This window comes from Gopherus evgoodei, unplaced genomic scaffold (genome assembly GCF_007399415.2).
Source record: "Gopherus evgoodei ecotype Sinaloan lineage unplaced genomic scaffold, rGopEvg1_v1.p scaffold_34_arrow_ctg1, whole genome shotgun sequence".
Classification (NCBI taxonomy): Eukaryota; Metazoa; Chordata; order Testudines; family Testudinidae; genus Gopherus; species Gopherus evgoodei.
In genome coordinates this window covers 3128482-3236118 of record NW_022060016.1, presented here as the reverse complement: position 1 = coordinate 3236118, position 107637 = coordinate 3128482, and the positions used below count along the sequence as shown (strand labels likewise).

General features: G+C 55.5%; 4 protein-coding genes across 5 annotated transcripts; 1 reads left to right on the top strand and 3 right to left on the bottom strand.

Moving 5' to 3' along the window:
* Positions 1–4714: 4714 nt before the first annotated feature.
* On the bottom strand, positions 4715–11295 carry LOC115641426 (probable G-protein coupled receptor 132). The gene is made up of 2 exons (XM_030544584.1): positions 11197–11295; positions 4715–6508 (listed from the first exon to the last, which is right to left on the bottom strand). The coding sequence occupies exon 2, from the start codon at positions 6489–6491 to the stop codon at positions 5523–5525; it is 969 nt and encodes a 322-aa protein (XP_030400444.1). The 5' UTR covers positions 6492–6508; positions 11197–11295; the 3' UTR covers positions 4715–5522.
* Positions 11296–21215: 9920 nt separating this feature from the next.
* Positions 21216–53742, bottom strand: PRKD2 (protein kinase D2). The gene is made up of 18 exons (XM_030544558.1): positions 53408–53742; positions 41753–41891; positions 40118–40249; positions 39007–39161; positions 38250–38451; positions 37223–37303; positions 36816–36969; positions 35740–35857; positions 30055–30132; positions 28861–29131; positions 28168–28220; positions 26918–26990; positions 26386–26492; positions 25891–26052; positions 25148–25246; positions 24275–24542; positions 23521–23606; positions 21216–22554 (listed from the first exon to the last, which is right to left on the bottom strand). Exons 1-18 carry the CDS (start codon positions 53639–53641, stop codon positions 22333–22335), a joined length of 2634 nt encoding a protein of 877 aa, XP_030400418.1. The 5' UTR covers positions 53642–53742; the 3' UTR covers positions 21216–22332.
* A 7086-nt stretch (positions 53743–60828) lies between these two features.
* Positions 60829–89440, bottom strand: STRN4 (striatin 4). 2 transcript variants are annotated; one of them, XM_030544398.1, is made up of 18 exons: positions 89306–89440; positions 81019–81122; positions 80179–80252; positions 79805–79883; positions 76988–77188; positions 75880–76036; positions 74272–74422; positions 71988–72101; positions 71569–71687; positions 68700–68875; positions 68138–68185; positions 67312–67433; positions 66657–66824; positions 65696–65836; positions 65167–65265; positions 64337–64423; positions 63504–63692; positions 60829–63395 (listed from the first exon to the last, which is right to left on the bottom strand). In XM_030544398.1, exons 2-17 carry the CDS (start codon positions 81045–81047, stop codon positions 63523–63525), a joined length of 1935 nt encoding a protein of 644 aa, XP_030400258.1. In that variant the 5' UTR covers positions 81048–81122; positions 89306–89440; the 3' UTR covers positions 60829–63395; positions 63504–63522. The 2 variants fall into 2 exon arrangements, with proteins under 2 accessions (XP_030400258.1, XP_030400257.1); XM_030544397.1 differs by having other exon boundaries at positions 71569–71684; positions 89306–89409.
* Positions 89441–90550: 1110 nt separating this feature from the next.
* FKRP (fukutin related protein) lies at positions 90551–99403 on the top strand. Its single transcript, XM_030544400.1, has 3 exons — positions 90551–92272; positions 92969–93005; positions 97424–99403. Exon 3 carries the CDS (start codon positions 97562–97564, stop codon positions 99068–99070), a length of 1509 nt encoding a protein of 502 aa, XP_030400260.1. The 5' UTR covers positions 90551–92272; positions 92969–93005; positions 97424–97561; the 3' UTR covers positions 99071–99403.
* The last annotated feature ends 8234 nt before the right edge of the window (positions 99404–107637 follow it).

The following is a 107637-nucleotide window of genomic DNA, read 5'->3' as shown; positions in this document are numbered from 1 at the left end:
TCCCAACACAGCCGTCGCTCATCCGCCCTGCCTCCTCTGCATAGCCACACCCTTGAGCTGATCAATTGGTTCCCCCGCACTGTTTTATCTGCATAGCCACACCCTCAGATCAAGCTATTGGTTCTCCCGCCCTACCATATTTGCATAGCCACGCCTTCATATCAACCCATTGGCTCTCCTGACCTCAGTTATCTGGATAGCCACGCCCTCAGATGAATCCACGGGCTCTCCCTCACTGATTTATCTGCATAGCTACACCTTGAGATCAACCCATTGGTTGTCCGACCCGGATAAATTTGAATCCATTGACTCCTCTGCCCTGTTTATTTGTATAGCCACGCCCCTGAATGTAATCCTTCGCTCCACCCACTCTGTTTAATTTGCATGGTCACCTCCCCTTTCCAGCCTGTGATTCATTTACAGTCTTATCTGCATAGCCACGCCCATGAATGATACCATTTGCTCATACCGAGTCAAATCTGCATGACCACACCTCCTGCACCTAGCCATTGGTTCATCCATTTCGTCCCGGGAGGGGCAGTGACAGCTCCACCCACCCCAAAAGGGGTGTGGCTATCACTCATCCTACCTACCAGTGGACGCTGCAAGCACCTGATTGGCTGGCTCCTAGCTGAGCGCCTGGGTTACCTACTATAAATAGACCCAAGAGAGGGGTCGGGTGATTCAGTGTGGAGCGGCTGGTTCTGGTAAAGCCTCCAGTGGTCCCCCCCGCCCCCGAACATAGTTCATCCTGCTCCCAATAATCCCCCTCAGTGCACATCCCCTAATCTTCTCCAGTGCAACTGCTCCCCAATCATCCTTAACTTTACTCCCCCCGGGACCCCAATGCACCTACACGAGCCCCCTTCCCAATACACCTTCTCCCCTAGTGCACCCCCGAGTGCATCCCCACTAACCTCACCACCAACGCAACCCCATCCATCCCCTCCCCAATGAGCCTTCAACTTCCCCATGTCAATTCAATTGACTCCCCTCTAGCCCCCTCCTCAATGCACCCTCTCCTCCAATAAACCCCCCAGTGCATCCCCACTAACCTCACCTCCAATGCAACCCCATCCCCTCCACCAATAACACCCTCAGTGCACATCCCCTAATCTTCTCCAGTGCAACTGCTCCCCCCTAGGACCCCAATGCACCTACACTAGCCCCCTTCCCAATACACCTTCTTCCCTAGTGCACCCCCCAGTGCATCCCCACTAACCTCACCACCAATGCAACCCCATCCATCCCCTCCACCAATAACACCCTCAGTGCATCCTGTCCCCTGCCAGACTGGGATCAAGCCACCTTCTCTTCGGTGGAGGAGGATGACGGTGAAAATCTCACTCACTCACTCACCGTGAAAATGGCCATGCTAAAAACAGGCCGGGAAGCAGGGATGGTGGGAAAAAAGGGTCTGGCTCCAAGGAGAGCAGAGTGGCTGCGGGGGTGGGGTCAGGAAGGCTGCCCCTTCCCCAGGCTGCAGCTGCCAGAGCCAGTGCAGACGGGAAGGGGCCGGGGAGATTTAACCAGCTCCAATAGGATTAAGGCCTGGGGCAGGGGATTAACAGGATCGGTGTCCGCAGGTCGAGCCAGGATCAAAACGCTGCCCTGCCCCCCAGTTAACTTCTAAGGGGATTTAGTGCTGGGGAAGGATGCCGGCATCACAGCCCCAAGCCCCCCAACCATGGCCTGCCCCACCAGTGACCCTGGCCTGCTCCCCCAGGCCAGCCACCCCAGCACAAGCGAAGGAGAAAGGGTTTGGGCTCATGCATCTGTAGAAGAAGCCGATACCCCCCTCTGGGGGCCAGAATGCGTCATGACAGCACAGACACATGGGGAAAAGGCCTCATTGATCGGGCACTTTTAATAAACCCCTGCCTGTCTTTAAGGCAATGGAACCCAGGAGTCCTGACTCCCAGGCCCTCCCACCCCCTGCTGCTCTATCCGCTAGACCCCACTCCCCTCCCCAAGCTGGGGGAGGACAGAACCCAGGAGTCCTGACTCCCAGCCTCCCTGCTCTATCCATTAGACCCCACTCCCTTCTCAGAGCTGGGGATAGAAGCCAGAAGTCCCGGCTCCCAGCCCCCATGCCTCCCCCACAACCACTAGACCCCACTCCTCTCCCAGAAACTTTCCAGACTAAGAACAGCAGAATCCAACTTGTCCATGTTGGTGCGAGTCACGCACGAGGGGATTGCACAAGTACAGCTAGACCCAGGGCTAGACCCCATGCTGTGGTGAGTCACGCACTAGGGGGTTGCACAAGTACACCTATACCCAGGGCTAGACCCCATGCTGGTGCAAGGCATGCACAAGGGGGTTGCACAAGTACACCTAGACCCAGGGCAAACAGCCCAACTTAAATAAAGCCCTGAGCAGTGTCCGGTAAGACAGCTGCGTCCAGATTCAAAACCCCAGCCCAGCAGGCCCCCGAGGGCTGAAGGGGCCAAGGAGACTGTACACTTAGCAAAGGTGAGGCAGACGGACACGCAGCGGTGTGTGCCGACTCTCTGCAGGAAACGATCCCTGGCTCTGGCTTTCAGCGCATGCTCCAAGGAAACTGCTGTATTAGATCCGTAACTGTAGTCAAGTTACAAACCGCTTGTAGGCACCCTTCCACTAGAGGGGGACGCTCTGTTAGGGTCAGTGCATGTTAGATGTTAGCATGGTGTAGGCATGCCCCAGACCTGTTGATAGGCCAGGGAATTTTCAATGAGACTTTTCCCATCCAAAAAAGTCGATTCATTGAAAACCAAAACTGTTTACAGGGCCAGGTTGATTCTGGGGAATTTCTTGACTTGAAAAATAAAGAAGTTTAGAAATTGTCAAACTGTCCCATCTTGCTGTCGTCTGAACGGCACATTGCAGTTTCCTGGCTTGAAAAGCTTCTTCCGGTAGCACCAGAGGCTAATTGCCATTTCAACCGAAATGAAGAAAGTTCAAAAACGAAACGTTTCCAGCCACCTGAACCCCAGCCAGTGTTGGCGGTTCGGTTCGCTAACGTTTCCGAGATTTGGACTCTTCATCTCCGTTCGAGATGGGAAAATTTCCCCAAATCTTGACTATTTTCCTGGGACAGGAAAACCATGTCCCCAGTTCCTAGGCCATTGGGGGAAGGGGGTGGCGTGGCTGGGAGTACATTCACATTGGGGCTGGGAGAAGCAGACATATGCACCTTAGCTCTGCTTGAGTTACGGCCCGTTGGTGCTCCTGTAGCTCACATCAATAACAACCCAAGGGGCACCGACACCACCTGAAACCTACTTCATCGCCAGGCAAACCCAGTGGCTCCCCACGCTTCCATCCCCTCGCGTCCCCGTGGAGCCAAATCTCTGCTGCGTCTTGGATCTGACTGAGTTTGCTCAGGGATCTGACGTGTGTGTGATGGAGGGCGGAATCTACTAGTGGGTCCCATGGGCGAGTAGAAAGCACAAGGCTCAAGATCCTGGTCCTTATTCATTAGCCGGGCACTCACCCTGCAGTCTCTACGGTCCAGAGAGCCGCTAGCACCATCTTAGCGCCGGTATGCGTGGCCGAGGCTATCCCAGGGCCTGCTGTCAAGATGCCTGGATTTTCAGTTGTCTGAGGGGACAAAACTCGTCAGCCTGGTCCGGGAATCGAGTCTGAAAAGCTGGCAACAAATGGGCAGATCCGGGGTGGATCGTTAAAGTTAAAAGATGTGTGGCTAAGGGGCCCCTGGGAATGTCAGGGGTCGGCATGGCAACGGGCTGAAAGAGCCTAGAAATGGGAGGAAATGTCTGAAGTCACCAGGACGTGTGTCGGCCAGAGAGATTTGCCAGCCTGGCACAGAGTGCGTTTATATCACAGCTGCCGGCCCACCATGTCCTGGGCACCACTGGGCCTTTCTCACCCTGGTCCCGACAGGCCTCCTGAACAGACTTGGCCAGAGAGAGGGCCCCGCCGCGGCTCCAGTTGGGAGCCTGCCCCAGACCCTCCCTCCTCTCCTGAGAAAAGCCAGCCTCCCCTGGTCAGTTTCTTCCCATTTGGTGCCAACATTCTCTTTAGCTTCGCTAGCTCTTCTCCCTTCCTGGCGACCCCCCCACCCCACCCCCGCAATCAGATCCCCCCGCAGCCTGGGTTTTAGACGAAACCAGCCCCGCTCTGTCAGATTCCTCTGATGAGATCAGCACTTTGATCCATGATGATCTAGCAGCCTTTCTCCGCACCTGCTCCAGTGTGAATTCATCTTTCTCCAGCTGCTTCAGCCAAACCCGGCACACCGGGGGGGAGACTTGCTCTCTGCTGTGCCCCCCCCCATGTGTCAGTTTCCTTGCCTCATTCCTCCTCCCTCTTTTTGCCAGCTATGTTATCAGCATCCGACTCCGCCACCCAATGCAACTCCAGCTTTTGCAAGCCTGCGACCAAAGAGGCCGCTGAAAGCAGGGCCCTAAACCGCCCCAACGCTGCTACAAATTTGCCAGGTCTCGGAGCGGCTGATCAGCCTGTGGGCTGAGCCTGTGTTTCTCCAGCAATGAGGCTGCAGGAGAGAGACGGCACCAGCCACGGATGCTGCGTTTCCTATCTTGGTTGTTTTTTTTCCTCCCCGTTCATGTGTGTTTGTCTTAAAGGAGGCAGAATCGGACTTCACCGGGGGCTTCAGACCATCAGAAAGCGCTTGTATTTCCCGTCCCCCAAAAATAAACAGTTCATCCCACTTTTCATGCTATTTAACAGACTGTCAAGCAGGAGCTATTACCTATAACAACCTTTTATTGCTAAAGGCGCTGATGCCTCATTAAAAGAGATGTCTCCTTCAGGACTTGGACTGTTTTCCCTTCTCTTTCAGGGTCCTTGTAAGAAAAGGTTTGAAAGATGTTCATCGGTGGTTACTATAGTGAAAGTCACCTGCAAAACTTGATGTCCAGCCTTGGACTACACTTTAGTGTTGGGACAGTGAACGAGGGCTTGTTAACAGTTTCTCTCTTCCTGAGTGGAGACGCCCCCTTCTCAACACCATGGACCCCTCGATTTAAGTCCCCAGTGAGATGGGCTCTGTCCCAGGCAGAGAGGATCCCCCAGCCTCGCTGTTAGGGAATCATATCTTGCTTTACCCGCTCTGTCTTCATCGCCCTTCGTTGCTCCCCCTAAATAATCCTTCACCCTCTTTGGAGCATCTCCTGTCCTGCACCCCGCTCTCTGCAGAGTTCTCAGATTTAGCTCCCTCCAAGCCCCATGCAGCGCCTGGGATCCCAGCGACCGCTTGGCCGCTGAGTGCAAGCTCCGAGGCACGGCTGTCCCCTTCCCACAATGCCCCCGTCTATCCGGCCTCATTGGCAAGCCATCTAGTCCACCCCCTCAGCCATTGCTGGGCCCAAACCCCTCCCCTCCAGCCTTTGGCATCCGCCTATGGCTCCAGCTGCGTTTCTTGGTGCCATCGGGGCCACTGCCGGCTTTCTCTCATGGGCGAGGCCGATGTTCCTAAGCATGTAGCTGCCCCTTCCAGTGGCATTGGGCATCCCCAATCCAGTCTCCCTCGGTCAGTGCCATGCCAGCCCCGGTCACAAGGCCAGAGAGGTGATTGTGCCGGGTGGCGGGGTGCGGACCACGTAGCCGAACACCTTCCGTAGGTCGCCCTTGATGCTGTCGCTCACCAGGGCGTAGAGGACGGGGTCCAGGGCGCTGTTGAGGCTGGACAGGGCCAGGGCCAGGGAGAAGGGCAGGTGGAGCCGCTGCTCAAAGGAGCAGAGGGAGCAGCCGTCTAGCACCGCAGAGGCCACCGTCCGCACCAGCAGCAGCAAGTGGTAGGGGGCGAAGCAGAGCAGGAAGATGCCGATAACGCCCAGAGAGAGCCGCTTCACCTTGGCCTTCTGCCAGCCCAGCAGGGTGCTGCTGGCCCGCACCCCCTGGAAGATCTTGAGGTAGGAGACCGCCAGGACCAGCAAGGGCAGCGCGAAGCCGGCGGCCACCCGGAAGTAGTTGAACCGGGCCACGCCGGGCTGCAGCGGGTAGCTGTCGTAGCAGGAGGCATTGGCCGGCTCCGGGGAGCGCAGGGCAATGCCCACATGGAAGGTGAAAACCAGCACGGCCACCAGGGCGCTGGCGGTGGCGGCCGAGCGGCGGCTCCGCAGGCCCAGGGAGCGGAGTGGGTGGGCCACGGCCAGGTAGCGCTCCAAGGAGATGAGGCAGAGGAGCAGGACGCTGACGTACATGTTGGAGTAGAAGACGAAGCCGGCGGCGTGGCAGACCAGGCTGCTCAGGGTCCACTGGTGCCCCCGCCACACGTACAGCATCCACAGCGGCAGGGTGAACAGGTAGAGCACGTCGGAGGTGGCCAGGCCCAGCAGGTAGACGGCCAGCACGTTGCCCAGCCGCACCTGCTGCATGATGGGCCACAGGGTCAGCGCGTTGGTGGCCAGGCCTAGCAGGAAGACGACACCGTAGAGAGAGACCACCAGCTCCTGGCCAACCTGGAAATCCACCCCGCAGCGCGAGGCATTGGACGGGCAGGGGGCACTGGCGTTCAGCATGGTGCTGGGGGGCGGCGCTGCAAAGAGAGAGCGGGTCTTAATAGCAGCGTGGGACCTCCCCCCCCGCACCCCGCCATCAACAGTGTCTTCAGAGCACACGTGCTGTCTACACAGGGAGCAGGGCTCGTCCCTGCCAGCAGGGGGCGCGCGCGCGCACACACACACACACACACACACACACACACACACACACACACACAGAGCAGGGCTTGTCCCCTCCAGCAGGGGGCAGCACACACACACACACACACACACACACACACAGAGCAGCGTTTGTCGCTGCCAGCAGGGAGCAGCATGCGCACACACACACACACACACACACACACACACGGAGCAGGGCTTGTCCATGCCAGCAGGGGGCAGTGCGTGCACACACACACTCACTGAACAGGGCTTGTCCATGCCAGCAGGGGGAAGTGAGCGCACGCACACACACACACACATGGAACAGGGCTCTTCCCTGCCACCAGGAGACAGCACACACACACACACACACAAATACACACAGAGCAGGGCTTGTCCTTTCCAGCAGGGGGCGCACCCACTCCCCCCCCCACACACACACACACAGAGCAGGGCTTGTCCCCTCCAGCAGGGAGCAGAACACACACACATGCACACACAGAGAGAGCAGGGCTCTTCCCTGCCAGCAAAGGGCAGCACACACACACACACACACACCGCCAGCAGGGGGCAGCACACACACACGGAACAGGGCTTGTCCACGCCAGCAGGGGGCAGCACACACACACACACACACACACACACACGGAACAGAGCTCGTCCCTGCCAGCAGGGGGCAGCACACACACACACACACACACACACACACACACACACACTCTCTGACTAGCTGTCTTTTCCCAGTTACTTCACCTGCTGGGGGGGGGGGGAGAGCAGCCAATCAGAGCTGCAGAAGACTAGCGGAGGAGGCTCCCCCACCCTCCCCGCACAAAGCCTACAGGATTTTTTGGGTAAGGGAGGGGGGAGAGAAGTCTCTGGGTGGCCCGGCTCCCTGCTCCTCCGCCTGCCATCTCTGCAATAAGGTGGCCCTGCAGGAGCTGCCCCTCCCCTCAGGCCCAGGGCAGGGAAGAGCCTCCACAGTTGTAGAAGGAGCAGAGGTGTGACGGGCTAGGGGGCAGAAATGACATGGGCCTGGGGGCAAGGGGCAAATTGGAGCTGGGGGGGAGAACTGAGATGGACTGGGGCAGAAAAAAGGGCTGGGAACAGAAAATTCACTGCTGTGGGGCAGGCGGGTACAGAAGCGAAATGAGGCTGGGCTGGGGAATAGGCTGACGTGGGGCTGAGAACCAGCAGCTATGTTGGGACTTGGGAGCAAGGGGCACATGTGGGGCTGGGAGGCAGAGCATTAATTGGTGGGCATTGCTGGGTTTGGGAAGGGGCTGTGCGCTCCCTAACTGTGCACTTTGGTCTCTGTTGCGGTGTAGCACGAGGTCATGCCAAGGGTGGCGTGCGTGCGTGCGTGCGTGCATGCGTGTGTGTGTGTGTGCATATGCATGCACACACGCACGTGCACTGAATTCGCGTTCATAGAATCATAGAAGATCAGGGTTGGAAGAGACCTCAGGAGGTAGCTAGTCCAACCCCCTGCTCAGAGCAGGACCAACCCCAACTAAATTATCCCAGCCAGGGCTTTGTCAAGCTGAGCCTTAAAAACCTCTAAGGAAGGAGATTCCACCCCCTCCCTAGGGAACCCATTCCAGTGCTTCACCACCCTCCTAGTGAAATAGTGTTTCCTAATATCCAACCTAGACCTCCCCCACTGCAACTTGAGACCATCGCTCCTTGTTCTGTCATCTGCCACCACTGAGAATAGCCGAGCTCCATCCTCTTTGGAACCCCACCCCCTACCCCCTTCAGGTAGTTGAAAGCAGCTATCAAATCCCCCCTCACTCTTCTCTTCTGCAGACTAAACAATCCCAGTTCCCTCAGCCTCTCCGCATAAGTCATGTGCTCCAGCCCCCTAATCATTTTTGTTGCCCTCCGCTGGACTCTCTCCAATTTTTCCACATCCTTCTTGGGGCCCAAAACTGGACACAGTTCTCCAGATGAGGTCTCACCAAAGTCGAATAGAGGGGAATGATCACGTCCCTCAATCTGCTGGCAATGCCCCGACTTACACAGCCCAAAATGCCATTGACCTACTTGGCAACAAGGGCACACTGCTGACTCATATCCAGCTTCTCATGCACTGTAACCCCTAGGTCCTTTTCTGCAGATCTGCTGCCTAGCCATTTGGTCCCTAATCTGTAGCAGTGCATGGGATTCTTCCGTCCTAAGTGCAGGACTCTGTATTTGTCCTTGTTGAACCTCATCAGGTTTCTTTTGGCCCAATCCTCTGATTTGTCTAGGTCCCTCTGTATCCTACCCCTACCCTCCAGCGTAGCTACCACTCCTTGCAGTACGTATGAGGGATGCACACAGCCACGCAGAGTCCACATTCTTCGCAGTACATGTGAGGAATCCGGCCTCACTGTCTTTTTCACACATAGTGGGGGGAACCAATGAGCGAACAGGTGAGAAAACACAAGCTCATTGTTCTTTGCTTGTACAGCACCAGGCACAATGGGGTCCTTGGCTGGACTGCAGCCCCTGGGTGCTACCGTAATACACCTAATAGCAATACGAATGTACAGCACCTATGGCCATGGTGGGAGTCTAGCTCATGACTGGGGCATCGAAGTGCTACTGTAATACACCAAATAGCAATATGAATGTACAGCTCCTAGTGCCGTGGGGGCCTGGGCCATGACTGGGGCATCTAAGCACTACCATAATATACCTAATAGCAATATGAATGTACAGCTCTTAGCACTGTGGGGGCCTGGGCCAAGACTGGGGCTCATAGCTGCTATCATGATACACATATGTGACAATCTTTTTTTACTAGCTCTCCCAGGGTTTCATCCACCGGCTGCAGTGGGACGAGGCCATCGGCCGACACTGAACACAAGAAAGCCTGGTCAAGGACCACAATAGCCCATGTGCCTCTGGCACTCCCAAGGCCTCCCACTTCAGCATGCCCGTGCATGTCGCCAGCAGGCCAATGATCAGCCTCCCCACGCCCCACACATACCTGGCTTCCAGCATCCTGGCTCTTTAAGGGTGGCTGAGGTGCACTGCGGCGAGACCATTTCCTTTCCCACCCCACGACAGTGACGACACTACCCTGAGGCCCAGCTTCCTGCCTGGGCTCCCCGAACACTGAACACGTGCGCCAGGCAGTGAATGGTGCACGCAGCAGCCGGCCGTGCGGCTGTGGGGGCGGGAGCCCCGTTCTGCCGCACAATGAGTGGGGGAACTCCCACAGCGGTAGCAGAACTGTGGCTGGCACACTAGGGGCGCTGTGCTCAGTGAGGGGGCCAAGATGGCACATGCAGCTGGCAGGTTTTATGGGGGCCAGGGGGTATCTGTATGAAGCAGGGTGGTATAGTAGACAATGCACTGGCCTGGGAGCCAGGACTCCTGGGTTCTAGCCTCAGCTCTGGGAGGGGAGTGGGGTCAAGGGGTTAGAGCAGGGGGCGCTGGGGAATCAGGACTCCTGGGTTCTGTTCCTGGTTCAGGAAGCGACCTAGATTTGCGGGAGGAATTGTGAATCAGGATGTCTGGGGTCTGTCCTCAGTTCTTGGAGGGAAGTGAGGTCAAGAGATCAGAGTGGAGATGGTTGTGGGAGCTGGGTTCTGTTCCTGGGAAAGGAAAATGTTTGCCATGGGGAGATAATGAGTCAGACTGCCTGGGTTCTATTCCTGGCTTTGCCGCTGCCCTTAGCTAAGTCAGGGCCTCACTCCATACCTCTGTTTCCCCATCCATAGCACAGGGGATAATGGTACCAACCTACCATTGTACAGTGGTTGGGGATCTCTGGCAGGGTTGCATGGCTGTAGGCGTTGGAGCTGCACAGGGACCTGGCTGGGTGTGAAAAGTGATGTCTCTGTCACAGGGGATGATGTGTAGCAGTGACATGTGTGGGGGAGCCTGTATACCAGGGGGTGACGCATATGCCATGTGGGTGGTGTGTGTGCAGGGCATGTTGGAGTGTGGAAAGGGCCCTGGGAGGAGGGTGGGGTGGGCTTGGTGCCAGCTCTCGGAGAAGTTGGGGGTAAACAGCTAGCTTGGCCCATTCGGTGCCCCCTATGTCTGTTTGAGATGGGGGACCACCTCTGTGGCCTCAAGACAGCTGGGGTTGGATGTAGCACCCCATCCCCCTGCCTCTGTTTACCCTTTCCCCCACCCCCCGGGATAACTAGAGTGACTAGATGTCCTGATTTTATAGGGACAGAACTGATTTTTGGGTCTTTTTCTTATACAGGCCCCTATTACCCCCCCCCAGTCCCGATTTTTCACACTTGCTGTCTGGTCACCCTAGGTATAACACATGTGCCCTCACCTCCCACTCAGACCCCCGTTCCCCAAAACCACGCCCCCTGCAGTTTATTTACTTGTGGGGCCCTAGGGGAGGGGGCATCTGGCAGGGAGGGGTTTGCTGTTCACCACCCCCCTCACACTCCCTCCCCTGCTCCACCAAGCAGTCCCCCATGTCTGCCCCCCCCAACTCCTGCCCCTTAGGCAGCATGCACGGCTTGGGGTGGGGGGTCCTGTACAGCTGCATGCCCCAGTCTTTCACTTCCCCTCCCCAGGGACTGATCTCAAGAGCAGGGGGATGGGGGGGACAGGCACATACCAAGCTGCCAGGGAGGGTCTCTGGAGAGCTGAGTGGAAGCCCCCAGCCTGGGGGGACGCTGGCACCGGAGCAGCTCAGTGGCACAGATGCATCCTCAGATCTCAGCTCCTTTGCAGCCTCAAAGGCTCCCCTGCGCCCGCCCGCCCTCGCTGCCCCAGCTGGCGTGTGAATGGCTGGCAGCTCTGCCCGCCCTGCTGCCATTCGCCAGCAGACACCCTTGCCCACCCCCACCCCCGCCCCGCAGTCCCGCACTAGCGATTGCTAGGAAGCGCAGTCCGGGATTTCACACACACCGGAAAGGGGGTTTCCAAGGGCTGGCCGGGGGGTGGCCCAGCCCTGGGCCCGTCTGCCCCTGACACGTCCTCCCCTCCCCAGGGCAGGCAGAGGGCTGAGGTCCCTAGGGGGGTGACCAGGGCTGGCAGGCTGGGAAGTGCTGGGCAAGAGGGAAACATTGCTGACGTTGCCAGAAGCAGCACGCGGGGCTGGCTCTGTAATCACCAATGGCGCAAGTGTCCCCGTTTCCATACCATGCCAGCACGGGCAGCGCACACACACACAATGCGCTGGCCCAGCGCCAAGCAAGGTCAGCACACAACTGCCGCTCGTACACAGCTATCATCACACACAGCCGCTGTGCGCGCTCGGCCAGTGCCACTGGGCACACTCGCCCAGTGCCACGCACAGCCACCTCACACCCTGCATGGCCATTGGGCACAGGCGCTCAACACTATACATGGCCACCGCACAGCTGCCTTGCACCACGCACGGCCGCTGCACATGCTCCCCCAGTGCCGCTACCCATGGGTGATACGGCCATTTCACCTGCTCTTCTGGCTGTAAATGAGGGCCCTGTCACAGTGCGGCGAAATGGTGTCCCAGGTGCAGGATGGATGGGTGGGTGGGGGCAGCTAAATGGATAGGGGCATGGCTGAATGAGTGGTAGGGGTGGATCCATCCATGGGGAGATGCAGGGATGGGTGGAAAGATGTTGGGTAGATGGGTGGTGGGTGGATGGATGGACAGTGAATGGAGGGTGGATGGATGGTGGGGGAAAGGCAGTGGTTTGATGGTGGGTGGATGGAGGTTGAGTGGATGGACAGTGGATGGTAGGTGCATGGATGGTGGGTGCATGGACAGTGAATGGAGGGTGAATGGACAGTGGGTGGTGGGTGGATGGATGGTGGGTGGGAGGTGGATGGACAGTGGATCGATGGTGGGTGGTAGGTGGGAAGATGGATGGTAGGGGATGGACAGCGGGGAGGTGTGGATGGACGGTGGGTGGATGGACAGTGGATGGGAGGTGGGTGGGTGGATGGACAGTGGGTGGTGGGTGGGTGGATGGTGGGTGGGAGGTGGATGGATGCTGGGGGATGGACAGTGGGTGGATGGACGGTGGATGGAGAGTGGGTGGTGGGTGGGTGGATGGATGGACAGATGGTGGGTGGGAGGTGGATGGATGCTGGGGGATGAACAGTGGGTGAATGGAGGGACAGTGGGTGGGAGGAGGATGGATGGTGGGGGATGGACCGTGGGTGGATGGACGGTGGGTGGTAGGTGGATGGATGGATGGTGGGTGGGTGGACAGTGGATAGGAGGTGGATGGATGGACGGAGGGTGGATGGACAGTGGGTGGGAAGTGGATGGACAGTGGATCGATGATGGGTGGTAGGTGGGAGGATGGATGGTAGGGGGTGGACAGTGGGGCGGGGGGGTGGATGGACGGTGGGTGGATGGACAGTGGGTAGGAGGTGGATGGATGCTGGGGGATGGACAGTGGGTGGATGGATGGTGGATGGAGAGTGGGTGGTGGGTGGGTGGATGGACAGATGGTGGGTGGGAGGTGGATGGATGCTGGGGGATGAACAGTGGGTGGATGGAGGGACAGTGGGTGGGAGGAGGATGTATGGATGGTGGGGGATGGACCGTGGGTGGATGGATGGTGGGTGGTAGGTGGTTGTGCAGGGGGGTCATAATTCAAATGCCCAAAACATCTTTCCCCTTCCCAGGGACAGGCAGGGGCATTGCCTGGGGCTGGGTCTCCAATTCCTGGATATCAGAAAGGCGGGGGTGGTGGCGGCGCGGGTGGGGGGCAGGGCCATGCCATGGAGCACTGGGGGGAGAACTGGGCGGGGGGCAGGGCCAGGCCATGGAGCACTGGAGGGAGAACTGGGCGGGGGGCAGGGCCAGGCCATGGAGCACTGGAGGGAAAACTGGGCGGGGGGCAGGGCCAGGCCGTGGAGCACTGGGGGGAGAACTGGGTAGGGGGCAGGACCAGGCCATGGAGCACTGGGGGGAGAACTGGGCGGGAGGCAGGGCCAGGCCGTGGAGCACTGGGGGGAGAAGTGGGCCGGGGGCAGGGCCAGGCCCTGGAGCACTGGGAGGAGAACTGGGCCGGGGGCAGGGCCAGGCCCTGGAGCACTGGGAGGAGAACTGGGCCGGGGGCAGGGCCAGGCCATGGAGCACGGGGGGGGGGGCGGGGGAGAACTGGGCAGGGGGCAGGGCCAGGCCGTGGAGCACTGGGGGGAGAACTGGGCGGGGGGCAGGGCCAGGCCATGGAGCACGGGGGGGAGAACTGGATGGGGGGCAGGGCCAGGCTGTGGAGCACTGGGGGGAGAACTGGGCGGGGGGCAGGGCTAGGCCGTGGAGCACTGGGGGGAGAACTGGGCGGGGGGCAGGGCCAGGCCGTGGAGCACTGGGGGGAGAACTGGGCGGGGGGCAGGGCCAGGCCGTGGAGCACTGGGGGGAGAACTGGGCGGGGGGCAGGGCCAGGCCGTGGAGCACTGGGGGGAGAACTGGGCGGGGGGCAGGGCCAGGCCCTGGAGCACGGGGGGGAGAACTGGATGGGGGGCAGGGCCAGGCCGTGGAGCACTGGGGGGAGAACTGGGCGGGGGGCAGGGCCAGGCCGTGGAGCACTGGGGGGAGAACTGGGCGGGGGGCAGGGCCAGGCCATGGAGCACTGGGGGGAGAACTGGGCAGGGGGCAGGGCCAGGCCGTGGAGCACTGGGGGGAGAACTGGATGGGGGGCAGGGCCAGGCCGTGGAGCACTGGGGGGAGAACTGGATGGGGGGCAGGGCCAGGCCGTGGAGCACTGGGGGGAGAACTGGGCAGGGGGCAGGGCCAGGCCATGGAGCACTGGGGGGGGAAATGGATGGGGGGCAGGGCCAGGCCGTGGGGCACTGGGGGGAGAACTGGATGGGGGGCAGGGCCAGGCCATGGAGCACTGGGGGGAGAACTGGATGGGGGGCAGGGCCAGGCTGTGGAGCACTGGGGGGAGAACTGGGCGGGGGGCAGGGCCAGGCCATGGAGCACTGGGGGGAGAACTGGGCGGGGGGCAGGGCCAGGCCGTGGAGCACTGGGGGGAGAACTGGGCGGGGGGCAGGGCCAGGCCGTGGAGCACTGGGGGGAGAACTGGATGGGGGGCAGGGCCAGGCCGTGGAGCACTGGGGGGAGAACTGGATGGGGGGCAGGGCCAGGCTGTGGAGCACTGGGGGGAGAACTGGATGGGGGGCAGGGCCAGGCTATGGAGCACTGCGGGGAGAACTGGATGGGGGGCAGGGCCAGGCCATGGAGAGCCCAGACAAAGCTGCAAAAATGTGAAGGCAAATAAAGCGAAAGCCCTTGAGGCTGTGAGTGGCTCGGGGCCGGGAAGTACCTGGCCTGGATCCCTGCACCTGGGAATGGACGCTGGGCGGTGCCCCCGAGTCAGGCTGGTGGAGGCATGGGGGGGGCAGGCTGGTACTGCGGGAGTTGGGCCGGGTTCGGCCTGACACCCCAGGAAAAGTGTCCGAGCGGGGACCTAGGACAGCACTTCCTGTAGCACAGCGCCCCCCGCCGAGCCCCCCCCACGGCACTGTGCCCCCCGCTGAGCCCCCCCACAGCACTGTGCCCCCCGCTGAGCCCCCCTCTGAGCCCCCCCACAGCACAGCGCCCCCCGCTGAGCCCCCCTCTGAGCCCCCCCCACAGCACAGCGCCCCCCGCTGAGCCCCCCCACAGCACTGCGCCCCCCGCTGAGCCCCCACCCCAGCCCACCCCCCACAGCATGGTGCCCCCCTCTGAGCCTCCCGCCCCACCCCACAGCACAGCGCCCCCCACTGAGCCCCCCACCGCACCCCACAGCACAGCACCCCTCACTGAGCCCCCCGCCCCACCCCACCCCCCACAGCACAGTGCCCCCCACTGAGCCCCTCACCCCACCTCCCACAGCTCAGCCCCCTGCTGAGCCCCCCACCCCGCCCCACCCCCCACAGCGCAGCGCCCCCACTGAGCCCCCTACCCCACCCCCCACAGCACAGCACCCCCCACTGAGCCCCTCACCCCATCCCCCATAGCACAGCGCCCCCCACTGAGCCCCCCGCCCCACCCCCAGCAGCACAGCGCCCACCGCTGAGCCCCCCACCCCACAGCACAGCGCCCCCCTCTGATCCCCCTGCCCCACCCCCCACAGCACAGTGCCCCCCACTGAGCCCCTCACCCCACCCCCCACAGCACAGCCCCCCCGCTGAGCCCCCAGCCCCGCCCCACCCCCCACAGCACAGTGCCCCCCGCTGAGCCCCCCGCCCCACCCCACCCCCCACAGCACAGTGCCCCCCACTGAGCCCCCCGCCCCACCCCACAGCTCAGCGCCCCCTGCTGAGCCCCCACCCCACCCCACAGCACACCCTGTGAGCCCCCTGCCCCACCCCCCACAGCACAGTGCCCCTCAAGGAGCCCCCCACCCCATCCCCCACAGCACAGCGCCCCCCACCGAGCCCCCTGCCCCACCCCCAGCAGCACAGCGCCCCCCACCAAACCCCCCACCGAGCCACCCACAGCAGAGCCCCCCCGCTGAGCCTCCCGCGCCAACCCCAGCAGCACAGCGCCCTCTGCCGAGCCCCCCACCTCACCCCCCACAGCACAGCGTCCCCCACTGAGCCCCCCACCCCACCCCCAGCAGCACAGCGCCCCCCACTGAGCCCCCCACCCCACCCCCAGCAGCACAGCGTCCCCCGCCGAGCCCCCCACCCCACCCTCAGCAGCAGCAGCACGGCACCCCCTGTGCCAACTCCACCCCCCACAGCACAGTGTCCCTCGACGACCCCCCGCCCCACCCCCCACCCCCAGCAGCACAGCGCCCCTGCTGAGCCCCCGCCCCTCCCCACCTCCCCAGCAGCACAGTGCGTCCCGCTGAGCCCCCACCCCATGCCCAGCAGCATGGCATCCCCTGCTGAGCCCCCCCACCCCCAGTATCACGGAGCCCCTCGCCAAGCCCCCAGCCCCACACCCCACCCCCAGCAGCACAGCGCCCCTCGCCAAGCCCCCCACCCCACCCCTGTAGCATTACACCCAGGTATGGGGGCAGCACTGCCTCCGAGAGGATAAGGTCCCCCCAGCACTCAGCCCAGACTGCAGCAAGTGGAGGGAGAGGGGCGCTGGGCAGGGGAGGAGCTATAGGTAAATACGAGGGGCTGTTGGTGAGCTGAGCGTGGGGAGGGGAGGATTTGTGGTGCTTGGGTGGGGTGGGGAGACAGCACCCCAAATGGCTGCATAGCGTTGCCACCCGCACCATATTCCACCCCAGAAGTGGCTGCAATTCAGCGACGGCTGCAGCCCCTCCATGGATCGCCTGTGACGGGCACTGGGCTCCTGCCGGCTGAGAGGCGCTGGATCAATACAAGACCAGGCTTACTACCCCTATACTGTTCATGTACTAAACTAGCCGTCCTTAGGAGCCCCAGACAGACAGGCCAGATAGTGCGTGGAGGGACGGCCAGAGGAGACGCTCTGAAAGCGAGCAGCTAGAAACCCCCCAACTGATGCTTCAGCAGCATGGATTCACCAAGGGCAAGTCATGCCTGACCAACCTAATTGCCTTCTATGAGGAGATAACTGGCTCTGTGGATGAGGGGAAAGCAGTGGACGTGTTATTCCTCGACTTTAGCAAAGCTTTTGACACGGTCTCCCACAGTATTCTTGCCAGCAAGTTAAAGAAGTATGGGCTGGATGAATGGACTATAAGGTGGATAGAAAGCTGGCTAGATCATCGGGCTCAACGGGTAGTGATCAATGGCTCCATGTCTAGCTGGCAGCTGGTATCAAGCGGAGGACCCCAAGGGTCGGTCCTGGGGTTGTATTTTGTTCAATATCTTCATGAATTATCTGGAGGACGGCATGGACTGCACCCTCAGCAAGTTTGCAGACACTAAACTGGGAGGAGTGGTAGATACGCTGGAGGGTAGGGATAGGATACAGAGAGACCTAGACAAATTAGAGAATTGGGCCAAAAGAAACCTGATGAGGTTCAACAAGGACAAGTGCAGAGTCCTGCCCTTAGGACGGAAGAATCCCCATGCATTGCTACAGACTAGGGACCTAGTGGCTAAGCAGCAGATCTGCAGAAAAGGACCTTTGGGATTACAGTGCATGAGAAGCTAGATATGAGTCAACAGTGTGTCCTCGTTGCTAAGAAGGCTAACGGCATTTTGGGCTGCATAAGTAGGGGCATTGCCAGCAGATCGAGAGACGTGATTATTCCCCTCTATTCAACATTGGTGAGGCCTAATCTGGAGAACTGTGTCCAGTTTTGGGCCCCACACGACAAGAAAGATGTGGAAAAATTGGAGAGAGTCCAGCGAAGGGCAACAAAAATGATCAGGGGGTTGGAGCACATGACTTACGAGGAGAGGTTGAGGGAACTGGGCTTATTTAGTCTGCAGCAGAGAAGAGTGAGGGGGAGGGTTGATAGCTGCTTTCAACTATCTGTTCTCAGTGGTGGCAGAAGACAGAACAAGGAGCAATGGTCTCAAGTTGCAGTGTGGGAGGCCTAGGTTGGATATTAGGAAACACTATTGCACTAGGAGGGTGGTGAAGCACTGGAATGGGTTCCCTAGGGAGGTGGTGGAATCTCCTTCCTTAGAGGTTTTTAAGGCCCAGCTTGGCAAAGCCCTGGCTGGAATGATTTAGTTGGGATTGGTCCTGCTTTGAGCAGGGGATTGGACTAGATACCTCCTGAGGTCCCTTCCAACTATGATATTTTCTGATTCTATGATTCACAAGTCAGCCGGAAGTGAGTCACGCCAGGCGTGCAGACAGGAACCAACCAAATCTGTGTCCCCCCAGTGATCATCTGCCACCCACTGGTCACGACTGCAGGCCTGGGAATGCTGTGGTCCCCTACCCTGATCTCTGGCGGGGTCCCTGGGGCTAGGCAGGCCTGGTGTTGGGGCGCACTGGCTCCCAGGTGTCCTAAGGTCCCCACCCAGAGAGTTTCTCTCGGTGGTTTCCTGTTTACGTCCGGCAGCCGCTGGGGATTCACAGCAGCAGAAAACCGAGAAATGGCTCCAGGTGCAGGGGACGGCCCCCGACTCCCAGCCCTGTCTCCCTGCACCGTGCAGACGGGCCCGGGCATTCCACTGTGGCTCCTGGCATGACGCAGAGTCATTTGGTCCCCTGGAGTTCCTCAGAAACCGACTGACAGCTCAGAGCCGAGAGTGACGGTTATTTTGCTTCAGGTCACACAATGGGTCGGCGGAGGAGCTGGGGGATTGAAGCCTTCCTACCTCCCCTTCGCTTAACCACATGAACCTATTTCCCTCCCCGTGCTCAGAGTAAAACCCAGGAGGCCTGGCTTCCCCTTGTTCTAACCCACTCGATTCCCCACTCCCCTCCCAGATGTGGGGGGTGGGGGCAAGTGGGAGTCAAGACGCCTTCTGTCATTGTGGAAGGTCACATATTTCACCCTGTCTCCCTAAACCCGAAGCCTAGTGGTTGGGGGATGGGATGGCCCTTTAAGGGAGATAGGCTTAGCGCTACCTTCAACTAGTTGCCTCCTGGTCTTTAGATACAAGGTCAACCAACACCTCAACTGGGAAAGCCAGAAGTTTGGGAGTGGGTCCAGCACATCTCTGTCCTCAGGGCGACCCCCGCCACCTTGCACATCCCGGCTCCAACCCATGGGGGCATTAGAGCTGCGCAAAGAAGGGTGGGGCAGAAGTTTCCAGCCAGGGCAAGTGACACATCAGTCTCCCGTGCCTTGGTCTCATGGATGCTCAGATGTCTTGGGTGCAATCCCCCCCCCCAAAAAAACCCACTGAGCCTGCAGCAGACGCCCAGCAAGAGATGTTCCAGGCCAAACCACCTAACGCCTGGAAAGGCCAAGGGGCTGCAAACGGGGGGCTTGTAAGGGGAAGAGGTTGGCACCCTTCACGCCAGGCCAGGCTTCCAGCTCCACCTGTAAGGAAGACCCTCCATGGGCACAGCGGGGTCTAACCACGGCTCCTGACTAGCCAGGCCCTGCTACCTAGCCACCCGGCTACTCGGGGAAAACCTGGAACACAGTGAGCGCCTCTAGAGGCTCCCCAACTATTTAAAGGGTTCCCGCTATTTCAGGACACTGCACGGTACCTTGAGTGATGGGAGCTTGCGTTCGGGTTGGGGAAACCAGAGCTCTGGAGCCAGCAAAGTTAGGCTCTGTTTAGAGACAGCAGAGGTGCCTGGGGACAAAGCCACAGATTGATTGTTTTGGAGACAGGCACAACTCTCGGCTGACAGCCTGGGGATTGAACCAGGGCCCTCCTGAGCTAAAAAGCAGGATGCAGTACAGCTTAAGCTAAAGAGCCAACCTGCCTCTGGGAGGCCTGTAACCGACTCAGATCCTCTGCAGATCCTAGCGGGGCTCACGCAGCCTTTGCTTTGCCTTCCTGTCACTGCGCTGCCTTGTTTAGCTTCGGGCCAGGGTCAATGCAGGACCCTTTGGCGAAGCAGCTCTGCGTGGCGCTTTCACGCTGCTTTGTCTCTGACCAGTGTGGCCAAGCAGACAGAGCACTGGGCAGCACTGGGGTCTGTTCCCAGCCTGCCACAGGCAAGACCCGTCCCCTCACTTTGCCTCAGATTCCACAGCCGTAAAATGGGAATAAGACCACCCTCCTTTGAAAAGCGCTAGGGATTGCTATTATTTGAGAGCCCGGGGAGCCTGTCCTCCATGGTCACAAATTCTACCTCTTCTCTGGCTGGAACAGGGAGAGATCCGAACAGGGAAGAAATCGACACCATGCTTACCGGCCCTGGCTTCACAGGCACAACCCTGGGCTCCAAGCACTTCCAAACAGACCTCCATTCACCTCAGCTACCAGGGCTGCCAAGCACTGATGACTCCTGCAGGGGCAAGTTTAATGCCTCGGAGCCCTAGTTGCCCTGAAGGCGGGACTGGATACCCACTGAGTCTGGCTCAACACACAGATTTTCTCCTGGCCCAAGTGCCTGGGTCAGGGGTGTGAACAGGAGACCCTTGGCGGACACAAGGCTGCACCCACTCCTGCACACGGACGCCTTAATAGTGCTTTAAATCTGGTATTGTATCTATCAGCTGAACTGGTGCCGGTCAATTCACAGGTGCAAGCCAACTTAAAAGTGATATAACGAGCATCCACGCTAGAGAGCCGCTCAGGTCTGGTTTTAGGCCACAAGCAAACTCTACCCAAGTCTGCCCGGAGCGGGGCATGGAGCTGCCACCACGCTAGCCCCCCAGGCGGGAGCAGAGCTGACCCAACCCGCGAGAATCCGGTTGTTTCCCCCCTGACCCGCGCAGTCGGGCTCCAATGCCCACCCCAAACAGGCACTGCTTTTAAAAGAAACCCACACGAGATAAACCACCACCCCTAACTCGGATCAAGGCCTTTCCCTCTGGAGCGCTCAGAGCACTTTATCAAGCAGGGTCCGTGTCTTTTATTCCCATTGTACAGCTGGGGAAACAGGCACAGAGCAGGGAAGGGGCTTGCCCGCAGCCAGCGGTAGAGGCAGGATTAGAACCCATGGCTCCTGAGCATAACTTTGGAGTGTGGCTAAATCTGAAACTTTCGGAGGCGACCCCCAGCCCTGCACCTTGTGCCCTACAGAGGGGCAGGGTCACCCCAAGCACTACCTGGGGCTTGTAGCTGGAGTGCAGGGTGATCACACCCACCCCATCCGTTCCAGCTTGGGGGGTGCATGACTCAGCATCCCTCTGCACAGGGGGTCATGTATATTTCAGTTCAAAGGCAGGCTGGTCGGGTTCTGTTCACTATTTATTTATACACACACGTCCCTGTATGAGCATCCACCGGAGGATGGCGTAGATCAGTCTCAGCTCCATGGGCCTCGTCAGTTACTCGCCCGTCCCCTGGCCCCACCGTGAACACGTGTGTGCATGGGCCAGGATGCACATGGCCACGCAGGCCACATGTGGAGCAGGGCGTCAAGATCCAGAAGGCTCGGCCTAGGGCGGCTTCGGTCTGGCCGAGATGGCTTGGAGCCAGCAGGGGTTTGGGGTAGGGGTGGATGGATGCTTCTCCCCTCTACCCCGCTGAAGACAAGAGGGGGAAGGCTCAGCTCCTTCTGTGCTCCCCAAAATGGAGACCCCCCTTTTTGCCCCCAGAGTGATGCACCAGGGAAAGTGGGTGCAGGGAGGGGTCCCTATGTCCTCAAAAGTCTTCACCCATAGTCCAGGCCCCTAACACCAACCCCATGCCCTTGGGACACCCTCCTGTCCTAACCATGGGAGCCTAGTACATCCTGCACCCTCCCCCCACTCCTCAACTACCTCGCTGGGACCCCTCAGCCACCCCCAGGTCCCTGACATGTGCCTGGGACTCCACCCCCCTCATGCCCTCAGCCCCCAATCACAGCGCCAGGCCCCCACCCTCTTCCCCTCCTTGAGGCCCTGGGGCCTCTCACCCCATCCTCTTCTATTCCATTCTCGCACTGGCCGGGGCGCCACGGGAGCCGAGGGCCGTCCAGATGGGCACCAAGCAACCTCAGCAGCTGTGCCAGGCGACACGCCCTGCCTTGGCCCCTCGCCATGTCCTGGGGCCCCCAGCCCATCCCCCGGCCCCCACTTGCCTCTCTTCAGCCCTAGAGGCACCTGCTCGGGGGCTCCTGAGGGTGGCCCCCATGGGCAGGGGGGGGGCGTGCAGGTAGGCGGGCGGGGGTATTCTTCACAATGCACCAGTTGGGAAAAGGGAGCCGTCCTGTCTGCTCTGGTGCCAGCAGGGGGAGCCACGTCCCCGCCACACAAAGCAGGGGCAGGGGTGTCCTTCACCCCATCCCCGGGGGTCCGTCTTGTCCCTCCCCCTCAACTGGAGCGGGGGGGGGTCTTCTCTCTGCCACAGGGTGCGGGGGCCAGGCTCACAGAATGCTGACCCTCTCTGTCAGCCCCTGCAGCTCCCCCTCCCCCTCCTCCTCCTCCTCCTCGGGGGGCGGCCCCCGGGGGGCCCGCAGGTGGGCGGGGTAGGGCAGGGTGTGGTCGGCGGCGAACTGCTCCCAGCGGGCGTCGTCACTCTCGTGGGTGATGTAGCGCTCGGCCATCTTGGTCTCCAGCTCCCGTAGGTCCAGCCACGTCTGGTAATCCTGCAGGGGCAGCAAGGGGTTAACAGGGAGCAGGTGCATCACTGCTGACCCCTGCTGGACAAGACCAGAACCGCCCTGCACTGGGCCGGCTGGGGTGTGTCACTGCTGCCCCCTGCTGGACAATATCAGAACCGCCCTGCACTGGGCCGGCTGGGGTGTGTCACTGCTGACCCCTGCTGGACAAGACCAGAACCGCCCTGCACTGGGCTGGCTGGGGTGTGTCACTGCTGCCCCCTGCTGGACAATATCAGAACCGCCCTGCACTGGGCCGGCTGGGGTGTGTCACTGCTGCCCCCTGCTGGACAATATCAGAACTGCCCTGCACTGGGCCGGCTGGGGTGTGTCACTGCTGACCCCTGCTGGACAAGACCAGAACTGCCCTGCACTGGGCCAGCTGGGGTTTGTCACTGCTGCCCCCCAGTGGACAAGACCAGAACTGCCCTGCACTGGGCCAGCTGGGGTATGTCACTGCTGACCCCTGCTGGACAAGACCAGAACTGCCCTGCACTGGGCCAGCTGGGGTATGTCACTGCTGCCCCCTGCTGGATAAGACCAGAACTGCCCTGCACTGGGCCATTTGGTGTGTGTCACTGCTGCCCCCTGCTGGAGAGCACCAGAACCACCACCTCTAGCTGGCTCCATAATTCCTTTTGCTGCTGCAACCAAGGGCAGTGGCTGCAGGACCATACTGGGCACAGAGGCAACAGCAGCAGGCCTGTGTAAGAGGGCAGTGGCATCTAGTGGTTAGAGCAGAGGGCTGGGAGCTGGGATTCCTGGGTTCCATTCCCAGGTTTGGGGCAAGTCCCAGCCCCTCTCCATGCCTCACTTTCCCCACCTCTCAATAGCAATAGCAACGCTCCTGCTGAGCATTCCCTTAGGTGACAGCTCTGGACCTAGGCAGGGCTGGGGGACGCTGCTGGGTCTGGGGGGAGGCTGTCAGGCCCCGGCTGGGCCACCCCTACATACCTGGAGCCAGGGGTGACTCAGGGACTTGTCCACGCTGTAGCGCTTCCTCATCTTCACCTGGAGCAGGTTGTTGATCAGGTCGATGGCTGGAGGGGAAGAAAGCGCGGGGGAGTCATGGAGCAGCCTGTGGGGGCAGGAAGGGCCCAAGTCTGCTCGGGGGAAAGCCACGGGGTGCGCGGATAGGGGGTATGCTGCCCCAGCAACACAGGCCTTCCTGCTGGGGGTGCTGTGGGTGCAGCGATGGGGGTGTCAGTTGGGGGTGTTGCCCCCTCGCAGGCAGTCTGAGCGCCTCCCCCCTCCCCCCGCCATTTGAGCTTGAGATGCAAACCCCATAGCTGGGAGTCCGCAGGCAGCTGTTGTAGCGGCTGGGTCCTGTCACTAGGAGGCAACAAGACACGCCCCCACCCCAAAACCAGAACACACACTGAGGCAGGTCCCCCCAGCGAGATCCCCCCTCAACCCCCCAGGGCAGGTCCCTCCGGCCAAGATCCCCATCCCCCTCCTCCTCCCCCTCCGGGTGGCAGGTCCCTCTGGCCGAGATCCCCTTCCCCCCAGGGCAGGTCCCTCCGGCCAAGATCCTCATCCCCCTCCGGGTGGCAGGTCCCTCCGGCCGAGATCCCCCTTCCCCCCAGGGCAGGTCCCTCTGGCTGAGACTGCCCCCCACTCCCAGGGCAGGTCCCTCCGGCCGAGATCGCCCTCCACCCCCAGGGCAGGTCCCTTTGACCGAGACCCCCCGCAACCCCAAGGCAGGTACCTCCGGCCGAGATCTGGCGCCAGGGGTGGGGCGGGTACATGAAAGCAGCGTTCTGGATCTGGTCGTTGATGTCCTCGTCCTCGTTGAAGGGGAAGGTGCCGCTCAGGCTGACGTACATGATGACACCCACTGACCACATGTCCAGAGAGCGGTTGTAGCCCTGGTTCAGCAGCACCTCGGGGGCCAGGTAGGCCGGGGTGCCCACCACCGAGCGCCGGAACGACTTCTCGCCGATGATGCGGGCAAACCCGAAATCACACAGCTTCACCTGGGGGAGCCGGGGGAGGGGTCTCAGCAGGGGGCGCTCTCCCCCTGGCCCCGATGCCCCAGTGAGGTGCTAGGGGGCGCTGTGCTGCAGGGAGCGGGGTGGGGCTCTCCCCAATACCCCAGGAGTTGTGGGGGATGAGGGATCTCCACGGTGGGAGATGGGGGTGTCACAAACAGCAGAGGGGAAGACGGAGTGGGAAGGGGTCCCTGCAGAGGGCAGTGGGGGGAGTCTCACATGGGGGAAGGGGGTCCCTGTGGAGGGGACTGGGGGGGTTCATCTGGGGGAAGGGGTCCCTGCGCAGAGTGGTGGGATAGTCGTACCTGGGGAGAGGGATCCCTGTGGGGGGGGGGGTAGGGCAGTCCAACCTGGGGGAGGGGAAGGAGGGTCCCACGTGGGGGAAGGGGATCCCTGTGGAGGGGACTGGGGGGGGGTTCATCTGGGGGAAGGGGTCCCTGTGCACTGTGATGGGACAGTCGTCCCTGGGGAGAGGGGCCCCTGTAGAGGGGGGTAGGGCAATCCAACCTGGGGGAGGGGAAGGAGCCACATGGAGGGGGGAGGGGTCCCTGTAGAGGGGGGTTGGGCAGTCCAACCTGGGGGGGTCTCACCTGGGGGAAGGGCTCGGCAGAGGCCAGTAGCACGTTTTCCGGTTTCAGGTCGCAATGGACGATGTTCTTGAAGTGCAGGTGCCGCAGGGCCACCAGGATCTGCCAGGACGGGGCAGGTCAGATGTTGCACGCGGGGCCAGGGCTGCCCCAAGAGCTTACAGGGCCCTTCCCCCCATCCGCCCAGCAGGGGGGCCCCCCAGGGGCTGGAGGGGGCACAGGGGGAAGAGAGTAGCCTGGTGGGCAGAGGCCTGACCCCGCCAGCTGGAGGGAGGGGAGGGGGCACTGCCTGTTCCTCCTGTACCCGCCCTCGTCCCCCGCAGGGAGGAGCTGAGGGACCAGGCTGGGCTGGGGCACCCCAGAGGGCAGCAGGGACATGCCCTGAGCAGAGCTCAGCCCCTCCAGACAGACAGAAACAGACAGTGCAGGGCCGGTCCCCTCCAGACAGAGGGACACACAGAGCAGGCTGGTCCCCTCCAGACAGACGGACACACAGCGCAGAGCCAGTCCCCTCCAGACAGACAGACAGACAGACAGATACAGAGGGCAGGGCAGGTCTCCTCCAGACAGACGGACACACACACCTCAAGGCCAGTCCCCTCCAGATGGACAGACGGACACACAGACCAGGGCCAGTCCCCTCCAGATGGACAGACAGCCACATGCCCATCCTGGTGAACTCCCCCACCCAGTGGCCCCGGGGACAAGCTGTGGTGCTGGGGCAGCTCGGGGAAGGGGGGGTTCACCTGGGTGATGAGGAATTTGGTGAGCCTCTCGGGCAGCCGGCCCTTCTCCGAGGACAGGATCATCTCCAGCATGTCCCCGTGGAGCTTCTCCATCACCACAAACACCTTCTCGGGCGTCTCGAACATGCACTCCAGGTTCACTATGCCTGCGTGGCGGAGGCTCTGGGGGCCAGGGACAGGAGGGATAAAAGTGGAGGCTGGGGGCAGAGAATCCATCCATCTGCCAGCCCCACCCCTCCTTGGAGCTGGTGACCCCCATGAGCCACCCAGCTCCAGGCAAACCCCAGCCCCATGTGCTGCCTCCTCCAGAGCAGCCGGCTCAACCCGTGTCTCCCTGCCCTGCTGGGACCTGGGCTGGACCTGTGCAACAGTGAGCAGCAACCTCAGGGCCAGCTTTCAGAAATGCGTCTAAGCCAGTCAAGCTCCAGGACCACCGAGGAGGGCGCCGTGGGGGGGGTGTGCGCTCTCTCCAGGGCCGGGGAGTCCCCCTCTCACCTGCAGGATGGCCACCTCGTTACGCAGCTGGCTCTCCTGCTTCGTGGGGAAACGCAGCTTGTCGATCACCTTCACTGCCACGTCCCGGCCTGACTTTCGGTGCTTTCCTGTTGGGGGCCAGAACAGAGGTATTAGAGTCCTCGTCCCAGGGGATCCGGCACCCCCTGCAGGGGAGAGGCCCCGTGTCCCATTGCCCACCTCCTGACCCTGCCATTCCCCCACCCTGGGAGTAGACTGGACCCAGTGCCCCCTTGAGTTGAAAGGCCCCATGTCCCATTCCCAACACCCCAAACCAGCTAATCTCCCCTATTCAAAATAGGGTTGGACATGACAGTCTTCTTCCATTTCTCTTCCGAATTGGTCTGCAGCATCCCCGTGCAGCTATTAAACAGCCCCCACCCACGCTCCACCCCAGAGCCAGCTGCATCTCAGTGCACAGCTGGGTGAGCGATCCCTGTACAAACATCCACCATACCCCATCCCAGAGGTTCTCAGTGGCAAGCCCTGCATCCCGCCTTCCCCCTGAACCCACCTCCATAGACAATTCCAAACTGCCCTGAGCCCAGGACCTCGTCCGGGAAGATCTGGTAAACTGTGGCTATGTCCTGCAACGGCACAAGAAAAAGGGTCATGTCGGCCCATCCGGGGTGGGTGGGAGGGTGTCCATCACATGTAGGGGTGGGGCAGAGAGACAGGCGGGGTCCCAGACTGAGGTGTCGATAGATTTGGTTTCAGAACAAACTTATACATTAAACAGTAATAAGTCACCAGGACCAAGAGTTTTGAAGGGACTCAAATGTGAAATTGCAGATCAACTAACTATGGTAGGTAACCTATCGCTTAAATCAGCCTCTGAACCAGAAGAGTAACAGAGAGCTAATGTGATACCAAGTTTTTAAGAAGGCTGCAGAGGCAATTACAGGCTGGTTAAGACTAACTTCAGGACGAGGTAAATTGCTTGAAACTATAGTAAAGAACAGAATTATCAGACACACAGATGAACACAATATGTTGGGGAAAAGTCAACACGGCTTTTGCAAAGGGAAATCACGCCTCACCAATCTATTAGAATTTTTTGAAGGGGTCAACAAGCATGTGGAAAAGACTGATTGGGTGGATATAGTGTACTTGGCCTTTCACAAAGCCTTTGACGTGCTCCAGGAATTCTGAAAGAACTGTCACCAGTTCTGAGATTTTGCTTCAGCTAGCAACTAAAGTACCTTCAGGTGAACTTCATCTGACGACTCAAATATAGCTGTCCCATTTAACCTGTTTTTCCCCCTATTTTGGCTTTCACTTCTTCCCTTTCGTTGTTACCATTAATTGTGTTACGTATCTGGTCACAAATTAACCTTTTTAGAGGCCACTGAAGCAGAAGAGGCATAAACGCCTCTGCCTTCCCGAGGTCGCCTGTTACTAGTTCTCCTTCCCAGCTAAGGAGAGGGCCTCCACTTTCCTTCATCTTTCTCTTGCTCTTGAGGTAATCACACAACTTCCTCTTATTGTCTTTTATGTTGCTTGCTAAATGTAGCTCATTTTGTGCCTTAGCCTTTCTGGTTTTGTCCCTACATGCTCATGCTATTCCTTTGTCCTCCTCCTTAGCCGATGGTTCATGTTCCCACTCTTTATATATAGACAAAGAGCCATGGGGTGGGGGGAACCCCTACTCAACACATTCTCCTGGGTCTGGACATACACAGAGAAGGGCGTGGCCTAAAGAGAGGGGGCGTGGCCAAAGAGAGGGGGCGTGGCCGAAAGAAAGGGGGTGTGGCCTCTACTCACCATATTCTCCTGGATCTGGCTATTGGACACGGAGATCCTGAGCGATGCCTGCCCTGGGAAAGGAAAACAGGCCTTTGATTAGGAGCCGGCACCAGACAGGCCTGGCCTGAACCAATCAGGATTCCTCCCCCCGCCCCCCGTATACTGTGTCCAGGGCATGAAATCCTACATGGGGAATGGCGTGTCAAGTCCCCGACCCTTTCCCAGTCCCTAAGCCTGATTCCCGGGGAGCTGCAGCATCTGAGGACTGAGCTCAGGACCAGCTCGGTGATCCCCAAGCGAGAACGGTGTCACCCCCTGCACGGCAATCACCTCCCACACTTGGGACGCTGCCAGGCTAGGCCCAGAAGGGTCTGATAGGATGCTGGTGCTTCGGGCTGGGCTCCCAATAGGGACCAGCCTGCACTCGGATGGGAGACACCCAGAGCGCTGCAGGGAGCAGTGATGGTGATCCGAGAGGTGATGCTCATCCGAGAGATGATGCTCTTTAGGACCCCGATGTCCCAGTGTGGCACTAGACAGCACTGTGCTGCAGGGACCAGGGTGGGGGCTCGGTAGGGGGGGCTCTCCCCTCGCAGTCAGCACTGGCCCCAACAACCCAACACGGTGCTAGGGGGTGCTGCAGGAAGCGGGGAAGGGGGTGCTCTCCCCACTGCCCCAGAGCCCACCCCAGGCCTCGGGGCTCTCACTCACTGTGGGGGGCCTGTCCCTGAGGATTGGGAGCATCCTGCAGAATGACGGGCATGAGGGCCTGGCGGATGGCGCTCTCCCAGGCCACGGCCACTTCCAGCCCAACCCCGCTGTGCTGCTGGCTGGCAGTGGACGGGACCGGGGCGCAGTTCTCCCCGACATAGTAGGTGGCATTGGCCGTGACGATCTCGAAGCAGTGCGGGTTGCCGCCCGGCGGCACCAGGGCGAAGGTCTGGGCCGGCTCCACCGCCAGGATCTCAGACAGCGGGATTTCCTGCAACGGGAACCCACTCGCAAGCTCAGGGGCAGAATGCAGAGTAGCTCGGCCCAGCTTGGCTTCTGGGCCCTTTGATTTCCCTCTGAATTTTCAGGGTTCCACCCGCCCATTTATTTCCTTCATTTTCTCTTCCCCAAACACACACCATTTTTTTTTTGTTTTAAAGAAAGAAAGAGAGTTATTTCTTTTATTTCCCCACAGTGGAAAATAAAGGAAATATTTTTGTAAAATGGTTTTAAAAAAATGAGAGAAATTCAGACTTTTGAAAATATTTCCCGCCAAAACTTTTCGCGTGGAAAGTAGGAAAAGAGTGGAATCTCCTCCCCTTCTTCCCCCCACAACACACACTTTCACGTCCCACCCACTTTTTCCAAGGGGAAAGAAATGAAGGGGCAGAGGAACTCAAGAGACAGTGGGAATTTGACATCACTTCAACATACAAAAAAAAAGCAGGTGCCTTTTTGCTGAGAATTTCCATTAAAAAAAATAAATCTTCAACAATTAAACTTTTTTCCTTTTTTGGTGCCAAAAATGTCTTTTGATGGAAAAAGGACTTTTTTGTCCAAAGATTTTTGAGCAGCCTGACTCATCAGTGTGGGGTCGATGACATAAAGGTTGTGGTGACAACACACACACACGCACACGCACACGCACACAGCCGGGATTTACAGTGTGAAAATCAGTACAGGAGATGCAGAATCAGCCAGGCTGGGGAAACATCTCCCCAAGAGAAGGGTTGGGGACACTGAAACCTACAAACCCTGGGATACAGTCACCTGAGATACCTCACCTCCCTAGGAGGAACAGACAGTTGGGGATGACTCTGCCTTGGGTGGGGAAGGGCTCGGTGGGCGCTGAGGGGGCATCTCCATCTCTGCTGGTGGAACAGACTATCAGGGACAATTGCTCAGGGCGCTTACCTTGTAGTAGCGGCTGGAGGTGTTGTTCTGGAAGAGCGTGATACACTTGCAGTCCAGCCGCCAGTAATGACGCTTCCTCTGGGGAGGGGAAAGAAACAAACTTAGTTCCCATGGGGGTGTCTACCATTGCATGGGGCTGGCGGCTCAGCCCTAGGCAGATGGTCACAGCCCAGCTCGGGGAGGGGGAAGTGGGGTCCCTCTCAGTCCATATCTACCCCAGGCCGGCATCATGGTCCTGAACCGGCCAAGATTTGCTTAACTAAAGTACATTACACACAGCTAGTGGCTCAACAATCTAATATGGTTTAACATCCCATTCCATCTCCCTTCCGACCACGTGCACTATTTACACCATCACGCTGCCTGTGCCGTTCACAACAGCTCAGTTTGTCACATCTCTCTGAAACCTGCTGGTTTTCTAGTTACACGACCAGAACGCGGAAGGACTCGGCCATCTGGCTGGCCAGCAGTTGCAACGACAGACAGTGGTCGATTTGGAAACCTTGTGGAGTCTTGTCCTGCAGCCGCCATCTGCACAGTTTGCTCTTGCTGAGGAACAAACTATCAGTGTTGACCGTTTCTGCTGACGTCTCCACTGTTGGTCTTGATCACGTATGACTTGAGCGCTGAATTCTTTTTCTTTATGGCAGCTGGAGATGTCCATCCTTCTTCTCTACCCAACCGGACACGAACACAGTCACCAGGTTCTCTGAGTGACGTCTGTTATAAAAGTTTCAGAGTGGTAGCCGTGTTAGTCTGTATCAGCAAAAACAACGAGGAGTCCTTGTGGCACCTTAGAGATTAAACAAATTTATTTGGGCATACGCTTTCCCGGGCTAGAACCCACTCCGTCAGATGCATGGAGTGGAAAATACAGGAGCAGGTATAAACACATTAAAGGATAGGAGTTGCCTTATGAAGTGTGAGGTCAGTTTAAGGAGACAATTCACTTAACAGCAGGATATCAAGGGAGAAAAATAACTTTTGAAGTGGTAATGTAGTGAAAGTAGAATAGGGGCATGAGGGGACGAGAGCGGAGGAAGCGTTGTTCTAAGTCAACCATAAAAATATTGGCAATATAGTTCCTGAGGAAACTACAATCCTTTGGCGATCTTCCAAAACACACCATCCTACTCACTATGGACGCAGAAGCTCTCTACACGAACCTTCCACGCAAAGATGGACTACAAGCCATCAGGAATAGCATCCCCGACACCATCACGGCACACCTAGTGGCTAAACTTTGTGCCTTTGTCCTCACCTACAACTATTTCAGATTTGGGGACAATTTATACCTTCACGTCAGCGGCACTGCTATGTGTACCCGCATGGCCCCACAGTATGCCAACATTTTTATGGCTGACTTAGAACAACGCTTCCTCAGCTCTCGTCCCCTCACGCCCCTACTCTGCTTGCACTACATTGATGACATCTTCATCATCTGGACCCACGGGAAGAAGGCCCTTGAAGAATTCCACCAAGATTTCAACAATTTCCACCTCACTATCAACCTCGGCCTGGACCAGTCCACACAAGAGGTCCACTTCCTGGATGCTACTGTGCTAATAAGAGATGGTCACATAACCACTACCCTATACCGGAAACCTACTGACCACTATACTTACCTACATGCCTCCAGCTTCCATCCAGACCACATCACACGATCTATTGTCTACAGCCAAGCCCTAAGATACAACTGCATTTGCTCTGATCCCTCAGATAGAGGCAAACACCTACAGGATCTCTATCAAGTGTTCTTAAAACTACAATACCCACCTGGTGAAGTGAAGAAACAGATTGAGAGAGTCAGAAGGGTACCAAGAAGTCACCTACTACAAGACAGGCCCAAAAAAGAAAGTGACAGGACACCACTAGCCGTCACCTACAGCCCATAGGTGCCAACTTTCCCTGGCGCTGGTGAGTGCTCTCGCACCCCACCCCACCCACGGCCCTGCCCCGACTCCATCATTTCCCCACGCCTGCCTTGCTCCCATCCCAACCCCTTTCCCAAAGTCCCTGCCCCAACTCCACCCCCTCCCTGCCCCTATTGGACCCCTTCCCCAAATCCCTGCCCCAGCCCCATCTCTTCCCCGGGCACGCTGGGTTCCCCCTCCTCCCCCCTCCCTCCCAGCCACGCGAAACAGCTGTTTCGCAGTGCAAGTGCTGGGAGCTAGGGGGAAAAAGTGGGCACATGGCGTGCTCAGGGAAGGAGGTGGAGGCAGACTGGAGGCGTAAGTGAGCTGGGCGGGGAGCTGCCAGTGGGTGCTGAGCACCCCCTAGTTTTTCCCTGTGGGTGCTCCAGCCCCGGCACACCCACAGAGTCAGCGCTTATGCTACAGCCCCCAACTAAAACCTCTCCAGCGCATCATCGAGGATCTACAATCTATCCAGAGGGATGATCCCTCGTTCTCACAGACCCTGGGAGACAGGTCAGTCCTCGTTTACAGACAGCCCCCCAACCTGAAGCAAATACTCACCAGCAACTACACACCGCACAACAGAAACACCAACGCAGGAACCAAACCCTGCAACAAACCCCGGTGCCAGCTCTGTCCACATATCTATTCAAGGGACAACATCATGGGACCTAACCAAAACAGCCACACCGTCAGGGGCTCGTCCACCTGCACATCTACCAATGTGATCTATGCCATCACGTGCTAGCAATGGCCCTCTGCCATGTACATTGGCCAAACAGGACAGTCTGTACACAAAAAAAGAGTAAATGGACATAAATCTGACAACAGGAATCATAACATTCAAACACCAGTAGGAGAACACTTCAATCTCTCTGTTCACTCAATAACAGACCTCAAAGTGGCCATTCTTCAACAAAAAGACTTCAAAAACAGACTCCAACGTGACGCTGCAGAACTGGAATTAATCTGCAAACTAGATACCATCAGATTAGGCCTGAATAAAGACTGGGAGTGGTTGGGTCATTACATTTCCCCAATATTAATTTCCCCCTACTGTTACTCACACCTTCTTGTCAACTGTCTGAAATGGGCCACTCTCATTACCACTTCAAAAGTTATTTCTCCTCCCTTGGTATCCTGCTGTTAAGTGAATTGTCTCGTTAAACTGACCTCACACTAAATTTGTTAGTCTCTAAGGGGCCACAAGGACTCCTCGTTGTTTTTGTTATAAAAGCATTCGTTAGCTCTTTTAGCCTTTTTACGCGATTTGGCTATTCTCTTCGCGATGGGGCAATCTGGAGATAGGCTATTTTCCAAAGTCGAAAGAGTAGTTCTGAGTTGTCTTCCCATCAGGACTGGATCCAGTTGCTACTGTTGGTGTTGATCTGTAACTCAGAAGAGCAAGGAATGGATCGTCCGGCAGTAGGATTTCCTTGGCTGTCTGCCCAGCTCTCTCAGCCTCTCCATTGCTTGTGGGTTATGTGGGTTGCTGGGAATATGATCAAAATCATATTTCGTGCAGAATAACTTAAATTCTGTCATGGCACTTTGTGGTTCGTTGTCCATCACTGGTTGTTTTGAATGCCAAAGGGAGCGAACAGGCATGTCAGTTTCTCTATAACACTGCAACATGTTACGTCTTTCAAGGATGTTATCTCTATATATCTGGAAAAACAGCCCACAACAACAAAAAAACGCTATCCTCTGAATTTACATAAATCTGCAGCTAATCTCTTCCATGGTCTGTCTGGTAGAGGTGTTCATATACTGTATGGTTCAGCATTGTCTCTTGCATTGATTTGTCCTGGATCTCCTTTCAAAAGCCTAATATCATCAAATCCTCCGTCGAGTTCTTCCACCCTCCTCGCTAGGCCCATCATAGCTACGGTGACCAGATAGCAAGTGTGAAATATCGGGACCAGGAGCCGGGGGGGGGAGGTAATAGGCACCTTTATAAGAAAAATCCCCTAATATCAGGACTGTCCCTATAAAATCCGGACATCATGGCTGCCATGTTGCGGCTGGGTGTTTGATCCTTTGATCTGACTCTGAACCCAAAGTTTTTGTCTCTAAGTTGTTTCTGTGGTGAACTGGTCCCTGCAGTTCAGAGCTACATCAGGTGACTTCAGCTCTGGGTGATGTCAAAGGTGATTGTAAATCCCTTCTGAGATGACTGTGACGTCAGCTCCTGAGTCAATTTAAAGGCAATATTCTTGCCATGAGTATTTAATTTCATTCTCCAGGCAGGCTCTACTTCGTCACGAGTGATAGATCCCAGAAGCCATGTTTCTTGATTGTCTGTAATACAAGTCAACTCCCTGACTGCTTTGGCGAAGCAAACAGCTGCAAAATGTCCATATTTGGTGCAATTATTACACCATGCGCCTCTAGCTGGACGTGCATCATCATAGTGTAGACCGAGCCTAAGCTACTTTAAGCTTTTTCAAGTTGCTCCTGCCTTTTGTTCCGATGTGTGACTAATTCTGACTGTTTTGCTTTCTGGATAGCTGTGGCTAGGGTTAAATCTCTCCTCAATCGTAGCTGCTGTGAAAGATTTTTATCTGTTAACCCAACAACACGCCTGTGTTTGATATTTTCATGTTTTGCATTCCCAGAAACACAGTTTTCAGCCAATGCATGCAGAGCTCTTAAAAAACGTTCAACATTTTCCCCTGGTTCTTGAATTCTCCGGTGGAAACATGCTCTTTCATACATCGCTTTTCTCTGAGGTATAAAGTATGCATCAAACACAGCCAGAACCTTTTCACCATCATCTCTCTGACTGGTTTCACTAAAGTCAAAGGATTTAAAGACACGCTCTGCCTGCTTCCCCATAGCACACATTAAAGACGATACCTGGCTATCTCCAGTTTCTTTTTGGAGTTTAGCAGCAATGCAAGATCTTGTAAAATCTTAGAATCACAGAATATTAGGGTTGGAAGAGACCTCAGGAGGTCACCTAATCCAATCCCCTAGTCAAAGCAGGACCAACACCAACTAAATCATCCCAGCCAGGGCTTTGTCAAGCTGGGCCTTAAAAACCTCTAAGGATGGAGATTTCACCACCTCCCTAGGAAACCCATTCCAGTGCTTCACCACCCTCCTAGTGAAATAGTGTTTCCTAATATCCAACCTAGACCTCCCCCACTGCAATTTGAGACCATTGCTCTTTGTTCTGTCATCTGCCACCACGGAGAATAGCTGAGCTCCATCCTCTTTGGAACCCCCTTCAGGTAGTTGAAGGCTGCTATCAAATCCCCTCTCACTCTTCTCTTCTGCAGACTAAATAACCCCAGTTCCCTCAGCCTCTCCTCGTAAGTCATGTGCCCCAGCCCCCTAATTATTTTCGTTGCCCTCCGCTGCACTCGCTCTAATTTGTCCACATCCTTCTGTAGTGGAGGGGAGGGGGGACCAGTTGTCTCCAGTCTGTCCAGTATGAAGGTTTGTCAAAGATAAAGTTCTGTGGGGCTTTGAAGAGGGGCATGCTGATGAGATCCTGCAGGTTTTTGTTTTTTCTGTCTGCAACCTTGGCTGCTGTTGTTTCTGTTTCTGTTCTCAGTCTCACTTCTGGCACCTCCTCATTCTCCTGCACCAGACCTGGCCTGGCTGCAGAGTTCACCTGCCCACCAGGGCTGCATCCACCAGGTACAGCTGAGGTTAGCTTACTCACAGCACCAGCTAGGGGCGGTGCAGTATAATACAGTTTAGCAGCCCATTACAGCCGCTCTTGAGCCTGGCTTCCCCGGAGGAACTGGCCCTCTCTCACCAGGGTGTCTTTGCTGCTGTAGTGAACCACCCAGCCTTCCTTCAGCGCTGTGCTCGACCTCCGGGTTGTGTGCCGTACCGACTGCACCACCCGCATCAGCGGGATGTAGCCCATGGAGCTGGGGGGAGAACAACCGGACACGTTAGCTGGGGGGCAGGGTGAGGGGAGGGGAGGCAGGGAACCTCAGGGCTGGGCTAACGGGGATGGGGTGGGCTGCAGATCAGCACGGAGGAGCATCAGCAGATCTGTGGGTGAGGGAACCCGGAACTGAGATAGCAGGAAGGGGGCTGCAGGTAAAGACTGAGGAGCATCGGTAGAGCTGTGGGAACTGGGGGGAGGCCAGGGCTGGGGTAGCTGGGGGCTGGGGGTCAGGACTGAGGGGTAAGGGCAGAGCTGTGACAAGGGGAGCCCAGGGCTGGGGTAGCTGGGGGCTGGGGATCAGGACTGAGGGGTAAGGGCAGAGCTGTGACAGGGGGAGCCCAGGGCTGGGGTAGCTGGGGGGTTGTGGGTCAGGACCGAGGGGTAAGGGTGGAGCTGTGGCGGGGAGAACCCAGGGATGGGGTAGCTGGGGGGTTGTGGGTCAGGACTGAGGGGTAAGGGCAGAGCTGTGGCGGGGAGAGCCCAGGGCTGGGGTAGCTGGGGGGTTGTGGGTCAGGACTGAGTGGTAAGGGTGGAGCTGTGGCGGGGGGAGCCCAGGAATGGGGTAGCTGGGGGGCTGTGGGTCAGGACCAAGGGGTAAGGGTGGAGCTGTGGCGGGGAGAACCCAGGGATGGGGTAGCTGGGGGGTTGTGGGTCAGGACTGAGGGGTAAGGGCAGAGCTGTGGCGGGGAGAGCCCAGGGCTAGGGTAGCTGTGGATCAGAACTGAGGGTCATCAGCGCTGGAGTGGGGGGGCAGGAAATCCCAGGGAAGGTACCCCAGACCCAGAGGTGAAGTGGTCAGGGGATATTTGCTCTCCATACCAGGAAATGCAGCAGCCAGCTGGTGGTAGCCTGATGCCAGGGGGACTCTGGCCCCGCACTCAGGATGCTGGGGAGAGAGGGGCAGGGCAGGGGCAATTCAGGGGGCAGGGCTGTACCCCTGGGATTTGCTGGTGTCGTCATCGGGGTCGTCCCCTCCGTGGAGCTCGTTCTCCGAGTGGGAGCCGGGGATAATGCCCGAGTCATCCGATTCGTCCATCAGCGAGTTCTTGTCGGCGTCGCTCAGGTCGCTGGCGTCTTCCATGGGCACATCTAGGGGGAAGCACCAGAGTCCGTGGGGCCCTGCCGGTGCCAGGCTGCAACCCCAGAACTGCCCCACAGGACCCTGCCACGCTGGGATCCCAGCCCATGGGCAGGCAGGGGGATGAAGGAGACTCACATGCTGTATGAGCCAGGGCTAGGGCTGGATCCCCACTCCCAGTCCCGTCCCCCGCCCCAGCCCCCGGGCAGTAGCACCAAGACACTGTCCCACCATCCCCTCCGCCCACGCATGGCTGCCACTCACCCCCGCCATTGAAGAGTGTCTCGCCCAGGCAGTCATTGGGCACCCGGGTGGCACAGCGCTTGTGGCAGTTAAACTTGCAGTCTGAAAGAGGAGGGAGCATCAGGAGGGCGCCAGCATGGGGGTCTCCAGCCCCATCTTTCCACCATCCCGCCCCTCTTTCCAAAATGGCCTGCAGTACCCCACAGTCTCACCAGGGGGCGCTGTGCAGCGGCAGGGACGGTGCCCCCACCCTCCTGGGGAGATGGCAGAACAAGACACGAACCCCCTCCCTGACACCTTGCACCAGCCAGGCTGCGAGCCCCAAGATCTCAGCCAAACCCCACCAGCCGTGTCCATTCCTGCCCCTCCCGAAATCTCCCCGTCCTGTGGGGGAGGGCTTCTCCTCCACTTCCCATCCCCTCATTGCTGTATGATGTTGCTGTTCTCTGTCAGACAGCTGCCACGTCCCACCCCAGAAGTAGATGCCTGTACAGTGCCTGGCACAAGGGGGTCCTGGTCTATGACAGGAGCCCCTTGGAACTACCGTAACACACCTAATAAATAAGAATAATTTCAGAGCGGGGTGGAGCCATTTCTGTTCTATAGCTAGTATCCTGGCCGCCCTGCCAACCGAGATCAGACCCATGGGCCCATCTAGCCCAGTATCCCGCCCCCTCCCTGTCACCCTAGATCAGACCCATGGGCCCCTCTAGCCTGGTGTCCCATCTCTCAACAGCAGCCAATTAAGAAAGCTTCAAAGGAAAGCACATTCACTCCTCCATTTTAGGGGTGGGTGTGGAGCGGGTGGGGAGAATCTCCTTCCTGTCCCCTCTGACACTCATCCCAGGCCCTGAAGCATGAGAATGGAAGCCCTTTCCCATAAAAATGCCCAGCCCCTTCTTACATCCAGCTGCACCGCTGGATCCTCCAGTGGCAGGGAGTTCCACCGGCCGTCTGCACCCAGCGCTCCCCTCTCCTTTCCCTACCTTGGCCCTTCTTGGAGAATGGCTGATTCCCACCTGACCCCTGCTCTCCCTTCCCCACTCACCTTTGCACTGCAGGCCCTGGCGGAAGAGCCCCTTGAGCAGCTTCTTACAGAACTGGCAGACGGTGGGGCGGGTGTACGAGTGGATGAGGAAGGTGTGAGGCACTTTGACCTTGGAGAGGAACAGCTTGTCCAGCTCGATGGGGCGCCCGATGTAGGAGGTGCTGGTGAGCCGGCGGGGCAAGGTCTCCATGGAGCTCCGGCTCTGCGGGGGGGAGGGGGTATTATAACCCACGGAGGCAAGAGCTCCGTGCCCCAGAGCACAGGCCCCGTGCCCTGCCCCCTACCAGCCACATGGGTGGGGGAGTCAGGTTCCATGGCCAACCCAGCGCTGTAGCAGCCACAGAGGGGGCCAGTTAGCACTGCCATGGGACGGGGGGGGGGCAGTTAACACCCTTGGGGATGGGGGGTGGGACTTCCAGCTGGGGACCCAGTACATTGAGGGCTGGGTCGAGACCTGAACTTGTGACAAGGGCTGCTCATCCACCCCCACCCCCACTCTTCCTGGGGCATGACCCTTGGTCATGGCCAGCCATGACTCTAAACTACGCAGCGATAGTGACAATGGACCCCAGACCACTCTCATCCCCAGCACCAATACCCTGCCCCTCCAGCCTGAGAAGAATCGCCCTGAGCTGGGCAGTATAGGGGGCTTGACACACAGCTCAGGTGGCCACGATGCACGGCCAGCGCCATATCTGGGGTTGGCCCGCGATGCAAGGCCGGGTGGTCCCCATCCCCACCCAGCAGGGGCTCTTACCAGCTCATCGGGGGCGCAGGGCAGTGACTCGGAGGTGGCGAGACGCAGGGACTGCGAGGTAGCCAGCGAGGTGGCCGAGAGGCGGCGCTTGCGGGCCCCGCTGCAGTTGTTAGGGATGTTGAAGGCGCAGCGCTTGTGGTAGTTCAGGCCACAACCTGCAATACGGAGGAGCTGCCTGCATCACATTTCCAACCAGACGGGCGGCGGGAGGGCCCCGGAGGTGGGGGAGGCCCAGTATGGGATCAGGGCCCCATGGCGGGATCAGAGCCCCATAGCGCTGTCCGAAGATGGAGGCAGTCCTCCCCCACAGAGCCTACGATCTAAGTGTAAGAGAGACAGACGGACGGGGAGGCGGAGGGCACGGCTCTGGGCAGCGGTCCCAGCCCAAGGAGCGGGGCAGGCCCCAGCGTGGATCTGGCTGGGACGCTGGTTTAACGGGATGGCTGGGAGCCCAGGTTAAGTGTTAAGTTGGTTAATTACCTACACGCTAAGTGACTCCATCTCTGCCTGCGTCCCGGGGCTGGGACAGGACACGTGGCGAAGGGACCACAGCCACGCGCTGGAGCCCCCAAGGTCAAAAGCAGAGCTCCCCAGTGCCAGGCACCCGGCCCCCCACCCCTGCAGGCCAAGTAGAGGTGACCTCGGTAGTGAAAAGCGATGCCAGCCCCCACCCTAGACAGATCGACCTCCCCCACCCCCGCAGGCAGAGGTCTGCTCAGTCTGTGGGGCTTTGTGGACAGTTTGGGGTGTTTCTCACCTGCTGGCTTGTGCAGTGGGACCCGCTTCAAACTGGGCTGAAACCCCCCCTTCAACTCATTACACACAAGGGTCAACAAACAGCCACTCCTCCCTCTCCCTCCCCCCGTGCCAGCCAGTCCCCTATCCTGGGGCCAGATCAGAGCCAGCATCGCCTACAGGGGAAAAGCCCCGTGTCCCATTCCCCACCCTAGTGAGTCAGCCACTCCCCAGCCCTGAGGCTGGATTGGAGCCAGCGCCTCCTAGAGGGGAAAGACCCCATGTCTCATTCCCCGCCCCCACCTCCCGGGGAGTCAGCCAGTCCCCTGGGCTCAGATGAGGAGACACCCCCGCACCCTCCCCCTGGGCGCCGTACCGTCACACTTGAGGCCCTGGCGCACCAGGCCGAAGAGCATTTCCCCGCAGTGGTCGCAGAAGGCCGGGGCGCGGTACGAATGCACGTTCAGGGCGTGCGGACGTATCCGGAAATCCTCAAAGGTGGCCGAGGCTGGTGGACGAGAGGGAGGGAGGTCATGCCATGGCACGGCCCGGTCCAGACCGCCGGCTGCTCCCGGGAGCCCGTGGGCCCGGCTGGATCCACTTCCCTGCACCCACCTCCCCGTAACGATCCATAGCCAACACCCCGCTTTGGGCGGTGGCTGGACCCCCCTGTTGGTGCCAGGGGCACCCTCTGCTGGCGACAGCCCCTGACACCGGGGATTCTCGAACACAGGGCGGCCGCTGGCACAGATTGGGCAGGCGTGGGGCAGAATTTCCTGCGGGTGGTGGTGGTGGTGGTGAGGGAAACATCATCACGGCGGGCCTCGGAGCTGCCGCGCCCCTGCCCTTCCCCCCCACCAGGTCTTGTGCCAGGGAGCCGGCCCCCAAACCACTTCCTGCCGGGGCGCGCGCGGGCGGCCCTGACTCAGAACAGCACCTGGGCACCGACAGGAGCGAAAGCAGCCGTGGGCGGGGAGCAGCGGAGGAGAGCGATGGCGCCAGGGAGCCAGGAGCCCGCGCACGGCCCACAGCCATGCGTGGGGAAGCTCCCCACCCACAGCCTCGGAGTGACTATGCCGTGATGGGTACCGGGGTACCTGACGCTATATCCCAGGCTTCTCCCAGGGACCCCGGCACCGAGACACGTCCTGTTCCCCTGCCATCTCCCAGCACCCCGTGGCACTGTGTCCCGTCCTCTCCAGTCATGAAGCATCCCGAACCAGGCCCTGCCTGTCGTATGGCAACGTGCCAAGGGGCTGCATCGTGCCGGTGTTGCACCCGCTTTACCAGCCCTGGGGGCAGCCCCATTCTGCCCCACCCAGCCCTCAGCGCCCCATCAGTCCGCCCAGCCTTCTGCCAACACAGTGTAAGCAACACAGCCACCGCCACCGAGTCGGGATCGGCTGCCGCGGGCTGGGGAACAAGCTGGCAATGCGCTCACAGCGCCACCCGGACAGGATCAGCAGCTGGACAGCCTATGGTGCTGGCAGGTGTGAGCCAGTGTGGAGCGGGCTGCGTGGGAAGAGCTCGGATGGGCTAGTGAGCATCTAGGAAAGGAGGGCAAGTGTGTTGTGGTGTCACACACACAGAGCAGGGCTCATCCCCTCCAACAGGGGGCAGCAGACACACACACACACACACACACACACACTCTCATCCCCTCCAGCAGGGGGCAGCAAGGTCACAACACACATACACATAGAGCAGGGCCCATCCCCTCCACCAGGGGGCAGCACACACACGCGCACACACACACACACACACACACACACACACACACACACACACACACTCTCATCCCCTCCAGCAGGGGGCAGCAAGGTCACAACACACATACACATAGAGCAGGGCCCATCCCCTCCACCAGGGGGCGGCAGGAAAACACACACACACACACACACACGCACACACAGAGCAGGGCCCATCCCCTCCAACAGGGAGCAGAAGGCGTGTAGATACCCACACAGCCCTTTTTCTCTCTCTCCCTCATCCACACACCCACACATGTTACCTGAGAGCACCACCTCCACCAAGTCCCCCTCCTGGATGTCTCCGGCCACCCGCACCAGCTGCAGGATGTTGGCAGACGACAGGTCATGTTTGAAGAGCAGGATCTTGTCATAGAGCCCGTAGAAGCCGCACTCTGGGAACTGTGAGGACAGAAAGACAGACAGATTGGCATGGGATGGGGAGATCATGGCTCAGTGCTGGGGGACGCAGCAGAGCCATGCGGTAAATACCCCGCAGAGGCCATTCTTAATTTAGCCCTACGTGGTACACAGGATCCGGTCCAAGAGGCAAATACAGCTGAACCACTAGGTGATAGAGACCATGTGGCGATTAAATTTAACATCAGTGTAGGGAGGAAAACCCCTAAGAAACCCACCACAGCAGCATTTAACTACAAAAAGGGGGAACTACACCAAAATGATGAGGCTAATTAGATATTAAAAAGGAACAGTCACAAGGGTGAAATGCCTGCAAGCTGCATGGAAACTTTTTGAAAACACCGTAACAGAGGCTCAAACTAAATTCATGCACACCAAAAAAAACAACAAAAAACAGTAAAAGGACCCAAAAAATGCCATCATGGCTAAACAGCAGAGTGAAATAGGCAGCTAGAGACAAAAAGACGTCTTTTAAAAACTGGAAGTCAAATCCAAGCGAGGAAAACGGAAAGGAGCATAAACTCTGGCAAGTCAGGTGTAAAAGTATAATTAGGCCGGCCAAGACAGGATTTGAAGAGCAACTAGCAGAAGACACAAAATCTAGCAGCAAAACAGTCTGTACGTACATCAGAAGCAGGAAGTGGGCCGAACAATCAGTGGGGCGACTGGATAATCAAGGTGCTAAAGGAGCGCTCAAGGAAGACAAAGGCATTGCAGAGAAGAAGCCAGGTGAATTCTTTGCATCTGTCTTCACCTCAGAAAAGGTGAGGGAGATTCCCACACCTGAGCCATTCTTTCTCAGTGACAAATCTGAGGAGCGGTCCCAGATTGAGATGTCAATAGAGGAGGTTTCAGAGCAAATTGATAAATTGAACAGCAACAAGCCACCATGAACAAGAATTTTGAAGGGACTCAAATATGAAATTGCAGAACTATTAACTTTGGTAGGTAACCTATCGCTTAAATCAGGCTCTGAACCAGAAGACTAGCAGAGAGCTAATGTGACACCAAGGCAATTACAGGCCGGTTAAGCCTAACTTCAGGACCAGGTAAATTGATTGACACTAGAGTAAAGAACAGAATTATCAGACACACAGATGAACACGATATGTTGGGAAGAGTCAACACAGCTTCTGTAACAGGAAATCACGCCTCACCAATCTATTAGAATTTTTTGAGGGTGTCGACAAACACGTAGACAAGAATGATCCAGTGGATACAGTGGACTTGGACTTTCACAAAGCCTCTAACTAGGTCCCTCACCAAAGGCTCTTAGACAGTCACAGGATAAGAGGGAAGAACCTCTCATGAATCAGTAACTGTGTAAAAGACAGGAAATAAAGGGTAGGAATAAACAGTCAGTTTTCACAGTAGAGAGAGGTAAATAGCAGGATCCTCCTAGGATCTGTACTGGGCTGGGCTGTTCAATATATTCCTAAATAATCTGATAAAAGGGGTGATCAGTGGGGTGGCAAAGTTTGCAGACAATACAAAATTACTCAAGATAGCTAAGTCCATAGCAGACTGTGAAGAGGTACAGAGGGACTCACCAAACAGGGTGACTGGGCAAGAAAATGGCAGATGAAATTCAATGTTGTAAATGCAAAGCAATGCATATAATGCAAATAATCCCAACTTTACATACAAAATGATGGGGTCTAAATTAGCTTTTATTATTCAAGAAAGAGATCTTGGAGTCATTGCGGAGAGTTCTCTGAAAAGACCAGCTTAACATGCAGGACAGTCCAAAAATGCGAACAGAATATTAAGAACCATTAGGAAGGGGACAGATAATAAGGCAGAGAACATTATAAGACCCCTATAGAAATCCATGGTACATCCATCCCTTGAATACTGCCTGCAGTTCTGGTCATCCCATCTCAAAGAAGAGAGATGATTGGAAACAGTACAGAGATGGGCAACAAAAATGACTAAGTGTATGGAACAACTTCCATATGAGGAGATTGGGACTGGTCACCTTGGGAAAGAGATGACTATGGGGGATATGACAGAGTTCTATAAAATCATGACTGGTGTGAAGAAAATGACTAGGGAAGTGTTATTTACCACTTCAGGTAACAAGACCCAGGGAGTCACCCTATGAAATCAATAGGCAGCAGGTTTAAAACAAATGAAAGGAAGTGCTTCGTCACACAACGCACAGTCAACCTGTGGAACTCATTGCCAGGGGATGTTGTGAAGGCCAAATGTGTAACTGGGTTAAAACAGAATGAGATCAGTTCCTGAAGGACAGGTCCCTCCATGGCTATTAGCCAAGAGGGTCAGGGATGCAACTCCATGTTCTTGGTGTCCCTAAATCTACTAGAAGCTGAAACTGGACCAGGGCCACCCAGAGGGGGGGTAAGTGGGGCAATTTGCCCCAGGCCCCAGGCCCCGGGCCCGGCAGGGGTCCCCATGACAGTTTTTCGGGTCCCTCACTCACCCTGGGGGCCCCGGAAAACTCTCGCGGGGCCCAGGCCCCCGGAACTTTTGCCGCTCTGGGTCTTCGACAGCAATTCGCTGGCAGGGGGTCCTTCCGCTCCAGGACCCACCGCTGAAGTGCCCTGAAGACCTGCGGTGGGGGTCCTTCCACCCCGGGACCCACCATTGAAGTGCCGGGTCTTCAGTAGCAATTTGGCGGCAGGGGCCCCCCATCGCCGAAGACCCCAGGCCCCCTGAATTCTCTGGGCAGCCCTGAACTGCACGACATGGGATGGATCACTTGATGATGACTTGTTCTGTTCATTCCCTCTGAAACACCTGGCATTGATCACGGTCGGAAGACAGGACACTGGGCTACATGGATCACTGGTCTGACCCAGGATGGCTGTTCTTATGTTCTTCAGAGCCCTTCCTGCAGCTCACCAGACCCAACATCCAGCAGAAGGCAGCTCCATACCCTGTTGGCTGGCAGGGAACACCCCGAGCCAGTGTGCCTCTGCATGGGGGCATATACAGCCCAATACACCCCCACCCGTTACTGAGTCAGAGAGGGGCAGGGCCAGGGACCTGCCAGCTGGCTAAGCAGCCAGGCCTGCATTCAGCAACCAAAGCACAGAGGTGGCAAGTGACTCAATCAGCGAATCAATGACAGAGCTCAGAATACAACCCAGGAGTCCCGACTCTCAGCCCTGCCCCCGATCCAACCATTGGACCCCACCCCTCTCCCAGAGCTGGGGACAGAACCCAGGAGTCCTGGCTCCCAGCCCCCCCTGCTGTAAGCCCTAGCTCACAGGATCTGCAGCAGCTGGCTGGTGGTGAGCAGTGGTTGCATTGTTGTGAACTTCTAGCTGCCCCCCAGTACCTTCCATGACTGCTGAGCCCTGCCTGGACTTTGGGGGTCCCACCCATGGTCAGGAGTTGGAGAGGAAAGACGGGGCCCGGCGACCCATTAGCACATCCCCTCCTCTGCTCCGAGAGCTCCCCACCCAGATCCATCCCCAAGGCAATGCTGGTGCCAGGAAATGGGGCTGGCACATGATAGGTTTAAGGGTTTGGAGGAGACAGAAAGGATCCCAGGCCAAAGGCCCCACAGCTGCCCCATTGGCTTCCTCCGGCCAGGAGGGGATGAGGGTCTGATACACAGGTGCCCTGCTCTGCTGCAGACAGATTCCCTGGGCAACTCATGTCATCTCCCCTGTGCCTCAGTTCCCCCAGTGGTACAGTGGGACTGGGTGCTCTGGCTCCCCCAGTGTCACCTAGCAGAGTGCCCCCCATCTGATGGCAGAGCCCACAAAGGGCAGCCTGGGCACAGGGGCTAACGTGTTCTCCCTCCAGCTGCTTATGCAAATCTGCAGGGTTATTTTTGGCTCTGAGATGGCCCCAGCGAGGAGTGATCTGGTTCCAGTTGATCTCCGGCCTCTTCCTTCCTTCCTCCTGCCCAAGCAGGGCCCAGCCCGTTCCACTCCGCCGGCGCCAGGAGGAGTCGTCGTCTCACACACCCACAGATGCACCCTGATCAGCCAACTTGCAAGCTCAGCTCAGGGGAGCAAGACCCCCCCCCATGGGGCCAGCTCTCTGACCCAACTCCCCACTCCAGGGCAGGTTCAGAGGTGCTGGGACCCGGATCAAACCACCCCACTTCAGCTTTTGCAGAGAACCCAAAATGCCACCATGGCGATTCTGCAGAGACACCCCCCTTCCCCTCACAACCGCCTAGCTCGTTCTCATGACAAGCCAAGCGACAATAAAACCCCTCACTCGCAGGGAGAGCTGTCCGGAGAGCTCAGCGCACACCGCCAAGGCTGGCACATACAGAACTAAGCCTGCTGCAGGAACAGGCAACTCGGAAAAGCGGGTTCCTCTCTTTGAGATCAGGAGGCTGAGAGACAGACCGATCTGCGCTGAGATAGCCAGCCCCAGTGTGGGTGGGTGGGCAGAGAGGGAGGTTGAAAGGTGGAGAGGAGTATAAAATGGAGAGACAGACAGACAGTGGATAGGTGGAAGGATGGATAGAATAACAGATGGACAGACAGACAAACACAATGGATGGAAGGAGGAATACAGATAGGACATTGCGGATGGATGGATGGATGGGCGGATGGGCAGACAGGAGCTGGAAGGATGGATAGAAGAACAGATGGACAGATAAGACAGTGAATGGATCAAAGGACAGATGGATAGACAGACACTGGACGGGAGGCTGGACAGGAGGACAGATGGACAGACAGGCAGTGGACAGAAGAATGGAGAAGAGGACAGATGGACAGACAGGCAGTGGAAGGAAGGAGGGACAGGAGGACAGATGGACAGTGGACAGAAGGAGGGACAGATGGACAGACAGGCAGCGGACAGAAGGAGGGACAGGAGGACAGATGGACAGACAGGCAGCGGACAGGAGGAGGGACAGGAGGACAGATGGACAGACAGGCAGCGGACAGGAGGAGGGACAGGAGGACAGATGGACAGACAGGCAGCGGACAGGAGGAGGGACAGGAGGACAGATGGACAGACAGGCAGTGGAAGGAAGGAGGGACAGATGGACAGACAGGCAGCGGACAGGAGGAGGGACAGGAGGACAGATGGACAGACAGGCAGCGGACAGGAGGAGGGACAGGAGGACAGATGGACAGACAGGCAGCGGACAGGAGGAGGGACAGGAGGACAGATGGACAGACAGGCAGCGGACAGGAGGAGGGACAGGAGGACAGACAGGGTACTGCGGATGGAAGGAGGGGACGGAAGACAGACAACCCCTCCCTCAACATCTTACCCTCCGGGTGAGGGCAAGTGGGGGCAGGGTATTACTGAGCAGGACACGGGGAATCTTGGGATGTGAAGTAGAAGCCACAGGGCTGGGATGGAGGAAGGGAGTATAACCGTGATGTGCCCTGGGCTTAGGGGGTGACATGACTAAAGACATGAAGGGCCAGGTGGGGAAGGGGCTGAGAGACGACTCAAGAGACCCAGGTTCAGTTCCCAGCTCTGCAATAGGCTCCTCTGTGCAACCTTAAACAAGTCACTTAGCTCCTCCGTGCCTCAGTTTCCCCATTTATAACATGGGGTCAGCGGGAACAGCACCACCCTACCTCAGAGGGAGGGCTTATGAGGATAAATACACCACAGAATGTGTGGTGCCCAGATACCACCAGGCTGGAGGCCACCGAAGACAAGAAGGGAAGGCTGCCCCAGAGAGCTGGAGCCAAGCAGAAGAGGGGCTGGGGTCAGGGCTGAGGAAGGTGCATCTCAAGCTGGGTTGAACAGGGCCAAGACCTAGTTGGTTCTGGGCAGAGGGGAGACAGCAGGGAGGCAAGGAGCCCAAGAGGGACCTCGGGGAAAGGACTCATGCCCCAGCTCTGCGGCTGCAGCCGGCTGCCTGTTGTCAGGACGTGGTTAGAAGCAGGGCTCTTGGCCCGGGGCCCAGAGAGTTCAGCGAAGGGCTGGGCGCAGGTGCCGACACTGCACTCCCCCCCCACTCCACCCCCAGTTCCTCCTCTGAGGAGCCAGGCTCCTCCACGCAGCAACAACAGCTCTGGTCTGAGTGGCAGGAGGCTGCGTGGAGCCATTACACAGGGGGGAAACTGAGGAACAGCAGAGGCCAAGCGCCTTGTCCAAGGATGCTGAGTTAGTTAGAAGCAGGGCTGGGAAAAGAACCCAGGAATCCCAGCCACCCTGCTCTAACCACTGAACCCCGCTACTCAGGGTAACTCCCATCTAACAGGATGCCAAGTTCAAAGTGTGCTCCTGGGGCCTAGCTTTCCTTTCCAGGTCTGTGGTGCAAGGAGACTCCGGCTCCAGCACTTCCATGCATCGTTGGATCCCATCACCACAGCTGCCCATCTCGATTCTCACACAGGACAGTAACCCTGTGGATGGGAGTTTCGGAGCAGGCAGGCCACGAGGAGCAGCTGCTTCCCAGGTGCAGGGAGACAGGGCGGCATCAGCTGCAGGGGGGCTAATTACAGCATCCTCCCCCACCCACTCCCACAGGGTCAACCACAGGGTAAACGGTACAAGCTGTAGCATTGCACCCTGCAGCCATGGGCTGCCCATAGATCCCAGGCTGCAGGGAGCGGTGCTGGTGGGTCAATAGGAGGCGCACTTCCTCCCCAGTGAATCAGGGGGAGTTGAACAGCTGAACCCCCTGTAGATCAACTGTCCCACCCATTTGTGACCGTCAATGAGACTGTGAGCTGGGCTGCTAGACCCGTGTCGGCGTCAGACCTAAACTGCTGTGGGGCCGGGACAACTGTCCAGCCTGAATCCTCCCTGTAGGGGTAAGGGGAGGAAGAGTTCTTCACTTCCCCACCCCACACGACTGGGCAGCGTCTCCACGGCACTCAGAGAGCTGTGTTCCTTCCACCCCAGAAGCAGAGGCATTTACATAAATAAATGCATTAAATATTGAGAGCAGAGCAGTACTGTGGTAACGAGGGCCGGATTAGGACAGATGGATGGATACAAAATAGGGGTGGGGGGTGTTTGCATGTAGGTAGATAGATAGATCGATCGATCGATCATAGGGATAAAGTGTCCCATATACACTGTATAAAAAAGGGGCCCCAAGAATCATGAGTCTTAAAAAATCATGAGATTTTTTTAAACTAATAGATTTGGAGTTATTTATTTGCCTTCTGATATCATAGAATCTCAGGGCACATATTTTCAAGCTTCTGTCCACAACCACAAGAACTTACATTTTAAAAACAAAAAATTTAAACTGAGATTTGCAGGTAATAACCTGACTCCTGCAGCTGGGGATTTATGGGGGAGGGGGAAGAAACCCAAAGTCTCACAAGATTTGCAATCAATGGTGAGAATTGTAAATTTATTTGGAATCATTTCTGGGTGAAATGTGAGCAAAAGAGAAGATCATGAGCAGCTCTGCTAATTATTTAGCTACATTAATATTATAGTAACCACTTAGAAGCTATATTAATTAGGTCTCACCCTGCTGGTAGCTCTCTGGGACAGAGAGTTGCTGTTTTTGCCATGTTTTGTACAGCACCTGACACAATGGGGCACAAACTAGACATTTCTATGTGCTACTACATTCTGTCCAATAATAATTATTTACTATTCCTGGGGACACTTGGCTTCTTTTGAGCCCTAAAATCTAAGGTTTGATATTTGTACAAACAGGATTTAAAAACAAATAAAAAGCGAGAAATGGTTTTGGGTGTTTTAAAGAGACACTTCACCTAGATTTGGATTTTTAGGTCATATTTTCCAGTCCAAAAGGGTTAAAATCCAGCAGCCTGAAAGACCCTCCAGTCCTCACCTGTCATGATGCTTCACTCCCATTCCTGTTGTCTCATGTAACATACAAAACCCATAGCCTCCCAAGACTTTGGTCTCCGGACCTCACGACAGCAACAAGGACAGAACCCAGGCCCCCTCCCCAGAAAGCCCAGCACCACCAGAGAATCTCCACCAGCAGTGAGGCTATGACACACGAGTGAGCGGTTCTGATGCCGCCCAGCAGAGGGCAGCCATGCACAGACACGCTGGGCCAGAGCATATTCCATGGGCAGGGCCCAGTCCCTGATAACATCCCAGGAATTCAAAGTCCACCCCAGTTAGCTACAGATTCAAAGATGGAAGATGAGGCCAGCAGGGCCTTGCTCCTCACAGTGCGTCTGGTCTCTTGGAGGCCCCCCAAGAGCTCTTCTTTCTATCTTGGTTCAGTGCCCCCCATCCCCATGGGACCTAGCCTGTGGTAGATCAGCCAATGCCCAGGTGATCCTAATTATTAGGTGTATTATGGTGGCAACCAGTCACACACCAGGACCCCATTGTGCTAGAGGCTGTATTACTCTGTATTGTATTGTATTGTATAACTATTAGATGTATTATGGCAATATCTAGGTGCCCCACTCCTGGACCAGGACCTCATTGTGTTAGGCGCTGTACATTTTTATTGCTATTAGCTGTATTGCGGTAGTGCCTAGGAGCCCAGCCACAGCCCCAGCCCTGTGTCTGTGCAGCGCTTGGCACAGAACAGAAAGACAGTCCCTGCTCCAAAATGCGGACAACTGATCGAGGGAAGTGGGGACGGACAGTATGTGTGCACAATTCATGCATTGTCCCTGGTAAGCTATGGGGAAACTCCTCCAAGCACCGAAATGCAGCCCCCTCTGGGGTGGAGCATGGCAGCCTCCTAAGAGACAAAAGCAGCTGCAGCCTGGAGAATCCCCTCTCTACCTCCCCTAAGGGCCTTCCCAGGGCTGCAGGGGGTGGATCCCAGCCCCTCTGTGATACCACACCCCAGTGCAGGCCTGGGGGAGCAGCCTGTCTCCCTCCCTCGCTCCTCTGTCTCTGGAGGCAGGGAATGGATTCCCAGCTAGGGAGGCAGGTCTGGGGGGCAGGAGGTGTCTTGCAAGGGGGAGGTTACTCTGATGCCCCATTCTGCTCCCCTTGTAGACCCACCAGAAGAGAAGACTTGAGGGAGGGCATTGAGGCAGCCTGAGCCCACCACAGGGGAAGTGGGAACAATCACACACATCCCCATTACGAGGCCAGCTGGCTCCCTCAAGGGCATCCCCAAAGAGCCGGGATGGTCAAACCCAGCCTGTTTCTCCTCTGGGGCTGGCCAGACAAGGGTTAACCCCTGAGTCACGCTTTCCCTTCTCCCAGCTGCTGCCAAAACTGTTACTGATCTGCAGGAAGCAGGCACATAACAGCAGGCAATAAACCCGAAGGGAGGGAGCTCTTCTCCCCGCCAGCTCACGCATCAGGGACTGGCCCTCTATTCAAGGCTAGATCAAGATCAGGGCAAGGCCTAGTAACCAGCACGCTCATATTTCTACGGGCCCTGGAGGAGCAAGTAAAATGTAAACACTGGGCACTGAAATGCAGCCACCTTTGGGGTGGAGCATGGTGAATATCTATACAGGGCTCCACCACCCAGCACTGAAATGCAGCCACCTCTGGGGTGGGATACAGCAGCTGGCTATACAGGGATCCCTCACCCAGGACTGAAATGTAGCCACCTCTGGGGTGAGGCGCAGCAGCTCCTTAACAGCCACACAAACTCTCTATGGTTCAGAACGGAGGAAGTGAAGCATGAGCCAAACTGAAACTACAGGCAGGAGTTTACAGAAGTGGAAGACAATTACCCAGACTAGAATTTAGCCAGGAGACCTGAGCTAAGAGCCCTTCCCTTGTCAAAAGCAGCCGTGGGAGCTTTAATAACCACAAGCAATCATGGCCTTCCTTTGGCATTTCCTATAGCAGCCAGAGCCTCCAGCAGCACCCCAACCCCTAGCACGGGTTGGGGCTGATCCCTGCCTGGGGACTCCAGGCGATGCCCCTATACTGCATCCAAGGGAGAGTGCCCCCAACAGATAGTAACACAACTCTTCAACAGCACTGCGCATCCGTGGATCCCAAAGCCCAGCAGAGAACAAGGAGAGCAGAGTGAGAGAGGATGTGACCATTTACTCTTTGGCTGACTCCCCCCATACTCCCTATAGTTAGCGCCCTCCCCTCCTTGCATGCCTCACATCCACAGTGCCCTTCCTGTCCCCCTCCCCCCAATGAGTGCACTGCGCCCCCAGGGGGACATCTCCCTAAACCCCACAAAAGGGGCATCTGTTCCTCCTCCTACCCGCCGCCAGAAACTACTGTGTCCAAGGCCTCGGGGATTAACCAATTCTGGACCAAGCTCAAGGGCTAGTGATCCGGACTGGTTCTGACCAGTGGCATCTGAGCCAGCTGCTAAGGAGCTTCTTTCCCAGGCTCTGGGACAGGGTATAACTTCGGTCCGGCTAGGAGATCCAGCAGAGGGAGATGGGGCCCTTTCCCCAGACAGCACGGGGGGAAACTCATCCTCAGCCGCTGAGGTCTCCCCTGCTTCCTAGCCCTGGTGGCTCCCATGCAGGGACTGCAGCTTCAGCTGGAAAGGTAGCCCCCACAGCACGGAGTTTGGGCAGAGGAGGCCTGACACAGGTTCGGGATACATCCCTCTGCTCCCCTTCCCTTTAGGCCTCCACAGCCTGTGCCCCAAGATCCCAGGGAAAGGGGAGAATGACACCAGCGATGGATGGGTCCCCTCAGGTCTGCCTCGTCCCACGGGCCTCAGTGAACCCAGCTGGGCCTCTGGGAGCTGGAAAACCTCATCCTTTTCCTGTCAGGCAAGGAGCCACGGGCAGACTTTCCACTCGTTGGCTGAAGCCCTGATGTTTTGCGGAGCGGGGGCCGGAGGACTCCCTTACCTGGGGGAGGACGAGGAGCCCCGAACTCAGAGCTTAAACCTCAAAAGTTGCCAAATGAAACCTCCACTCCCCGTCGGACAGAGATGGGACCCAGCCCCAACCCAGAGCCAGGCTTCATTACCCTATCTATCCCCACACAGCTTCCCACCTCCCCTCTGCACCACACTTCCTTCCCCATCGACCCCTGTCCCAGGCCTGCCTATCCCTCCACCATGCACAGTACAGCATCAAAACACCACAACTGCAGTTAACCCTTCCCAGCCCACACAGCTGATACAGGCAAGCTTCCAGACACACACACCCATGTGGACACATGCAAATCCAGGCACACACATTAAGTCTTGATACAGAGACACAGTCATGCAAACATTCTTGCCACATGCACCACAATCATACACACAACATGCAAAAGCACAGACTCATGCACACACACCACAATTATACACACAATGTGCAATCGCAGAGTCATACACACACACCACAATCATACACACAACACAGACACACACTCACAATACAGATATGCAGTCATACAACACACAATCGCAGTCACACACAGACCCCGCAATCATACACACAACATGCAATCGCAGTCACACACCACAATCATACACACACACCACACATTCGCATGCACACAACATGCAATCACACACCCACACCAATTTAGATACACAAACACACACACACAGGACGATCTAGACACAATTACACACAGAGAAAGCGATGGAGCCTCTCCCGCCTCTTGGGCCCCGAGTTATCTGGTCCCTCTGGCAGCGCCTGCCTCCCAGACCGCCCCACACCTGCCCCATCGCGCTCCCTTCCCCCCCCCCACCCCTTTACCTTCTGATCCACTATGGAGCACGCCAGCTGCTTGACATGAGCCAGGTCCGAGGCCGCAGGGAGCAGGACGAACTCCCGGGTCAGCCCGATCTGGAGATGGAACGAGACCCCTTGGCAAGCGGCGCAGGACCCAGGCGCCAGCGGCGCGGGCTCCGGGGCTGCCAGGCAGCCTCCCGAGGTCCCGGGGGAAGAGGGGAGAGCCGGGGGGGCGGCGCAGGCCGGTGGGGAGGCCATGGAGCCCCCCCAGAGAGACGCTCAGACTCCCCCGCCCCAGCACCCCGAGCCCAGGCGGCCGGGTCTGGCTGTCACATCCGAAGGGGGCAGCGCATCCCGGAGGGGCGCGGCGCACGAGAGCTGGCCGGGGGGGCGCACGGCCGGGGCGCACGGGCGGTGGCACAGCTGGGGGCGCACGGCCGGGGCGCACGAGAGCTGGCCGGGGGGGCGCACGGCCGGGGCGCACGGGCGCTGGCACGGCTAGGGGCGCACAGCCGGGGCGCACGGACGCTGGCACGGCCGGGGGCACACGGGGACCCGGCCGGCGCCTCTCGCTCTCCTCCGCCGCTTCTTTCTTTTTCTTCCCCTCAAACTTTACGGGCGGCCGGGACTGAGGAGGAAGTGCGGTGAGTGACGGGCCGCGGGGCCAATGGCGAGCTCCGGGGATGAAGTCAGACGACTCTTCCCCCCCTCCCCGCCGCCACCTCTCTCCACACCCCGCCCCGGGAGAGCGCGGCGGGGCGCCCCAGCCACCCCCCGACTTCTCCTGCTGTCCCCCACTGGAGGCAGATGGGGGGCAGCCCGCCCCATCTGTCTCCATAGGTGGCTGGAGTCCCCCACTAAACAAGGCGGGGGGGGGCAGCGGACAATTCCCTTTCCTGTGTTCCCCCTTCTGCGGGGATCCCCCCCATCCCACCCCGTCTGTGCCCCGCTGCCCTAGAGAGATCGTCCCCTGCTGGGACCCCTCTCTCCCCTCTGCTGTCAGTGCCCCCTCCCCACGCTGAGGAGAGCGCCCCCTACTGGCACCAGGGAGCCGGATCCCTCTGGTTTGGGGTCCTGCCTGCACCCTTCTGCCTCTCCCCGGGCATCCCTAGAAGGAGGGGGGAGAAGGGCTGCAGCCAAGCGAGTCCAGGGAGGGGTAGGGGCTGCAGAGGAGAAGGCTCTCAGGCCCTGACCTCAGTGGGGAGAGCACGGGGGACAAGGCTGAGGCCAGTGCTAGGCGTGAGGAGGAGAGAGACAAGAGGCCAGATTCTCTCATCTGCTCCAGCCCATGTGTGTGATACCAGCGTGTTTGCAGAGTTGCCGGTTGGGTGCATAGATGCAGAGGTGTTTACTCATGTCTGTGTGCAGTGTGTGTTTGTACACGAGTTGGCACACACATGCACAGGGCCACGCTTGCACAAACATGTAGAGGCATAGGGTTGCACATCTGTACCTGGCGCTTGTCAACACATCCATTAGCCTGGAAGAAGTTCTGATGTGACCATCCTGGGAGCAAGCTTCCCCATCAGGGACCCCTGTCTCTGGATCCCCATGCCCCCTCCCCCTTTCCCCAGGAAGGTGGCAAGGGGAGGAAGGGAGGTGGACACAGAATCCCTACTCCCCCTCCAGGACTCAGAAAAGCCACTCACTGCTGCTCTCGTCTCTGCGTGGCCTGCCTTAGACAAACATCCTGCCACCCAGTGCTGGAGGGGCTGGGAGCATCCCCACCCACAGAGACTTGGGGGCGGGAGTCGTGACTGCCTAGGCCTGGGAGGGGACAGAGTTGAGGAGCCTGGGGCCTGGTCCACACTACACTGTTAAACCGATTTTAACACTGCACCCGTTCACACTACACTGCTCTTTATATTGATTTAAAGGGCTCTTTAAATCGATTTCTGTACTCCTACAAAACAAGAGGAGTAACGCTAAAATCGATATTACTATATCGATTTAGGGTTAGTGTGGACGCAAATCGACGTTATTGGCCTCATTATTTTACAGTAGCTACCCACAGTGCACCGCTCCAGAAATCGACGCTAGCCTTGGACCACGGACGCACACCACCGAATTAATGTGCCTAGTGTGGACGCGCACAATCGACTTTATAATATCTGTTTTATAAAATCGGTTTAAGCTAATTCAAATTTATCCTGTAGTGTAGACGTATCCTGGGGGATGTTCCCACCTGAGCCCTGCTGAGCAAGAAGCCAGACGCTGTTTGCATAAAGGGAAGGAAGTAGGGATTAGCCCAAAGGCCCATCTTCCCTGCTATCCCATCTCCTTCAGTGCCCTGGTACCAGCTGTTGCAGAGGAAGGTGCCCCCTGGTGGGCAATAGAGGAATAACCTGCCCAGCAGGGAATTTACCTCTTGACCCCATCATGGAGACTTTGGTTCAGGCCCTGCAACAGGAGGATTTTCCTAGATCCCAAGGCCAGAGAACGTCCCCACAATAATTCCTAGAGCAGATCTGTCTGAAAACCACCTGGATTCAAACATTGTCAGAGGTGGAGCATGCAGGCCACTGGACATGAGCCAAGTCTGAGGCCTCAGGGAGCAGGACGAACTCCCGGGTCAGTCCGATCTGGATGTGGACTGACACCTCTTTCAGTCTTATAGACTCATAGACTTTAAGGTCAGAAGGGACCATTATGATCATCTAGTCTGACCTCCTGCACAGCGCAGGCCACACAATCCCACCCACCCACTCCTTTAACAAATCCCTGACCTATGTCTGAGTTATTTAAATCCTCAAATTGTGGTTTGAAGACCTCAGGCTGCAGCGGTGGCAATGATAACAGTAGCAGAACTGAGCAGCAGCAGAGGTGGCAGTGAACAGCCAGTAGTGACACTCTGCTCTGGCCCCTGCAATGTGTCAGCTCTGGAACCAAACCTGCTGTTCCAGTCTAGGGCAGCCAAATATTTGCAGAATGAACTGCATTGACACAGGCTGGCACAGAGCTGCCCACAACCTGTCACTCCCCAGCTCTTCTGTAGTGCTTGCCAGCCAGCCAGCTCAAAGCCAGGTGTCAGCATCGTTCTCCCTATTTTACAGATGGAGAAACTGAGGCACCGAGTAGGGAAGAGACTCACCCAGCAGGGCAGAGCTGGGGACAGAACCCAGGTCTCCCGAGTTCCAGCTCACTGGTCCGTGCCCCAGGACCCTGTCGTACTAGGCGCTGTCCATTCTTACCGTTTTTAGCTTTATTCAAGTATTGGGTAGGCGCGCCAGCCACGGCCCAGGACACCACTGTGCCAGGCGCTGTACAGACACAGAATAGAAAGCCGATACCCGCCCTGAAGAGCTGCCAATCTAAGTACAGAGGAGTCAGACCAGAAAGGGCTGATTTGTCCCTATCCGCTCCTGAGTACAGTACTGGAAAGGGGGGAAGGAGTAGAATTCGCTCCTTAATTGGGCCCTGAGGATTATTAGCTAATGGCACTGGAAGCAGGAGGGAGGGATATGGGAAGGGGCCCTAAGGAGAGGGCTCCCAGCCACTGCTAGGAGGAGTAATGGAGACTTGGCCATGCAAAGCCAGAGTGGCAGCTGCCCCTGGGCAAGGGAAGCTGATCACAGAGTCATCTTCCTGCCCTGGTCCCGCACCACCCTGACAGGTTGGGCAGCATTCCGACCCAGCCACCCGGGCATGTCAGCTACACCCAGGCCATCCTGGCACCACGCCGCAGGCCCCAGCAGGCAGGGGCGCTGCCCCAGCTCCTGCCCCTGCGTGTGGGTGAGCAGGTGAGGGTGGGCACGCATGTGCAGGTGCCCCGTCCTGCTGGCGTATCTGGCGGGGGGGGTGCATGCAGTCAAGCATGTACAGATGTGCACAGGCTGCCATGCATTGGCAGACACAACGGTTTGTGGGGTACACGCATGCCTGGGTGCGCAGAGATTGTTCTCAAACATGCACGTTTCTGCACAATGGTATGCACAGTGCCTGTGCCTCTGTGTATGGGGCATGTGGGTGTAATGTATGTTCATGTGTACGCAATGCATGTACAAAGCATTTTCATTTATGTGCAATGCGTGTTTGTGCATGTTCCTGTGTGTGCAATGTGTGGTCTTTGAGCAGATGGCTTGCAGAGCTGCTGGGAGTTCTGCCAGGGGCTCTCGGAGCCTTACAACCCCAGCCCCGCCCTGTTTACATGGGAAAGAGCAGACCCGGCCGCACCCTCTCAGGAGCCTCAAAGCGGATTGAGGGCAGGCTGGGCTTTCCTGCCCTGCATGCAGCCAGGCTAGGCCAGTTTGGGTGCGGGATGAGAGGGGTTTTGTTCTGGGCAGGTTCTGCAGGTGCTTCCCCTGGTGGCCCCACCCCCAGCCACCACCAACGCAAACAGCAGCGGGAAGGGGCCCCAGGCTGCAGTCACAAAGCAGATGGCCGCCAACAGCCCTGGGAAGGAACTGGCCCATGCCAGCCAAAGGGCAGCTCTACCCGTGCCCCTCAATCCCAACCCACAGCCCCCTGGCCTCCTCCTGTCCAGCTCGATCGCTGCCCCTCTATCCCACAGCCCAGTCGCTGCCCCTCTATCCCACAGCTTCTGGGCTCCCCCCCAGCTCTATCGCTGCCCCTCTAGCCTGACCCACAGCCCTCTGCTAGCCCAGCCCTGATCTCCCCCCCACTCCCACACACAGATCTGCTGAGGCCTCTCAAGCCTTGCCCCACAGGCCCCCCTGCTGGTCCCTGATCCTTACCCGCTTTGGGGAGCACTCCCATATTTAGAAAAAGGAACATCCCAATTAAATAAACATTAGGAGGAACATAACGGGAAGCGGGGCATCTTTGCTGGGGACTTAAGGGGTGGGAATGTTTCCATTAGTCCCAGCCTCTGGCCCCAGGTTGGCTGGTTCAAAACCAGTTCCACCTCTTTTCTGAGGAACTTTTGCTTCTTGGAAATAAATGCAAGACGTGGGTGGGTGTACTTGCGTACGGTCCGTGAAGTTTCCTGGCAGCCGCGGCTGAAAACAAAATTAAAAGCTACTAAAAAACAATCAAACAATCCATCCATATAAATAAACCTTACAAAGCTCCTCAGCCCAGCATGAGGGAGGGAAACTTTGGCCCAGAGCGCCTGCAGCTCCCATTAGCTTTGGGGGGCTCAGCCCCTCCGGAAATCAGGGCCTTAAGAGATACCTGCCCCTGAGCTCTAGGCACAGCCAAGCCTTTAGGAAGCTAACATCTGCCCCACCCTCCCAGCCAATCCCAGGGGAGTCTTGTGCATGGGATCAAGGCACAAGCACCAAGTCAGCTCCCCATTATTAGATGTATTATAGCACCTCATGGACCAGGACCCCATTGAGCTAAGGGCTAGCGATTTTTTCACTATTAGGTGTATTACAGTAATGACTAGGCACTCCAGACATAAATGCCAGGCACCTTTTGTGCTAGGGGCTGTACATTTTTATTGTTATTAGGTGTATTATGGTAGCGCCTCGGAGCCCCAGTCCTGGACCAGGCCACATTGTGCTAGGGGCTGTACAAACACAGAACAGAGACAGCCCCTGCTGCAAAGAGCCGACAACACCCCTGAGAACTGCCTCCCAGACACCTGTCTAGGGGCCGTCAGCTCAAGGGGCCTAGCAGATTTCCGCCCCTGGACTCTGATTGCCATCTATCTCCGAGACACACAAGCAAGGCCAGATGAAGGCAGTTGAGGACCCTTGGGACACTCCCATCAAAGCCCTCCACTGTCCCTGTCCCCCACCCACCTTCACAAGAGCTATCTGCTGGAGATTCATTACCACTATTCTTTGGGAAAGCTGCCCCCCCCCACCCCCCACACTGCTCCCTACCTTTGGGGGGGGAAGGTTGGGGTCTCAGCACCTCAGGGAGTGTGGGGGGACCCTGCTGTCACAATAGGGCAAAGAGATTCTCTCCTCCCACATACACACCTCCTTCTCCTTTCGAGAGACTATGTGCCCATGGCAGCCCATGGCAATGTCTCTCCCAACAGCTGCCCCTGCAGCCCCTTTCGCCCCAAGTCCCTTCCAGAAGAGAGCTCTGCTCCAGACCACAGAAGGAGTCAATCAGGCTCACCTTGCTGTCCTCTGCAATGCTGGAAGCCTGGCAGAGGCCTAACAGCAGCCACCTGTGGGCTATCAGGGTCCAGTCAGGTAAACGCCCATTCATTACCATCCAGCTCAACTTTGGTTTCAAACAAGCCCCGGTGCTGGGGACCAGGCGCCGATCCCAGCTGGGGGTGGGTCACAGTGACAGGCGAACATCGGCCAGGGGAGATAGATGCAGATGGAGTTACTCCCATTGCAATGGGCTCCGGAAAGCTGCTAGTGGTGCGGTCTTGGGGGGCAGGTTTGGAGAGGGGGCTGATATGACCTCTCTCCTGCTCCTAGAGGGAGCTTCTCTGCCAGGCGAGTGGCATCCTGCTGAGCTGATCCTGTGCCTGCGTGGGGGAGTGTCAGCTGGGCTCTCTCTTCGCCAACCATGCAAACCCTGCAAGTCGCTCTTGGGCCTGGAAGCCAAGTCTTGGGGGCCTCTCTGAGGCTGCAGGAAGGCAAATATTGTAACTCCAGAGAAGGGGGCTCTGACAGACCCCACGAGATGGGAAATGGGGCCCACGTGGAGGAGCGAGCAGTGCAGAGCGGGATCTGTCAAATTTGTTTTGGCTTAATATCGCAAATCTTGAATGTCCAGTATCTCCCCCCATCCCCACCAGCTCAGACCATCAGGCCCATCTAGACGGATGTCCCGTCTCTCACACCCCAGGCCAGTTCCAGTTAACAGCCCATCTGCCTGGGATCCCCTCTGCCCCGCTGCAAAGGGCTCATCTAACCCAATCCCTCCCCATCCTCCCTGCGACTCTGGATCAGGCTCCTCTAGCCCAGTTTCCTGGCTCCAGGCAAAGCAAATCCCCCATACTTTAGCAAATGACCCTTCCAGAGTTTGACCCCTTTGGAAGAAGGCACAGAATGCTGTCCCTGTGAAAGGCTCATGTCTGAGCAGAGGCACACAGGAGACAAACCACATGGTACGCAGGTGGCCTGCAGCAGCTGCCCCACACTGGGGTCTGAGCAGGGTCAGGGCTTGGTTGGGAGGGGTCCCGGAAACCTCAGGAAGTGGTGCATTGGGCACTAGGGAGTGCTGTGCTGTGCTGCTGGAGGCACAGACAGACAGACCTAAACCTGAAACCTTGCACTCACTGTGGTTTCCAGGGCATGTCCTGTTCCCCACCACCTTCCACCCACAAGTCAGTGTCAAACCTGAGGTGCAGGGCAGAGCCCAGCTTGGATGATTCCCCAATGGGATAACAGATTCTCCTTCACTTCCTATCCTAAACTGATCCTGACCTACTCTGTGCGACATCACTACACGATGTGCCCCAGAGGTGGCTGCATTTCAGCGGGGGAGTGAGTGTGTGCCCCCATCTGTACCAATGAATGCTGCATAGACCTAGCCCAATGCAGTGACAAGGAAGGAGAAGAACCTGCTTCTTATTCCAAAGGGGGTTTATTGAGGCAGATTTTTTTCACATACGATTCAGTCTTGTGATTAAACAGGACAAAAAAAAAACAAAACAACCCAAACAGGTCAAATAAATATACAATAAAAAGTTAATCCGCATTAAAAAGGCGAGCGCTCTCAGTTTGGATAAATACAGCACACCGATACATACAGTATATTGGGGACGTAGGCCGAGGTTTTCAAGAGCGGCTAGCGATCTGATTTCTTGGGCAGCTCCCCTGCCTCGACACGGCCTAACAGGGCCTGATTGCCAGAGGGCAGCTGGCTCAGCAACACCCCCCTTTAGAGCTGACACCCCACAATCGCTAGTCGGTTTGAAAATGCCAGCGGCAGACTATCACACAGTGATAACATGGTTTGTGGTCACTCGAGCTTCAGCCCTTTAGGTGTCTCTGGGTTCAGTTGCAATCGGATTTCATTTGTACAGAATATACAAGGAGTTTGTCTTTGTTACAGGCGAGAAGACGAAATGAAGACAAGATGGCAGGGGATACCAACCAGGGGGCAGGGATCTGCACCCCTCTGGCCATGGTGGAATCGGCTCCCACCCCACTGGAGAGGTTTGAGAGCCCTGCGATCAAAGCTAACATTTCCTTTTAAGCCCCCCCTCGTCGGTCTGGTTCCTGGGGGCGTCACTGCTTCATGCAGAATCCCATGACATGGCACAGGCTCCAGGGGGCACCCCACGGTGCAATGGGTTAGTGTCCAAGCCAAAGCGGGGGCATCACCCCTGCGGAGATGGTTCCTGATGTGGCACGGGTAACCCTCGGCCACTCAACAGCACCATGCACTTTGCAAGCAAGGGGCAGGGAGGATAGGGAAAGGGAGATGCCGGGAGGGGAAGTGACTTCCCCAAGGAGTGGGAACAGAACCCCAGAGTCCTGACTCTCAGCAGGCCCTCTGTCCTAACCATTAGACCCCACTGCCTTTCAAGCAGGGTAGCAGTCTAGGTGACGTTAGCAAGCTGGGGGTGAGTCAAGGCATTAGAGCCCCGGGAATGTGGACTTTATTGCTGGGCGATGGTGAGGGCAACTCTACCGCAAACCAGCTCTGAGCGCCATGGGATCCATCAGGCTCCGTGCATGGCTGTGTCCAACCCTTGCCAGGGGAATGCCCGGCCTGCTGGCGCTGGCTTGCTCTGGGGGGAGTGTTTGACCGACACAGCCATCCCAGGTAACACTGCTGGTGTCCAGTCCTGGCAAGGATGGCCTTGCCCGCTGGGAACAGCATGGGGGTTTAGTGTTCTGGGGGGTGCACTGCAGGTGCCAGGCTCTGCCCAGACTGCGCTGGGGATGGGCTGAGAACCAGGCTGCAGTCGGAGGGCAGGAGAACCGTTCGTGGATGAATGGAGCTCCCATCACAGGGCAGGCATGCACCCCTGTGCTAAGGGAGCAGTAGTGTCACACAGGAGCCGCCTGCCTGGAGACCCCCTCCCCTCACGGGAAGGGATTATTGCTACAATAAGGTAGGAAGCCAAGGAGGCCGAGAGCTGCCCCCACCCAGGACCTGATGGGGTCAGGATCCAGGACAGCACCAAGCAGGCCAGGGGCAGGAGGAAATCTGACACTGGAGGCTGGCTGGCCTGCAAACTGGGGGGCTAATGGGGCAGCGTGGGCTGCACAGCTGGGATGAGGGCAGCAGCAGCCCTGGAGACCAAACACTCCGCATCAGGCCCAGCGGCGCTGCCCCCTGCAGGGGTGAGAGGGGAGGGCAGCACCCACTGGCCCCTGTCAACGCTGTAACTCCTGGGTCTGAGTCCCGTCCCCCTGCCCCAGACACTCGCCTGGGCAGGCAGCAGCCTGGGAACTGCCTTGCTACCCCCACTCTGCTCTCCACAGGAAGTAACCTTCCTGGCTTGACCCAACGCAATGGGGCTTCTTATTCCAGGTCCATCTGAGCAACCTCCCAGCTGGCCCCCTCTTCCACTCAGTGCCCCCTCTCCCTGGCTCTCCGGCCCCCAAACCCCTACTGCTCACGGCCCTGGCATCAGCCGGCAGGGGCAGCTCGGCTGGAACCCAGGGGCTCTGCAAGGGGCCGGCAGAGGACAGCTCAAGGAGGAAAGGAAGAGGCCAGGAGACAGTTCTGGTGGGTTTGTGAACTCTAAAGATCCAGGGGTTGCTTTGTGGCCTGGCAGAGCCTTGCCCGGGGAGTTAGGGGTAGCGAGATCTGTCCTGGTGCTGGGGAGGGGACAAGTGCCCAACGTCATGGAACAGCTGGGCCCAGCCCCTCCCCACCATTAGCCGCGCCTGGCCCTGAACACTTTCCACTCGCTGGCTGGGAAATAAAACCAGGCGACCTTGAAACAAGCAGAAAACATTCCAGAATCTGGCTGCTGGGCCCTGAGGGCACAGGAAGGGGTGGTCACGGGGTTGTCATCCTCCCCTGCCCACCCTCCCCAGCCACACACGTCCACATCACTCCACCGGGTGAGAAAAGCCGCCCATTGGCAACAGGTCCTGAGCTGTGGGGAGGTGGGGGGGATACGCTCATCGCCAGACGGGGTTAGCACCTCTGCAGAGTCCCGGGGACCCACCTGTTGGGAGACACAAGAGGAGCAGGCCGGTGGCAGGTGAGAGAGCAGGGTGGGAGAGGCATCTGGCCTCCCGCTCCGGCACTGCCCTGTCCCACAGCCCCAGCTCACCTGCAGGATCCTCCGCTGCTCATACAAAGACCTTGGCCAGGGCGTCGGCCCCAGCACTGGCGATCAGGGCCTTGCTAGGGTGGAAGGCCACAGCGTGGATGGCCTCCTCGTGCTTCTTGCGGTGGGCCGTGATCTCCTGCATGCACGTCTTGTTGTCCAGGTTCCAGAGGCGCAGAGAGCAGTCGTGGCCTGGGAGAGCCAGCAGAGGAGGGTCACCCAGGGTCGAGGGGAAAAGACACTTGCCCATGGAGTCCGGAATAGAACCCAGGAGTCCTGGCACCCAGGCCCCCTGCTCTAACCACTAGACTCCACTCCCTCCCAGAGCTGGGCATAGAACCCAGGAGTCCTGGTTCCCATTTCCCTGCTCTTTTCTCAAAGCCCAGCCAGCAAAGTCCAGACCTCCCTGTCCTGACACTCTGAGTCGCTTGTTTACTGCGCTTAGTGTTGGATTCTGGATCCATTTCCCACTGAACACGCCCAGCATGGGCAGTGCCAGGCCAAGTGCGCCCACATTGCTCCCTGCACTGGAGGGACAGGGGTGGGAGAGGAGAGCCCAGCCCCCATGACCCATTTGGTCCTCAGCCCCTCTGACACAGCCAAGAGGGCAGGTCTGTTCATGCCAGCGGCGACAGCGGGTGCCCCACTCGGAAGTGGCTGAGATCCAGCAAACTCATTTCACGGCAGGGCCATGCGGGCAGGAAAGATTTTTGGTCCCCACTGGATTTGAACCCCCGGATCACTGCCCATCCCCCCCACCGCAGATGACTCTCAAAAGCGGAAAGCAGGCAAGATGCATGCAGATGGGGAGCAGGGTTGGGCAGAGACACACTTACTTCCAGACATGAGGAAGACCCCATTGGGGTCCACAGCAAGGCAGGTGACAGCATCCAAGTGAGCGACCATGGAGTGGAGGGCTTTCCCTAGGCAAAGAGAGGAGAAGGGTTTAATAGAACAGCTCCCGCTCATGCCTGGGGCCTGCTCCAACCACTAGGTGCTCTCCCCACAGCCCAAGGAGTGGGGTAGCTTACAGTGCTGGATTCCCCCCAATGGACATGGGAAAGGCAGCTCCCTCCACTGGGGGGGCCTTGGAGCAGCCCGCTTAGGGGAGGGCACAGAGGGGCCCTCGAGCTGGCAAGAGTGGATTGAACCCTCCTGGGGAAGGGGAAGACAGTGACACCCCCAGGGGGTGAGCGGGAGACAGCTGGGAGCCATCAGATCTGTAGACACAGTCTGTTCAAGGCAGGCCAGGGGATCTCGAGGGCAGACTGGTCCTTGCGAGGGACACGGGCATGTATTAGCTGGGGACGAAAGAGCCCCCAGAGGCAGGGGGTGCCAGGCCTTGAGAGGGGGCCGATCCCATCACATCATGGGTGTCTCCCTGCGAAGGGCGCATGGAGAGGCTCGCACGTGTGCCCTGGGTAGACAGCAGGCGGCACGGCAGGGGCTGGGCCCTGCATCACGGATTTCAATGGAAACGGCCCCATAACCGCCACCTGCCTCTCTTCCCACCCCTAGCAGACGGGGGACGCCCAAGGCAGGACCCCAAAGCACAGTGATGTCAGACCCTCCCTCAAGAGCCTCAAGGCTGTGGGGAGATGGTGGGGCTGAGGAGGGGGCTACAGGGGGCAGCTCCGTCCCAGCTGCCACCAGGTGGCTGCCCTACCTGTCCGGTTGTCCAAGAAGCGGATCCCTCGGTCATCGTGCGCCGTGATGGTGACGGGCTGCGTCGGGTGGCTCACCACATGATTAATTTGACTGAATCCTGGGTCAGAACATGGGAGAGGGAGCAGGTTACCACCGAACCATCCATGCTCCCCTGCCCCACCAGAGCAGCTGCCAGCCTAGGATCAACCGATTATTTCCCTCTTCTCAGAGCAGCTAAACTGGCCTGACCCCTCCTGTGTGCATCCCTCTACCGCCTCCTTCTGGAGAAGCGCCCTCCAAGTCAAGGCTGTCACAGCACAAACTGAAGTGCTGGTCCTCACCTCTACCTGGGAAATGGACACTTCACGGCAGGAAGGGAGGGAATTGGGGAGAGGCAGCGACTTGCCTGCCATCACACAGCAAATCAATAAGAGCTGTGAACAGAACCTAGGAGTCCTGACTCCCAATCGCCCCACTTGTGCTCTAACCACTAGACCCCACTCCCCTCCCACCGCTGGGATTAGAAGGCAGGAGTCGCCCCAGCTCACCAGTGGCGGCTCTGGATTCCAGCGTCAGGATGGGCTGAGAGGTCTCCAGGTCGTACAGCACCGTGTTGCCCGTTCGGAAGGCGGCCACAACATGGGCAGGGTCCGTGCTGGCGAACACGACAGAGGTAGGGATTCCGTACTCTGCGGGAGGGGCAGGGACACAGAACAATGAAGGCCACCTTACGGGATCAAAGCTTCAGCGCCAAGACCGCACCTGCTGTAGCGCCTGACAGAGCAAAGCATTCCAACTGCTCTAACACACAGGTCTCAACCCATCCACTCCCAAAATGCAGCCATCTCCGAGTTGGAGCATGTCACATGCACACAGTAACAGCACATAATTTGTGACAGGAAGTGAAGAAGTGCCCTGTATCCAACTGAAACTAGAGGTCTGTTAGAGAGGCGGAACAGCATTCCCTGAGTTGGGATTTGACCAGGGCATCAAGCAGCATTGTGACTTTTTGGGAAGTTACCAAGGGATCTTCAATGCCCACAAGAGAGAAGGGCCCTCATTTTAGATGGCACCTATCTAAGGTACATATGTGCCCCCGCCCCATCTCTGTAGTATATGAGGGCCTCACAATCTTTAACGGATTTATCCTCACAATGCCCACGAGGCAGGGCAGGTCTATAATCCCCATTACACAGATGGGGAAACCAAGGCACAGAGAGACTAAGTGACCTGCCCAAGATCACACAGGCAGTCTGTGGCAGAGCAAGGACTTAAACCTAGGTCTTCCAAGTCCTAGACTAGTGCCCTAATCAATGGGCCATCCTTCCATCTACTGCAGCACAGGATTCCCTAGCACTGTGCTAGGGCACGGGGGTCAAGACTGACCCACGAAGAGGGAGCTCCCAATCCTGTTTCTAATCCTGCAAAGCCTTAATCTGGTGGGGAACATCCTCTCGAGGCCCCCATTTCCCAGCCAAGCCCTGCTATCCCTGGGTAGGGTTCGCTCACCACGCTCCGTGTTGTAGGTGCTGAGGCAGGATGGGTTCTCGCTAGGGTCCCATATCCTGACCGTGCCATCTGCTGAACACGAAGCCAGGCGGTTCTTGGAAGGGCTGAATGCCAGGCCCCAGATCGCATCCGTGTGGCCTTCCAGGACGTTGCTGAGGACTCCTGGATCTGGGCCAGAAACAAAGCCAGGGTCAAGGAGGAGTCACGCTGGATCCTGGCTCCCAGCTGGGGAGCCTCACCCTAGTTTGCCCCAGTGCCCTCCTCTAGCTGAGAGTTCCCAGCATACAGAGCTCCACCTCCAGTGGAGTGGCCAGGCCACAGTGCATGCTGGGAGCTGTAGTCTTCACAGGTAAAATTGAGAGCCACTGCCCCCTGTTGAGTTTCTACACATAAGGTACAGCCCATCAGCACATGAAGAGGTTCCAGCCCAGGCCTCTGTTGGGCACCGGCACACCCACTCCCCAGCACTGCCGCCCTGGAAAACTCCCAGCAACCCCAAGGAGACAAAACCACCCAGAAAATCACCAAAAATCTCCCATTTGGGCCTCATTCTGCCCTCCTCCCAGTTGTCAGGAGACAGGTTGGATACTCTGGAGTCTGGTCAGTGCATAGGGACTGCCGGGGAGAGGACGGACAACCAGCTGCCTGCACCCACCATAACTGTCGTAAGGATCCATGCTCAAATCCGGGACCCTCCAGAAGTGGATCTTGGTGTCCGTTCCTCCACTGTAGCAATATTCACTGTTACAGCCCATGGCCACGGAGAGCACTGGACCCCTGCAGAAACGGGATTGCCACAGAGATGAAGGGCAGGGTGAAGGAAATGAGGCAAAGAATGGGGGTGGGGGGCCTCCAAAGCTGTAGGATGGGGCTTCCCCTCTCTGCCCCACACTCACAGAGACTCTCCCAAAGAGCTAGCATGGGTGCAAACCACACAGGATGAGCCAACCACAGCCACCCACTAGGGGAAGGGAGCTCCCATCTGTTTGGAGCCCATCTGAGCACTGCGTTTCAGGAAGGTGTTTGTGGAGTCAGAGCACCCTCTAGTGGCAATGTCTCTAGCATGACGCTGCTCAGCTGGCACTTCAGACAGCACCTGCCTGGACTGAGCAGCTCGTCGCTCGTGGACTGACGGAGTCGGTTAATGAACTTGCAGGACACAGGAGCTGCACTCGTGGGTAGGCTGGGGGTTCAGGATTAGCCCTGACCCTCTCGCCCCAATCTCCTGTGGGTTTAAGCCTCACCCCTTCATTAAATCAGATTGCTGAGAGCAGGGTTCCACTGTCTGATCCCAAAGGCTGCACTGGGGCCAAGGATCCAGACTCTAGGGTCACGGGCTTGGCTCTCTGGGCCCACGGAGTCCATTAGGGAGATGATCCACCCAGCGTTACTCAGATTCTGGACCAGAGAATCAATACATGGGTGGGGAGACCGCCGCTGGGCAGCAGGACCAGGCATCAGCCTCACACTCCAGGACCCACCTGTGCGCCCGGAAAGCGTAGACTGGCTCCACGTCCAGTGCGGCGTTCCTGCGGCAGGAGAGGAAAGGGCCAAGGTTACGGGGGACGGACACCTGGGTCCCATTCACTGCTGGCAGAGCTCGATGCTTTATACTCTACTGCCCAGCAGGCCTGGCTCAGAGACACCGCAGGACCCCGCAGTGGAAAGTTCCAGGGTTCAGTGTGTGACCTTCCCTCAGCATCAGGGGAGGGGATTCTGCTGTGATTTTAACCCTTTTGTGACCACGTCAAACTGAACAAATCAGGGTAACAGCTGGCAGTGCTCCCCTTCCCCGTCTCCTCATTCCAAAATAACCATCCCCACATGCAGCATGATCTGGGATGCCAGGGGGGAATCTTTAGGGGCTGCTGGCTGGCAGATGCCTTAGACATGTGTAAGTATGTTTTCCCTTCCCCAGATTTGGTTTTTACAGGGTGTGGTTAACACATCTGCCTGGCAAACTCTCCCCAGCCCTCCCCCACGCAGCGCCTCCTGCTGGCCCTTCTGAGCCTGCCATACTCCGCAGCTAGAGGCGGGGCTTACTTTTTGGCAGCAACTGTCTTCTGGAGGTTCCACAGCTTCAGCGTGCCGTCCTCAGAGGCAGTAACCAGTGCGGACTCCGTGTGGTGGAAAACAAGGGCCCGGATCCCATCATAGTGACTCCGGAGGGTGAACTTGGGATTCCAGGTCTTCTTAAAGGCGTCCTTGCCATCCGACAGCTGGAAACACAAAACAAGGCCGCATGAGCACAGCTATGCTCTCCTCCTCCTCTGAGCTGGGCCAAGCCACCTCTCTCCATTTCCAATAAGAACCCCCAACATGAACCAGCATCCAGGCTACCTCTGCACATCCTCTGCAGTTCTCTGAAAAACATCCACTCAATGTGCAGCGGCTTCAAAAAAGCAAACAGAATGCTGGGAATCATTAAGAAAGGGATAGATAATAAGACAGAAAATATATCGCCTCTATATAAATCCATGGTACGCCCACATCTTGAATACTGCGTGCAAATGTGGTCGCCTCATCTCAATAAAGATATATTGGAATTGGAAAAGGTTCAGAAAAGGGCAACAAGAATGATTAGATAACGGAATAGCTGCCATATCAGGAGAGATTAATAAGACTGGGACTTTTCAGCTTGGAAAAGAGACAATTAAGGGGGGATATGAAAGACTGGTGCGGAGAAAGTAAATAAGGAAGTGTTATTTACTCCTCCTCCTAACACAAGAACTAGGGGTCATCAAATGAAATGAATAGGCAGTATACAAAAGGAAGTATTTTTTTCACACAACACAGAGTCAACCTGTGGAACTCCTTGCCAGAGGATGTTGTGAAGGCCAAGACTATAACAGAGTTCAAAAAAAGAACTAGATAAGCTCCTGGAGGATAGATCCATCAACGGCTAGTAGCCAGGATGGGCAGAGATGGTGTCCATAGCCTCTGTTTACCAGAAGCTGGGAATGGATGACAGGGGATGGTTCACCTGTTCTGTTCATTCCCTCCGGGGCATGTGGCATTGGCCACTATCAGAAGACAGAACATTGGGCTAGATGGACTTTTGGTCTGACCCAGTATGGCCATTCTTATGTTCTGCTTGTGGGCGATTATCCCAAGCATTTGCCTGCTTGCTGGCTAAGTACCACACCTGTCTTAACTACACTGGGTCCTTATATAGCCTCCATCCCTGTGGTATCAGAGCACCTCACAATATTTATCCTCTCAACACCCTTGTGAAGCAGGGCAGAGCATGGGTATTATTATTATTATTGCCTCTGTTCGCACAGTGCCTAGCACATTGTGGTCCTGGCCATGAGTAGGGCTCCTAGGCCCTAACATAATACACCTAATAAATAATAATAATAATTTCACTGATGGGGAAATTGAGGCAGACACTCACTCAAGGTCACAGAGGCATCGTGAGGCAAAGTAGGGACTTGAATCAGTCTCCCAAGTCCCAGGCAAGAATCATAACCGCTGAGCCATCGTTCCTCTCAACACCAACAGGTTCAATTACACACTTTTGCTGATGCCAACAGCAACGTGGCTTTTTATGGAATCATGGAGCTGCAGGGCTGGAAAGGATCCCAGGAGGTTCTCCAGTCCACCCCCCTGCACTGCAGCAAGGTTGAGTTTACCTCCTGTCTGGCCCTGGGAGCCATGCGCTTAGGTCTGGCGCTGGGAATGCTCAGGACAGAGCAGGGGTGGATTAGAACAAAACTCTTGTCAGAAGAGCTAAAAGAGGCAGCAAAGAAACCCAAACTGGCCTCATACTCCTTCCTGCACTGGAAAATGGGTGCATATTTGGAAGGGAAACTAGCAACCCAGTAGAGACTGGTCATACTGGTATGTTCACAGGCTACGCAGGAGGGTGTTCTGGTGGTCCCACAGGAATCAGAGTTGGCTCCATATGTCCCAGACGGACTCCGAGAAGGCTACAGAGAATTCTTTCCTGGCTGCTGACTGGTGAGTCTTGCTCACATGCTCAGGGTTTAACTGATCGCCATATTTGGGGTCAGGAAGGAATTTTCCTCCAGGGAAGACTGGCAGAGGCCCTGGAGGTTTTTCACCTTCCTCTGAAGCATGGGGCACGGATCACTTGCTGGAGGATTCTCTGCACCATGAGGTCTTTAAACCACGATTTGAGGACTTCAGTAATTCAGACACAGAACAGGGGTTTGTTACGGGAGTGGGTGGATGAGATTCTGTGGCCTGCATTGTGCAGGAGGTCAGACTAGATGACCAAAATGGTCCCTTCTGACCTTAGGTCTATGAATCTAAGGCCCCGCCCGTAGTCCCCACTAGAGTTCCCATCTGGCGACTGCTAGTAGACACGTCCTGCCTGATCCCAACTGTCTGCCTGGTGCACATGGAACAAGAGGGCATCTGTGTCAGACAGGACCCACTCATGTGGTCTGCCCATCTGTTCCACACCCAGATAAGCTAGTAGCTAGTGTAGCCCCCAGAGCACAGGGGTCCCTGCATGGAACTCCTCCCCCCACCCCCCTAGCACACAGGCAGCTGGCTTCTGCACTAGCTGAGATCCTCAGGTTACTTCCTGCAGAGGGCATTACAACATAGTCCAAGCTGGGGGTGACAGCAGCTAGGTCTGCGGAGAGACACGACTGCTAACTCCAACCAGGGGGTGAATGGGAGGAGATAATCCTGGACACTGCTCTGCCTAGAGACCCCAGGAGGCAGACAGATCCTGAGGCTGTGGGCCTCATTAGACTCATCTCAATGGGCAGATGTCAGTGCAAAGGACAGCTGGGTATTAGAGCCTACTGGAATGGGACATACTGGGTGCATGGAGCGGTGCTGTGCCACGGATGCCTGGCACCACAGGCCACACTCGAAGCCTGAGCTAAGGGCCACCTCGGAAAGCTGAGGCGAGGAGATGACGCTGGCTACTCACGTCACAACTAAGCTCGTTGTCGTTGGTGACGGTCAGGTCTGCCAGGTCCCCCAGACTTACTTCCCCTCCGCCAATGGTGTCCATGATAAACACATCCGAGGAGAAGCCAAGCGACCCTGCTGCAAGGAGAGAAGAGGCAAAGCTCAGGGCTAACTGGAGAGGTGCCAAGTGGAAGTGGGTTTACGACTGGAGGAAAGAAGGTTGTATTCCAAGCTTGAGAAGGGTATGCTGGGGGCACCCCAAGGTGGGAGGTAGTCTGTAGGGCCTCTGTAACTGGGGATTGGCTTGAAGAGGTCCAAAGAAGATCTGAGGAACATGCCAGCCTGAGCACGATGTACCCCCCCCAACTTCTCCCCTCCATAACACAATCCCCACCCCCCAGTCAGAAACAGGAGGGGAACAAAGGGACTAGCTTGTACCTTCATGAGACCTGGGATGATTGGAGATGGCAGATGGAATAGATGGTTTAGGGGGGAGCCCATCAACATCCCGGAGATCAGCAAGCATGCCTTGAAGCTTAACTCTCCGGCTCTCTGCAGAGGAAGGAAAGATGAGGGAGGAAGGTTAAAATCCAGGCCCTGGCAGCGTGGTAAGAGACAGGTAGCTTCTTTGGGACCAGACTCCTAAAATATACTGAGCATGGGTATGCTGTCAGCATTTGTTAGTTCCACTGCTTCCCCTGTTCTTGGTGGAAGTCTTTCATCCAGCCACAGGGGAAAGAGAAAAATGCAAGAAGAGGAATTCATTCAGTGAAGCCCTATGGCCTGTGCTATGCAGGGGTCACACTAGATGCTCACAATGGTCCCTTCTGGCCTGGGAATCTACAAAGAGGAAAAGAACCAAAGGAACAGGCCTGAGACCTATTCTGTTCGATAGGGGTTCTTACCTCGCCCTCATCACTGTAATATCAGGGCACCTTTCAGTCACTCAGTAACTGACATCATAACCACCTCTCCCCTGTGGTTCGTTCTATCCCATGAGGGGTGGGGATCGTGAAGGTGGGTTGTTTTGGTAAAGTTTTGTTGTTGTTTATTAAAATGTCCATGCTGCTCTGTGTTTCTGTTAGAGGAGCCTGGCTGAAGCAGTGCTCCTGGCACTGGGAGCAAAGGGTGGGCAGATTTCGGATAGTCCTTAGCTCCTGAGGGAGTAGGTTCCGCAGTCTGGGACCAGCCCTCAAGGACGATCCGTCTCCTCTGCAGACAGGCTTTACCCTGATGGTAACAAAGTTCCATGGTGCTGGAAGAACAGTGTCATCAACCAAGCTCCCCACCCTGGAGCCTCTTTTAGATAGGCTGGGCCCAGGTCATGGAGTGCCTTAAAGATAAGGACCAAGACCATGAACTAGATTCAATTTCGACAAGTTGCCAGTGTAGAGGGCAGAGGACAGGTGTAACATGCTCATGGCAGCCAGCATTGGAGCCCAAAACTGCCTTCGACTCATGGTTTGAAACTGATGATGCCTATTTAAAAAGGAAAGCTTTCCTTCCAGGATGGGACACTGCATGGCCCATTGCAGCCGGGAGGAAAATAGTGTGTTACATTCCTGAGAACACAAAGTTATAGCAGCTCTTGCATATGGAGTTCAGGTCCAGGGGCTAGGACCAGCTTCACTGCTGGGAACTGGAGCTGCCAGGAGCCAGGCTGGGGGGGTGGGGGGAGTGTGTGTGAGAGTGTGTGTGTGAGAGAGAGAGAGAAAGAGAATGGGGGAGGAGGAATGTTTCATGCCATCTAAGCCTGCAGAGGAAATGCAGCTGCTCGGTGCTTTCCTGCTGAAGGCTGGATGAGGGCAGCCTCGAGGGGAAAGTAGGATCATCCCTACCGGACATGGGAACAGGGGCTGCTGCTAGTAATGTGCTTGTCAGGAAGTCTGCGTTTCCCCTCTGAAAGCTCAGAGCACAGCTGCAGGAGGAAGGGGGCAGGGAACCCCACATCCCTGCAGCAGAGATGGGGAATCAGAGGCTCTATCTTGCTAGAAACCTTTCCCAGTTTGGGAAGTTAAACAGGAGTTTGCAGTGTGACCCAGCAGTAAAGTGCACAACACATCCTGGGGAGTGGGAAGTGTGTACAAGGATCCCAGGGAAGGGAGGCGGCAGCTCCTCTTTACAGGGCTCTTGGGATTTACATTCAGTACTAGGCACCATGGTCCCGGGAGGATATGAACAATCCAGAGGGAGTTTGACAAACAGAAATGATCCAGGAAGTGGCTGAGAGTAAAGGAATTCTTCTTCCCGACTCCTAGCCTTCCTTCTCTAATCACTAGACCCTCACTTCCCTACCAGAGACGGGGGTAGAACCTGAGTCCCAGCCCCCCTGGGCCAGCCATTATATTGCAGTCCTTTCCCATAGCCAGAGATAGAACCCAGGCATCCTGGCTCCCAGCAGCCACGTGCTCTGTGCACAGCTTGGCTAAGCTACGAGGAAGCTGTAGGGGAGACAAGTCACTGGCTGCATATACATGAAGGATGTCACCATACAGGTGGGTGGGGAATTCCTTTGGATGACACACGGATGTAAGCTGTAGCAATCAAGGGTTAACGTGGGCTGTAAGGAACTGGGAAAAGATCTCCCCCAGGGACATGCGGAGAAGGGGGCAGGAGAGGTGGGTAGCCCCATCGCATGGACACACAGAACCAGACTGGAGGGCTCCGTCCTGCGGGGATGGCTGCTGGGAGCTCTAGGATCCTATCCACACACTCCCATTACCGAGCTCGTTCCCGTCCCCGGTGCGCCGGGCGTCCCCGGAGCCCTCGCCGTTCTCCCCAGAGCCCAAGAAGTCAAACTCGTTCAAGGCATCCTCAGAGTCTTCATCATCCTCCTCATCCTCCACTTCAGGCATCAGGGGCTTTGTGGCAAGCTGGCAACATAGACTGGAGAGAGTTAGCCTAGGGTGGGGAGGGCTCCAAATCTAGTCTGCTCCCCGCAGCCTGGGGACACAACGTGGAGACCTCAGCCCACAGGACTGATAGATCCAGACTTGGGATGGGGTCCAGGGAGATTCTGTTTAACACAGAAGGACTGGGGAAGGAAGATCCGAGACAGTGGGCAAGGAAAGCCATCACTACTGGTTAGTTAGGGCTGGGCACATCTTCACATGTGGGAAGGATGCTGCCTTTCTCCAGGCGGAGTGCTTAGGGGGAGCAGTGTGCACATAGGGCTTCAGTCACTAAAGGGTTAACTGTTCTATACAAGGCCAATAGCCGCTCATATGCACGAGCACAGCGCAGGGCTCTGCGCATGCGTGTTAGGACACGCGTGTGCACTGACATTAACATGGCGTAGGGCTTCTCTGGCTGTCCCATTACCATGCGCCTAGATTGAGTGCTGGGGTGGCAGGTCCCTCACCATGGGGCAGGCTGGGAAAGTGAAATCATTTCAGGCATCGCCGTGTTATGGCAGCGGGGGTCAGACCACCCCTCTGCAATCTCTGCCACACAGCTGTTGCTGTAGCACGGATCTCATTAGAAGCCAGAGATACTTGATCGGTAGACAGGAGACAAGGGAACCCTGCAGAAGAAACCACCACTCCCCCATCAGCAAGGGAAGGGGAACCAAGAAAGAGGGTATATGAAACAATGCTTAGAGCACAGGGGCAGCCAGAAGTCCTAGGTTCTAATCCCACCTCTGGGAGGAGAGGGTGTCTAGTGGTTAGAGCAGGGTAGACTGTTGGGAATCAGGACTCCTGGGTTCTACTCCTAGCTCTGTCATTGCTCACCATGTGACTGGGCACGTCACTTCCCTGCTCTGTGTCTCACATCCCCCATCTGTAAAATGGGCAAAATGGTGGTGCACCCCGCAGGACGGAGTGTGAGGATTAATTAAAGAACTTTGAGATCCTTGGATGAAAATGCTAGAGGAAGGCCAAGAATTATCATTGCTGGAAACTTTCTTGTACAGCTCCCACCACCCACAGTAGGGGACAACTTCCTATCTGGCTGCCAAGGCAAACACAGGAGCATCTGATCATTATGTTACTTGTCCATTTATAGCACTCTTCTGCATAGGCTTATCAAGCACTTTACAAAGTCGAGTGCGTATTAACCTTGTTATACAGCTGGGGAAAACAGAGGCACATGGACAGGATTGGCTCATGGCCACACAGTGAGACAGTAGTAAAGCCAGGAACAGAGCCCAGGAGTCCTGACTCCCAGTGAATCCTTGTTCTAACCAATCCACTACACTCTCCTCTCAGAGAACCCAAGAGCTCTGATGCCCAGCCCCTGCCATCAGAAACCTATTGGGAGTGCTTGTTAGAGTGGCCCAAGACATGTTAATGTCTGAAATGGGACATTCTCCTGTCCTTATAAGACCTGCCTTTACTCGCTGTTTCTTGTGCTGCCGCTGGGTCTCGAGCGGAAGGCCTTCCAGATCTTCCTCTTCATCGCTGTCCTCGTCCTCGCAGTTCTGGAGGAAGGGGATTTTCTCCATCACCGAGCTGCTGATCCGGTCCTTTGTCTCCTTCCCAGCATTCCTGCCAGATGCAGAGTCGATACCAGGCCAGCGTTAGAGAGCGAGGCTGCACTGCGACCCCCTCGACCCAGCATGGCCCACTGGGCAGAGGGAAAGGAGAGCAGGTACACTGTGGAAGTCGGGAAGAAGGGACAGAAACCTCCCTGGTTCAGGGCCCTAGTTGAGTTCTAACTGACTCCATGGACAGGTAATGCCATAGGTGTCTCCTGTCACACCTTCCTCTGAAGCAGCTAGGACCAGCCACTGAGGATCCTGCTCCGCTTCCTATGCTAGAAGATCTCCACAGCCCAGATGTTCCTCCCATGGCACCCTGCAGCTGGATATCAACACTTCAGCAGCGAACAGATGCACATCCCATTGGGGACGAGACACATCATGCAAAACCCCTCAGTGGGGGCAGCTCCCCCATACCAGGCCGACTTCAGGCAAAGTGCCATGTAGGCAGCATGCCCGATTTCAGGCAAAGTGCCATGTAGGCAGCATGCCCGATTTCAGGCAAAGTGCCATGTAGGCAGCATGCCCCCTTTCTACCAAGCAGAATCAGGGCCAAGACCCCTCCCTGCAGCGGGTGTATCCCCCTCTACGCAGTGCATCACCTGTCTCCCCTACCAGCCAGACTCTGGGTTGAAGCATCCAGCAGAGACACCCCCCGCCCCCACCTCCCTTTCCCCCCCACCAGTCAGAACCCCCCCATCCAGCAGACCTACCCTGCCCCACAAGACACTCCAGGCTGGAACTCCCCTCCCCTGCCAGCCAGATCCCCATCCATCCACCTAGCAGAGCAACCCCTTCCCTAGCAGCCCAACTCCATCCATGCAGCAGCCTGTGAGACAACCCTCAGTGAAAAGAAACACGCAGCCCCTGATATAACTCAAGAGGAGGCATAGAACAGCGATACCCCTTACAGGAGGGAAGCAAGACGCATGGCCAGGACAGAGGGCTGTCCACTCACCTTTTAATCTGTTCCTCGATCTGTCTGACAAGCAACGACTCGCCTCCGTTCAGCCCAGTAGGGCCTGGAGCGGGACCCAGCCCCAAGTCGTTCGGCTCCACGGCGCCGTTCAGCTCCATGGAGCAGCGGCCCAGGAGGGAGCGCACTCGCTTGGAGCGCATGTCCAGGATGGTGTCTGTGTAGCCCACTTCTTCCAGGTACCTGCGGGGAGGGAGAAAGGCGAGCTGAGAGCGAGGGCGCAGGGCAGGACATCATAACACTCTCGGTCTGTGGCTCTCCAAGCACTTTAGAGACATTGCGGGTCAGCAATCTCTCCAGAGTCGGCATGGGAAAGGGACTGCTCCAGGTCAGCAAAGCAGACCCGACAACTTCACCCTCGCAGTCCTGTGCTCTCCCTCACTTTGTCCGTGATGCCAAGCAGGCGGCACAGACTTAGGGGCATGGGGGAGGCCCAGGTAGATCCTCCGAGTCCCTCTCTGGAGGAGGGTGCAGCATGATAGCCCTCCACGCTGCCAGCAGCATTTGAGCCTCAGAGGGTGGTGGCTCTCCCAGCCAGAGGGCAGATGCCACATTAAAGGGAACGTAGCTGCAGAGAGGAAGGGTGGGCCTGTGCATAAGGCACAGGGCTGGGAGTCAGGAGAACTGGGTTCTATCCCCTCAGCACCGCCACAGGCTTGCTGCGTGACCTGGGCAAGTCACTTGAGCTCTCAGCATCTCAGTTCCCACCCGGTACACGTTGGGATAATGCTACTGAACTGATGGCCGGAGGTCTGGGACACTAGTGCGTGGGATCCACATGGAACCTGAACTTACCACCCAAGCTACATATGGAGCAATGACAAATTCCTCACCTGCAAAGGGAGCATGCTGCACTGTCAGGACAGATCCACCCTGCACTAACGCCCCAAAGAAGATTTGACTGCTGAGGCACTTGGGCTACAGCTATGGTTTAGTCCAGGTGAGGTCATATAAAGAGGGGTCCTCCCCCCATGCTCTACTGCAGGGCATTTTCAACTTGCTGCGTAATTGTACCCCATGCCCTGGCAGCTGCAAAGGCGGCAACCAAAAGCCTTCGGAGTTGATGAGGATATGTACTATTTAGGTTCTATGCTTTGTCAGGAGCACCAGGGAGTCCAAAGTCTGGGCAGGGCATTTTTGCATCCTTGTGTATTTCAGAGACCAAAATAAATAAAACTGTAACCCAAATGGCACCAGAAGAGGATGATCAATAGCCAGAAAGAACAGCTTAGAGGGCTGTGAACTGTCCCTTTTATCTCAGTGGAATGTTAACTCTGGAACATACTGATGGCATGTCAAATGTCAATGCCGACTGTTTCATTGCTAATGATGTTATGCATCTCCACTGGAGTTGGATGAGTTTCATGGGGCTAATTTCAGGGGAGGGGTATAAGGGTATTCAACATGCCACTCCCCAATTTAAAGACACCTGTGCAAAAGGGGAAGGGAAAGATGATGCAACCCTTCCGTGGCACCTTAAGCCACCCCTGGAGCCCCCTGTTATATTCTACAAAGCTGCTGCATGTTATCAATGCAAATATCTGCAGCACAACAGAAAGTCCAGTTCTGACAGAGTAAACTCAATTAAGCTGAGTATTACTAGTCCCAGACGATTCTGTACTGATCAAAGTTGAGACAGTGAAGGGGATGGGGTGGGCAGCAGGGGAAGCGATTGAGACTGTGTAGCTTAGTCCTAGGATGCCTGCTCCAGAACTGAGGAGGATTGTGCCCCATAGCACGTGGGATCTTGGTTACAAAGAGTTCTTAGAAGAATGGTCACTAGACTGTTAGTGGATAAAACAGAGGCGATCAGCAGGGTTTATGTTTGGTTCTACAGGAATTGCTCCTCATGGATCAGCACCTGCCAGCGCTGTTCTGACACCCGATTGTGACAACCCAGCTCCTTTAGCCTATGAGCTATTTTCTCTATGTTTATACAGGATCTAATTCAATGGCACCTTGCCAGGTCTGGCCTCTAAGGGTACGCGGACATGCCCAAGCTAGCTTTGATCTAGCGAGATCAATGCTCTCTCAAGTAACGATAGCAGTGAAGTCACAGCAGCATGGGCGGCTCCATGAGCTAGCCCTGCCCGCCTGGGTCCTCACTCGCGTGGCCACTGTCCATCCTGGGGCAGCTTCATGGCTGCTATTACTTGAGCTAGCTTGGGTATGTCTACACCTGCCGCATTCACACCTCCAAACTGCAGTGTAGACAGACCCTAGGGGCTAGAGCAATAGAAATGTCACGTAACACCAGCTAGGGCAGAGATGAGAATATTCCCATTTGCTGCTTCGATAGCGAGGGCGTGGGGAGCAGGGCACAACTCTTTTACCAACCTCACCTGGAATAGCTTGAGATTAAGTCCATGGGGCCCCGACGGTCAGGGCTTTGCAAAGGGTGCAGAGCGCAGGCATATTCCAAAAGGCATGGACCTGTACTGACAATATTCAAAGGAAAATCACCCTCCCCCCGACAGAAGTGCAATTGCCTCTGGGATGCAGCAGAGCAGGTGTTTAACAGCACAAACCAATGCTGTCATACCCAACTGAAACAAACGGGGAATTCAGAGAGGCAGAGTGGAATTGTCCAGTATGGAACAGGCCAGGACACTGGGATTCATGCTCCTGTGGTAAGTTCTAAGAGCTACAATCAAAGTAAATCTCGCCTGGAGAATCATCCTAGGGGCTCATCCAATTCCTCCTTCCCCTGTGCCATCACACAGTTCCCCGTTCGCCCACCTTCCCCTAGGGGCTCAGTTCCTGAGCCTCGGCCCCTCCCAGGAGGCTCTTCATACTCACTGCCGGAGCAGCTGGCGCCCTTCTTTCCACACCAGTGGGTTGCTTTCCAGTGAAGTTGTTTCCGCTGGGCCATTGGAAACTGAGAGGACAGTAAAGAAAGGGTGTCAGTGACGCACACCCAGCATGGGGATCCCATTCTGGCTTCAGCACCAGCTTTTCCGTAAGTCACCCTTAGAGCAGCCTCAAACCCAAGCCCTCACCTGTCAGTGCCAGGCTAACCCCTTGGAAAGAATCTAACCCTGAGATCACGAGTTCATAGTATCCCACATCCCAGCTATACGCAATCACAGAAATCATGTCTGTATCCATGAGCAGGGGACTGGGCAGAACATTTAAAACACCGTGGGTATGAGAGCACTCGCATGGTACAATACCTGGTTCTGACAGATCTGCTCTCTTCTCCCCTTGGTTCAGTTCGGTTCCAAACTTCAGCTTGTGGTATTTTGACCTTGAACAAATGTGGAAAAGCGAAGTTTGAAGTGAACCTAAAGCAACTGAGGCAACACACGTTTCCATATTATGAGGGGGAAACTGAGACACAGACGTGTGAAGCAACATGCCTATGGTCATACAGTGAGTCTGCTCCAATCACTCCTCAGAATGGAGACCAGGACCCGGGAGTCCTGACTCTCCGTGCACCCTTGCTCTAACCACCTGGCAATCCTTCCCCTTGGAGCTTGGAATTGAACCCAGGAGTCATAGCATGTGCTTCTCCGCTCTCATCTAGTCTAACCTCTAGAAGGCCAATGCATCCTTCCAGACCAGAGTCAGACACGACCATAGTCTGGCCCCTTCATGATTCCCTAGGCTCTACCCAAGAGCCAGTAACACCCCAGTGTGTGGCCGTGTGTGTATATGAGCTGGGGGAGGGTGGCAGGAGGATGGGGGGTGGCCATGCGCCCATCACCGTTCAGAAACCCTTGCAGCTGGACTCATGAGACGGCAGTAGCAGAAGATTTCAAGGGATCACAACTGCTGGCTGAGACTTTCATATCCTAACCCTGGTGACCTAACAGACTACAGAGCCCTCTCTGAAAGTGAAGGGCCCTGCACTTGTTCTGCTGCTGGAGAAAATGAAGCCGGGGGAGTCTGCCTGGGAGGGGAAGTTTCCAAGGATCCCCCGAAACGTGGGGAGTGACAAGCAGGCCAGCCCACTCCCCAAAGCCACTGCCCTCCCGGGTGTTCCCATCTCCTCTAGCTGCCGCATTTCTTACCTCTCTTGCTTTAAGGCATACTCCAACATCTTTATCCTGCGCACAAGGTCTGTCTTGAGGTTCTCTTGGCCCTTCCTCTCTCCCTGCAGAAATGCCACTTGGGCCTGTAGGAACAAGACCCAAACCCAAGATCAGTCAGGTCCCATAAGGGCTTGGAGCGCAGGTTGTTGGCTCATACCCATGCTGCCCTAACATGCTTGGAGATCCCCATACAGGAAGTGCTAGAAATGGGTAAAGGATGATTATTTTTTTACTTATTCCAGCAGAACCCAAAAAACCGTGCCAGTTATACCAGCCCAGCTGCTTGTGTACGGCGCCAACGTTCCCAAGCAGTGCAGGGCGTAGGCACTAATTTATTCAGCCTCTTTCATCCGAGGATCTGAAAGCAAATCACCCCCTGTGACACAGGATGCCTCACAGCTCCCTGGGGAGAGCTGAAGCCATTATTCTCCATTTTACAGATTTACCAAGAGGCGCAGTGACCAGCCCAGAATCCCAGAGATAGAAAAGCATGAGCAGAGTCTCAAATTGAAAACAAAAGTCCTCATTCCCAGCTCTCCCACCACCGCTCTAACTGCTAGCCCCCACTCTGGTCTAGTCCACAGAAGATTTTAACCACACTTATCACCGTAGTATATGAGTGCCTTCTAGTAGTGCACCATGACTACACATCGGTCATGTGCTGGTCTCTGCTCCTCTCTTCAGAGAGAGACGCGCTGTGCAGTGGACTGTCTGGTTTTGATAGGAGTGTCTGTTTTCTTTTAATATACAGGTACTTGTTGCTGTGTTTTTATAGAAGGCAGGTCGAAGAAATGTTCCTTGCAGTTGGAGTGGAAGGTGGTGAGGGTTACGATAATCCTTAGTTCATAGAAGAGTTCGGGCTACAGTCTCAGACCACTCCTAGAGACGGCTCTGTCTCCTGCATGGACTATCTCTACTCTTATTGTTGAGAGTCCATTGGGCCAGAGGAGCAGAGCTGTCAACCACAGCCTTTCCGGGAGCTTTAGATGATCTTTTAGATATGTTGGGCCCAGGCCACGTGGTGTTTTGAAGATAAGGACCAAGACCTTGAACTTAATTCAGTATGCTCTAAGAAGCAAGTATAGAGAGTGGGGGACAGGTCTGATGTGCTTCAGCAGCTGTGTTGCTGAGGACACATGCTGACACGTTCTATACTAGTTGGAGTTGCCTAAATGCTGAAGTGGGAGTAGAACCCTCTTCTCTAACTCACCCGACCCCACCCAGAGGTGGGCATAGAACCTAGACATCCTGACTCCCAGCCCTGCTGCTCGACCCCACTCCCTCTAGGTGGGAACAGAACCCAGGAGTCCTGACTTCCAGCTCCCTTGCCCTAACCACAAAACCATCCTTCCCCTCCCATGTCAGTGCCAAAACTCTGATAAAAACAACAGGTCAATTTTCCGGCAGGTGCATCTCTGACTTCAGTGGCATCAGGCAGCAAATGCCGGGGCGGACTCAGCCCAAGGCACTGCAAGGCATCCACAACATCTCCCTCGTCCATCTCTTTCACACAGCAGCAATCCAGCTAATTGCAGACCTGCCCACTGCTGGGCAGCAGCCACGAGGAGCTCACTCCACTCCTCATGCTCCATTGCATTTGAGAGACTGCTCCACTCTGGACTGAGCTCGTGTGTGTACTTTCTCACCCTTCTACAGGCAATTTAACCCAATCACAAAACATTTCCATCACTTAATGACCGTCTGTTGGCTTAAGCCACGGGAATTTGCACCATATGCCAAACTGCCTGCCAGCTCCTAAGGCGAGATTGCGAGCTGGCTCCACCATCTGCCAGCTGACACCTTCTTAAACCCCCTACCCCAACCACCAGTCTATTAACACAGATATTCTGCTTATTAGCCAGATTTCCGGTCCGACATGCTCCCATCAGTCAAACCCTGTCCCAGCAAACGGTGATGCTAAGCACCTGTTACAGATTCATTTTCAGTCATTTAACTCATGGCATATGCCCAGCTTTCTGAGCTTTTAACGTCAGCTACTTGCGCCCAACGCTCTAGGGTAGCAGAGTCGAACCCCAAAGGAGCACTGTTGCCATCTATGTAGGGATCATTCCCATCTCCTCTACAACCTCTCTCTCCTGCTGGCCATGTATCTGCTCAGATGAACTTGGAGCCTTCTCAGGCTACAAGAATTGAACTAGCTCAACTCAGCCTGCCTTCGCATACCAGATCACTGTGCAAGGATCAAAACTAGAATTCCCTTCGCAAACATAACCGACCTTAGAGTACCACCATCTAGTGCAGTGTTTCCCAAGCACTGGGTCACAACCCCCATGAGGGGGAAGTGCGGAGGGTCGTGAGGCATTGAAATTTTTATTACGATCTAAAGCAAGGAAGAGCTCTCTTGCTACCCCACTTTCCACATCCTCTGACCCTTCAAGGTCACGTGTTCTCCGTTGAGCTCTCGAAACACACACACAAATCAATTACTCAGCCTCAGTACCAATATATATTTTTAATCTAACTTTTATAATAAGCGGAAGAGGGTGGCAAAAAGTTTTAACTTCAGATAAGCGATTGCCAACTTGCAAAGACTGAAACTAAGGTTGAATGGAACGAACACAGGACTAGGAGTCGAGGACGCTGAAGGCCTTGTCCTGGCTCTGCCACTGACTCACAGGGACTTCAGCAAGGCCCTTCCCTTTTTGGTGCCTCAGTTTCCCAATCTGTACAGTGTGGATAATGATACCGACCAACCTCACTAGAGGTGGGGGGTGGGAAAAGAGCATTTTGCAGATGGAAAAGGTCTGTGCTAACCACTGCTAAGAGACTGGGTCAAGGAACACCTTCCAGTGTTTGCCCGTACACTCATTCCTAAAGAGCTTCCACTTCCCACAGCAACTCCTAGGGAACCTAACTTAACACCATAACTTCTTGGCCTGCTTAACCCTATGTGAGTTCTGGGGAAGCATAAAAGTCATAGAGTTTGCTGAATTGAGACAAAGATTCTTGGCCCATCACACTCGACCCCACAAACCAACCCACAGGTTAATGCAATCACTCCCAAGGAGCCTATGACCCACAGGGACTGCTCAAAATACTTCACAGATCTTACTAGGTTGAAAGATTTCATGAAGGCAAAAATGTTCAGATTTCTACTTCTTGGAGTCCACATGCACACTGGCCAGCTTGAACCATTTTTTTTTTAAAAGGCTGAAGCCTTGAAGAAACAGCAGGGCAGTTCTAACAAAGATGACATCAAAGTATGCTAAACAACGTGCAGGTAACCAAGGCGACAGCGTACTTTGAGTGCCTGGTGAAGAATAAATAATTCCATATAGGAAGGAGATTGGTACTTCACTTGTTAGACTAAGGAAGTTCCCTGGTTAAGGAAAAATAAAAGTTGGTAAGATGGAGTTAAGACTGAGAAAGTATTTGAAGAAGGAAAAATGTGAACACCACTATAGTTTTACCTAGTCCTGTAGAAAACCAAGGAATTCCAAGTTGAAGTCTAAAATCAATCAACTGATAATTTCCATACAGGCCTTTCAATTAAGATCCCAAACAGCCTTTTAACCCTGTTCACCTGTACGTCCCATTTTGCGTGTCTGCTATGAAAGGTCTGAGTGGAGATAAAAGCACAGCAGTAACACAAACTGCTCTCTCTGACAACACATACCTTGGAATTTCCACCAGGAATGTGGGAAACTAGACAGGCCCAAAGCAATGGGACTTTATGGAAGGACTTTTAGTATGCAACCTTTGAATCAGAATGTCTTAAGCCATGCCCACCTCTCACACTGCCGAAGCCACGGGTTCGTGCGCTGTAATATACGTCCTTTCTTAGGAGCAGCAGGGCCAACGTAAAGGTAGAGCATTAAAATGGGTGCCTTTAGTGGGGCAATAGAAAGTTGCACTGAAGCATGGATAGGCCTGTGCTACAGTTAGCAGATGAGGTCTGCAGGAAGGCCGGAAGTTGCAACCTTCCTTGGGCAACAATCCAGAAGCTCTATTGTGCAAAGGTTTCTTTGCAAATGCTGCCACATGACACCACTGAGTGGCCAATTCATGCACCAGCTGCACTGGCACATGAGAATGCAGGTGAAACCCACCAAGCAATACAGGATCACTAGCTAAATCTGTCTCCTTAAGGATGTGTAAGCGAGGCACAAGCTGAAGTGATGCAGTTAATATTGTTTGAGGGACTTTTCATGTGAATTGCCAAGCTATCTTCAATATTTATCTGGTCCACATCACCATATTATCTGAGTGCCACACAATCTTTACCCGTGAGGGAGGGCAGTGCTATTAGGCCTATTTTACAGATGTGGAACTGAAACACAGAGAAGCAAAGTGACGTGCCTAGGTTCAAACAGGATGTTTGGGGTACAGCAGGAATTGAATCTAGGTCTCTCTCAGCCCTGGGTAGGAGCTAGCCGTTGGCCCATCCTTGCAGTTGTTTTCATGTTCCCTCTTCCACTGCTCCTCATCATGCTCTTCCTGGCTCCTTCCGTCTTCCCTGGAGTCCCAGTTGCCACAAGGATGTGCCCATGATGCTTACAGACACAGAGGCTGAGCTCTGATTGTGCTTTTACATGCTCCTCTGCCACAGTGCTCCCTACCCACAGTTATGAAATGTAAGTGGGCAAGAGGATTTGTGGTAGGGTTGATCTCCTACACTTGGCTTTTCAGCCACATCCCCGCTCCCTTCAGTAGCAATGCACATTTGCTGTGGCTAGTTAACGCCAGTATCACTGGCTGGGTTCAGAATGCATTGCTTGTTTCCTAGCCCTCATGATAATTCTCTCTCTCTCTCTTCCAAACAGGAAAGGCTGAGGTCAGAGCTGGCTGGATGAATCTGAAATCTAAGCAGCTGCCGGGAAGTTAAAATGTAAGCATATTATACCAGGCAGAGCCAGCTAATAGCTCCCAAAGATGGTCCCGAAGCATTCTCCCCAAAACATGCCCTTGCTACCTCTAAGAGAAATATCCCAATCCTCTTTCCATCATTCTTCAGCCATTAACCACTCTCCTGGGTAAATGTCAACATCAGCTCTCTCCAGAGCAAGTCCCGCCTCATCCCTGACACTGATATCCATGGAATTACTGAGACCAAGCAATGCTCCCCTGTCTCTTCTCACTTGAGAATGAGATATGGTCAAGTGGTCTCCGCACAGGACTAGGAGCCAGAAAATCCCAATTTCTAATCATGGCTCTGACAGCGCCCACAAATACAGAGGAGTCAAGTCACTTCCCATCTCTGTGCCTCAGTTTCCAAATCCAAGAATATTGAAAGAGTCTCATGGGGAAGTTACAAGGCTTAATGAGTTAATGTTTACAAAGGGGGACAGACAGCACTATAGAAGTGTTGAGCACATGGCAGCACACTCCCAGGGTACCTCCTTCTTGAAAGTCTCATTGTTTGGACTACAGAGCCGGCATCAGAGTCACAGCCAAGACTGCATCCTAATTCTCTTCTGAAAGCCCCATCTCATCTTCCTCTTGCTGCTTCCTCTTCTTGATCAGTTTCTCTTTCTCCATACTGCTGCTGCTGACTCACATGATTCTCTTCCCTCAGACCAAGGTCTCGTGCAATCTGCTATCCTCCCACCTGTGCCCCATGACACACCTTCGATTGTATAAGCAATTCTCTATGGTCTTTTTCCTGTTCCACTCATAACCCCTCCCACACAAAACTCTCCTCAGCCTCACCCTGCAGACTAAAGCCATCTCACTGCTCCCCTAACATCCCGATCTCATTAAAACACTCCAGCCAGATTCGGTCTCTCAATCCCTGAATATTCCTTTGCCTGGATACCTACAACTCTGTCCCATCCACTGCCTTTCACCCCACTGCTCACATCAAACCCCACTGCTTGGTTCACTTCAATTCCCCTTGCTATACAGACCAGCTATAGGCCATCATATATACAAGCACGGACCCCAAAAAGCAGTTTATGCCTCAGGTCCAACCAGCTATGAGGATCTGGAAATCTGAAACATTTTCTAGGGATGCCTTACAGCCTGAAGCATCCAGCACACATGCCAGAGACTGGCATCAAGGTCTTCTGATCTGGCACATGATAAGCTACTGCTCTTCACCTCTTCCACCTGTTCTCCATGTGTGAGCAGAGCAACAAAGTGAAGTCACTGAGATCTGGCCAATTTTGTTTGCCTCTTTCCTGTGATTTACAAACCTATCAACGTTCAAGGGGGTAGTAACTCTCTCACTCAGGTGCTGATGAGTACCACCATTCATTCAGACACCCTTTGCCAAGTATCTGAAAGGTCCTCGGCTCACCACCCTTCTCCACTGGTATTCAGGAAGAAGAATTCTCTGTATCTGAGCTGCGGTTTGGGACAGGGCATTCCCTTAACATCTTCAGCACTTATTTCCATCCCAACCAATTCATGCCTCCAACCCTGTGGAAGTGAATTCACCGAATCATATGCCAGCAATGCCCCTCTGCTATGTACATCGGCCAAACTGGACAGTCGCTACGGAAAAGGATAAACAGACACAAATCAGACATTAGGAATGGCAATATACAAAAACCTGTAGGAGAACACTTCAACTTCCCTGGCACACTATAGCAGACCTTACGGTGGCCATCCTGCAGCAAAAAAACTTCAGGACCAGACTTCAAAGAGAAACTGCTGAGCTTCAGTTCATCTGCAAATTTGATACCATCAGCTCAGGATTAAACAAAGACTGTGAATGGCTTGCCAATTACAAAACCAGTTTCTCCTCCCTTGGTTTTCACACCTCAACTGCTAGAACAGGGCCTCATCCTCCCTGATTGAACCTACCTCATTATCTCTAGCTTGCCTGCATATATATATACCTGCCCCTGGAAATTTCCACTACATGCATCTGACGACGTGGGTATTCACCCACAAAAGCTCATGCTCCAAAACGTCTGTCTGTTAGTCTATAAGGTGCCACAGGATTCTTTGCTGCTTTCACCTGAATTACTAACCCCAGATCCGCTGGCTGTGCTATTCAGAGAAGTTAATGCACTCAACAGCCCTACTCAAGGAAATGTCCATCCTTGGGCACTGTCAGCATTGTTGTTTGGAGAGGTTCCCATTTCCTCCCATCCCTAGAGAACAGCCCTGCTGGTCTTCATGCCCTACTGAGGGAGATCACAGTCCCCTGTTCCTTAAACAGTATCTCAGGAAAGCGTCATTCCTTTTGCTCCAAACACCAATAACTGGGGAGCTGCTCCTCTTGACCAGACCCATGGAGGCTATTTAGGGAAGTGACCCCCTCCATGGTCTCTATGAGGTGTCCTGCCTCAATTCTCTCTCCCCCGCACCCCCAATGGACTGGATGTTGCCTGTGCCCCCACCAACTCCTCCTTCCCTAGTTGCTATAGGGTTGACAGATGCATGTCCTCCCCCATGCCCTCACCCCAATTCCTTCCCTAGTCCCTACTGGAGGGCAATGGCTACATTTCCCCCCGTGTCACCTCAACTCCTTCTTCCATCCCTCTTGGACAGCAGCAGACATTTCCTGGTCCCTGGCCCAACATTCACCTCAACTCCATTGCTTGTTGCTATTGGGCTGACAACTGCATTTCCTCCCCCCGCAAAAGCTCACCCCAACTCCTTCACTGGTCACTATGGAGGGAACGACAGCCATGTTCCTCCCCCATGATCACCCCAACTCCCTATTGGAGGGTGACAACTGCATTCGCCCCAACTCATTCACTCCTTCCCCATGTGCTACAGGGAGGCAACAGCCACGTACCCCACCCCTCCTCATACCTTCTGGGACAGCAACAGCCACCAGCCCTAGCTGAAAATAAGGGGGTCCCAATTCTGGGGGGTGACACCCCAATACCAGCCCCACTCAACATCTTCCTCTAATCTTTCACCCCAACTTCTCCTTTCAATGACCTGGTCTCTCCCCAGGCCTAAATCTCTGCCCCTATGGGGGTCCCCGATCCTGGGGGGGCCTGACACTCCCCCATCCCTCCCCACGAAGGGGTCCCCAGTACTGGCGGGTGCTGCCCCTCCGCCCACGGGAGGTCCTGGTCCTGAGGGACCCTGACACTCCCCCACCCCCCCACGGGGGGGCCCGGTCCTGGGGGACCCTGACACTCCCCCAACCCCCCACGGGGGGGCCCGGTCCTGGGGGACCCTGACACTCCCCCACCCCCCCACGGGGGGGCCTGGTCGGGGGGGGCGCTGACCCCCCCGGGGTCCCGTCGGCCATTTCCCTCCAAGATGGCGGCAGCGGCAGAGGCAGCGGTGGCCCCGGTAACCGCCCGCGTCTCCCAGCGCCCCGGCCCGGCCCCGGCACCTGCAGCTCGGCTCGCTCGGCCTCCCAGCGGCTCTTCTCGGCCTCGAAGCGGGCCCACTCGTGCTGGATGTAGTGCAGGATGCCAGGCAGGCTGAGCTCGCCGGGCCCGGCCCCCGCGGCCGCCCGACCCGGGGCCTGCGGCGGGGGGGGTGGCGGCTCTGCCCCCGCCGGGCCCGGGGCCTGCTGGGCCCGCACCAGCACCCGCTCAGCCTCCATCATGGATCCCGGCGGCTGCCACATAGGGAGCCGTGCGGGGCGGCACTTCCTGCCAGATAGTGAGCCGCCAGGAAATGGGGCCCGCGCCGCGGGAGGGGGGCAGGGAGGGGTTCCCATGGCAACGGGCCCCTTCAGGTAGGCCTGATTCCCCCTGAGCGGGGGGGGGGGGTTCCCATGGCAACGGGCCCCTCCAGGTAGGCCTGATTCCCCCTGAGCAGGGGGGGTTCCCATGGCAACGGGCCCCTCCAGGTAGGCCTGATTCCCCCTGAGCGGGGGGGTTCCCATGGCAACGGGCCCCTCCAGGTAGGCCTGATTCCCCCTGAGCAGAGGGGGTTCCCATGGCAACGGGCCCCTCCAGGTACGCCTGCTGCTTCCCCCTGGGGGGGCGAGGGTTCCCATGGAAACGGGCCCCTCCAGGTAGGCCTGATTCCCCCTGAGCAGGGGGGGTTCCCATGGCAACGGGCTCCCCCAGGGTAGGCCTGATTCCCCCTGAGCAGGGGGGGTTCCCATGGAAACGGGCCCCTCCAAGTAGGTCTGATTCCCCCTGAGCGGGGGGGGGTTCCCATGGAAACGGGCCCCTCCAGGTACGCCTGCTGCTTCCCCCTGGGGGGGCGAGGGTTCCCATGGCAACGGGCTCCCCCAGGGTAGGCCTGATTCCCCCTGAGCAGGGGGGGTTCCCATGGCAACGGGCTCCCCCAGGGTAGGCCTGATTCCCCCTGAGCAGGGGGGGTTCCCATGGAAACGGGCCCCTCCAGGTACACCTGCTGCTTCCTCCTGGGGGGGGGCGAGGGTTCCCATGGCAACGGGCTCCCCCAGGGTAGGCCTGATTCCCCCTGAGCAAGGGGGGGTTCCCATGGCAACGGGCTCCCCCAGGGTAGGCCTGATTCCCCCTGAGCAGGGGGAGTTCCCATGGCAACGGGCTCCCCCAGGGTAGGCCTGATTCCCCCTGAGCAGGGGAGGGTTCCCATGGCAACAGACCCCTCCAGGGTAGGCCTGCTTCACCCTCATACTGTTCCCCCAGCAAGGAGAAGGATTCCCATGGTAACACCCCCTCTTTACAGGCCTGCTTTATCCCACCCAGAGCAAGGAGGGAGCAGTTCCCAGGGCAACCCCCCCATCTGCTCTCCCCCCACACACACACATCCAGACACCCAAAGCATCCAAGGAGAGGTCCATCCAGGGAGGGGTTCCCATGGCAACGCCCCCCCCAACTTGCTTCACCCCCCACTCAGAACGGGCTGAGGGGGATTCTCATTACACTGGGGACCCTAACCAAGTTCCCCCTAGAATAGGGTCTCTTCTCACCCCCATCCCGAGCAGACAGTGAGAGTTTCCCGTTTCAATGGGGGTCTCGATCAGGCTCCCGCAGGACAGGCCTCTCATCCACCTGTAGCAAACAGGTAGCGATCCCCATGGCAACAGGCTCCTCACCACTGCAAGCACAGTCTCACCCCTCACCTCCACCCAGGACTGCACAGGCCACCCCATTGACAGGCCACCTCCTTCCCAGATCAGTCCCCTCCCCAAAGTACTGTTCTCTCTGCCCCCAGGGCAGATCCCTTCTTAGCACAGAGCTGAAACTTCAGTCTGGTTTGGATGAGGACAAATGAAACCCTGACTCATCTCCCCAACCATACTGCTGGTCCATCACCTTAGCTCCATAATGGCCCCTATTCAGAGTAGTCACTGTCCCTTCCTCTCAACTATTCAGGATGCTCACCATCTCCTTTCCCCCTCTACCTTCTTATCTAGGGAAATTGTCTGCCTTACCCCAAATCCACCACTGGTTGGTGTTCAGGTTTATCAATGTGCTTTACCTGTCTTACCTAGGAGGACTCACAGGGCTGCCTCCAGAAATCTTGAGATTTTTGGCTGTGGCAAAGGAACCAATTACAGAAGCGCTATGAAATTGGGGTGGAATAGACATAGAGGAAGCAGAGACATGGGACTCTGTCCAGACATCCTTGGGCCCCACTCTTACACAAATTCGCTTACATTCAGGCATCAGTCATTTCCCCGATTTAAAAATATATAATGTGATGTCAACTTTTTTCTTCTCAAAAGCGAGAAACTAAGAGGAGGAAGATGTAGGTGAGTGGAAAACCTCAGACATCTTGTTTACAGCCTAGAAAGATGGCCATTTTGAGTTAAAATAGAGACAGACTTTTCAAGACCATTGAAATCCAAGGCCTCAGGAGCGTTGCTGGAAGGAACAGAACACCGACTCAGAAGCTAGGGCTACGAAGCCTATGATCAATGGTTGTTGATTGAATCCCACTATGTTTTATGGCGTTGTGCATTGTGATATGTGTGGAACTCTTTCTTGGGGCTTTTGTCTCCTGGTGGAACCTAGGCAGGCGGAGAGGTTGTGGTCATAACTGTCGGAGAGCTGTTTGTAATGGCAGTCATAGAGTCTAATGGTTTGCTTGACTCGTCTTGCATGACTGAGCAGGGGATTTTGACAAGGAGCTGGGAAAGGAGACCGGAGCCAGAAACACACATTCTGGAGTGCTCACTGATGTCACATTTAGCTACAAACTTTGCCTTATTGAGTACTTTGCTACAGTGAAGGTTATTTTCCTGTCCATCATTTTGTGTTCTTTTTTTACTTCTAGTTCTGGTGAAAGAGGCCAGACTGACAACCCTGGAGACATCCCCACAAGTACAGCACAGGCAGCTAGAGAACCAACTCCCTTAAAAACACACTACACAGGGTGCCTTCTTCCTTCCCTGGAGGGACACAGTTTAGAGGTAAGAGGGGGCTCACTCATTCCTTGGTCTTTGCTGCGGCTTCCCACCTGGCAGCCAATTAGTGCCAGTAGGGATGGGGGAGTGTTGATTTTTTTTTTTATGTGGACAGACGTCCACTAGGAGTTGGACTGAACCCCCCAACTCATTACACACAGGCCAGCATTTAATGCTATATACTAATAAAATTCCAGCTGATTTCTTCTGGAAACTTTGAGGATTGGATCCCTCTTTTCCAGTACCTTGTTTCCAAGAGTGGGCAGAACCACCTGCTTTAGAGGAAAGGGCAGAACAAACCCTTAAGTAGACACTTGAGGAATAGCTTAACCATAGAGGAGAAATTCCCCCCGCCCCTCTGCCGTCCCCATGAAAGGTTTCTATCTGCCCAGAAGCAATGGGGTTTATATCCTTTATATATATATATATGAGATTATACATATAGTATATATAAGTAATGTATTACATATATCCCTTTTAAACCTATCTAACATAACTATGAACATTCTTATTATCCATATAAAGTTTGGCTCCAGAAGGTAGGAAGGGTTGGGTCTGAGGTTCTGTTCCGGCCCAACTTTCTGTTTCTGTTCCACTTCCTTATTCCTGTCTGAAAGGAAACAGCATTTTAAAAAAAAGACAGGGCTGGTGAAACACTTTCTAGGTCTTAATTCATCTGACCTGTTTGATTTCTCCTTTCAGGGTCCCCTTTCTCAGATGTCCCTAGAAGAGAAGGCAGGTAAATATGCTTCCCGCCACATTTCATCTGGATTTTGTCTAGCCTCTCACTCTCATCCTGTCTGTTCCTGGACCATTGTGGGGTAGGATGTTTTTAGGGGTGTCACTGGTGTTCGGGCATCTGTAGGAGGGAGTCAGGACTCCTGGGTTCTACCGTTCCCAACTCTGCTGCTGACTCACACTGGGCAAATCAGTTCTCATCTGTGTGCCCCAGTTTCAGTGGCGATAACAATGCCTCTCTCCCAGGCAGATTGTGGAGCTTAGTTCATTAAGGTCTTTTAAGAACCATGTATTGAAGGTGCTAGAGCAAGGCAAGGGATTATTAAGTGCCTTTTAATATAGCTTTGTCCTTCCCAATTTTACATAGATTCCCCCCACTTACACACATTGGGAATGGAGCAGAGATTAATGCAATGGCTTTTTAACAACTTCAAGCTTATCTAAACCCATCTTCTTAAATGCTGCTTGACACAGGATCCCTTTCAATCCCGCAAAGCAGCAGGGGAGGAGACTAAGGTGGGTGGTGCTTATAAACAAGTGATTAAAAAAACTAAACCCATGCTGACAAGATTGCAAGCCATGGAATAGCTACAGAGCCCTGGCTTAACAATGCAACCAGCCCACCAGTGGAAAAGCTTCCCTGAGACCAGGCTTCCCTTGCATGCCCGAGAAAACTCAACTTCAGCCTCCTTGGGGAATCGTAGGCTTTGTGTACATTGCCAGTTGAATGACAAAAACTTTTGTCATTCACAGGTGCTTAAATATCCCCACCATCCCCACCCCCAAAGACAAAAGTTTTTCCAGGGCAAGTGCAGTATAAATGGCTGATTGTCATCAGGAGCGCTCTCCTGTCAACAGTGCGAATCATACTCATAGGGGGTGGAAGTATTACACTACCCGACTTTTCACTAAAAGTTATGTAGCATAGACAAAGCCAGAGATGTTTTTAATTCTGAGGGCAGTTCATCTTTCAAGTGACACTACTGCCTCCTCTTTTAATTCTAGTCTATAACATACAGTTTTAACAGCTGCCTTATATCACTGTGGCTAGGCTGCTGCCAGGGGTGACTCTAGGCATTCTGCAGCCCCAAGCACGGCAGCTTGCCTGTGGAGGGTCCGCTGGTCCTGTGGCTTCGGCGGACCTCCCGCAGGTGCCGCCGAAGCCGCAGGACCAGCAGACCCTCCGCAGGGACGCCTGCAGGAGGTCTGCCGAAGCCGCGGGACCAGCGGACCCTCCGCAGGCATGCCGCTGAAGACAACCTGCCTGCTGCCCTCGCGGTGACCAGCAGAGCGCCCCCCGTGCCTTGCCGCCCCAAGCACACGCTTGGTGTGCTGGGGCCTGGAGCCGCCCTTGTCTGCTGCAGTCCAAGGCAGAAAGGAGTCTGGTTTAGTACTAATAAATAATTGTTTGCGCTTTTCCAGCACCTTCTGCTTGAGGAGCTCCGAGTGCTTTATACACTTTAATTAAGACCAAATCTATACTGGAAAAGGTTTGCTGGCATAGCTAGAGGTCAGACTAGATGATCACAATGGTTCCTTCTGGCCTTTTAATCCATGATCTTGTGCAGATGCATTTTATGCTGGCAAAAAAGTGCTTTTGCTGGCATAGATTATGCCAGTTCCCTGAGTGAAATAAGCGATAGCAGCATAACTGTGTCTACCCGAGGACTTTTACCAGCATAGAAATGTCATCCAAAAAATCACTCCCCAACCCACATTACTATCCTGGCAAGTGTTGCTAGTGTAGAGCTCTCCTAGCTGAATCTCCCAAAAGAAGGTGGGGAGATAAAGATTCCTGCACTTTTTAGCCAGGGAGATAGGTGCAGACAACTCAGGAGTTGCGTCTAAGGCCACACAGTGAATCAGTGGCAGAGGTGGGAATGGGATGCAGGAGGACACCCTGCTCTGACTACTAAGCCAACACTGACTTCCAGCTCCCCCGATCGAATCGCTGCGTGACATTTGCCTCTTTCTAGGTTTGGTTCCTAAATTCCTGCATCTTGATGCGGGAGCAGCATTTGAAGAAGCACAGTGAGGCATAGCAGCTTTAAACTGTGTGGCTGCTCCAGGAGCTCGCTGACCTACTGGCTGGAGAGTAGCTTTAACTAAAGGAAAGTGAGCACATTGTGAGCTAAACTCTCCAAGGCAACAAAGGAAATCTGCCTGCTTGGCTTCCTTGTTTGAGCATGGTTATCACTAGGAATGTGCACAACTCGGGGCGGCGGGGGTGGGGGGACGATGTTGGTTACTTGGATGCTGCAGCTCAGCCAGCAGAGGGAGTACAGAACACTGCTTCCTCAAAAGTCCCACAAAAATAGGGATTTCTGCCCTAGAATCTGGAGGATGTTTCCACCCCAGGCTCTGTCTGTTGCAGTGGGTCTCATTCAGAGCTTTAGCTGCTTGACAGTGGGATTGGAGGCGACCAGCTGCCACGAGCCATTTGCTGAGAGCATCATGTTAGATTAGACTTGAGCTCAGACCAGAACCCCCAAATGAGACACCCCCAAACTTTGAGAAAGTTCAGATCTGGGTCTTAGCTTTGGGGCTTGGGGTTGTCTCATGCGACGTGGGACGGAGATCCTGGTGATTAAAGGTACTGGGTATGGGGCTATAGTTGCATTAACAGAGTTCTCCTGGGATGCAGGGTGTGTTACTGACAGACTGGCTCCTTAAAGAGCAGAGCGGTATTCCCAGGGCTGACGAGAGAGGGAGTGAAAGGGTGGACAATTGTAGCAGGGATTTAAGCACATGGGGACCCCCCCCAAATAAAACATATGTGTAAATAAAGCAAAACGGGAGGAGGTGGGGCCCCAGTGAACATGATGTACCAGAGCCCCAAATTGTTTTCAGCAGGCCTGCCTGTAACAGTGCCCCCAGGTTAGGAGGGCAGTTGGGTTTTCTTTTCCTGATAACTGGGCTTTTGTTGTGCAGGGTACTGTGCTCTGTGTTGCCCACCCCTTTCCCACCAGGGGAAGGTGGATTTGCAGAGAAATTAGTGCTTAAAATGGAGGCCTTGATCCCTCTGGGGAAATGAGCAAGCTTGATCCAAACAAGATTAAATAAAGCAGCCCCCTTGACATGGCCCATCTGTTGTTCTGGGGACTTTAGCAGTTAATGCAGGTTGAGAAGCTGTGTGCAACAATTCAGAACTTTTGGGTGGTCTCCTTGCTCCTATTTTCCCAGCAGGACGGAAGCTCCAGATGCCTGAGGAGCAATCCCGAGTTCAGACATGCCTACAATACTGAGGTCTGTCCTTTCCGCTGGCTGCAGCTCCTTTGGGAGTGGCCGTTCGGTCAGCCAGTTCCAACCTGCACTGACTGGCTGACTTTGCTCCGTGGTTGAGCTGTGCTGATAACCAGCCGATAAACACAGACTGAGGGAGGCTCAGACTGGAATCTGAACACCGCTTTTGAGGGAGGGACTGGGAGACAGGACTCCTACAGCCTATTCCTAGTTCTGCTACTGACTGGGGAAACGGGCACAGAGCGGCAGTCACTTGTCTAAGGATGCACAGTGGTTCAAATGCAGAGATGGGAACAGAATATAGGAGTCCTGAGTCCCTGGCCCTTCTCTACCCACTAGACCTGTGGTACCCAACCTTTTTGTGGCTAGTAGCACATTCATGTTTTCAGAAGAGTGTGGCAGGCACCAACAATTTTTCAAGGCTTATTTTGTGTTTGTACGTTAAATAATACAAAAAAAAGCATATTTAAATAATTTTCACCTCTTAGCTCATCATAATATATGAATCCAGATTAAAACCAAAGAGAAGTCATGAGGACAGAGAACACCAGTACCCGCAGCACCGGAGTACTCTGTCCCCAGCAGGCGTGGGGCCCCAGTTTCTCTTCCCTGCTCAGCCCTAGGCGGGCCCCACACCCGCCAGGGACCAAGAACACTGGCGCCTGCAGCCCCAGAGTTCTCTGTCCCCAGCAGGCGCGGGGCCGCAGCTTCTCTCCCCTGCTGGGCACTAGGCAGGCCCAGCACCTGCCAGGAACAAAGAACACCATGCCCGCAGCCTCAGTTCTCTGTCCGCAGCAGGTGCAGGGCCGTGGCTTCTCTCCCCTGCTAGGCACTAGGTGGGCACACATAAATGCCCTGGCAGGCGCCATGGCACCCACCACGTTGGGGACCACTGCACTATGCCATGCAGTCTCAGTGAGGGACAGTGGAGAGATTTAATTTAGAGATGCCCCCAGGTGAACCTGAAGAATCAGGGGACTGTGTTTCTTGTGGCAGTCAGCTGGGAGGAGCATCTGTCTTTAATCGGACCATTTATTTTAAACCCTTTGTTCCATCTAGTCTAGTAGCCCCCACTCCAATTATAGGATTGGGGAGGCAGCCCCTGAGCAGTGGACGCAGGCTTTCCCTAGCCACAAACATCCCTGGCACTCACACTCCATGTCTATTTCTTTCCAGGGTGACCAGCAAGTAAGCTGTGTTGGGATGGATGAGTCCAGAGCCTCCTGGGGAAGCAATGACTGCTGGCTGCCTCGTGCAGAGACCACAGCCACATAACATCATTCCCCAGCTGAACAGACCCAGCTGCCTCGCAAGATGCGCATCACATTCTGTCAGGGGGTCCTAGCGCTATCCATTGTCATCAATCTGCTGATACTGTACTATGTCTCAAAGCTGCAGCAGCGGATGTTGCACAGACACAGAGACCCCGTCCAGCCTAGCTCCCGGCTGCTACCTGTCCCCCAGAGGCCCGGGGTGACCATTATCATCAGGGAGTTCGAGGACTTTGAGAACTACGTCCCTGATGTGGTGCAGTCCTTCCTGAAACAGAAGCCGGAGCAGCCAGTCATGGTGGCAGCGGATACCTTGCCGTACCCTCCGCTTGTATTACCGGATGCTCCCAACGTCCAGGTCGTGATCCTCAAGCCAGCCCCTGACCACCCTGCCCATGTGTCCAGGCCTGAGATGTACGTGAAGACGGAGTATGTGGCCCTGGTGCCTGATGGAGTCAAGGTTGATTCCACAAGGCAGCTGGATCGTATGTTAGAAGAGTTCAAAGCCAACCAGGGCAGAGTTCAAATGGTGGCGGCGCCTGTGCAATCCCTTGCTCCCCTCCAGTGCTTGAACCTAAAGGTCAGCCTTAGAAAGTGGACTGCTGAATACAGCGTAGCACCATCCACCAGGCTCTGCGCAGCTCTGAAGGGAGACGCCGTGATTCTGCTACGCACAAAGGATCTCTTCAACCTTTCCACTCCCTTGGCCAAGCCCTTGCTGACCTCCCTCTTCATCCAGACATCGCTGCGGGGCTGGATGGTCCGAATCCTTGACATCTCCTTCTCCTCAGCCCACCAGCCTCTGCTCAGCTCCTCTCACAACCAATGGAAGGCAGAGAACCGTGCCAAAGCCAGCCGGCTACAGCTCTTCCGAGACTTCGGCATCAAGCGGGTTCTCCTGGAGGATGGGAAGCAGCAGTGGTTTGGGTGCAGCAAAGAGACGCCGCGTTGCTTCGGCACCGTCCATGATGATACGCCGGAATATCTGTACCAGAACCGCTGGACCCCGCCTTGCTGTCTACAGGCCCTGAGGGAGACGGCAAAGTACGTCATCAACATCTTGGAGACCTCCGGGGTGCGGTACTGGCTGGAAGGCGGGACGCTCCTAGGAGCTGCCCGACATCAGGACATCATCCCATGGGATTATGACGTGGATCTAGGGATATACCTGGAGGACATACCCAACTGCGACCTCCTCAGGAACGTAGAGTCTGGCTCCATCGTGGACGAGAAGGGCTTTGTTTGGGAGAAGGCCATCGAGGGCGACTTCTACCGTGTGCAGTACAGCGAGCATAACCACCTGCATGTTGACCTCTGGCCCTTCTACCCCAAGAACGGGCTGATGACCAAGGACACATGGATGGACCACCGGCAGGATGTGGAGTTCCCGGAGCACTTCCTCAAGCCCCTGTTACCCCTGCCGTTTGCTGGCTTCACAGCTCTGGCTCCCAACAACTACCGGAGCTTTTTGGAGCTGAAGTTCGGCGCAGGTGTGATTGAGAATCCAGAATATCCAAACCCAGCCCGGAAGAAGCTGGATAAGGGGAAATAAGCAAGGACTCTGGCTTCTACCTCTGCATTGGGGCCCAAGAGAGCATCAGACTCAGAGGCCCAGGGAGCAGGGATCTCTCTCTCTTGAACATATCACTGGTGCCAACAGGTGTGAACCATGCTGCTGCTGGGGGAGCTGTCTGCTCACGGCTGCTGGTACAGCCCACTGAAGCCGGGAGAGTTTACGCTCACCTTTGGGGCTGGGGGGATTGTCCAAAGAGCTTGTGGCCATTTGGAGGTGAGACACTTTGAACACAAAGACAGGACAATTAACAAAGCAACCTGGGGAGACCTCATGGAGATACTGCCTCAGCACGTCTCCCAGACTCACTGGTGGGACTCTCTGCTTTCTAGCAAAGGTCTGTAGTTCATGGATTGGTTTTGGGGCTGCTCTCTGAGAGGACGTGAGAAGCCACAGCTGTTTTCGATCAGCAGGAAGAGTACCAACTTAATGCCTGTCCCCCTTGCTGCCTCATTTAGGGGCTGGGGATCTGTTACCCATCTGAGGCTTAAAGCTGTGGGGTCACGAACAACTTCAGGCTAACTAGAAGGAAGCACTTGAACAGGGAGATTAATTAGTCAGTGAGCCTCTACCCTGCTTTGGGAGGCTCCGAAGCTGCTGGCACTAGAGAGAGACAGGAGCTTACAACTGATGACAGGCGGCGGCTGGGGATCTACACTGTAAGAGAGGGGGGAGGGGACTAATTGATCCAATAGGTTCTGTCCAACCCTCTTATCCATCACTGTAACATGTTTAGCCTGGACCACAGCAGCACATGGGAATTTACTTACCCTGCCTGAGGCCTAGGCCTGGCAGGGAGGTGCAGCTGTTTAGTGTTGGTGATGCACTTTGAGACCCATCCTGCTCTCACTGAAGGTCATGCGAGTTCAGCGATCGACTTCTGCAGGGTTCAGAATAGAGTCTCATCCTAGATTTGCAAAGTGTGGTTCTTATGATGACTGGCTGTAAGTGACCCCAGGGAATCAAGAGCCCAGCATGGGATATTGCAGACATATTTATAACCACAGCTGGTTCTGTTACACGCCTTTACAGCAAGGTCTTTTACTTACCCCTTCAAAATGGTGCAGTCCCACGGAATCGAGGCCCAGCAGGTAGTTTGTGGGAGGATCTGCAGCTCTAGAACATGGGTCTGCTGGTCCCTGAGCGACTGCTGCATTCACACAGCCACGCGAGAGCTCTGGCTGAGCAGCAATCCACAGGCTGTGGGCCCAAGCACCACAGGACGTGCTCCCAGAGTCCCTGATTGGTCCAGGCACGCTACTTAAGCCTGGAGGGAACACCAGGAAGTTGTGAAAGGCAAATCCCCCTTCCTAGCCTCTCCCCAGCCCCGCTGCAGCCCATTCCCTATCCTGGCATTTGACTCTAGCTCTGATCCTCGGCTCTGGTTGCTGGCATCTGACATTGGCTCTACCCCCTAGTCATAGCTGCCCATGCCCTGGCTGAGCCCCGGCTTAGTTTTTCAAGGAAAAAGGAAAGGAGAAGGTGACGATCTGTACAGCCAAGAGTTGAAATGTTCTCATTTAAAGATTCAGTGGGATGTTTCAGTTTAGTTTAAGCCTTCTTGTTATAGCTCTGGGAACCCAAACAGGACAGCGTGGGATTGGTGTGGGAGAATGAGGAACCAAAACTGCCTCTAAACAAGAAGTGAAAATAACCAGCCACATTTTGTTGCCCCAAGCTGAGCAAAGTGTAGAAATGTAACTAAACTGCCTCCACAATGTAAAGGAAATTGAGTTTATTAACCCTATGTTTTAGTCATGGACGGCGTCAGGAGTAACAGAAATGCGAGAATTTAATAACAAGGAAATCCCAGGCATTTGCCCGTTGGTCAGGGGAAGCATCCAAATGTGAGCTAGGAGACCCGGCTTATATTCTCTAATTCCCTGTGTGACGCGTAGGACAGCTTACTTCCTCTCACCTGTAGAATGGAGCTAATGATACTTCCCTCCATCTCCCATGGGGAAGCATGAGGCTTGCTTCATGTGTGTAAAGCTGGGGAGCTTCAGCTGAAAGGCAAAGTTCTTAATATAATTTGAATACACCTACAGAAAATCTGGTCCAGCAGCCAGTATCGCCAGCCCCACATGCTTAAAAATTGGCGTAAGACTCATGAGAATTTAAAGAACAGTAACCGTTGGGTTCCTTTACTCTGCTTTCTGGTTATTAAGCCTTTAGGGGGGCCTTGGATGAGGTTTACAAGCTTTTCTGTGCAAGCATGAGGAATAGACACCTTTTTATTTTTCAGTGAAACATGAGATTTTCACCCAGTCACAGTTCCTGGAGCTGCGGCTTCAGTACAGTAACTCCTCACTTAGCGTTGTAGTTCTGTTCCTGAAAAATGCGACGTTATGCGAAACGATGTTACGCGAATCCAATTTCCCCATAAGAATGAATGTCAATGGGGGGGTTAGGTTCCAGGGATATTTTTTTCACCAAACAAAAGACATTCTATGCACCTACAGTATAAATTTTAAACAGTTTCAAACAGACAGTTGAATATTGTACACAGCAATGAACGATTGTGAAGCTTGGTTGAGGTGGTGGAGTCAGAGGGTGGGATAGTTCCCAGGGAATGCCTTGCTGCTAAATGATGAACTAGCACTTGGCTGAGCCCTCAAGGGTTAATACGCTGTTGTTAATGTAGCCTCGCTCTCTACAGGGCAGCATGGACTGAGGCAGGAGGGAGGAAACACAATAGATGCAGAGCAGTAGCTGCAAACACTTCCCTGCAAAAACTGAGCATGATGATCCCACGCTTTCCAGCTGGAGTGCACCATTCCCTCCTCCTGACAGCGCATGCACAGCTGCACAGGTGCTGACTTTCCAAAGTGCATTCCCCCTTTAAGTATGCTGACCCCATTTCAAGTATGTTGCCCTTTTAAGCAGATCAGACAGGAAGCAACAGTTTCCAGCAAGCTCTCCATCCCCACACGGCCTTGAAGTCAATAGAAGTTCTGCCTCAGGAAGGACTGCAGACCTAGTCCCTTTGTTTGCGGAGTTCAGGACAAAGTCCGCCAAGGGGGTTATTTTAAATAATCATTAAAACTCAAAGTGATTTCCCCATCTGATTTTCTTGGCATCTCCTGCCATCTGGTTCAGCCTTTGTTTTGATCTCATATGGGGCTGTGAACAATGTCAGAGAATCTCGACCTCCTTGAATTCAGATCCTCAAAATATTTAAGCACCTAACTCATTAATTTCAGTAGAAGCTAGGAATCTAAATACTTTTCAGTGATAATATCTTTCACTAAGTCTTGGAGCACTAGGGAAATTTCAGAAGACTGGAAGAAAGCTAATATTGTACCAATATTTTTAAAAGGTAAATAGGATGACCCAGATAATTATAGGCCTGTCAGTCTCATATCAATCCCGGGCAAAACAGAGTGGCTGACGTGGGAAGGTAATATGATTAATGCCAATCAACATGGGTTTATGGAAAATAGATCTCGTCAACCTAACTTGATAACTTTTTTTGATGCGATCACAAATTTGGTCGATAAAGATAACAGTGTTGATATAACAGACTTCTTGTGAGGCATTTGACTTCATACCTCATGACATTTTGAATAAAAAACTAGAAAGCTATAATGAATTAAATGAATTTTAAATGAATTAAAAGTTGGCTCACTGATTGGTGTCAACATGTAACTGTAAGCCGGGAATCAGCCTTGCACAGGTGTATTTAACGTTATTAAACATTATTTAATATTTTTATTAGTGACCTGGAAGAAAACATACGTTGCGGATAAAGTTTGCAGATGACACAAAAATTGGAGTGGTAAATAATGAAGAGGACAGGTCACTGATAGAGAGCGAACTGGATCACTTGGTAAGCTGGGCGCAAGCAGACAATAGGCATTTTGATATGGCTCAATGTAAATGTGTACATCTGGGAACAAAGAATGCAGGCCGTACTCCCAGGATGGGGGACTCTAACCTGGGAAGCAGTGACTCTGAAAAAGATTTTGGGCAGGGGGGCAGACAATCACTTGAACGTGAGCTCCCAGAGCAATGCTTTGGCCAACAGGGCTAATGCAATCCTTGGATGCATCAACAGGGGAATCTTGAGTAGGAGCAGAGAGGTTAGTTATTTCTCCTCTGTATTTGGCACTGGTGTGACCATTGATGGATCCTGTGTCTGGTTCTGGTACCCACAATTCAGGAAGGATGTTGATAAACTGGAGAGGGGTCAGAGAAGAACCATGAGAACGATTAAGAGATTAGAAAACCTGCCTTACAGCGACAGACTCCAGAAGCTCAAACTAGTTAGTTTAACTGTTGCCTGACCTATTGATTGTTTATTAATTATATTAATTACTTAAGAATTCCCCATTAACACTCTAAGGTCTGGTAGGTTCTTATCTCCAGCGCCGGCCCAATATTATTAAAATGAAAATTCAGTTGGGAACCCAGGTGTGCTCGGTTGCAACACTCGCACTCGTTTTATTAACGCAACTGGTAAAATTGCAAACACGCCAAGCCAGCGAGATAGGTTGAGATAACACAGAAAGTGCATTTGAGCATCTATATACTCACACCATCTCTTGCTGAACAACCTGAAGTGTTAGTTATTATCCTCGTCACTATCACAGTGGTCGTAACCCTGGCACCTCCCAGGGGTTACATGTCCCAAGAAACTCAGGCCAGGATACAACTTCTAAACGGTGTTCCACAGACACCACTCTGCCTAATGTTCAGTAGGGGCTTCTGCCCCCTGTGGGGCCCTTGTCCCATAGGCTGCTAGCCTGTTTACCTCATGCTTATTAGCATATATGTCAATTAGTTACCATGGCACCTTGTGCTCAGCCAGCTGCTGGTGTTCCTAACTTAAAATATCCCCCCAAGCTGATAGAAACGGAGCATCTCGTAACTACCTGAGAGCAGTTTAGTCACCACAGTGTTCTGTCCTGTGAGATCTTCTGAGCCAGGGTCACTCCTAAGGTTAGCTGCTCATGTGAAGGTTTTGGGGGCTATATGCCTTGCTTAGTTTACCTAAGCTATTGCCTTGGAGGCCTGTCGGCTCACTGCATTACTGCATTAATTTATACTCCTGCCTTACCTAGCAAACACCTACAGCCTACGGAAAGAGGTTACAGGTGACTTGATCTCAGCCTACATAGGAAACAAATAGCTAATGACTGGCCCTTCAATCTAGCAGGGAAACGCCTACCACAGCACAAGGGCTGGAAGCTGAAGCTAGATGGATTCAGACTGGAAATACATTTTTAACTGTGAGTAATTACGCTTATCCAGGGCCATGGTGGATTCTCCATCACTGACAGTTTTTAAATCCAGATGGGATTTTTTTTTTTTCTAAAAGCTCCACTCTAGGAATTATTTTGGGGCAGTTCTCTGGCCTGTGCTCTCCAGCAGGTCAGGCGAGGTGATCCCAATAGTCCCTTCTGGCCTGGGGAATCTGAACTGTTGAGGACCTGGGCCCAAATGGGAACCAGTTTGATCTTTGCGATCAGATATCGCTTTGGAGCTCCATGGTAACCCCCCGACTCAGCGGTGCTGTGTTTAAAACTCTCCCCAACTGATAGCTGCCCCTGGGATCTGTCAGAAAACATCCCCGATACAAACCAGGGCAGTTCTCTGTCTCCATTCCTTGCTGTAAAGAAATCCACAATGTTGTAACGATGGAGCCCTAGTTAGAAATCTAGAATGAGAATAAATAAATGGAGGCTTATGGCATGGACAGGAAGCTTTTGAAGAAATGGCTAGGCCCAGCTCCTCAAATTTATTTAGGTACCTAACTTGCAGGAAATTGAGGAGAGTTAGCTGCCTGCAAGTGCCCACTCCTGCAGAGATTCCCTGCATTTTAGCATATTTCCTTCACCCTATCATCAGTTCTTGCCTATGAGCCCTTGGTTTTGTTGCACTCTTAGATGCATCCACTTTCCATTGATGAAGTGATGCACTAATTAATAAACTTGCACTGTTTGTCTTGAGCAGTGCAAAACGGTATATTCCTGAGGTCCAGTGCCAGGAGCTGGGGGGATTGGGCTGGTGCTTTTCTCTGTGTGATTCATCAGTGGCTCTGGGAGCTCATGCAGTCTAGCTGGGTATGGGGTGCCACATGCGGTTGTGCTGAGTGATCACAATGCCTGGAGGGGTTTGCTGTTTGTCACTAGCGAAACATTGTGAGACACAGCCCAGGCAGGAGAGTTAAGGTGGCACAGCGGTCCCACAGTCCCAGACTGCACCCCAGGGATCCTGTCACAGGGCTGTCATCTCCCAAACAGTATGAGAGTGGTAAAAACAAATCCATCTAGCCATCAGGGAGATGCTGGAGGGAGAATAGGGCAGAAGCAAGCTCCCAGCATCAGTAAAAATATGTCCACTAGCTGTAGTGCAGCTGGGAGGAAGGGAAGCTGGGTCCTGTGCTGGTTGCAGAGGAAATAAGCCAGTCCACCACCGGAAAAGAGAAGTGGAAATGCCTCCTGCACAGACACACAGGGTTGATTAGGAGGGAAATGAGGAGTTGCGCTGTGTGGCCAAAGCAGGAGTCGAGAGACTAACTCGGTTCCAGTGAATACAGCCTCATCCCAGGACTGGCTGTTACCATAGAACAGGGGTCAGCAACCTTTGAGAAGTGGTGTGCCAAGTCTTCGTTAATTTAAGGTTTTGTGTGCCAGACCAGCAGTGCGGGCGGCAGACAGAACCCCAGACCGGCAGCCCCTGCCAGCCAGGGTTCCGGCCACCAGCCCCCATCAGCATGCTGCCGGCCCTGGTTCTGTCTATCCAGGCCAACAGCGGGCTGAGCGGGGCCGGCAGCCGGGACCCCAGCTGGCAAGGGGCCAGCAGCGAGAACCCCAGACCAGCAGTGGGCTGAGCAGCTCATCTTGCTGCTGGTCTGGGGGTCCATAATCCCGGCCAGCAGTGGTCTGAGCGGGGCCGGTGGCCGAGACCCTGGCTGGCAGCAGCATGCCACTACAAATCAGGCCGTGTGCCGTCGGTTGCCAGCCCCTGCCATAGAGAATCAAGCTGTGTACTTTCTGCAGGTGGCTTGGGCCTGGCTTGTTTACCGCAGGGCCTGCCAAACCCGTGCAGTATAGCCCAGTTCTTGCCCGCAGAGAGCAGCACTGACCATCCACACTCATCTTCACATGCCATTGCTGGATGCAGATGGGAAATCCGTCTCCAGTCCGAGCATTGGGGGCTGCCCTCCTGGTCTGAGCAGGCAGGGGCAGGGTTACAGGGAAGCTCAGCTCAACCTCTCTACAGCAGAACACCCCAAAGCCCTGCAAGGGGGGAGGAAACAGTGAGCAAGGTAATGGGTGAATTAAGGTGCCTACAACTTTAGCCAATGCAGAGCCGCCATACAACCTTCTGCTGTTCTGCAGGCCTGGAAATTCCACTTTCCACTAGCCCAGTGTAGCTGAGTCACCACCTCCACAGCACCCCTAGTGGCCTGCTGCCACCCTGCCTCAGTTTCCCTTGGAGGTTCCCATAAATAATCCACCCACAGACTGAGAACCTTTGTGAGAGCTGATGCGGGGCCACCTCCCACAGACCGAGAACCATGCAGGGGAAACCCACGCCCTCTCTCTGGGGGAACTGGTGCGTCTCAGAGCCCCTGACATGAGGCCTTGGAGAAAAACTGCAGAAAGGAACTAACTAGAGACTCCAGCCAGGAGCTGCCAGGGACTCTGCAGTGGACTGAACTTTCCTCTCACCATCTTCTTCTCTGCTCCCCACTCCCTTCCTAAACCCACCTAATAAAATCATAGCCCGAACCTGCCCTTTGATGCCATCACATTGTTCATGCTCCACCCTTGCGCCAGCCTGAGCTGTGTCTGGTCTTGTTCAATTGTCCACCCGGGAGCACAGACTGCTACCACTGTGCCAGGGGCTCTACAAATGCCATCCCCTATAACAAACATTATTAACAATAGAGTATAGATGAATCATTTAAATCTGGCCCACAGTGGAAGAACAGCTTGGGTTATGCTTCCTGATGCACTTAAGGGGGTAGCTTGAGAGGTTACCAGTAGAAAGTCAGGTCCTGCCATAGATGATGCTGTGGCCAACTGGAGAACCAGGAGGTGTAAGACAGACACTGGGAAGGGGCATCATGTTGGAGAGGGCCCAGTTCACAGCAGTCGTCCTATTGGAGCTCCTCTTCTAAACAACAGTGGAGTGGGCCAGTATTTAAAGGACAACAGCTTGGTTGGAAGCAGTGGGGAGGGAAAGAAAAGGAGACATAGAAAATCTTTGTTCTTCTCTAAGCAGTGCACATGAGGGCAGCGCGTCCTCCCCCTGCTGGCCCTCATGCTATCACCTGCTCACCAACTTTCACCCGCAGTCATCAGGTGTGCAGCCAGCAGTGTAATGATTGTTAGGCTCTGCTGTGCCAAAGCCCATACGAGTGGAGGCAGATTCCAGGCCTCCAGAGGCTGCAAGCCAAGGCTGCCAGCTGGAGACTTGCTCGCACTGGGTGATTGCGGTGCATTAGATTTCCCTAGGTTGGGGGAGAGCAAAGGCTCAGTGGCTGGCCCCAGGGGAGGCAGCTCGGGGGTCCAGGTGAGAGCCGTATGGCTGGG

Bases quoted from the DNA above. Each gene is read 5' to 3' on its own strand.
- LOC115641426 (XM_030544584.1), bottom strand. From the start codon at position 6,491: ATGCTGAACGCCAGTGCCCCCTGCCCGTCCAATGCCTCGCGCTGCGGG.
- PRKD2 (XM_030544558.1), bottom strand. From the start codon at position 53,641: ATGGCCTCCCCACCGGCCTGCGCCGCCCCCCCGGCTCTCCCCTCTTCC. The intron at 40,250-41,752 runs GTAACATGTGTG...CTCGTCCACCAG, and splicing joins GGTGGAGGTGGTGCTCTCAG to CCTCGGCCACCTTTGAGGAT. The intron at 39,162-40,117 runs GTACGGCGCCCA...TCCGTATTGCAG, and splicing joins CCAGGGCCTCAAGTGTGACG to GTTGTGGCCTGAACTACCAC.
- STRN4 (XM_030544398.1), bottom strand. From the start codon at position 81,047: ATGTTGGAGTATGCCTTAAAGCAAGAGAG. The intron at 76,037-76,987 runs GTGAGTGGACAG...TGCATCTGGCAG, and splicing joins ATCGAGGAACAGATTAAAAG to GAATGCTGGGAAGGAGACAA. The intron at 74,423-75,879 runs GCAGGTCTTATA...CTATGTTGCCAG, and splicing joins ACAAGAAACAGCGAGTAAAG to CTTGCCACAAAGCCCCTGAT.
- FKRP (XM_030544400.1), top strand. From the start codon at position 97,562: ATGCGCATCACATTCTGTCAGGGGGTCCTAGCGCTATCCATTGTCATC.